The sequence below is a fragment of the Atractosteus spatula genome, chromosome 22, assembly GCF_055471065.1.
Source record: "Atractosteus spatula isolate fAtrSpa1 chromosome 22, fAtrSpa1.hap1, whole genome shotgun sequence".
NCBI classification, from domain to species: Eukaryota; Metazoa; Chordata; class Actinopteri; order Semionotiformes; family Lepisosteidae; genus Atractosteus; species Atractosteus spatula.
Window position 1 is genome coordinate 2982617 of NC_142727.1, and position 135840 is coordinate 3118456.

At 47.4% G+C, this 135840-nt stretch overlaps 17 protein-coding genes, 3 non-coding genes and 1 pseudogene across 26 annotated transcripts in view; 9 read left to right on the plus strand and 12 right to left on the minus strand.

The window, feature by feature from the left end:
• Positions 1-18254: 18254 nt before the first annotated feature.
• LOC148816574 (histone H2A-like) lies at positions 18255-21264 on the minus strand. Of its 2 annotated transcripts, none has more exons than XM_088939587.1 (2): positions 20897-21264; positions 18255-18545 (listed from the first exon to the last, which is right to left on the minus strand). In XM_088939587.1, exons 1-2 carry the CDS (start codon positions 21262-21264, stop codon positions 18266-18268), a joined length of 648 nt encoding a protein of 215 aa, XP_088795713.1. In that variant the 3' UTR covers positions 18255-18265. The 2 variants fall into 2 exon arrangements, with proteins under 2 accessions (XP_088795713.1, XP_088795712.1); XM_088939586.1 differs by having other exon boundaries at positions 18255-18583; positions 20893-21264.
• Positions 19650-19961, minus strand: LOC148816575 (histone H4). The gene has a single exon (XM_088939900.1). The coding sequence runs from the start codon at positions 19959-19961 to the stop codon at positions 19650-19652; it is 312 nt and encodes a 103-aa protein (XP_088796026.1).
• Positions 21265-22041: 777 nt separating the features above from the next.
• On the minus strand, positions 22042-22836 carry LOC148816576 (histone H1 pseudogene; annotated as a pseudogene).
• Positions 22837-25002: 2166 nt separating this feature from the next.
• LOC148816577 (vesicle-associated membrane protein 1-like) lies at positions 25003-34090 on the minus strand. The gene is made up of 7 exons (XM_088939592.1): positions 34000-34090; positions 33314-33397; positions 32262-32493; positions 30055-30211; positions 29350-29508; positions 27565-27616; positions 25003-26245 (listed from the first exon to the last, which is right to left on the minus strand). Coding segments are annotated over exons 3-7 (387 nt in total). The 5' UTR covers positions 32264-32493; positions 33314-33397; positions 34000-34090; the 3' UTR covers positions 25003-26228.
• Positions 34091-35009: 919 nt separating this feature from the next.
• On the minus strand, positions 35010-35432 carry LOC148816578 (histone H2B). Its single transcript, XM_088939594.1, has one exon. It carries the CDS (start codon positions 35430-35432, stop codon positions 35058-35060), a length of 375 nt encoding a protein of 124 aa, XP_088795720.1. The 3' UTR covers positions 35010-35057.
• A 778-nt stretch (positions 35433-36210) lies between these two features.
• Positions 36211-36532, minus strand: LOC148816579 (histone H4). Its single transcript, XM_088939598.1, has one exon. It carries the CDS (start codon positions 36520-36522, stop codon positions 36211-36213), a length of 312 nt encoding a protein of 103 aa, XP_088795724.1. The 5' UTR covers positions 36523-36532.
• Positions 36533-37188: 656 nt separating this feature from the next.
• On the minus strand, positions 37189-37627 carry LOC148816580 (histone H3). Its single transcript, XM_088939591.1, has one exon. The coding sequence runs from the start codon at positions 37625-37627 to the stop codon at positions 37217-37219; it is 411 nt and encodes a 136-aa protein (XP_088795717.1). The 3' UTR covers positions 37189-37216.
• Positions 37628-38381: 754 nt separating this feature from the next.
• Positions 38382-38793, minus strand: LOC148816581 (histone H2A). The gene has a single exon (XM_088939593.1). The coding sequence runs from the start codon at positions 38791-38793 to the stop codon at positions 38407-38409; it is 387 nt and encodes a 128-aa protein (XP_088795719.1). The 3' UTR covers positions 38382-38406.
• A 449-nt stretch (positions 38794-39242) lies between these two features.
• Positions 39243-39986, minus strand: LOC148816582 (histone H1-like). Of its 2 annotated transcripts, XM_088939590.1 has the most exons (2): positions 39616-39986; positions 39243-39576 (listed from the first exon to the last, which is right to left on the minus strand). In XM_088939590.1, the coding sequence occupies exons 1-2, from the start codon at positions 39970-39972 to the stop codon at positions 39334-39336; spliced, it is 600 nt and encodes a 199-aa protein (XP_088795716.1). In that variant the 5' UTR covers positions 39973-39986; the 3' UTR covers positions 39243-39333. The 2 variants fall into 2 exon arrangements, with proteins under 2 accessions (XP_088795716.1, XP_088795715.1); XM_088939589.1 differs by having other exon boundaries at positions 39243-39986.
• A 2567-nt stretch (positions 39987-42553) lies between these two features.
• On the minus strand, positions 42554-42928 carry LOC148816583 (histone H2B 1/2). Its single transcript, XM_088939597.1, has one exon. It carries the CDS (start codon positions 42926-42928, stop codon positions 42554-42556), a length of 375 nt encoding a protein of 124 aa, XP_088795723.1.
• A 1105-nt stretch (positions 42929-44033) lies between these two features.
• LOC148816584 (uncharacterized) lies at positions 44034-44931 on the minus strand. Its single transcript, XM_088939588.1, has 2 exons — positions 44814-44931; positions 44034-44605 (listed from the first exon to the last, which is right to left on the minus strand). Exons 1-2 carry the CDS (start codon positions 44929-44931, stop codon positions 44034-44036), a joined length of 690 nt encoding a protein of 229 aa, XP_088795714.1.
• A 1178-nt stretch (positions 44932-46109) lies between these two features.
• Positions 46110-56874, plus strand: nop2 (NOP2 nucleolar protein homolog (yeast)). The gene is made up of 16 exons (XM_088939952.1): positions 46110-46228; positions 46986-47120; positions 47686-47728; positions 47827-47906; positions 48236-48489; positions 48870-49047; positions 49256-49455; positions 50213-50302; positions 50492-50579; positions 50950-51090; positions 51651-51790; positions 52095-52184; positions 52716-52838; positions 53092-53189; positions 55213-55343; positions 55815-56874. The coding sequence occupies exons 2-16, from the start codon at positions 47015-47017 to the stop codon at positions 56144-56146; spliced, it is 2094 nt and encodes a 697-aa protein (XP_088796078.1). The 5' UTR covers positions 46110-46228; positions 46986-47014; the 3' UTR covers positions 56147-56874.
• A 76-nt stretch (positions 56875-56950) lies between these two features.
• On the minus strand, positions 56951-64348 carry ing4 (inhibitor of growth family, member 4). Of its 2 annotated transcripts, XM_088939960.1 has the most exons (8): positions 64293-64348; positions 62904-62975; positions 62269-62435; positions 61227-61341; positions 60961-61075; positions 60588-60732; positions 60266-60327; positions 56951-59896 (listed from the first exon to the last, which is right to left on the minus strand). In XM_088939960.1, exons 1-8 carry the CDS (start codon positions 64327-64329, stop codon positions 59857-59859), a joined length of 753 nt encoding a protein of 250 aa, XP_088796086.1. In that variant the 5' UTR covers positions 64330-64348; the 3' UTR covers positions 56951-59856. The 2 variants fall into 2 exon arrangements, with proteins under 2 accessions (XP_088796086.1, XP_088796087.1); XM_088939961.1 differs by lacking the exon at positions 60266-60327.
• Positions 63378-88853, plus strand: ncapd2 (non-SMC condensin I complex, subunit D2). Of its 2 annotated transcripts, XM_088939951.1 has the most exons (34): positions 63378-63397; positions 65308-65479; positions 65591-65724; positions 66850-66976; positions 68089-68164; positions 69703-69761; positions 70953-71128; positions 73086-73234; positions 73855-73982; positions 74072-74195; positions 74320-74467; positions 75164-75361; positions 75544-75678; positions 75981-76068; positions 76846-77044; positions 77271-77389; positions 77796-78008; positions 78198-78372; positions 78752-78836; positions 79202-79335; positions 79952-80084; positions 80162-80246; positions 80477-80704; positions 80941-81092; positions 81982-82093; positions 82832-82955; positions 83577-83732; positions 84369-84546; positions 85251-85345; positions 85528-85608; positions 85739-85922; positions 86671-86815; positions 87072-87200; positions 88403-88853. In XM_088939951.1, the coding sequence occupies exons 4-34, from the start codon at positions 66856-66858 to the stop codon at positions 88489-88491; spliced, it is 4218 nt and encodes a 1405-aa protein (XP_088796077.1). In that variant the 5' UTR covers positions 63378-63397; positions 65308-65479; positions 65591-65724; positions 66850-66855; the 3' UTR covers positions 88492-88853. The 2 variants fall into 2 exon arrangements, with proteins under 2 accessions (XP_088796077.1, XP_088796075.1); XM_088939949.1 differs by lacking the exons at positions 63378-63397; positions 65308-65479; positions 65591-65724 and having other exon boundaries at positions 66525-66976.
• LOC148816588 (small nucleolar RNA U85) lies at positions 69187-69510 on the plus strand. The gene has a single exon (XR_016094738.1). It is a non-coding gene; the product is annotated as a small nucleolar RNA U85 (small nucleolar RNA).
• LOC148816589 (small nucleolar RNA U85) lies at positions 76400-76711 on the plus strand. Its single transcript, XR_016094737.1, has one exon. It is a non-coding gene; the product is annotated as a small nucleolar RNA U85 (small nucleolar RNA).
• On the plus strand, positions 84753-85064 carry LOC148816590 (small nucleolar RNA U85). The gene has a single exon (XR_016094736.1). It is a non-coding gene; the product is annotated as a small nucleolar RNA U85 (small nucleolar RNA).
• A 3978-nt stretch (positions 88854-92831) lies between the features above and the next one.
• Positions 92832-97660, plus strand: nppcl (natriuretic peptide C-like). Its single transcript, XM_088939963.1, has 4 exons — positions 92832-93713; positions 93967-94137; positions 95395-95703; positions 96513-97660. Exons 2-3 carry the CDS (start codon positions 94012-94014, stop codon positions 95689-95691), a joined length of 423 nt encoding a protein of 140 aa, XP_088796089.1. The 5' UTR covers positions 92832-93713; positions 93967-94011; the 3' UTR covers positions 95692-95703; positions 96513-97660.
• A 3799-nt stretch (positions 97661-101459) lies between these two features.
• gapdh (glyceraldehyde-3-phosphate dehydrogenase) lies at positions 101460-110950 on the plus strand. The gene is made up of 12 exons (XM_088939958.1): positions 101460-101573; positions 102328-102372; positions 106139-106238; positions 106420-106526; positions 106707-106797; positions 107376-107491; positions 108228-108309; positions 108714-108865; positions 109155-109233; positions 109609-109692; positions 110084-110181; positions 110622-110950. The coding sequence occupies exons 2-12, from the start codon at positions 102350-102352 to the stop codon at positions 110689-110691; spliced, it is 1002 nt and encodes a 333-aa protein (XP_088796084.1). The 5' UTR covers positions 101460-101573; positions 102328-102349; the 3' UTR covers positions 110692-110950.
• Positions 110951-117776: 6826 nt separating this feature from the next.
• On the plus strand, positions 117777-123966 carry opn9 (opsin 9). The gene is made up of 8 exons (XM_088939956.1): positions 117777-117891; positions 119137-119287; positions 120565-120704; positions 121329-121467; positions 121706-121820; positions 121978-122058; positions 122433-122877; positions 123695-123966. Exons 1-8 carry the CDS (start codon positions 117777-117779, stop codon positions 123964-123966), a joined length of 1458 nt encoding a protein of 485 aa, XP_088796082.1.
• Positions 123967-126470: 2504 nt separating this feature from the next.
• Positions 126471-135840, plus strand: part of iffo1b (intermediate filament family orphan 1b) — a 15627-nt gene continuing 6257 nt past the window's right edge. For 2 of the 3 annotated variants that reach the window (XM_088939953.1, XM_088939954.1), the window contains exons 1-3: positions 126471-127717; positions 133670-133730; positions 134936-135031. In XM_088939953.1, the coding sequence (XP_088796079.1) occupies positions 126693-127717; positions 133670-133730; positions 134936-135031 (1182 nt within the window). In that variant the 5' untranslated portion in view covers positions 126471-126692. The remainder of the gene's footprint in view (positions 127718-133669; positions 133731-134935; positions 135032-135840) is intronic. The other variant, XM_088939955.1, reaches the window with a different exon arrangement.

Below are 135840 nucleotides of genomic sequence, written 5' to 3' on the forward strand. Positions count from 1 at the left end.
TATAATGATTTTCAATATCAATTGCCACATTTTGACATGGACATGAAATGTGTATATAGCACTTTTGGGTCTAAGAAGCCTTGTCACATTGTAAAATCTGCTTTCATATTTACTGATGGAAGAATAATTGTATTTCTTCATTCTCAACAGTGCTGTCAGTCACAGGCCTTTCCCCTGAGTCCCTGAGTTGGGAGGATCATGAGGACCACCTGGACAGTCTGCTGCTTCACCTGCATAAGAGGTCACTCTGAACAGCAGTTTCTTTCATCATTAAGAGGGAGTTATGGCCTACTCTTTCAGGGGATTATAAAATATCACATTCCTATTTTTTTAACAAATGTTGGTATGAAATAGATCGTTAGGAAAACGATACAGTGATCGTTGTATCACCTGATACACATACTCTGTTTTCAGTATCATAGCTCTGCACCTGCAGTAACAAGTGTTGAACTTTGAATCTCTTTATGTCTCCTGTATTTCAAAGAATCAGTTCACAGTTCAGCTTTTTTTATGAAAAAAGGAAAATGTGAACTTTGTCAGTAAGCAAACTAAGAAGTGTTTTCCTTATGAAAAATGGCTTTTTCTGAGAAAAAGTTACATTTTCTTCCTTGTGGTATTTATGCTGATCCTATCTTGTTGGTACTGTACAGATCTCTTGGAGAATCTCTTTGGATTTACATCCAATATATATTTATCCTAAAACAGTGAACAGTATATATTGCTTAGAGGAAGAGCTTTTGATTTGGATTCCATTTCATGTGCATTAAAAGTTAAATACTTGAATGTTAAAAATGTTTGACTTCCCCTTTATTTAACTATATTAGTTAAATATCCAAAGAGTTCCTGGGTGCTCCTTCCTTTCAGCAGATACACATCTTAATCTTTAAATAGTAAATTGCTTCACTTGTTGAGTCTGTCCTCAAAATGCAGAGCAGTGTTCAGAGATGCAAAGCAGATTGTGTGTGTGTGTGTGTGTGTTACAGCACCACACTGGCTCATAATTAACTGTGCAATGCTCTTTCAGAGGACAGGCTGATTTGTTCCTAGAGCACACTGATCATTTTTCTGAGGGGATGTTCAGCCACAGGAAAGCACAGTAAGCTTCTCTGACATGTTTGCATTCCACCTCAAATTTGTGTAAATGGATTAAGCATTCCTACAGAAGGCACTTTGTAATTAACATTGGAGCTTCACAATCAAGTTGCAGGAAAGTGAAGCACCCTAAATGCATGCCTGACAGCGACCCTGACCAGCCTGCAGGGGTAAGGAAAAGGCGTGTAGGCTCATTAAAGAAACGGGAGGATGAACATACGCGAACACGCGCTAGATGAGCCGACTCTGGTACAGGTACCCGAACCCAACCCTCCAATCCACACAACCATTAAGAAATAATCCAAGGACACCAGTTTATTGTAGAAACTGGACAAGAAGATACAGAATAGGAGGAACCAGGACGGCTGTTATTATACAGTATTGGAAATCGCTCAGGCGGTCCGTAGACTGGAGCTCCGGCCGGAGAGACGGTGGGTAACCCGAGACCGCGAGGGGAGTCCGGCTGCTCTCCGGTATCAACTGTTGCTTGAACAGGGGAGGAAAAAAAGCGTTTCGCGCTCCAATACCTGTTGGAAGTGTCTGGCCTCTCGCCTCCGTCTTTACAAAAGTATCACCATTCTTCGTAAGACAAAAAAGCGGTTCATTTGGAGGGAGGCGTTAAAACTAGAAGCATGAGGCTCGCTAAACAGAGTGTAGACAAGTTGGATCCCTTACCTTTGAATTCACCGGCCAGCTCTCCAGTTTCACGCAACACGGGAGCTCTGCGCTTCGGCGTTCGGACGGTTGTCAAGGACAGGAAAGCGGAGGATCTGGAGAGGAGAGTATAAAAAAACCTGCCGAAACACGACTAACAAACCTGCCCAAGCATTCAAACCACAGGTAGCAATGTTAAATGGTAACAGAAAGGATACGTTGCATTCCGTTCCTTTTAGAGGTACGAAAGTCGTTGGTTTGGTTGCAATTCAATCTTGCTTTCAAAGCTAGAAGGCATTTTCTAAAACCAATTGTACTCTGGAGCTCACATTCCTCCTCGTCTTCAGTTTTATACTGTTCCTGTCTTAATAGAAAGAAACCTCGACCGAAATTCAGCGAAACATCCGGGCGCAAAACCGCTATTTAAAGGCAAAGATGCACTCCGGCGCCCGGAACAATTGTTAAAGCAGACCAATCGAAAGCTGAAACAAGATTAATCAAACCTGGCTTTTGACTTGTAATTATGTAGAAATGTCTAAAACACGGACGGTATCCTGGAGTTAGCCGTCATGGTCTTTCACAGACAAATACAATCCCACTCCATACTTTTGACTGGATGAAGTAACATTATTGAAACTTTAATTTAACACTTACGATTTGTTTTCAATTAAATATACTTTATTCATCCCCGGGTATTCAGGTCACGAGGTAATAAATGAGTGTCAACCTTGCGACAGTGTTTCAGATTTCCCGTCTTTCAATTGTGGATCAAGTAGTCAGAATTATACTGTTGGTATAGTTGGTATTTGACTGTTGGATTGATTTGATAATCAATCTCACCTTTGATTACTGTACATCACTCATTGATAATGGTTCCCCAACACATTTCACTGTATAACCTGTGTATACGCTGTACAACACTCTATAGAATTTGTATGCCTTTTTAAAATTAATTAAAATGAATTTGGAGCTCATTCTTAGAGATGACAACTGCGAGGTAGTATACTACTAAATACCGACGGACACTGCTTCCACTAGTTCATAGACAACATTTGCACCGCCTGCACGTTTTGCACTTGACTACAGTGACTTTCTTATCTAATGGTATATTAAATAACAGCATCTCTCGTAGTAAAAATATGGAGCGATGTGATGCACCATTGATTGCAAAACTTGTTATTTCGTCTTTATCACAATTCTGTTTTCTTAACCTTATCAAACGCCCATGGACATATAAATATGTCTTATCGTGACGCCTACTGGTATAAAGGATCTAAAGGGATACTCTGTCCAGACGCCAGCTGGGGTATAAAACATTCAGATGAATTTAATTGCTCATGTAGTAATTGTTTTAATAGAATTAGAATCATTTCAGACATTTTGATTTAAAAAATAAAACATTTTAACCTCTCGGACTTCACGTCTGACACATGACATAAAGGCTCCTCCAACTCTGTGGCAAACTTTGAATCTCTGTTTTTCGCTGTCATTCGAAAAGTTAAACAAGTCATGTCCAGTCGCAAAAGGGCTAGAAAATCGCATTATAAAGGCGTCTCAGCAGACTTAATGTTTGAAAGCGAGAAAACAGGGGGAAGTGTCTGGTGTCGGAACTGGGACGTGGCTTCAGACTGAATAAGAGAGTTACATGCCCGGGGGGCTGTATGGCCGGCCTGGTGGCTCCGCGGGCTGAACCATCGGACACTTCTGAAGTTCAGAAAGCAGAGCGACTCTCAGAGATCAGAGTGAGTTAAACACGAGCCCCGAGCCTCCCCGTCAGTGTGAGATCTTATCCCCGGGTGTAGCTCTCGCGCTGTCGGGGTGAGTTTGTAGAAGGGGCTGTTCTCTACCACGCCGGCCGTTTTGGGGGGCTCCATTTTCGGGGCCTTCCAAAACAGGGTAAATTGGGTGGTTTAGGTCCTTTATAAATGATTAGTTGTTGACTCAATTCTAAAAAGCAGCCCCTTATACCACTGTGACACCTTCAGGACAGGTGTGGCATCAGCAGTGAAAGAGAGGTGCAGTCCTAACTAGGAGCGACAGGGGTCTCTCTCCAGCACGTTTCTCTTGATTCGGCGAAACGTTCCCGACAAACAACCTCGTAGGTGAATGTCATTGTATCAGTTTGTCTGAAAATCGTCAGCCCTTAAATACTTTCTGCATTTTTTGGTGAGTAAAAATGTCTGTGTATCTTCAGTAACGTCAGTGTTGAACCCTTGGAACTGAATCCACAGCTGTCCTTCAGGAGCCGAGCCCGCCTCCAGAGTGACCTTCCTCAGCGGACACGCCCCGTCCACCTGTTCCACAGGTGCGCCCGGCAAGATGGCGGCGGGACGAGTCTCTGCGGCGTTAGGTGCGTTTGCGTTTTATTTCTAATTTTCTTATTTTAAGTTTAAAAATGCAAATATCCCGTTGGGTAAAGAGAGACAAAGCTTATGCATGTTGCTACATTTTTAATTGTATGTATTTCGGTTTAATTTGTGTTTTAGGAGGCCGAAATGAGTGTTCTCTCCGTTTGGGCGTGCTGTGGACTTTTTAAAATCTCCAATTAAGCGTTCTTATACTATCTTTCATTGCAGCATTTTTAAATATATGGTACTTCTAGGTATGTAGGTATGTAAGGCTAGTTTACCACCAAACTAATTCCTTTCAAAAGTCAATTGTTGTGTGATATCTCTTCATTGCGGATATGGGCTATGACCCTTTCCACTCCGAACTTCTAAAATATTAAGATGAGATGAATAATTCGTATGTTTTTATTTCTCCAGGTGACAAAAGGATTCAAAGAAGGGGCCTCCGGTTATAAAAAGTTTTTCAAAGGTACTGTAAGTTATATTCCTACCTTTCGCCATCCTATTTTTTTGTAACTCGATAAGACAATACGTGTTGCCGGCATTTTAAACCAGAACGAGTTTATACAAGTATTCTAACTTCTTTTTAGTTTCGTTGTGCTTTTGTTGAATAAAAATAAAAAATGTAAGGCGCTGGATCTTCATCTGTTGAATCCATTGAGTAAAGATGGATAACACTAACAAATGTTAACGATTCTTTTCAAAGCAGGGAGTTTTATCGAAAATGATACCCGCTGTAAGTGGTACTTTCTCTTAAATTTATTTGTAGCGTTGAATTTCTATGTGGCCGAACGTATTTTCTAACTATTGGAATAGTGGGATTGCTTTCTTAGTGAATTTGAGCGAGATTGTATATTTCTTCGGGCAGCTGGTGGATCTCTTCTTTGCGGATTCGAGGTGTAATAAAGCTTTCCGCTCCGAAATTATACAATTTTGAAAAGATCGAATTGACTGATTTGTGTTTTATTTTATTTCCCTAGGTGACAAAGGATTTCAAGAACGCGCCTGCAGTTATGAATTTTTTTTTTCCGCAGGGTAAGTAATGCTACCTTTCGCTATACTACTGTATTTATATTTGTGTAACTCCATAAGACAACACCTATTTCACTGCATTTTAACACCAGAAAGGGTTTATACCAAGCTTCTCTTCGTTTCGTTGTGCTTCTGTTGAATAGAGATGGGAAACTCTAAGTCTCAGATTGTTCGTCTATTGAATCCACTGGGTCAAGATGGATAATATTAAAACTTTCAACGACGGTTTTCAAAGCAGGGAGTTAACTCGAATATGATACACGCTGTAAATGTATAAGTAGCATTGCATTTCTATGTGGCTGAACGAATTTTCAAAATATTGGAGTAGTGGGGCTGAGATGTATCTGTGATTTCTCATGAAATTACTCATTACTATTTTAGCTGATTTAAAAAGTTAATAGACTTCCGAAAGTCAAGCGAATCGATTCTGCAAATCCGATATCTTGTTAACGATGTCTTTTTCTTTTGCCTTCAGTTCTGCGGCTCCTGCTCCTCGGCGCTCCGACGATCTCCTTTCCAGCTCCGCTCCAGCAACTCCTTGTGCGTTGGCAAGTTATTCTTGACAGTGTGTGCTTTTCCTTGAATTTCATTTTTGACTCCAGTGGCTTGATCTGTAATGTACCGATTCAGTGCTGTATCTTTCCCTTGATGTATTGACATTCTTAACCTGCACGTTTCCTGCTGACTGCTGCTACTGTTTGTGCTGTGTATTCTGCAATAAAAACTGTTGACGGCATTTTCTGAATTGTCTTCTATTTTTTAAGGTGTGTTGGAAGGGTTTGCTCTGGGCTGGTGTCTCACTGCTGTAAGTTTTTGGCTGCAAAATCTGGAGAGAGCACAAACAGTTTCCAAGAAACGATGCGATGGGTTGTTTTGAATTTTGCGCGACGGCCGCAAGGGGACACCCTATCGCATCGTGACTTGGGAACTGCGGGGGCTACCCCCTTTTTAAGTCGCTCCAGATTTTCCCGCCTTTTTAGATAGTCTCTGGGGGGTTAGGGTCCCTAGCAGTGAGCCCAGGTACAGCCCCTAGGGGAGGAGAAGGGAGAATAAGTTCTAGCCAAGCCCCCTCACGCCCAGCTGAGAGGAAGGCGGGCTGGAGATGGCTTTGGCCTGAGAGAGAGGAGGCACCCAGGGTGGACTCAGCCTAAGTCCACACCAGGAAAACGCCTTCCCCTCCTGCTGGGAGTGAGTGGGCTTGGCTAGAGCTGGAGTCAATCACCCAGCCCCTCTCTCCAAAAAGAGGAGTAGACGGGGCTGGGTTTGATTGATGGGATGAGACCACGCCCTGAAAGAGCCCCGGTATATACTAAGTTTTTTGGCGGGAAAATCTGGACAGACTTAACAAGGGGGTAGCCTCTGCAGTTTCCAAGTCACAAAGCGATAGGGTGTCCCCTTGCGGTCAGTGACAACAAGGAAAAAACAGCCTTTCGCAGCGTTCCTCAGAAACTGTTAGTAAAGTCTCTCCGCCAAAAAACTCACCAACACCGGGGTTTTTCAGGACCAAGGGGGTACAGAACTCTGCACGAGAACAGAAAGAACAAAACACATCAAAATCCAATAAACAATTTATTGAGCGAAAATTGCACACAAAACAAATTATTCAAGTACAGTACCAGCGACGCACAGACTCGAAGTGAAAATTAACACATTTTAAATTACAAAGCTTCAAAGCAAGGCTACATTAACGCTAAAGGTTTTTACAAGTAAACAGAGTACAAAAACATTAGCATGCAAGTACATGGAAAAGCACAGAAACATACAGCACGTTACTGTTTCTCCGAGAGATCTGTCGAGGCAGCGACCAGAGTGAAGACGGGAACTTCGTTGCCTTTCCTGCAAAACAACAGAAATCAGTATTAGCTGTGCTTTCTGTTACAAACAGCATCTCGAAATTATACCAGCTCGTTAGATCGAGCTTCCGTATTTACTGACACCTTCCGAAGATAACAGTTTAACAAGCTTAGCCTTGTGTAACGGGAAATATTCCTGTTTAACAGAGTATTGAAACACTCAGGTTTGCATTGAATGTGTGCAGAAGACCGGAGGCACAACCCAATAAACACAGCCAAATGTGTATTGATTAGGTGGAAACTACCACGTTTTAATTAGTTTATTTACGATATCCATTTTGAATAACACATTCATTTTCTGAAACAACTTAGTTTTCACTTGAACAATTAATCCAAATCGTCATAGGCTGTACTGTCTTAATTGTTGTGATGCAATTTGGAAGCTAGAACGCTTTCTTACGAATCTGTATTTGAGCAACAAAAAAGCTGAAGTGAGCACAGTTTCAGTAGAAATTGCTTGACTACAGCGTTGTGTTACACACATTTCTGCCGTAGAGAAAGCTATTGTCGCCTAGTTTGAGTCTTCTTTTGAAAATATATATTACGTTTTCCAACAGCAATTTTCGGGAGGTACAGTATATACTGTACTTCAATATGATACGTGTAAAATTTTAAAAAGGTAAAAAGTGTATAAATTAAAAAGTTTATACTTACACAATTAATTCCAGTAGCTGAGAAAAGCCATGTCCAGCCCCGAAAACACCAAACTAGAAAAACAAGAACATCTGTATTTAGACGATGGTTTAAAAATATTTTAAATATTTTAAACCAATGTTTCTTAGCAGCAAACGGCGTTTTCAACCGGGTAGATAGCGCAAAATGTATTTAAATAAGATACGTGTCAAGAAATGAATACGACGTTTATACTTACGTTTGCTCACTTCATTTAGTGCGAATCAAGTCTTGCCCGAAAACACTAAACTGAAAACACAAAAACAGCACAGTTCAACATTTAAAGACCATTTAAAGCAAGAGGTATTCGATGCACGCGTCTTTTTCTTTCCCAGTAATGCAAGAAAATAACCACCTAACACACTTCGGGAAATAATTTAAAAGGTTTACAATTCACGATAGGCTGTTTTCGGTTTGGATACATGCACATTGATTTTGTGAGCAAATTTCTCGACGTGTTTGATAAAGAAAAAAGTGAGATACAGGAAAATACGGAAAAGCGACGTTTTCATTCTGCGAATACAGCAGTGTCTTTACTGCTACAACAGAGTTTTTCTTCGGTGTGAAAGAAATACTCACGTTGTGTAACACAAGTGACCTGTTAAAAAGGACTTGGAAAAGAACATTTTTTTAAAAATGCTATTTAGCTCCCAACGAAAATACGTGCTTTACCACTTTCTCCTCTACGATTAGACTACATAATTATGAATTAAATCTTATTTGCATTAAAATAAAGGAAAAATAAAACTAGTCATGAAAAGACGCGGAGCAAACTCACTCAGCTCCCTCCTCTCTCGCAGATCCCGGCGGACAGGTGAGCGGGGCGGGGCCTGCGAGAGATGTCATTCAAGTGGGCGTGGTTGCAGGATGACGGAGCAGGTGGCTTTTTCCTTTCACTTGAAAACGGAAGAAATCGAACACGTTTTTAGAAGCCCCCCATCAATCACAAGTTTCTTTCTTTTTTTTTTACCATGACCATCAGAGTAATCAGTTAGTATATTTAATCCTTATTAGTATTTGAGGACCACAGGAAAATGAATGCACTAATTTAGAAATATATAGGCGACCTTACCGTTTTCTAACCTGATTTAAATTAACGCTGCACCACGAAGTCAGGTTTTTCATTTGTAAATGCTCATCGTGCAATCAATGTACTTCATGGTACTTCTTTTTAGTGATGTTCATTTAAGAAGTTCTAAGAACATGAGAAAGTTCAAATGAGAGAACAGTATTCGATCCGTTGAGCTTTTTTGATAATTGGTATCAATTCGATTTGATAATCTTATGCAGCCGTCGCTCGAACGAAAACAGGCTGCTGGTTTATATATCTGCAATATATAACCCTTTACCCTTGGTTTGTGACAAAGAAGTTCATACTGTATTTCTCACTTTTTTTTTTAACTGGGTAATTGCAGAATCTACTCATTAGCATTATTTTCAACACTTGTGCAATGAACTACAGTACACTACTGCACTGTACTGAAATACATATTATATTTAAATACTTTCAATTTCCTGTCACCCCAACTCTAAACTTTAACCCTTAAAAAATTTTGTTTTAAAAAAAAAATATCATGACAGCTGGAGTTTACAAAAGAGGAGGTGTGAGAATAGTTGTAAGAACCCACAGTGAGCCCAGACTACATGGCTACACTCGTTAAACCAGACACACCCACCATTCCTTTTGAATAGCTGCAACCTACCTGCTGGGAGACGAACAGTTTCCTGTAAAGTTCTGGAGCAGGATCAGCACCAGAGTCAAGTGGTATCCTGTACAAGGCTCACACAAACAGGGAGAGGCTCAGTCGGAGACTCTGGAAGCTGCTGAAAGCAGAGGCTAACACAAAGAAAGCTGGTTGCAAAGAGCTGTGTGATGCCACTAGGTTAGTGGCTGCCACTGTGGGTACCAACAGATGCCTCACTCTCTCATCTTAGACTATGCAGACTATCTCCTCCTCTCAATGGAGCTTTAACTCACTCTCACTCGTTCACACAGACGTAATGCACAGCCCTTTTCTCACACTAAATAGGCTCTTTATATAATCACATCTTTCACACTGGACACTTCCCTTTGGAATAGATGCTCTCACTTGGCCCCTTCTGGGATTCCTTTGATATTTTTCTCCACAGTCTCCTCTGAGACTGTCACTCTCATATCCCTCCCCATATCAGGGTTTCTTAAACTGCGGCCTTTGCTCTGCTCTCTAGAACAAAAGAGAATGCCTTCTAGAAAAAGGAAAACACTTTAAAAAGGAGTGCACGTAAGAAAAATGAGTGCACATAGAAAAGGGGAATGCACAGTGGAAAAAAATGGAATACACAGTATAGAAAAGAGCTCACACTAGAAAAAGGAGTGTACACATTAAAAAGGAGCACACACTCAAAACAGGAGCACACACTCAAAACAGGAGCACACTGTAGAAAAAAAGGAAATGCACACTAGAAATACAGTACACACACTTGTAAAAAAAGAGCAGAACAGTAGAAAAAGAAGGGCACAATATTAAAAGGGAACATACACTAGAAAAAAAGAGTGCACACTAGAAAAAGTGATTTCATAATAGAGAAAGGAGCATTCGACTATGGACTGCACACTAGAATAAGGGAGCACACACTATAAAAAAATAGTACACAAACTATAAAAAGGAGTGCACACTAGAAAAAGGAGTACACTCTAGAAAAATAGAACACACACTAGAAAAAAACAGTGCACACTTGAATAATGAGTGTACACTAGAAAAAGGGAATGCACACGAGAAAAAATGATTGCACAGGAGAAAAAAGCGTGCACGCTAAACAAAGTTCACTAGGAACGACAATACCCATGACCAAAGTGTGATGAGCTATTATGGAGTGGATATTGGCTTAACCCGCTTGGCTGAGGACCGACCCTGCTTGCCATAGGACAAGGGGGCCAGGACCCCCACACAGGGTGACCAAGGGATAGCTGCAGAGGTGGAGATGGGGTGGAGGTGGGATACAAAAGTTGCACGGGAGGGAGAGTAGGAAATCACGTTGGTATTTATAGCGTTTGGTGGAGGAAGGATGACGGGAGCAATTGCGGATTACTGACAGCTGAGTACAATTGAATGTAGTTGTTGTCATCCCTCCCGATCTTTTGTTATAAACTCCATGAGTACACTCTAGAAAAAAGGATCACATACTGGAAAAAGAGGTGCACACTAGAGGAAGGGATCTCAGAAAAAGCGATTGCACATTCTAGACAAATGGAAAACACACTAGAAAAAGTGATGGCACTCTAGAAAAAATGGAACACACACTATAAAGAGAAGCACACACTTTAAAAAGGGGTGTACACTAGAGAAAGAAAATGAGCAGTAGAAAAAAGTGAGAGCACACTAGAAAAAGGAGAATGTGCTGGAAGATGAGATCGCACACTAAAAACAAGGAACACACATTAAAAATAGGGAACATGCACTACAAAAGAAGCACACACTTTGAAAAAAGAGCACACTAGAGACAAAGAAGTTCACTCTAGAAAAAGGGAACACACACTAGAAAATGGAACAGACACTATAAAAAGGAGAGCACTTGAGAAAAAAGAGCATACTTGAAAAGAGCGCACACTTTAAAAAGAAATGTACACTAGAAAAACTGAACGCACACTAGAAAAAATAGAACACACAGAATAAAAAACAGCACACACTAGAAAAAGTAGCATACTCTAGAAAAGGGGTACACACTCCAGAAAAAAGAACACACACTAGAGAGAACTAGAAAAACTGATTACACAGTAGAAACACACTAGACAAATAGGCGCTCACTGGAGAAAGAGAACGCACAATAGAAAAAAAGAGCTCACCCTAGAAAAACTGGAACACGCGCTATAAAAAGGAGCACACACGAAAAATAGGAGCATACTCTAGAAAAAAAGAAACGGCACGCCGAATTAAGGAATAAAGGAATGTACACTTAAAATAGGGAACGCACACTACAACAAAGAGTGCACACTTAAAAAAAGGAGTGAACACTTAAGAAAAAAGAAACACACACTGGAAAAAAGAACAGCGCACAGTAGAAAAATGTGTGCACACTTGAAAAGCTGACACAGTAAAAAAAGCAGCACACAGAAGACCAAGCTGTGTACTCTAGAAAAAGTGAAACCACACTAGAAAACAAGAGAAAGGGAATGAATATTAGAAAAAGGGAGCTCACACAAGAAAAACAAGCACACTAGAAAAAGTAGAACACACATTATAAAGAGAGTGGACTCGACAGAAGAAGGAGCACACACCAGGAAAAGGATGGCACACTACAAAAAGAGAGTACACACTGGAAACAAGCAAACCACACTAGAAAGGGAATATCACACTTGATAAAAAGGAGCATAAACTTTGAAATTAGCATACACTAAAAAAGGAAGTGCTAGAAGCTGAGAATGGAAATGCCTAATAGAAATGGGTAATGCACACTAGAAAAAGGGAGCACACTCAAGAAAACTGGAACGCAAACTAGAACAAGGGATCTCGCACTAGAAAAATGGTTGCACAATAATAAAAGGGAACACACACTAGAAAACACAGCGCACGCTTACAAAAACTTTTGCACCATAGAGCAGAGTGCATGCTAGAAAAAGTGAATGCACACAATAAAAATGAAACGCACACTATAAACAGTTGCACACACACGAGAGAAAGGAGAGCACTTTAGGAAACTGAGAGCACACTAGATAAAGGGAACAGACGATAGAATAAAGGAGCACACACTAGAAAAAGTTAATGCACTAAAAACAAAGAAGCACGCACTTAAAAAAGGTACACACTCTAGAAAAAGGGAACGGTTAACAGAGAAATGGAGTGCATACTTCAAAAAGGAATGCACACTAGAGAAAAGAGAGCACACGGTAGAAAAATGAGTCATACTACAAAAAGAGAATGCACTCTAGAACAAGGAAAGCACACTAGAAAAAAGGCAACACACACTGGAAAAAGGATTGCGTACTTCAAAAAGGACAGATACACAAAAAGGAGCCTGCACTAGAAAATAAGGAGTGTGCACTTGAAAAAGGGATGCACTCTGCCAAAAAGGAACAAACTATATAAAAGTGGAGCGTAAACTTAAAAAAGAGTGCACACTAAAAAAGGAGTGCAGATTATAAAACAGAGCACACACTAGAAATAAGTGTGTACAATAGAAGAATGAGTGTACACTAGAAACACGGAATGCACACTAGACAAACTGAGTGCACCACAGAAAAACCATCGAGTGCACCATAGATTGCACACTAGACAAAGGAGTTCACTCAAGAAAATGGGAACACGCCCCAGAAAAAGAGTGCACACTAGAAAAAGCGGTGCTAACTAGAGAACCCACAACAGAATAAGGGAATGCACACTAGAAAAAATGGAACACAGAATATAAAAAAGGAAGCTAACACTATAGAAAGGAGTGCACCCTAGAAAAAGGGGCACACACACACACTAGGAAAAAGGAATGAACAGCAGAAGCACTGAGTGGTGTGCACACTAGATAAAGGAGGGCACTCTAGGAAAAGAAACAGCCCGTCATAAACGCGCGTAGCAATGTCTCCCTCTAGTGGCCGCACTGTTAAATGTCACATTCTAACATTGCTAGTTCAAATTATTACTGTGACTTTACTTTAGAGAATCTTGCATTGTTCGCTTAACTCTTTAACTAAAATAATGACTCGATTATTTTTGAGGCTATTGAATATATATATATATATATATACACACGTTATGTTTCAGACATTAAAAATGCTTGATGAATGTAATTATGAATCATAACTTTTTATGGCAAAACTATAGGTTTAACATTACGATATTACGATAGCAGAGATTGCTTTGGATATGAACGTGAAAACGTGAAAAAGCCCGCAGTGTTGGTGAAATACTGTTGATCGAACTACAGTAGAGGGTGTTGATTCCGACAAATGTCCGCCAGGAGTTGATGCACGAATCTATGGAGGGTTTTTAACAGCGCAGTAGTGAGGGTCTGATGTGATATTTAACACCCGGATCATGTGACTGGGGTCTGTACTCATGTGTTTATGAATAAGAGGATTCACAGTCGATCAGATAATTGGGATTGAGTCCAGCGATGTTGCAATTGCTTAGTAGGGAGTTAATGCTGATTGACAGTGAATTTTCCCAATTATTGACAAGCCTTGGTCCAGTTCATCCAATAAAATCCAGGATCCATGGGGGAGAAGTGGGAATTTTAAGCTTGTTGTTGGTTCGCTGCTTATTAAAAGTAGGAAGGATTTCTTTTATTATCAAGAGGGAATATTTCACTGTTGTCGAGGTGGCTTTTTCTGCACTTGCTGTGAACTATTATTGTTCGTCTCGTATTTTGTTCATCTGAAGACATGAAGTCGCTGCGCCACATTAGGCGAGTTGTTGTGGAAACTTTATTTCTCTGTTTCAGACACGACGTGCCTCAATGATCGTGAACCTTCGCACAATAGATGATGATCATGATGATTCCAAAGTCCCTGAGCTGTGAGGATCATGAAGACCAGCTGGACAGTCCACTGTCCACTTCACAGCCCTGAGGAAGGAGGTAGGCAGGACAAGAGCTCGTCTTTAACAGAAGCTGTGAGAATTTATTTTCTTACTTTGTTTGTTTAACTTTATTCTTTTCATGAAAGTTTTTAGTTGTTAATTGGTTCATGTTGTGTTAAATATGCTGTATGTTGTCTGTGTTTTGTGTCTTTTACCTGCCTGCAAAGCAAATGTCCCTTCTGGGACAATAAAGGAAGTAAGAGGTGTCCAGTCCTGGAGGGGTCAGTGTGTGTCTGCAGCAGGGCTGTCCAGTCCTGGTCCTGGAGGGGTCAGTGTGTGTCTGAAGCAGGGCTGTCCAGTCCTGGTCCTGGAGGGGTCAGTGTGTGTCTGCAGCAGGGCTGTCCAGTCCTGGTCCTGGAGGGGTCAGTGTGTGTCTGCAGCAGGGCTGTCTAGTCCCGGTCCTGGAGGGGTCAGTGTGGCTATACAGATGATTAAGATATTGCAGCAGAAGACCTGGGAAAAGGTGTTTGTTTGGTCCAGTCTCTCTCCTCTGTAGCTCTAAACTCTGTACACGAAAGATCTAGAAGACAGACACAGATTACATGTTGATTTGGGTGTGTTGAGTATTTAATTACATTATTATTTTTTTATTTTTGCAAGTCCAGGAATACACTGTAGATAAAGAGGGAATATAGATGTTGGTTTAAAAATAATTAATTGAACATCATCATTTAAACATTCACTATTTCCAGACATGTCAGTGAATATTTAGAGACAGACATAATTGTTTGAATTTCTGTTGTATGAAGCAAGATGTATTTAAATACTGTACCTGTACAGATCTTATACTCTGTCTCTGCAGTATGACTTCAGTATGCAGTGTTTTATGTTTGTATTGTCCAAGTTCAAATCCTTAAGTCTCCACAGACTACAGAGCCTTTTATAAAATCCAAAGCAACAAAGATACAATGAAAGACTACTCTTAGAATTGTAAGAGGACGAGGGATGCTTTTCAACTTTTGTGGGGGGTTTAACAGCATTTGAACTGATTAACCCTGACCCCATACATCCAAACCCTGTAAAAATAATCAAACCAATTTACACTCACAGCAGTTTATTACAACATGTAAGGATATCAAGCATAAAAACATTTATAATACAGAGCAGAGTTATTATGCTGGTAGACAATCCCATCCAGGTCCCCCAATGTCTCTTAATTAGCCACTTCTTACAGGTTTTGTTAAATCCAGCAACGTTTTCTACCAGAAATTGTGTTTAAGAAAAAATTAAAACTCTCACTTTAATCTTTACAGCAGGACAGGAGCAGCCGACATTTCGAGAGCAAGGTAAGCGGCTTCTCTCTCTCCTCACACCGGGTCTCACACGGCTGGGCTCCAGTTTCCTGTGGTCAGTTACCAGTAACTCGAGTTACCAGTTTCCCCCAGTTCAAGCTAAACGGAGCGGTCGGCGCGTCTTCATGCAAACCGGCTCCGGAGAAAGAAAACCCAGCCGGACCTGCAGCTGCACAGTGAGTCGATACCGGTAAGAGACGAAGCCCCTGTGAAAGTGGTTTTCAGTCCTAAACGAGCCTTGAAGCTGCGCTTTCCTGACCGGGTCTCTCTCGGCCTCTAGGAAGAAGAGACTCGGACTCGCCTGTGAATCTGCCGCGGAGCTCCGGTCACTCGGTACACGGGTGGGTCTGCGCTCAGGTCTCCACGCCGAGAAGGACCCGACAGCCGCCGTTTAAAGCCCAGAGCCGCGCCAGGATCCTGCAGAAGCCAGGAATGGATCAGTTGGGTAATGAGGGGGATTTCCACATGTGGGTTGGATGGCAAAGCACCATAAACAAAAACAGTCCTTTCAGAGCATATCAGAAGGTACAGAGAGGAAAATAACGGCAGGAGAGATGCGTCAAGTCAATGAGGAGAAACTGGAAAATGAAGAGGAGCAAAGCAGCAAAAATAAACTCAGAGATCAGGAAAGATGTCACACTGTTTGTAACATTAAATCTACACAACCTGCAGGACTGCTCCTCGGTGACAGAGGAAGGATTTTTTTTTACAGGAGTGTTTCCCTCACTGTGTGAAATTGCACTGTCCCTCACACCCACAGCCTGAAGACAGAACATGCGCTCGTTATCACTCTTCAGTCACAGGGTGGAACTCATCCTGGAGGGACCAGTTCTACTGCATGTTAAGGCCTCCAGCTGCAGTATTAACCTCAATACTAGCAAACTCATGTATGAGCATTATTGTCTGAAGAGCCTTTTAAGAAGGGTGTCATAGCTGGAGGCAAAAAAGGCAGATGCAGTCTGGACAAAATGCACATTCCTAGCACTTCATACAACATCTGCCCTTTGCTTCAGCCTACCTTGATGACCTTGTAGTATGAAGGGACTCCCGTCTACTGCAGTGTCAAGTTGTGCTCACTTCTCTGGATTCTCCTCTGGTCAGTACCTAGGTTACATTAAAGGAAATGGTCATGTCTGACCCCAAGCTGACAAGATAAAGGCAATCCGGAGATGGCCAGCACCTAAAATGAAGACCAAATACTCTTTAGGACTAGTAGGCTTTTATAGGAGGTTCATTCCAAATTTGCTTACCTGCTGCTCCACTTACTGATCCAATGAGAATTTCTGCCCCCAAAGTGATGTGCCAGACTCCAGAAACTGCAAAAGCATTTATGCACCAACATGGTACCCACTCCTACTGTATGTGAGGACTCTTCTGTCGATAGCTGACTTCAATCAGCATTTTTTCTCCAGGCGCAGTGTTGCTGCAACTGAGAGAAGCTGTTGAGCATCTCCTCTTGTACCCCAGCTACAAGCTCCTTTTCTGGGAGAGGAGCACAGTGATGGAGAAAGAATGTCTGGTCACAAAATGGGCCATTCAGCCTCTCAAATATCGCCTGTTCGGTACGGACGTCACCCTGGTTACGGATCCAGTATTTTGTTTTTCAAGAAGTTCAAGAAATTTCAAGAAGCTGGGAAGCTGCGTTTAAACTGGAAAAATAAGCATTTCTTTACTCAAAGAGTTGTGGGAGAACACAGCAAATTGCTCAGCCTTGCTGATACACTGCCTTCTGGCAGTGACTTGAGGTGCATTCCCCGCTCTTTCTGCTATTTGTAGAGGCATCAGTTGCACATGTAAACAATTCCTGTTTCAGAAACGATACAGATGAAATAGATCCAATGAATTCCTAGCCAGAGCAAAAAAATAATAATTCAAGTACACTAGATGTCTTTCTATGACACTCAATATATTAATAATAAAACCAGTAACGCGCACAGTAAATACCAACAGAAATTACACTCCTATACCCGTCGCTGTGTTTGCTATGAGCTTCTGTATGATGCGACACTATTAAAAGCTTTAAAACAAGAAGCAGAAATAATGTAACTCACCTGAGTGCCACAGTTTAAATCGTGCATTCCTGTGGGGCTTCATCCTAGTAATTGTTTATTTTCCAGAGAAGCCAATCCAGGGGTTTATTTTTCTGTCCCGTTTGCGTCGCTCTGTAGTGTCCGGAGAGAAATGTGAACACGGGTCCCTCTGTCCTGCTCCCTCTGCTGGACAGGCGACGTCTATGCGCCCCGGCTAAGTGGTAACCTTAGAAAAAAGTGTTGCTTTTCGGTCGTGTAGGCACATATATAGTGGATATTTTCATTAGAAAACATGCAGTCAGTAAGACTGAGACGACAATAGGCGGTCAGCGTCAGGATAATGAGAGCTGAGGATGTCAACCAGCTGTCGGAGAGCCACACAGGCGATTTTGCTGTGCACGCGTTCTCTCCAGTAATTAAACAGCAGACTGGTGGACAACTTCAACGTTCATCCTAACAAGCTTTTCGAATTTAAGCACATCAGAAATGTTTGAACACAGAACGACAAGGAAGAATTATACGGTCTTGCTTAAAGAACTAAGTGGGAAATGAATGCTCTTTGTGTATTTATTCAATCAAATCCGAGGAATTCAAGTGCAATTGCACAGCTGAGCAACAACCCATACAATTATCTAATTCCACGGTTTGAAGCAATAACGTAGAAATCATAAGTACTCTTTTACAGACTCTGTGGGTGGCTCTTAAAAGAGCCTTTGGGTTCTTAGATGCGGGACGGGCGGGCCGGGTTTACTTGGAGCTGGTGTACTTGGTGACGGCCTTGGTGCCCTCGGACACGGCGTGCTTGGCCAGCTCTCCGGGCAGCAGCAGGCGCACGGCGGTCTGGATCTCCCGGGAGGTGATGGTGGAGCGCTTGTTGTAGTGCGCCAGGCGGGAGGCCTCGCCGGCGATGCGCTCGAAGATGTCGCTGACGAACGAGTTCATGATGCCCATGGCCTTCGACGAGATGCCGGTGTCCGGGTGCACCTGCTTCAGCACCTTGTACACGTAGATGGCGTAGCTCTCCTTCCTGGTCTTTCTGCGCTTCTTGCCGCCTTTCCCGGCAGTCTTGGTCACGGCTTTCTTTGAGCCCTTCTTGGGAGCGGATTTCGCTGGTTCAGGCATCTTCTCAAACTGTTAACTGCATACGATAACGATGTCGCACGCTTCCTACGGTCCCTTATTTATAGCGGCCGCATGCAAATCAGCTCGCTCAGTTGAGAAGGCGACTCATTGGTCAGCGAGAGAGCTGCTCTCCTATTGGCTGCGCTCTGCGCCAATGAAATTCAAACGGCTGAGCGCCCGAGCCGCTCGCTCTGACTCCAGGCGCCTCTCTCTCCCCTCCGCCCGCGCACACAGGAACAAAGGGCCGTGTGATCCGTTTAGCACTACGTGCAGATTTTCTGAAATCCGACTCTCACTCCGTTTATATCTCCTACCCTAGAAAACGATATGCTCGGCGTGAACTGTGTGATTTGTGCAAACGTGGAGTCAAAAGCACTGTTTTGGTGATATTCTAGGGAATTTAAAATCAATTGTGAACCAACAGCATTTTATCGCAACACTTTTGAGCTTTAGCACTGAATTCAAATTAGTCAGAGCACAAGAAAATTAAAAACTAAACTTTTCTACAAAATAGCATTTAGGAAAATGGCTCTTGGCGAATGAAGTGGATTTCAAGTCCTCGTCCTCTCGCCGAGTCTGTCTGAACAAAGCGGAGCCGCTTCCTGTCGGGGTGGGAGGGTTAGAAACGACCCGATATGATAACGGCTCTTTCTTAAAAGCCATGAAGCATGCGTGAAAAATAAAAATATTTAGAAACCGAACTCCATTCTTTACACAAGAATTTTCTATTATTTTGACAGCAAAGCACGCAGCAGTACGAGTACGAGCTTTTTCAGCAAGAAATTTTATTCTATTAGCAGCCAGATTCAAAGAAATGTACTGATTGAGAAACTATGCATCTCAACTTAGGAATCATAATAGCAATCATAAAACGTTTCCTTGACACAAAAAACAATATTCTATAATCACGGCTTAAATTTGAGCTCTCTTCTAAAAAGGTGGGTGGCTCTTAAAAGAGCCTTTGGGTTTAAAGTCGGGGTCCGGTCCGGCAGTGAAGCTCCGCTCCTGTTCAGCCTCCGAAGCCGTACAGAGTGCGGCCCTGGCGCTTCAGCGCGTACACCACGTCCATGGCGGTGACGGTCTTCCTCTTGGCGTGCTCGGTGTAGGTGACGGCGTCGCGGATGACGTTCTCCAAGAACACCTTCAGCACCCCGCGGGTCTCCTCGTAGATCAGCCCAGAAATCCGCTTCACTCCCCCACGACGAGCCAGGCGGCGGATGGCGGGCTTGGTGATTCCCTGGATGTTGTCGCGGAGAACCTTGCGGTGACGCTTAGCGCCTCCTTTCCCGAGTCCCTTTCCGCCTTTGCCTCTTCCAGACATCTTCAAGTTATCAGCTGTGAACACGACACACACTGCTGGGCTGCAGCCACGGCGCTTCTCTTTTCAAGCCTGAGAGCGGACCTGCTTGAGACCGGAGGCGCACTGACACACGAGCCCGCCTCCTCTCCGACTGCAGCAGCAGCCCAGACTGCACATGAACCCCTTCCCTCCCGTGAGCTCTCTCCCACAGCAGCTTTAAACAAGGCGAAATGTTCATGATTACTTCCCTACCTACAGCACTGTAGGATTGTATAAATGATGAACTTGCTTCTCCCCATAGTCTGAACGCGTGAACCTGGACTCGAAAGCCCAGTTTTATACAGGATAGTTTATGCAGCAGCACGTTTTCAACTTGCAGTGCCTGTCTCGCAGAGCACTTAACTCAGTACATATAGGGCTGTATCTTACAGGGCGAAACCATAAAAAACAGGAAACCTGAATCCTACACTCCTCGCTCTTCCTCTGAGCGTCCCCACATTTTACACGCGTTTCCACCAAACCAGTTAACGGGACACCCCACTCTCCCTTATCGTAATACGCCCTTAGCTAAGCGAAAACGCATTTGTGTGTGGACGAGGCCAAAGGACTCTCATAACTTGTCTATTTTCACACTTAGCTACAGAAATTCTAAAGCAGCACGTATGAAACGGAAATAATAAGAAAACACTCTGTTTATAAACTCTGGATTGAGAAGAGATGCATTGCTCTTCCGTAGTGGCTGTGTGCGATTCTAATCTTTCTCTTTGTATTCCAATAGCGATTACTTCGCGAAAAAAAACATAACTCGCTCTTCTGCAATTGTTGTTGCAATTATACAAACAGATTATACAACAGAAATCGCTCTTTTCAAGAGACTGTGGGTGGCTCTTAAAAGAGCCTTTGTGTTCAGGGTCAGTCGGGGTCTCTGCCGGGCTGTTTACTTGCTCTTGACCGGCTTCTCGGTCTTCTTGGGCAGCAGCACCGCCTGGATGTTGGGCAGCACGCCGCCCTGCGCGATGGTCACGCCGCCCAGCAGCTTGTTCAGCTCCTCGTCGTTGCGGACGGCGAGCTGCAGGTGCCGGGGGATGATGCGGGTCTTCTTGTTGTCCCGGGCGGCGTTGCCAGCCAGCTCCAGGATCTCGGCGGTCAGGTACTCCAGTACGGCAGCCAGATACACCGGGGCTCCGGCGCCGACCCGCTCGGCATAGTTTCCCTTGCGCAGCAGCCGGTGGACACGGCCCACAGGGAACTGCAGTCCGGCCCTGGAAGAGCGAGTCTTGGCCTTGGCTCTGGCCTTACCGCCGGTCTTTCCTCTGCCGCTCATCTTGTTCTGTCAAACTTCTACGAAAGAATCTTCTAACAATGATCACAAGTTGTCTGCCGCCCGGCTTTTGAATAGTCGCGGCTGAATTTGATTGGTTGGACAGGAACAAGCTCTCCACCCAATCAGAGATTAGTGTTGCCACACAGCGCTCTCGGTCTCGACCAATCAACAGATAGGAGGGAAACTCGGACTCTGAACACTGAGTGAGGACAAAAGCTCGTCTTTGCTTAATCGGTCAATTTTTATTTTTTAAAAATGTATATTTTAGTGATTTTCACCATCGTCCGACTCTCAGTAACCATGTCTCAACACAATACCTTAAATAGAATTAAGCTAAATTTCCCATAAAAAATGGATCACCCGCCTGCGAGGGCTCAAAATGGAAAATTCACCGATGTTTCTGTTAAATTGATACATCTGTCACGTTCCGCCTTAACAAATGCCCGCTTTAGCTGTGAGACTAGCAGTCACGAAATGCAAGTCACACACGTGCAATGTTAAAATGTACAACTACATTTGATTGTAGCCTCAACTTACAATCATTGTTAGTGTAGATGCAAGGAGTCACAACGCTGTTCGTTGAAGATTAGAAAGTTTATTTCTGAACGGAAAGGCCTCCTTATAATTCTGCAACACCACCTCTATGCACCCAATATCTACAGTATCATTTACAATATTTACATCTGTACATTTTACCCAGTTCGACAAAATAACGCATTTCAGCTTCACTTTTAAGAAAACAATACTTTGTCCTCTAAAACTCAATACCCCCCATTGTGTACAATATTTCTCCCCCCCTATCGAGCGAACCGGCGCTTTCAGGCGGTGAAAAGGGAAAGTCTGCGCTCTCTCTCGGAAGGGCTGGTGGCTCTTAGAAGAGCCTTTGGGTTTGTAGGAAATTAACTCGGGGGTCGATCGCTCACTTCTTCTTGGGAGCCGCTTTCTTAGCTTTGGCCGTCTTGGGTTTGGCCACCTTGGGCTTCGCTGCCTTGGCTTTCTTCGGGCTCTTTGCCTTCTTAGGCGCCGCGGGCTTCTTGGCCTTCTTGGGGCTCTTGGTCGCCTTCTTGGCCGCTGCGGGCTTCGCGGCTTTCTTGGGCGACTTCTTGGCGGCCGCCGGCTTCTTGGGCGCCGCCTTCTTGGGCTTCTTGGCGGCCGCTGGCTTCTTAGCCGCTGCGGGTTTCTTGGCCGCCGGCTTCTTGGCTTTGGCGGCGGCGGCGGCTTTCTTCACGGGCTTGGTCTTGGTCTCCGCCTGCTTCTTGTTGAGCTTGAAGGAGCCCGAGGCGCCGGTGCCCTTGGTCTGCACCAGGGTGCCCTTGGTCACCAGGCTCTTGATGGCCAGCTTGACGCGGGAGTTGTTCTTCTCCACGTCGTAGCCGCCGGCCGCCAGGGACTTCTTCAGGGCGGCCAGGGACACGCCGCTGCGCTCCTTGGAGGCGGACACGGCCTTCAGGATGAGCTCTCCCACGCTGGGGCCCGCTTTCTTGGGCTTGGCGGCGCTCTTCTTCTTGGGCGCCTTGGCCGGCGCGGCGGCGGGGGCCGGAGCGACTTCTTCTGCCATCGCTGCGTCTCTGTCTGCTGTCGGACTGTCTGCGGCTCCGCGCGCAGGCGGGACTTCAAGGCCGCATGAGAACCGTGGAGACTCAACCGCTGCTGCTGCAGCTCCGCTCCGCACAGCCCGCTCGCACTTGTGTTTTCTCCGCGCACAAAACTGCCCCGTAATCCTCACAGATACACCGAAACGAGTACAAAAGATGCAAAATGCAGAGGAGACCCCCTGGTCTTTAATATGCAGTTGAGTTACAGCTGTTTCTGTTCGGTAATTTTGACAGAATTGCTCAAACCCCAACAACAGAGCTCACGAAAGGCGGTGCTCGCCCGGCACTTTGTCGTCTATTTCTAAAATAAATGTACTTAAACCGTCAGTAAAGATCAAAACAACGTGTAAATAATACAGCCGAGGCCGACGGTCATGTACCACAATAAGAATGAATTCTGAATTATGTAAAACTGATTGTTTATTTTGCTCTATGTTCAGTGTCATTAACACACTCCCGGAATCGCTGTTTTTAAGTAGGAGACGGAGAAGTTTTGTCAAACTAGCCAGATTTATCCCCGTGATATTCGGAGAATTTCCAGTTTTACGCTTTCTTAAGGTGCTGTACAAGCACATTCTATGGTTTTGATTTATGGTCTCATGTTAATAATCCTCACAAATACAAAGAAACCCGAACAAAAAACCCGGAATACAGAGCCAACCCACTCTTCTTTAAAATGCGCTTGAGCTTAACCATCTTCCGTAAAAGCCTAAAAGCTGAAAAGCTTATTCTGGATTTTTTTTTTTCAGATCCCGCTGTTTCAATGTGGAATTCTCTACGTCATCTTTGAAAGTGCCTTTTCACCGGCAAATACACACACCCTGAAGATCTCTTTGATCTACCTCATAATTCTCACAGATACACAGAAACCCCAACAAAAGACCCAGAATACAGAGCCAACCCTCTCTTCTTTAAAACGCGCTTTAACATAATCTGTAGGGTTGTTTTAGCAGAGGTGCTCAAAATCAGACAACAGAGCACACAACAGTCAGTGCTCGCCCAGCAATTTGTGGTCTCTGATGGCACAGTGCCTAGAATTCAATTCCTGGGGTGCTGTCTGAGTGGAGTTCGTATGTCCTCTCCATGTTCATGTGGATTTCCTCCTGGTGCTTCGGTTTCCTTCTACAGTCCAAAGGCATGTTTGTTGGTTAACTGGCTTCTGAGCACATTGGCCCTGTTGTGAGTTTCTGCCCTGTGATGAACTGGTGTCCCATCCAGGGCGTATCCTGCCGTGCGAGTGTTGCTGGCTGGAATAGGTTCCCGCTCCCCCTGCGGCCCTGCACTGGATAAAGCCGTGAGAAGACAGATAGATGTACTGTACCAGGGTACAGGTTTGGATTGTGTGTCAATGATTATGCCTTGAGCAGAACTCAGTGACACATTTGCTTGTAAAACTGCCTGCTCCGGGACACTGGCAGTGAAAGGTTGAGGTGAAACAGCTCCTATATGTGTGACATAACACACCCGTCTGCATGTTTTGGAAGGAAAGTTGGAATTCTATAGATGAGGAAGCTTGAAACTCCTGCAAAGCTGAAGAAACATTTTCTCAGATCTGTAATTACAGTGAACCCCAATGGAAGGACTACTGACCAGGCTCATGAAGTTTGTAACATTTCTTGTGAATTATAAACAGAGAATTGTGTCCAAATCTTTAAAATTAAAAAAATTAAAAGTATCTTTAATTGAAGGACACATGTCATTGTCAAAGAAAGTAAACTTTAGTAGCCTATAGCCTGTACTTACTTTGCTATTTAAAATGCTCCATGTGGTAGTGGGTATGAGCTGTAACATTAACACATGACTGACTGACTGGACACTACAGCACAGTGACACTGACTGCCTGACTTGACACTACAGCACAGTGACACTGACTGACTGACTGGACACTACAGCACAGGGACACTGACTGACTGGACACTACAGCACAGAGACACTGACTGACTGACTGGAAACTATAGCACAGGGACACTGACTAAATGGACACTACAGCACACTGACACTGACTGACTGGAGACTACAGTCCATTATATCTGTGAATGAGAGAACAGGCAGTGGAATCGGGAATTAGGTCAAGATTGAATGGAAAAGGATGAGTTGAGTTTTCTGAGGCTTAAAGTAAATCAAAACACAAACAGTATAATTCGCAATATTGATTTTAATTAGTACAAGCGCAGCGTACAGAACAAATATACATGCTTGAATCGATAATGATCATATTATCCTTGTTAGTTTATTTTAAAGAGTGGATAAAGAGGGGATTTGTGGGAGAGCATGAACTCAACACGGCCCACTCAATAGCACAAACATCCACAAAATCACAGCTCAGAAATTAAACAACAATAAAGCACTACGCCCAGTTTATACAGTGGAATGTTTTTTTCTCTGAAATTTCTATACACCAGATGTGTATACACACTGTCTTTAACATAGGTCTGTACGCCAGGCGTGTATATATTCAGGATATCCAGTAAGGGTCTGGACTCCAGGTGTGTGTGTGTATGCAGTTTGTTCAATAAGAGTCTGGACTCCAGGTGTGTATGTATACAGTGTGTCCAATAACAGTCTGGACTCCAGGTGTGTGTGTGTGTATGCAGTGTGTTCAATATGAGTCTGGACTCCAGGTGTGTGTGTGTATACAGTGTGTCCAACAATGATATCCACAATGAGTGTTTGGAGACCATGTGTATACACATTCACCAGCAAGTGCCTGTATGCCTGTGTTTTCTTCCAGTACAGTATGAGTGCACATCAGGTGTATATATAGTGAATTTACATATTGTGTGTAGGAGATATTGGTGAAAATGAAGTTCTGTCACTGGGAATCACCATATATATTGGGCAACACCAATATCCAAGCAGTCTCTCAGACAATGACTACATTAATAAACAGACAATGAGTACATTAGTACAAAAACACATGTTTAAAAAATAAGCACAACTACAATTTCCAATTACATATTCATAAAAATATGCTAAATAGAAAAGGAGGTACAGTGAGAGGAGAGAGGAGAGAATCTCTCAGTAATAAGCACACATGAGGACAGGAGACACAGTGAGAATAGATCACAGGGGATTCCTCAGTAATACACACAACTGGACAGGAGGCACAGTGAGAGGAGATCACAGAGAATCCCTCAGTAATAAGCACACATGAGGACAGGAGAACTGGAGAACTGGAGAGAACAAAGCAGATGGCATTAATGTGTGTAAACTAGCATCTGTTTTTCTGAGCAGATGACAAATGTATGGAAGACACTAGTGTTTGAAATCAGAAGGATATGGGGCTGATTTGCCTTCAGTGCTTTTCCTTCTCTCCTAATTTCCTTCGTTTCTTCCCACTCTTTGCTGTCCAGGCTTCTGGAGTCCAGCTCAGGTGAAGAAGTACACTTGGGAAGAGAAGGAGGTGGAGATAGAGGTTATGAGAGAGACAAGCTGCACAGGAGAATAACTGGTTCATTGAGACACTATGCCTGTATGACACTACAGTCCAGTCCAACTACATTCAGAGAGAGGGAAGCCTGAGAGAACACTACAGATTCAAAGCTGAGGCAGTGGAATGGAGTTAATCTAGACACTGACATGAATTAAATAGATACATTGCTCTGCAGAAGACTTAGACATTCTGCACTGTTCTAGTATTTTCACTCAGGTTTCCCCTCTTTATCTGGAAACACAATTCCACAGTGATCTCTCACTGAAATAACTGCTATCTGCCTTGAAGATAATGGTCAATTCCCATAGATCTGTATCACGCAGCACAAAAATTGTGAAGAGGAACAGATGAGGTTAATGACAGAAAGTGTGAACAATGAGCTCCTATAACATTTCATATGGATTGCATTTTTAAGATAGTGATCACTGCGAAAGATCGGGAAATGTCATTCAGTTTTGGGTAAATGTTTCTCAATCACATATTGCAACTGCTGCTTTTGCACAGCAAAGAGGACAGTGCAACAAAGCAGTAAAAAAAGACTGTTGTTCTCCCTTTAGCACACGAGGGTGCCAACATCCTTCATAGAACTGGGTACTGGTATCAGATATTTATAAGGCTCCCAGAGATTTGAGCCCCAGTCTGCACCTAATCTCAGGAGAAGATGAAAGCTGCTACTGACTCACCTATACCAGGGAAATGAGAGGAAGGCTGTTCTTCTTTATGGCTAAGGATCTTTGCCAAATGGGATTGTATGGGCAGGTTTGGGACTGTCAGGATAGGATATTTCTGAGATCAAACAGGAAAGGAACAAATACAGTACTCTCACACGGGGGAGAGAAGCAGAGACAGATTTCAGCTTTCAGAGTCTCTCGTTTCCTTTCCTGTCACACAGCAAAATCCCATCCAACAGTCCTCCCCTGACCCAGTGGATCACGTCTGACCAGGGATTGTTATCCCAACTCTGTCTCTATCTTCCTAATACAAGGGCGGTCGATAGCAGCTTTCTTCTTCTGAGCAAAGGTACTGGCTGGGGCGCTCCCTACTCTCCTTAGCGGAGGAAGAGAATCTCCTCAAATACTCCCGCTGTAATGAGGACAGCTGGGTGCCAGGGGGATTTCTGCAAGAGACTGCAAAGGGGAAATACCCCAGAGGAAAATCTATATTAAATGGGACAAGAGGCCTGTCTCTTTGAAGCATGCTGGCGCCCTCTTGTGGCTCAAGGGGAACACAGACCAACTGTAATGCTGACTTGCTGCAGTAGATTATACTTACGAAAAATGATGCCCACCACAATGGCACATATCACTCCCATCATAATCATCATCTAGGACAGAGAGGGAGTTAGAGGGTTAAGAGTGAGTGGACGTCACGTCCATTAATAATCACATGGATTTAGATGATGCTTTCCATCACACTGGCTGCTAATTAGATTGTAGGTAGGAGGGGACACACTTACTCCGTCTCTGAAATACAGCCACCTCCAGGGGGGCACACAGCTGCCCCACAACACAGGAGATAAGGGGGAGCAGTGAAAAATTGTTCCGTCAATTGAATTAAGGGGAAACTTTAGGGAGGCCAGACTCGCTGATGAGAAGCCATCAGTAGAATCAGGTCAAGACACGGGGGACAACACCCCTAATTTCTCAAAGAGGGCCATGAGATCAATAATGACAAAGGAGTTAGGGTCTTGGTGTAATGTCACATTTCCTAAGGTTCTGTCTGAGCAATCACCACACTGAGGTACTGGATTAGAGCAGTAGCCCCTAACCCAACTCTTGGAGGGGCCAGTGTCTTCTGTTTTCTGTTACACTCACAGTCTTAGTAACACATTTGGTCTAATTATTTAAATAGCTGCATGACTTTGAGAATTCTAACAAGGATCTGAGGTCATGTAAACATAACCACACCTTTAATTAAGGTCTCACAGAATCAACTGTAAAAGGCTATAAGAACAATTCCATATTTAGAAAATTAAGAAACTAATCAAGTTAATGGTTTAACTGACTCATGGATTTAGAACTAAAACTTGAAGAATGAAGGCTTGACCTGAGGGAACTGGTTTTGAGACCCTTAGATTAGAAATTGCATGCCAGGAGGAAGAGCACCACCTACTGGTCCAACAGTAGCCTGGCTTTCTATAGAAGCTTCCCTTCCCAGTAGTGACTAGTCCCAGCCTTGCTTAGCTTCTGTGATCTGACCAGATCAGGCTACAGGGTGGTTACTCTATTCCCTGTCCATAAACACTGACTGAGAGAGAAGAAGATGGGGCATTTTGTTGACAATTCCTCATCTACCAGACAGAGAAGCTGTGGGGGGCAAAAAAATAACTTGTCTCAATGACAGTAATGAGTGCATTGCTTCATTATGCTGTTCCATGAACTGCCTCAGGCCCAATGTCATGTTTGAAGTCAAAGACAAATACTAGCAGTTAAAACAGGCTGGATTGTCCATTCAATTATAAAGCCAAATTAACGAGAGTCACTTATGATCTACTCATAACCCTTCCATGGATACACCTCAGTCGCATTTTCTCCATCTGCGCTTTCGTGTTCTAGCGGCATCAGAGCCAGCCTGGCCTGAGAGAACTTTCTCAAAGCTCCTAGAACTTTCTCAGAGGTTCAATTTTATATTTGAACAGTTTTTTTTTCCTCCTATACGTTCATTTTTTGTTAACATGTGCGTTTACTGTTCTTTTGATATTCTGCATATTTGTGTTGGCACGCGGGGGGCAGAGTGGCGTGTGCTTGCTAGGATAGGCTCTGGCTCTGTCCTGGATCATTAAAAATGAATGGAAGAATGCTGACTTGCATTGTGCATTAGGTGTGCCCATGCAATTCATCTGCTATAGAAGATGTTCTTTTTCCCAGAGTACACTGTGTTTGCTATCCACAGATATTCAAGAACATGTCCCCTGTGAATAAGAAGGACTGGGAATATTGCATTTGTCATGCTGCCCTTTGTGTTAACGCACAAAGACCCTGTAACTCTGCTCCTCCTGCTGCTGCCATAAGAAGCACATTAACTAACGAAGCTCACAGACCCCTGCCCATGGCCCACCTTGCAGTTTTTCCACCAGTACTTCCTCTTCAGTTTGGCGGCGCTGCTCTCAAACTGCGAAGCGCCGGCCTGCAGTGCGTCGGCCCGGTCATCCAGCTCCGAGAGCTTCTGGTCACGATCCAGGAACTTGTCCACATTGACTCGCACGATGTCGACAACCTGAGAAAGAGGCATAAGCAAGAGAGAGACAAAGAAGTCATCCTGCGGATGCATTAACAGCCCACCTGTGTCCTAAGATTACATGTACCACCATCTGCATACACATCCAGAAAATTCCTCTGTTAGGAGAGACACCAGAGCCAGGCTGTTCAATCCAAGAACTCGACAGTTGCCTCCTGGGGCTGCTTTCACCCACTCGGCTCTTTAAAAGATTGTTATTGTCTTAATGGGTACAACTCATCCTAAATCTTCAAAATGCTACACTAGTATCTGTATTAATCTCTGTGTGTGAGGTGTGTCTCTACGGTCTATATTAGGGTCTGTATTAATCTCTCTGTGTGAGGAGTGTCTCTAGCGTCTATATTAATCTCTGTGTGTGATGTGTGTCTCCAGGGTCTGTATTAATATCTGTGTGTGAGGTGTGTCTCTAGGGTCTATATTAATCTCTCAGTGTGAGGAGTGTCTCTGTTAGGGTCTATATTAGGGTCTGTATTAATCTCTGTGTGTTGGGTGAGTCCCTAGGATCTATATTAGGATTTCTCTGACCTCTTCTACTTGCGCTTGTGTCTGCTGCAGTCTGCGATTGCTAGAGAGGTTGGGAGGGGCAGGGGGAGGGCCAGACTCAGGGGCCCCTCCTTCTTCTCCTGGGGCTCCTTGTGGCCCGGCAGGGGGGGCAGCATCAGGGGCCGCAGCTGGGGCTGACCTGAGTCAGAGACAGAGCGATAGGAGGAGTAAACATATCCCTTATGTAAACATATCAGGTATATTGCCATTGCACTAAGAAAGACAAAGAAAAATAATTAATAGCTAAAATATTTACAGTATTAGCTATATATTGTTTCTAATTTTTTTGTTTTGGACAGTATTACACTGTTATTATTATATAATAACAAGTATAATATAAATGGACAGTGCTAGTGTATTACAGTCTATTGTACTGTTATACTGCTCTGTGTTACAGAAAGGAACCCCATATGTTTTGGGGTGCATCAGATGCCCCACTACACAGCAGATCAGGTGAAGGAGTAGAGAAACTGCTTCAACAGTCGAATTAAGAGAAACCTTACAGCAGGCCAGATTCTACAAATGCCGACTGGAAAATATAAGCTGGAATTTAGCCAGGACACTGGGCTTTCATTCCTACACTTACAGCCTCTGCCATGAGATCCTGAATGACTCATCTTTGATGAGTCAGAACCTCAGTTTTACATCTCATCTGAAGGACAGCACCTTCTTCAGCAGTGCCCCCGGTCACCATACAGGAGTATCGGATTAGAAAGTCTGAGTCCACTGATATAGAGCCACCTATTGGTCAACCATCACTTACAGCGGCAATCAGATTATAGCTGAATTGTGGGGTTTCTCAGAGAGCTGGACATTAGCATATGCATTCTGTGACTGGAGCCTAAAATATTCTATACCATGCTTGACCTGTTACATTTGGCTGTTGAATATGTTCTGTTTTAGCCCTGACGTCTACAGAACCACACCCTGAAAATAACTGCACTTAGAGCAGAGCAGGTGAAGGTCACAATTTTCTCCCTGTTCTTTTCTGTTACTCTCAGGAGAGGCCTTCTTTATGATTAAACTCATTTCAAAACTTCACTAAGCAGCACAGTGATTTCATGCATCCTTTCCAATAAGACCACTGAAAGCACTGCTGCTGCTTCTTCTGCTATATCCTCTGCTGTTACTGCTATCCCTCATACTGGGATAATTAACAACCTCTGTAGGAATACTGCTAGCAGTGAGCACTGTAGTCAGTTGTAGGGCAAATCTCAAATCTGTGTGCTTCCACGCAAGAGAGCGCTGCATTCCCTGCTCTGTCCCACCTGTCCTTGAGGAGTAACTAGCTCACAAGTGACAATTCTCCCACATCTTCCAGTAAGGCCTTTCCACAGTTACAGTACTTCTGCAGAGGATGAACCCAGTTCCTCTAAATCTCTCTGTTTTTGCAAACTCTAAAGCTGTATCTAGGTGCGACAAAGTAACACGGTCAACTATATGAGCTGCTGCTCCTTTGAAGATGAATGTGTAAGACCTGAAGATCCTGGTATCCTTTAAATCGACCGCAGGGCTCCCACCCCCACCCCCCTTTGAAAGCAGCGACAGCCCAGAGTCCGTCTCAACTCAACTTTTGCACCAAAATGGCTGACTTTTCTTTTTTTTGAGGAAGGGGGTTAGGCTTTCTTCAAAAAGGCGTATGGGTAGCTCTTCCACACACACACACAACACAACACAAGGTTCTCTGGGAAAAATCGGACCGTGGAGTTGCCAATCTGTAACGTGTGCGCTGACAGGACTCACACAGCCCAGCCCCCCAACTGACATTTCTCAAGCTATTCCTTCAGAAGATGTAGGCTTTCGTGACACGGATTTCTTAACCGAAAGGTGACCTCTCAATTGCTGCCCTGAAACAGTCTGGTCCAGAGAGCCTGGGTCACATGGTCCACCCCTACACTACTCCAGCCCCGAAGGAATCTCCCCAAATCCCTATCATCTGTTTGCCACATACTGTTACAGATCTAATCATTTCAGGAGACAGGAACGTTGTACAAACATCTATTGATGTCCGATGACAGACTCAGTAACATATAATGTACATGCTGGACATAGTTCACTGCAAGTATACAGTGTGTATTATCATCAACGTATTTCTATTAATCGATCCATTCACCTCTCGGAGTTTGGAAAAGGGAAATATTCTAATTAAAATGTTTTTTTTTAAATAAGCAAGACAGCAGTGTACTTACATCGCGTTTGAGATCCGTCTGTCGGATGGCTCAGTGCAAGCTCGAAGACACGAAGTTTAAGAGGCAGAATGGGAGAAAGAAAACGTCCAGATTCTGGACGGGATGAAGTGGTGATGATGATGAGGAGGGGGTGTTGGTGGTTTCGGCCACGGAGCCGCAGTGGAGCCGTCGGCTGGACTTCAGCGTCTCCTCTCCTTCTGACGCGACACGCGCAGGCGCCTCCGGCTGTCACCTGTTCAGAAAGACAGACACAGCCTCCTCGTTAAAGCAGATGCCTGGCTGATGTGCAGCAAAAAAAAACAACAACAACGGGAAAGTCAAGTCGAAGTCAGCTGAAAAATGGTATAGATCCCTTCCTCTCCTGCCAATTCAAATGCTAGAATTGGCAGTGCTTTAAAAATCCAGTAGTTTTCAGTCGCTGAACCATTTGAAATTGCCTTTTTTTGGCGTTTTCCCATGCAAATACATTTTAAACAATCAGCACCCACCCCCCTTCTCCTCTGTCCTGTCTACCGTCTCTGGGGGTTGATGCGGCGCCTCTCGAAGTCAAGAGTGTCTCTCTCTGCTGGAACCGTACCGCAGTCTTGCGCAAGTCTCTCCCTCTCTGTATTCTCGGACCGCATGGAAAGGCGGTGGTGAGGTACCTATCTCCCCTCCCTTCTCTCTCTCTCTCTCGCAGTGCTGCAGCGCTCTCTCTCTCTCCCTCTCCAAAAGGACGCAGGAGAGGCACTGCAGTGTGCAAGTTGGCTCAAGATTGTCGATGACACATAAAATTGGATGGACTGGGGCCTCTCTGGAAATAGGGGTGTAAAACCCAGTTTTTCAGCTTGTGATTGCAGGTACTGGATAATTTCTACAGTACTGTAAGTGTGCGATGCTGACAATGTATTAACTGATCTTTAAACTCATCTCTGCATGTTATTGTTGGGCTAATTTTTTTTTACAGCTTATGGTTATGAATCTAATTCATCAGAGTTCAGGGTTCCAGGTAAACACGTAAGATGAAACGTTTGATAACAAGAGAAAGCCACAGGGCTTAGGTAATGCAATACCTGTGTGGAAGTCTCTCATTGACTGTCAACTTGTAGATCGACAGACTCATCCTCAACAGATTCCCCAGAAAAGCCATCGGACACCTGAAGACAGAAATACAGCAGCTTTAATAAAGCAGAAAACAGTAGAAGTGGGGTCTGGGGCTGACAGGCTCTCTACAGAACGTCATTAATGTTAAAGAGTGAGGAAGAGGACACGGTATAGACACCGACTGAACACTACAGCGCAGTAATACTGACTTGAATGGATTATTAATCACTACACTTTAACATAATTAGAAATTTATTAGGCTGGTGCTTTTATGCAAATGTAATTTACCTTTGCAGTCGCTGACATTGCTTCGTATGTATTAAACCAATATGAAGCACATTACTATCACACAGTTAATACGTTTCAGTTTCGAAGCACTAACCATCACATCGCAACACTGAGACCATAAATAAAAAAGAGACACAGTACTGCAAAACGACCTCTCCCTGTATCTGTAAATCAGCAGAATAAAAGCACTACACCCTAGCCAATACGTACCTGACAGTTTAGCTCGTTCAACAAGCTTAAATCCCCTTTACGTTACACAGCACAATAGTAATAAAACTGAAACTACTGCTATCATTTATATCTCCAGGAAAAATAATAACAACATCCGTTTGTTTGTTTTTTTGTTAAACACTTCAAAGAAACAGACCTGAAAATGCTGTCGGAGAAAAAACAATCAAAATCTGTAGGAAAGTCAATAGCTCCACTCATATGGGCGCCGCCATTTTGTCTCCAATCCCATCTTCCAACGCTCTTCTGCTACAAACCACACTACCGTAAATCGCAGAGAAAAAGCGCAAACATATAAAGCGCCGCCAATAGATGGCAGGGAAGGACATGAAATGGCTACTTTTACAGTATGTTGTATCCCGCTTAGCGGACCATTAAGAGGTATGTGAACGTATAAAAACTCCAACATGAGTACTTGCTCTTACAGCCCTCTCTTTATTTCCACTGAAATGTACATGCGATATGCCATTTGACCTCCCATTGCGTTGCGGGGAAAAAAATGATTTTATGAAACAAAACTATGGTTAGAGTTTGAATTTAGCAAAATTAGTCTCATCTCTTAAATTTCCGAGATTTTCTAAATTCTTCTTTGGAAACCCCTGGTGTGAGTGGGAACTGACCCTGAATTGAATAAAGCAGTTAGGAACAAAGGGGATGATCTCTAAATTACTACACCGGCCACGGCTAGATGGTTGCCTGTCACTCCTGCTGGACTGATCTGAGGATCCCAGTCGACGTCGGTCTAAACCGTTGATGCAGGGGTGCAGAACTCCAGTGCTGGTTGTTTTCAACCCCGGCGTCACTCCGCAGTGTCTCCCTCAGCTGGACAGTCGTGATCTCATTGAAATCCATCACCGTATAACGTATAACGGTGTTAAATTTCAATATAATCTAGATACGTTCACTAAAAGGAGTAACGTTCGCTTACACGTTTCGTCTTAAACGGTCTGCCACTGAAGTTATAGATGTTTAAATTAAAACTTAATGCACAAAAACAAATGAAAACATTTTAGACGTATTTTACGCGCGATTAAGAAATCATAAGCATGAGCCAAATAAAACAGTATTACTTATGAACTCTGAAACCTGGAAAAAAAACGGTATTAATGAAGAAATCATGATTGCTCTTTTACGGACTCTGTGGGCGGCTCTTAAAAGAGCCTTTGGGTTCGTAGATCCGGGACGGGCGGGCCGGGTTTACTTGGAGCTGGTGTACTTGGTGACGGCCTTGGTGCCCTCGGACACGGCGTGCTTGGCCAGCTCTCCGGGCAGCAGCAGGCGCACGGCGGTCTGGATCTCCCGGGAGGTGATGGTGGAGCGCTTGTTGTAGTGCGCCAGGCGGGAGGCCTCGCCGGCGATGCGCTCGAAGATGTCGTTGACGAACGAGTTCATGATGCCCATGGCCTTCGACGAGATGCCGGTGTCCGGGTGCACCTGCTTCAGCACCTTGTACACGTAGATGGCGTAGCTCTCCTTCCTGGACCTCTTGCGCTTCTTAGTGCCCTTGCCGGCCGTCTTCGTTACAGCTTTCTTGGAGCCCTTCTTGGGAGCAGATTTCGCTGGTTCAGGCATCTTCACAAATCCCTCAGTGATCAAACGGTTATGAAAATTAATGCGTTCTACAGACCCCTATTTATAGCGGCTGCATGCAAATCGGCTCGCTCAGCTGAGAATGAGGCTCATTGGTCAGCGAAAGAGCTGCTCTCCTATTGGCTGCGCTCTGCGCCAATGAAATTCAAACGGCTGAGTGCCCGAGCCGCTCGCTCTGACTGCAGGCGCCTCTCTCCCCCCTCAGCCCGCGCACACAGGAACAAAAGGACTTTGGCACTGGTTTCAAATTAGTCTGAGCACAAGAACACTAACCCTTTCTACAAAACAGCATGAGATGGCTCTTTGCAAATAAAGCCTCTTAAAAGCCATAATACATGCGTGAAAAAATAGAAACTGAACCTCAATCTGATCTCATGACTGGATTGCGATTTTCGACCATGTTGAATGCATTTCTAAAGAACACTCAATTAAACGTATGTGTTGTAATAAATGCAAAACCACAAAGCAGACATGAGTATAAGAAATGGGGATAAAAACTATCTTTTCAACACTCTCTGCAGCAAAGCTTTCTCACTTAAAAGCTTTATTTCATTAGCAACTAAATCCAGACACACAACGCTCTGTAATAATGCGCACTTTATTTTCTTGCCTTTAGGTGTAGACTTTCAAAGGACAAGAAATCCCTTCTACATTCACATATCGGATTTGAGCTCCTTTTTCTGAAAAGGTGGGTGGCTCTTAAAAGAGCCTTTGGGTTGATACGTCGGGGTCCAGTCCGGCAGTGAAGCTCCGCTCCTGTTCAGCCTCCGAAGCCGTACAGGGTGCGGCCCTGGCGCTTCAGTGCGTACACCACGTCCATGGCGGTGACGGTCTTCCTCTTGGCGTGCTCGGTGTAGGTGACGGCGTCGCGGATGACGTTCTCCAGGAACACCTTCAGCACCCCGCGGGTCTCCTCGTAGATCAGCCCAGAGATCCGCTTCACTCCCCCACGGCGAGCCAGGCGGCGGATGGCGGGCTTGGTGATTCCCTGGATGTTGTCACGGAGAACCTTGCGGTGACGCTTAGCGCCTCCTTTCCCGAGTCCCTTTCCGCCTTTGCCTCTTCCAGACATCTTCAAGTTATCAGCTGTGAACACGACACACACTGCTGGGCTGTAGCCGCGGCGCTTCTCTTTTCAAGCCTGAGAGCGGACCTGCTTGAGACCAGAACCGCACTGACTCCGCCTCCTCTCCGACTGCAGCAGCAGCCCAGACTGCACATGAACCCCTTCCCTGCCGTGAGCTCTCTCCCACAGCAGCTTTAAACAAGGCGAAATGTTCATGATTACTTCCCTACCTACAGCACTGTAGGATTATATAAATGATGAACTTGCTTCTCCCCATAGTCTGAACGCGTGAACCTGGACTCGAAAGCCCAGTTTTATATAGGATAGTTTATGCAGCAGCACGTTTTCAACTTGCAGTGCCTGTCTCGCAGAGCACTTGACTCAGTACATATAGGGCTGTATCTTACAGGGCGAAACTATAGAAAACAGGAAACCTGAATAGCGCACAGATAATAGTGTACTACGTTTTATGGATTATGAGCTCTAGTCAGGCTTTATTCTTGGTATGAATAATAATACTGGAAATCTCGCAATCTAGGGAAATTAAGAGTTCGTATTTTTTACCGGTTCAACTGCAACACACCGTATTTTTGTCCTGTATATAAGCAGTGAAATATTTGTTCTTTTTTTTACTGTTGTGGTGGCTCTGAAAAGAGCCTTTGTGTTCAAGGGGAAAGATCCTGCAGCGGGCGGTCCGTGTCTAAGCGCGCTCCCCGCGGATGCGGCGGGCCAGCTGGATGTCTTTGGGCATGATGGTCACCCTCTTGGCGTGGATGGCGCACAGGTTGGTGTCCTCGAAGAGCCCCACCAGGTAAGCCTCGCTGGCCTCCTGCAGAGCCATGACGGCGGAGCTCTGGAAGCGCAGGTCGGTCTTGAAGTCCTGGGCGATCTCTCTCACCAGGCGCTGGAAAGGCAGCTTGCGGATCAGCAGCTCGGTGGACTTCTGGTAGCGGCGGATCTCCCGCAGAGCCACGGTGCCGGGCCTGTAGCGGTGGGGCTTCTTCACGCCGCCGGTGGCGGGGGCGCTCTTGCGGGCAGCCTTGGTGGCCAGCTGCTTCCTGGGCGCCTTGCCGCCGGTGGACTTGCGAGCGGTCTGCTTGGTTCTCGCCATCTTCCTCGCTTCTCTTCACAATCAGCACTCTAGTGAGAGGTACTGCCGGCACTCGGGTTTATATCCGCAGGCAGCCCCGTCCTGATTGGCTGAAAGGTACAGGGGGGAGGGGGCTGTAACTCTCTGATTGGACAGTTTGAAAACGAGCGCGCAGCTCTGACACTCGTCGTGGGTTTCAGGCCTCAAATTTTCTTTGTTTTATAAAGTAAAAGAGTTCAGGCGTTTTTACACCTAGATGTCAATAAGGCGGCAAGGTGTTTGATTAGTGTTTTAGCTATAATAATGCAGGACAAGAATATAATTCCATAAAATGATTAGTAGAAGACTACTATAATCAAGGACACTAATATAATTCAGTGTCTAAAGGCAGTCCTGTGACTCGGGAGGTTAATATTGTGCTGAGGGACCCAGATTCTACAGTTCGGGGTTAAAATCTAGTTGAAAGACTAATATGAATGAACAGAACAGTCTTATTTTGATTATAAATTTGGTCTATAATTAAAACGTGAAAATCTACTTGAACGAACTGAATTCGGAGAATTGTTGTATGAAATATATTACGAGCGCAATAGAAATCGATCTTCCATAGTTTAGCTAGCGGCTGCGTGCCTTTCTGAGCCACAGTACATCACTACTAAAATCTCAGTAAAAACACGTGTATAGCGACATTTGTGCATTCTGCAATTATATAATCGGAACTCGCTCTTTCTAGGAGGCTGTGGGTGGCTCTTAAAAGAGCCTTTGTGTTCGGGGTCAGTCGGAGGTCTCTGCCGGGCTGTTTACTTGCTCTTGACCGGCTTCTCGGTCTTCTTGGGCAGCAGCACCGCCTGGATGTTGGGCAGCACGCCGCCCTGCGCGATGGTCACGCCGCCCAGCAGCTTGTTCAGCTCCTCGTCGTTGCGGACGGCGAGCTGCAGGTGCCGGGGGATGATGCGGGTCTTCTTGTTGTCCCGGGCGGCGTTGCCAGCCAGCTCCAGGATCTCGGCGGTCAGGTACTCCAGCACCGCGGCCAGATACACCGGGGCTCCGGCGCCGACCCGCTCGGCATAGTTTCCCTTGCGCAGCAGCCGGTGGACACGGCCCACAGGGAACTGCAGTCCGGCCCTGGAAGAGCGAGTCTTGGCCTTGGCTCTGGCCTTACCGCCGGTCTTTCCTCTGCCGCTCATTTTCTATTTACTGCTCGACGAAAACTACCAACAATGAAAAACAATCCCCTTACAGCCGCGCTTTTGAAGAGTCATGACTCGCTTTAATTGGTGGAGCCGGAAGAAGTTTTCTAGCCAATCGCGAAGAAGTGTCGCCTCTTTCCTGCTTTTCGGTGTCACCAATCAGCAGGCAGCAGCGAAATTCAGAAATTTGAATAGAGAGCGGAGCTGCAGCAGAGAAGACTGAAGATTTTCCTGTTTATTCAATAATCTTTAAGTGATTGCGCCCTAAAACGTATTATATGAATGCTGTGCTTGAGCGGGCAGGAGGACGCGAAATTGAAAAGCTCCGTAGCCTCACCAAAGATCATTACTAGTCCAGTAACGTGGAACATTACTTAAAAAGACCATTGCCTATCGAATGTATTAATCTGCCGTGATTTAAAATTTACCGTCGCTTTCAGGCGGTGAAAAGGGAAAGTCTGCGCTCTCTCTCGGAAGGGCTGGTGGCTCTTAGAAGAGCCTTTGGGTTTGGAGGAAACTAACTCGGGGGTCGATCGCTCACTTCTTCTTGGGAGCCGCTTTCTTAGCTTTGGCCGTCTTGGGTTTGGCCACCTTGGGCTTCGCTGCCTTGGCTTTCTTCGGGCTCTTTGCCTTCTTAGGCGCCGCGGGCTTCTTGGCCTTCTTGGGGCTCTTAGTCGCCTTCTTGGCCGCTGCGGGCTTCGCGGCTTTCTTGGGCGACTTCTTGGCGGCCGCCGGCTTCTTGGGCGCCGCCTTCTTGGGCTTCTTGGCGGCCGCTGGCTTCTTAGCCGCTGCGGGTTTCTTGGCCGCCGGCTTCTTGGCTTTAGCGGCGGCGGCGGCTTTCTTCACGGGCTTGGTCTTGGTCTCCGCCTGCTTCTTGTTGAGCTTGAAGGAGCCCGAGGCGCCGGTGCCCTTGGTCTGCACCAGGGTGCCCTTGGTCACCAGGCTCTTGATGGCCAGCTTGACGCGGGAGTTGTTCTTCTCCACGTCGTAGCCGCCGGCCGCCAGGGACTTCTTCAGGGCGGCCAGGGACACGCCGCTGCGCTCCTTGGAGGCGGACACGGCCTTCAGGATGAGCTCTCCCACGCTGGGGCCCGCTTTCTTGGGCTTGGCGGCGCTCTTCTTCTTGGGCGCCTTGGCCGGCGCGGCGGCGGGGGCCGGAGCGACTTCTTCTGCCATCGCTGCGTCTCTGTCTGCTGTCGGACTGTCTGCGGCTCCGCGCGCAGGCGGGACTTCAAGGCCGCATGAGAACCGTGGAGACTCAACCGCTGCTGCTGCAGCTCCGCTCCGCACAGCCCGCTCGCACTTGTGTTTTCTCCCCGCACAAAACTGCCCCGTAATCCTCACAACTACACCGAAACGAGTACAAAAGATGCAAAATGCAGAGGAGACCCCCTGGTCTTTAATATGCAGTTGAGTTACAGATTTTTCTGTACGGTAATTCTGACAGAATTGCCCAAACTCCAACAACAGCGCAAACGAAAGGCGGTGCTCGCCCGGCACTTTGTCGTCTATTTCTAAAATAAATGTACTTAAACCGTCAGTAAAGACAAAAACAAGGTGTAAATACTACAGTCGAGACCGACGGTCACGTAACACAATAAGAATGAATTCTGAATTATTTAAAACTGATGATTTATTTTGCTCTATGTTCAGTGTCATTAACACACTCCCGGACTCGCTGTTTTTAAGGAGACGGACAAGTGTTGTCAAACTAGACAGTTTTATCCCTGTGAAATTCGGAGTATTTCGAGTTTTTCCACCGATACGCTTTGTTAAAATGCTGTACAAGCGTATTTTGTCGATTTGTTTATCTCATAAATTTCCAAATCACTTCCTTCAAAGGCGATTCTTCAATGGGGCTTTAGTAAAGACCGCGACTCTTTACCGTCAATACCAACATTCCTGAAACTCTTTCTTAACTTGTTACTTCGGATTTCAGTTCCTACAGATCCTTCAGCATCGTCCCAGCTTCTCGGGAGGAGACAGTTAGCAGAAAGCCTGTGATATTACTGTTCGTACAAGACTGGCAGAAAAAAGCGGATTTTCAAATGCTTAGTTTTATTTTCTTTCATCTGGCTGGTGTAAACGCCCGTTCATTCCCCAGACGTTTCAATTAAGAAATTTGTCTCAACTCACGGTAGGGCTCATACCAATCCAGCAGGAACAGGGCACTAGGCTGGAGACATGCAGACTCCATACAGAAGGATTATTCTATTTGGAATGAAAATCAAGACCTGCGAGGCAGCAGTTTTAGTCACCACATTAGCATCACTTTATATCAGATAGAAGACCTACACTAATACTGAACTATCCACACAGAAACTGCTGAAACAGCCTGAGTTCTTGTACTTAGTTAACTGCCGGTTCTTTTATACACAGTTATCTTTATTTCTTCAGACTGACTCCTGTCTCTTTAATCTCACATTCCACTGCCATGTGGGGGGGTGTTCTCACTGGTTTCTTATTATTCTCATTAATTCTTCAGTCTTGCTACCGATTAATTTTGTACCCCACCGTTACTCATAAACACTTTTTGTTGATCCTCTTTACAACTGATTTGTGTGCAATATATGCTGGGTGTTTGTGCAATATATTTATAATGTGCAATATATCTTTTTGTATATTGTACATTCTGGTTTGTCTTACATCTTCTGTAATGTGAGCAATTCTGTATAGCCCATTTTTAAAAACGTTCTACTGCACTTCTCACTGACTGTACTTACTGTATTGTATTGTTGTATTATTGTATCATTCGTTACGCTGTCCTGTGGTAGCTGTGCCAGGCTGCTGTTGCACTACAATTTCCCTCAGGGGATTAATAAAGAGAGGTCTGTTGTACATAAGAACAACGTCCTTCTTTCAGATTTGATATAAATCAGCTGCAATGACTACATTCTTTTAACCCCAGTTCTTCTTAATCAAAAACGCAGATTAAGCACAGGCACATCAGTGCAAATATGCTGTTTCTTCAGACCTTGGAGTGTATATTTTTTCATGCATTCTTAATTTTACCTATATTTCATTCTCTCTCGTTTTATAATTATGATATACATTGGGTTTAAAGAACTGACCATCTTTAAAGATTTTTGATAAGGGGTAAGAAGTTTTTAGGTCTAAGTGGCTGCAGTAAAGGTCAATAACCTGTTTTTACTGCGGGCTTTTTAAGAGAAACGATTCCTTCTCTCCTGCTCCCTCTGCTGGCCAGCTGTGGTCTCTGCTCCCTGGGCCTTGTCCTGGTTGAGCTGTAGCCTTACAAACGGGGAGATACTTTTCTATCGGATCTGTCCAGCACTTAACTTGGCATGGAACACCTGAATAATTTGAAACAGCGGTCAGCCGCTTACAGCCACTTGTTCAGAAGAGGAGCTGTGTGTGATTTAAGTCAAGGTGAATTTGAATCAAGCACAGGATATATCTTACACAGAACTGTGGGAAGTAATTAAACAGCAGACTAATGGACAATTTTAACGTTTATCCTAACAAGCTTCTCGAATTTAAGCACATCAGAACGACAAGTGAGAATTATACGGTCTTGCTTAAAGAACTAAGTGGGAAATAAATTGTCTTTGTATATTTATCAAATCAATCAAAACCGAGGAATTGAAGTGTCATTGCACAGCTGAGTAACGACCCATACAATTGGCTATTTCACGGAATTAAGCAATAAGGAAGAAATTATGATTGTTCTTTTACGGACTCTGTGGGTGGCTCTTAAAAGAGCCTTTGGGTTCGTAGATCCGGGACGGGCGGGCCGGGTTTACTTGGAGCTGGTGTACTTGGTGACGGCCTTGGTGCCCTCGGACACGGCGTGCTTGGCCAGCTCTCCGGGAAGCAGCAGGCGCACGGCGGTCTGGATCTCCCGGGAGGTGATGGTGGAGCGCTTGTTGTAGTGCGCCAGGCGGGAGGCCTCGCCGGCGATGCGCTCGAAGATGTCGCTGACGAACGAGTTCATGATGCCCATGGCCTTAGACGAGATGCCGGTGTCCGGGTGCACCTGCTTCAGCACCTTGTACACGTAGATGGCGTAGCTCTCCTTCCTGGTCTTTCTGCGCTTCTTGCCGCCTTTCCCAGCAGTCTTGGTCACGGCTTTCTTGGAGCCCTTCTTGGGAGCGGATTTCGCTGGTTCAGGCATCTTCACAAACTGCTAACTGCGCACAATAATAAAGCTCAGGCCTCCTGCAGCCCCCTGTTTATAGTGGCTGCATGCAAATCAGCTCGCTCAGCTGTGAAGCCGGCTCATTGGTCAGCGAGAGAGCTGCTCTCCTATTGGCTGCGCTCTCCGCCAATGAAATTCAAACGGCGGAGCGCCCGAGCCGCTCGCTCTGACTCCAGGCGCCTCTCTCTCCCCTCCGCCCGCGCACACAGGAACAAAGGGCCGTGTGATCCGTTTAGCACTACGTGCAGATTTTCTGAAATCCGACTGTCGTTCCATTTATATCTCCTACCCTAGAAAACGATATGCTCGGCGTGAACTGTGCGATTTGTGCAAACGTGGAGTCAAAAGCCTGCTCGCTCTGATTCCAAACTACTAGGACAGCAACTTTTCTGCAGTTTGCGCTCCGAGGTGCACTAACAGCCCTGACCTCTGTGTATTTTGTTTTTAAATCTCACGATTCAGTCGCCTTATATTATCTCATATTTGTGACTGAGATAGTTCGATCATCATAAGAGCTGATTGTTTTGAATCCAAAAGAAATTTCATGTTCATGGGAGAAAAAAGGACTTTTGTTATTTGGGAATGCGCTTATAAACTGACCTCTTTTACAAAATCTTCACTATCAACTCAATAGCGTGTTTTTTAAGTCAATAAAATAAAAAAGTACCAATTCATTTATCAATAGTTTTTATTTATATTTAAGGTCTAAAATGAACTATCGTTCCACTGATATTTATTTCTGCTCCGCTAAACGCAGATGGTCTTAACAGCATTAATCTAATTCATATGAAATGCAATCTAGGTACCACTGCAAATATTTTCCTTTTCACTTTTTAAAAAAAGGCTGATATGCAAACCAACAGTACATCCTTTAAGTGGGACACAATCCTTAAATCAAGTCACCCGATATATTTTGTCAAAATGTAAGAATTCATCTGCGTTTAAAATATTTTTTTAAATCGTGTGCATGATAAAGGATGTGTAGGGGATGAATACACCGGAACTGTTTAAGTTAGCATTTTAAGCGGCTTAGCCCGTTTATTTGTTGATTCACTCATTTAAAATCATAAACCTTTCCGTTTTAACGCCTCTTTTTCGGAGCCGGTTTTCTGGTCGCCTTCCTGCCTTCCACGGCTGGGCTCTTGCCCCTATCAGCGCCTCGCCTGTCTGCGACCTGCGTGGTTTTCTGCCCGGTGGGCATCTTGCCCGCGGCTCCGACCGGCTTGTTGGTTCTTCTATCACGGCCCGCCGGCTTAGTCTTTGCGGCGGCCTGTCTATCTCCCTCCGCCCCCCGTTTCGCCGCTTTCCGAGCCCGCTCTGTCGCCGCCGCTGCCGGCTTCGCCCTCCTCTCCCTGGCCGGGTTGAGCGCGAAGGAGCCCGTCGCGCCTCTGCCCCCGGTCTGCACCAGCGTCTCCCGCCGCACCAGGCCCCTGACCGCCGCGGTGACCCGCCTGTCGTTCCTCTCCACGTCGTAGCCGCCGGCCGCCAGGACCTTCCTCAGCTCCGCCATGCACAGGCCTCCCCGCTGCTTCGACGCGGCCACCACCCGGAGGATGAGCGCGGAGACGCCACCACCGCTCCTTCTCTTCCCGGCCTGGGCGCCTGCCGCCGCCGCCGCCGGCCTCTTGTTCTTCAACGTGCCGACCGCGGTTTCTGTCAACAAGGAAGGGAGAACGACATTAGGCGAGAGGGCGGTGTCTAGACATCGTTTTTACTCTTTTCCCAAAACTGCACCGGCGCTGTGACGGAACACCACGGCATCATAACGAATTAAAATGACAGCGAGAGGCGCAGCGCGGGTGTTTGGTGTATTTCAGCCGCGCTCAAAAGCGGCCGGCGGGGGGGGGGGGGTCACACTGACTGGGCGCGGCGCCGGCGGCCTCCGGGCCTTCGTCCCGCAGCGCCTTCTTGAGCAGCCGGCCGAGGCGCTTGGCCCCGGCCTTGCCGAGTCCCCGGCCGCCCGGCTCCCTCCCGGACATAGTGTTTCTGGAAAAGCGTCAGCCGAACGGACGGAGCCCCAGAGCTCCGTTGGCAGACATGGAAATATCCCGCCGCTCCCAGTGAGGCAGCGGTGCCGCCGGCAACGTCTCTCTCCGTCCGTTAGGGGATTTGTTTCCGAACTGCGGTTGCCTGGCGACGGAGGGTCCCGCGTGCTGCGGGCGAAGACCTTTAACCCGCCCAGGTGAGATTTATTTATTTTTACGCCTCGACACCTGCCGTTGATAACTGCACCCCGAGCCACAGCGCCTACCTGAGGCTTTTGGGAGCCGTTATAATATAACTTTCATAATGCATAAGAGACTCCAGACTATAAAATAAAAAGACCTATTTCTGTCTGTTTATAGAAACATTTTACTTCTATAAACATGTACACTCCAGGTCTTGTTTATTTTTTTTCATTGCGTTTTTTCTTTTAAATGATTATTATTAATTATTATTGTTAGTTTCCCGATACGTTCAGTGTCTTGGATTCACTCCACTCTGCTGACCGGAATTTAAAGACAAAACACACAAACTGATTGTGTTTGAAGATATTTCTTTAGGTGAATTTAGTTTCGGGTACAAGAGTTCTGTGGTTTACAACAACTTACTACAGCGAACCTTTGTAAATATGTTTGTCTTAATATTTTTTGTTACAGAACCTTATATCGTAACCCTAACGGATCTTTCCCCACTTTTAATTGAGGTGTGCACAGATAGTACAGTCCAGGATAATCCAAATAAAGAAAGTTCGTACGTGCCGTCGATCTCAGTTCTTAAAATAACTTAATGACTTCATTTATACTTTTGTCTTCAGTTCAATCTTCTGATCAACGTTGTTGAACAAAGCAGTAGCAAGTTATAACCCTCCAAGTTAGTGAGAGTATCTACGTAGGTCTTTTAATCTAATGTATGAAATATTTTTCGCATTTATGTATTTGCAAAACATGCTGCCTTCATAGCCTTTGCTTATTAATACCCGCCTCGTCTCTTGCCAAAACTGTTAGTTTGAGCTCTTACGAACTATTTCAGCACATTCATGGCCGGCCTTTGGAGCGCGAGAGATTAAAAAAAGTCTCTTATTACGTCACGGAGACTCGCTCTATACCGGCGTGCTTCTTGGTAAGCGCTCTGCGTGATGTCATGAAGAATGCGACGGAAATAGCTCTCTCTGCTAAGCGACGGAAACACGTGCCTGTCTTTGCCCACATTTCTCGTTCGTTCGTGTTGCTACGGCTGCATGTGCCCGGACTTTTAAAACCTTAGAGCTGGATGATCCGCCTTATACAAACAACAGTGAGTTTTCGTTTTACTTAAAAATATAAAAAATCGAGGGACACAGGAGGGTGGGGGGAGAGAAATCTTGACTGTGTAGTTAAAGTCCCGTTACGATTGTAAACGGATTCTTGTAAAACTTCAATCCGAATTCGAACTATTGAGATGTTTATTTACTACCGCTGCATCCTCGCTAAAACATCAAGTGAATCGATAGTAGTAAAGAAGAAGTGTTTAGACATAGAAAAAGTAAGGGAATAATAAAAAAAATAACTCCCCCGATCAAATTTATCGTACAGGCCTGTAGATGGATTAGTGATCGGAGGAGGGTTTCTTTAAAAACGCTATGGAAATGTGTTCGCTTTTTGTCAGCCACTGAAATTAAAACGAAGTACTGTTACTAGAAGCTGAAGTACTAGTATCCCGTGAAATTGTGAAAGAGGTAAACCAGATTCCTATCGTGCAGCGGTTTCATCACAGTAGCCTGCAACCTATCAAATGTGAAATCTAGTTGGCATTTTAATAATTGATTTAGACATCTGATATCGCTTTGCTTTTTCTTGTAGATTGTAGGTTTGTAGACGTTCTAGTTATTTCTCTCTGAACTACATCTGTTCAACAGTGTTTTCTTTTTCTGAACCAGTAAGATTTTATTTGTAAGAAATATCAAGCCATGCGAATCTGTAGGATTGCCAGTATTCGAAGTTTGTCTTTGCAGGATCTGTCATTTTATGTTTGAGATCATATGTCTAAAGTCATTTTATTTTCGTTTGTGTAGGCTGTGATTGGTTAATTTAGAGGTCAGTCATGGGGCGGAAGTTAGATCCCACCAATAAGCAGAAGCGAGGGCCGGGACGAAAGGCCAGAAAGCAGAAGGGCGCAGAGACAGAAATTCCCAACTTCTTGCTGGAGGGTAAGCAGCCATTCTGATCATTTAGGCTCTGCACTAAGGACTGTGATGTACTGGGTGGACTAACATGGGCTCCACCTGCTTAGACTCCCACTGACAGAGCAGGCTGGACTGGACTGACTGGACTGGGATCTGGATGAGTTCTTCACTGGGATTATAATCAGACTCACACTGACACTGCCAGAGCAGTCTGAGAGTCTCCAGGCTGGACTGGACTGACTGGACTGGGAGCTGGATGAGTTCTTCACTGGGATTATAATCAGACTCACACTGACACTGACAGAGCAGTCTGAGACTCTCCAGGCTGGACTGGACTGGGAGCTGGATTAGTTGTGAACTGGGATTATAATCAGACTCACACTGACACTGACAGAGCAGTCTGAGACTCTCTAGGCTGGACTGGACTGGACTGGACTGACTGCACTGTGAACTGGATCAATTGTTAACGTATTACTCTGCCAGTATTAGTATGATTATGTCAGAGTCACTTCAGTGTGAGATGTGAGACACAGTTGTTTTTTTAAAAAAAGAATTACTAATATAATTGGAATATTTTGTTCCCTTTTAGGTGATAGTGCGTCTAAAAGACTTGGAAGCAGAGCAAGAAAACGGTAGGAAATATCATCACCACTACTGCTCTTGGTATTTTAAATTGCTGTTCCCCTGCTTCTTGCAAGTTGTGATTGTTGCTGTTGTTACTTCTCCGTAGTGCTGTGAAGCGTTCTGTTCCCACCTCCCAGCCTAAGAAGCCTGAAAAATCAGAAATAGAACCAAAACAGACAAAGAAAGGTAATCAAATCTTAATGCTTAAAACAATGTTTTCTGAATAAACAAAATGTATTAGTTGTGTCTCTAGGGTCTGTATTAGGGTCTGTGTTAATTTCTGTGTGTGAGGTGTGTCTCTAGGGTCTATATGAATCTCTTTGTGTGAGGAGTGTTTCTAGGGTCTACATTAGGGTGTGAGGAGTGTCTCTAGGGTCTGTATTGGGGTCTGTATGAATCTCTGTGTGTGAGGAGTGTCTCTAGGGTCTATATTGGGGTCTGAATGAATCTCTGTGTGTGAGGAGTGTCTGTAGGGTCTATAGTAGGCTCTGTATTAATCGATCGGACTTTCTCAGGCTTCAGCGATGAGAACAGCGAGTGGTTGAAGCCAGCGAAGCGGAAGCGTCCTGTGGCCCAGTCCGACAGCGAGGGCGATTCGGAGGCTGAGGAAGAGCAGGTGCAGGAAGGGAGCGAGGGAGAAGCCCGGGAGGAGGACGTGAGCGCAGGAGGGGAGGAGGAAGCTGAGACCGATGACGATGAAATGGTAGATGACTACGGAGTGGCGGAGGACAGCGATGAGGGAGAGGAAGAAGGCAGCGACGGGGAGGAGGTATAAGCCTGCCTGGTGTTCTTCCTCAAGAATTGGTTAGAAGTTAACAGTGGAGGTGAAGAGTGTACTTCTTTAGTTTGCAGGCACTGATGTCTTATTTTATAACGGACGTTTTTTTTTCCACTTCAGTGGCCCTGTACTCATCTAGACATCTGTTCCTCCAGCTCGCCATCTAACTGGCCCATTTCCATTGTACATTCTCTTTTGTTGCATTTTCACCATTTCCCATTTTTACTCCTGCTCTCTCTCGAGCCCTCTTTCCTTCTCCCCTTTTGTCTCTTCCTCTGGTGCCCCGGCTTTCTCTTCCTCGTTCCTTCTGGCCGGCACAGTTGCTCATAAGGACGTCTTGTCTGTCTTGTCTCCCTGCTGTGCCCCCCCAGTTGCTGCCGATCGAGAGAGCGGCAAAGAAGCAGAAGAAGATGGAGAGGGAGCTGGAGGAGGACAGCGAGGAAGAGGAGGAGGAGGAGGAGACGGGGAGCGAGGGTGACGCCCCACTTGCGGCTGCCGACGAGACGGAGAAGTTCCAGCTGCCCACTTCAGATGAGAGAGCGAGAGAGGGTGCGCCTGCTTCCTTGGGGGGGGGGGAGAAGGCCGGATTTCGGATCATTTTTCTCCATTCCCCCAGCAACAGTCTATGTTTGGCTGTCGGGAATTTCCCAGCTGATTTCGGATTTGAAATAGCTGTCTGATTTTTTTTTTTAATTCACTCATCCTTACTGCTGGTTAACCCTCACCCCCTGTCCCTTTTCTCCTTGCTCCTACTCAGGCCTGCTGCCCCTGGACCTGCAGTCCATCCACCAGCGGATTAAGGACAACGTCGACGTCCTGGGACACTTCAGCGCCAAGCGGGAGGAGGGGAGGGAGAGGGGGGAGTACCTGGCCCTCCTCAAGCAGGACCTGGCCATGTACTACAGCTACAACACCTACCTCATCGAGCAGATCATGGACCTCTTCCCCCCTGCGGAGGTCAGTGCCCATCTGGAATCTGGCTGAGGGATCTGCTGAGCCGAGGGGGGCCTGTTTTTTCAGCTTGGGTTCAACCAGCTGCTGGCCTTCCGCCTACCAGAACCCCATCCTCCCTGTGGAATTGGGGGCTGGCGAATGAGTAAGCAGACGGGAAGTACGAGCCGTATCGCCTGAGGCAGACCCTTGTGCTGCCGGCCGAGGTGTCACGGCGCTGTCAGCGGTTCGCGAAACGGGCTCCATTTCGGCTCTAGGGAAATTCTCAAAGTCGCATGTAAATGGATGAAAGATCAGAGCCAAGATGGCTGACGAGGCACATGCTCTGTTCAAGTTCACGTTTATTTGTCATTGTCGCCATATACAAGTATACAGTGGAATGAAATATCATTCCTCCTGGTCCACAGTGCAAATACAGACAGGACACTGACATAGACATTGTAGACAGGACCCACATAGTGCATGTTACAAGGTAAATGTATAATACAATATACGCGACACACTGGGGGGATTTAAACCCTGTTTCTGGAATTGGAGTGGGTGCAAGTAGATTCCAGGGTGTTGAGGAGCCTGCGGGAAGAAGGTGTTCCAGAGTCTGGTGAAGCTGGCCCGCACACTGCGATCTCTTTTCCCAGCTGGTAGGAGGGCAGAGTTTATGGGAGGGGTGGGAGTCATCTACTATACTGGAGGCCCTGTGTCGGCACCGTTTGTGATCGATAAGTTGTCTGTGCCATTCCCACGCTGTGTGTCTCCCCTGCTCCAGCTGATCGATTTCTTGGAAGCCAATGAGATTCAGCGGCCGGTCACCATTCGGACCAACACCCTGAAGACGCGGAGGCGGGACCTGGCCCAGGTAAGACCGCCACAGCCTCCCGCAGCCCCACAGCGGACTGTAATCATCAGCGTGCGAGGATCGCGGCCTCCTCTTAGAGATCGCATGGAGAGCTGCAGCTCGCCAGCTCCGTTTTCGAGCCCTCCGCTCCCTTTGGATCTGTGAACATCCGCTCGGTGTGACCTCCTTTCCTCCCCCTCCCTCTTTCAGGCTCTGATCAACCGTGGGGTGAATCTGGATCCCCTGGGCAAGTGGTCCAAAGTGGGGCTGGTTATCTTCGACTCCTCCGTTCCCATCGGTGAGTCTGCGCTGCGTGAGCCATCGTCGTCGCTGGCTCGCTGTTCTCCCCTGTGTTGTTCATTGCCCCCTGCGTGTGACACCTTGCTCTTCCCCACATGAGACACCATCTTAAATTTCCTCTGCCGGGCTCTATAGTGGTTGCTCGCCCTGGTTTAGTTTTTCTGATCGTTTCCCATCTGGTCAGGAATTGCGGTTAACTGCTTTTTAACAGTTTTGGGGGGAAAAGGGTTCTCCTTTCTGGCGATGATAGGAGGCTTCCCCATCAATGTGTGACAAAAGAGAAGGCACAGTCAGTGCTGTCTCACCATCCAGGCAGTCAGTGTGTGCGCGCGCTCAGTGCACGGATCTCTACCTCTCTTTCCTTCCAGGCGCCACTCCGGAGTACCTGGCCGGTCACTACATCCTCCAGGGCGCCTCCAGCCTCCTGCCTGTAATGGCTCTCGCCCCCCAGGAGGGGGAGAAAGTGCTGGACATGAGCGCTGCCCCGGGTGGCAAGACGACTTACATGGGTAAGTTGCACTGTGCGGTCAGTTTTAAACTGTCTGTTTGGGGCAGGCCAGGTCGTGGCAAGACTTAGGTCCTTCCTGCGCATTAATTACTTGATTTTCATTTACTGAAGTGAAGGTCCCTGCCCTCGGGTCTAAGTTAATATTTATGTCTGGGAAGTCTCTTTAGATACAATATTAATCTTTGTGAGTGAGGTATATCTCTAGGGTCTATATTAATCTCTGTGGGTGAGGTGTGTTTCTAGGGTCTATATTAGCGTCTGTATTAATCTCTGTGTGTGAGGAGTGTCTTGAAGATTTTATGAAGATCTGCATTAACGTGTATTAGATGTGTCCCCTAGGCTCTTTGTAAGCATCTGTATTAATCTCTCAGCTCTGTTTTAGGATCTGTATTAGTGTGTGTTGGGAGACTCTGGTACTTACACTCTGAATTAGGGACAGTATTGATGTTTCTGTGTGAAGAGTATCTGGAGGGTCATTACTGGAACTCGTACTGTGGCAGGAGTGTGTACCGAGGTCTTTATGATCTGTCCATGTTCATGACTGTGCACTGATTCCCTCAGCTCAGCTGATGAAGAACACGGGGGTGATCGTGGCCAACGACGTCAGCGCAGAGAGACTGAAGAGCGTGGTGGGTAACCTGCACAGGCTGGGCGTCAGCAACACCGTGGTCTGCAACTATGACGGCAGGAGTTTCCCCAAGGTCAGTGTGTGTCGCTGCCAGCACGCGGGTGGGCCAGCATGTGTCGGAACGCCATTGCAGTCCTGTGCCCGACTGTCGGGCGAGTGGGTGCGTGTTTGAGCCGGGGCGTATCCACGTCCGCGCGCGGTGGGGGGCGAATCATCGCAGAGGAGTCAGTGCGTTTGCATCACTGTGCGCCTGATCCGCACTTGTGCCTGCATGGCGGGTGATGTCCCCGGCTCTTCTCTGGCGGCTTGTGTGGGGGTGGTTGGCGCACGCCGATCCCGGTCTCTGATCGGTTGTCTGTGATTGGTTTGCTTGGCAGGTGATGGGCGGTTTTGACAGAGTCCTCCTGGACGCCCCGTGCACTGGTACTGGAGTTATCGCCAAAGACCCGTCCGTCAAGACCAGCAAGGTAATGAAACCTCTTCTGTAGTGACTTTGGTTAAAGTTGCAGCATCTCTGTCGATTTCTTTGCCCTCTTCGAGCACTCGCACTGTGGCCCTCGCCTTCAAGCCATGGAATCTGATACAAGTACTTCTGAGTGGGTATATACTGTCCTTGCAGCAGCAGTGCACAGCAGTTCACCAGCAGGCACTGAAGATTTTGCGCCCTGGCCACCCGCCCCCTGGTGGACAGCAGGGATGTTAACCACTTCTGGTGCATTTTGTCAGTGTCCACAGCAACCTGCACACCTGTAACACATCCCCCCCCATCCCATCGCATTGTAAAGCCGGGCGTTAATCGTACCCTGGAAACGTGAGGGATCCTGTTTCAAACTTGATGGCTATATTTTTTTTTTCCTGCAGTCAGTCCCTAAAAAATTCAAATTGACTGTCGGATCGCCCCAATTCTGGGCCAGGCCTTTGGGGGAAAATAGCACGGGCTACATCTGATGGTTTTCTGTTTTACCTTTCTCACAACCCCCCCCCCCCTTCTCTCTCAGGATCAGGCTGATGTCTTGCGTCACGCTCACCTGCAGAAGGAGCTCCTGCTGTCAGCCATCGAGTCGGTGGACGCCGATTCGGAAAGCGGAGGCTACCTGGTCTACTGCACCTGCTCCATCATGGTGCGTCGCTCGCTCGCTCCTCCTCAGTCCTCCATCTGTAGAAACCCTCTTCCCTCTCCGTCGCCCGTGCCTGTGCCTTTCTCTCTCTCCTACCCCCCTCCCTGCCTCGGTGCGTGCGGGCGCTGCATGGCGCTGCGCTCGGCAACTTGAGCACTCCGCCACCACCAGGGCACCCGGTGGGGAAACGGCGCCCCCCTCGCACTGGGCAGGCCGAGCGGGGGAACGGCGCTGTGACACTGTGGGCTGTTTGCAGGTGGAAGAGAACGAGTGGGTGGTGGACTACGCCCTGAAGAAGAGGAACGTCAAGCTGGTGCCGGCGGGGCTGGACTTCGGGAAGGAGGGGTTCAGCCGGTGAGGAGAAAACGTCCTGTGGCACAACACCAAGCACAAATGCAGAGGCAGCACAAACACTGCAGCGCTGTGAGCTTTGTAGGGTGGGGGCAGTAAAAAAATAAATAAAGTCAGGTTAATAGTGATAGAATGTAGGGCAGTCAGACATATGCCGTGATAAAAAGGGGGAGTTTTGAGTTTCGATTCAGAGCGAATCAAAGAATTTATCTCTCATAGAGTCTGAGGAAAGGCATTCCATAACACTGGAGCAGCACCGGGAAAGGCACAGTCCCCAAAAGTCTGAGATGTAGTCCTGGGTGCAGTGAGCAGACCCAGGCTCAGCTGACTGGAGCCTATGAGAGGGAGTAAACATGGAGGAGCTCAGAGATGTACGATGGAGCTAGATTGTTCAGAGCCTTGAAAGTCAGCAACCGGATCTTATTTTGAATGTGTGACTTCATAGGCAACCAGAGTAGAGACTTAAGGTCTGGTGTGAGTTAGTAGTCTAGCTGCAGAGTTTTTGAAATGTGTTGTCATGTTGCAGATTGCTGCACTGAGCCACACTGCTGTGGTTCAAGTAATATAGCAGGAGTTTGGCCAGGCCCTGTCTGTCTGTGTTTCAGCCTCTGGAGACGTTTCACTTGTTCACTTGAAAAGCAAATCCCGGCACCCTGTAGCTGTCGGGATCGCCGGCTCTTCCTGCTTTGAGTGGAGCCAATTCACTTGCTTATCTGCTGGAAACACGCATTCCACGTCTTTGCAAGTTGGTGCTTTAAGGGTGACTGATAAAGTCTGTTGGATTGAGGCTCTGAAGAGTTGATGTTTGGCCTCTCCTGGTGTATAGGACATCAGTATTACTGAACTTGAGTGATGAAGGAAAAAACAGTGTTGAACATGTTCAAGTAATCTGTTGCTCTCTCTCTGGTTTTATATTATTTCCTGTTTTTTTTTCCTTATTTCTTTATGTATAGTAGAAAGACAGTTTCTGTTTAAAGGATTGTCTTTGACTAAGGTTGGATGATCGGAATCGATTATCATCAAGCGAGTGCATATGTTGCATTATTACATGGGTCTCCTGCCTGACAACACACTGTCAAAGTGAGATTTTTATCCCAGCTTTGCAATAGGTAACATGTATTGCATACAGCTAGACGGATCCACTGATGCTGGAAACAAGTTCAGCTGTTGTTCATAATGACCATGAACTGACCTGGCATTACTGCCAGGCATGTAAAATAAGTGTCACTCTGCCCAACCCAGTTGCCAGACAGATTTTAGGAGAGCACGCAGCGATGCGCTCAGACCGTTCGTGGCCCTGGATCGCTAACAGAGCTGATCTTGCAGTTTTGATAATGTCGCTTTAGCTTTGGAGCAGCACACTGGCGCATCTCTTAGCATTGCTGCCTCACAGCGCCGGGGCCCTAGGGTTCAATTCCAGACCCGGGGTGCTATCTGTGGGGGAGTTTGCATGTTCTCCTAGTGCTTGCGTGGGTTTCCTCTAGTTTCCTCCCACTGTAAAAAGACATGCTGGTGGGTTAACTGGCTTCTGGGAGAATTGGTCCTGGTGTGAGTCTGTGTGTCTGCTTGTGCCAAGGGATGGATTGGCATCCCGTCCAGGGTGTACCCTGCTTTGTTTGCCCCTTGTTTGCCAGCACAGGCTCCGGCTCTCCCTTGATGCCGAATTCAGCTCTGACTGGTGCCTGTGAAATGTGCCTCAGAGAACCTCATGTATTAGAGACATGACATCACCTTCCTAGAAACCTACAGGGTGCAGAGACCTCTCCCACCGGCTCAACGCCTAACAGAGCTCCCTACTGTCCAGGGTGTGGCTCAGAGCTGGGGATCCACCTGGGTCGAATCCCAGCAGGGGCAGAGCAGACCAGGATGCTGGGAGCTTTGGAAATCACCACGTCCAGAGCGTTAGTCAAGGGGAAAAGGTTGCTGGGACATGCCGGATTTTGAGCCCTGTTGCTAATGGGCTTTGTGTTCAAGCACTTACTTGCCCTAAGTAGTAAGTCTCTTCTTTCCTTTTCTCTCTCTCCAGGTTTAAGGAACGTCGTTTCCACCCCTCCCTCCGTCTCACCCGCCGGTTCTACCCCCACACTCACAACATGGACGGCTTCTTCGTGGCCAAGTTCAAGAAGTTCTCCAATAGCATTCCCACTGCCACCACAGGTACAGAAAGAAACCCCTGGCACCTGCAGGCGGCCATGCTGGCTCTAACATGCTGTCCACTTGCATACAGGACAGTCAGTTGGGGTGGAGCCAAAATGGAGCCAGTCTCACTAACACTGAAGCTTATATTCAACATGAGACAGTGCGTTAGTACCTTAGTTATCATATAAGGAAGAGTTTGTCATTGGGCCCCTGAGCAAGGCCCTTAACCCCAACTGCTCCAGGGGCGCCGTATAAATGGCTGACCCTGCGCTCTGACCCCCAGCTTCTCTCCCTGTCTGTGTGTCTCATGGAGAGTATGGGGTATGCGAAAAAGACAAATTCCTAATGCAAGAAATTGTACATGGCTAATAAAATTATCTCTGTTTACACTTGTACACACTATGACAGCGCCCTCTGGCCTGTGGGAGGAGGAACTGCAGCTCTCATGCCGAACTGTGTAACTGTTCTCTTTCTCTCTCTCTCCGTCAGAGGACGTGGGCGACGCCCAGCCGAAGGAGAACGGGGCCGAAACCTCGACAGGCTCCGCTAAGCAGGGGTCAGAAGCCAACGGCAAGAACGTCCCCCGGAAGAAAGGGGAGGGGGAGAAAGGACGGGAGAAGAAGGCTGGAGGGAAGGCGAAGGTGGGAAAGAAACCGGAGGAGAAGCAGCAAGTGAGGAAATCGGACGGGGAGAAGAAGGGGGGGGTGAAGGCAGGGAGCCGGTTCGAGAAGAAGAAGAAGAGCCAGAACCTGGGGAAGAAAAACGACGCGAAGGGGAAGAACAAGTTTAAAAAGTTTAAGAAAGCGAAGCAACCAAACTAGACTGAGTGAAAAGTCCTCGACAGTGCAGCGGAGTATGTACTACGCTTCCCATCTTCCCTTGCTGTGGGACAAGCAGGGTCTGGATCCCTAAGGCATTCTGGGACATGTAGTTGTTCTACAGCTACGTGATGATATGCTTCCCATGGTCCCTTTCAGGAAAGCAGCCTGATGGCACAGGGGAAAATGCTGCCTCTGTGAAAGCTGTGACTTTTAAAGTTAATTTTATGGGAGTGGACTTTGTTAAAGTTTCATCTTAAGTGATTCATACATCCACCCCCCTTCCTGGCTCTTGCCAAGCTTGCGTAGTCTTCTTGTGCCAGTGGGGAATTCTGGGAACTAATCCAGCTCACAGTGATGTCAGTTCAGTCCTATTTTCTTTATCTCTAAGATAATTGACAGCATGTTATTTTTTTTCAATTAAACACCCAGTCTTCCTTTTACAATGGAATAAGCAGAGGTTAATTAATTGCCGACAGAGGGAAAAAAAATGCTTTTGAAGTTTGCAATTAGCTTCCCTTTGGTTCCTTAGCATATCACATGCTGACACAGCTCCCCATTCTGAATTTGTAGAGCAATTTAAGGCGTCTGTGTTCCCTGTCTTTCCAGAATTATTTTTGTATGGTTTTTGATGAGTAATTCAGAAAATGTAAAAACAATGTGCTGTTAACGTATCAGAAAAATACACACTGTACTTTTTTAAATACATCAAGTTAAAGCCCTGACAAGGGGAGTCTGATTGTCATCTCAGTTTATAACTACTCAGTAAAGTTAGTCCTGGCCTGTTTTAACAAATAACACAACACCTTTCCAGTTTTATGTTTCTTTAATAGATTAATGCTGCAATAGGGGTTAACACTCACGTTATAGTAATTCATAACTGGAATAATGACACAAAGCACCAATTATTATATTTTTTTTGTTCCTCGCTGGACAATCCAACGTAAGACAGGTTGTGGTCTGTGGTCTCCCTGGTCCCTCTGTTTGTGTCTCAGTTTGGCAAACTGAAGTGGAACTGCAGAGGTCTGTGTCCCTGGAGCAGGGGATCTCCCAGGCACATCCTTTGAGCAGGGCTGTCCGCTCCTGGCCCTGGAAGGCTGGTGCAGGTTTTCTTTCCAGCTTGGATCTTAAACCTAAATCGGCAGGTCACTGGTTAAATAGCAAAAAAAATGAACAGGTTCTCCCAGCTGCTCGGGTCCTGCAGCTTTTCTAGCCCTCCAGGACCAACCCCTGTGCCCTGTGGTACGGTTCTGACTGGCTAACCGGTTGAGTTCAGCCCTCCTTCACAGGACGCAGAACTGCTGCTGCTGGTGGTCCCAGAGGCCTTGGCAATTCTGTGGAATATGACACCGCCTCAGGGCTCCCGGCATCACTATCACTAACATTACTAACTGTTACAACTCTAGCACGCAATGGGCAAGCTGCTCCTCTCGAGACAATCACTGCTGAAACTAATTAACAGGAATTAACACTTCTGTTTTTCTGGAGCACTTGGACTGGGCCTATTAAAACGGCGGAGTGGTGAGTATGCACCCGCAGGGAGCAGCAGGCGTGCGCTAGGGGACAAGTGCGGTCAGTTTCATCTGCCTGCCTCACTCCTGATGGTGTCCATCAAGGAATCTTTCCCCACGGTGCTGTTTAGATGCGTAACATTGCACAACACATCCGCGGAAAGAGACCCATTGTACAGGCACCAAGTAACGGACAGGAACTATCGTTTTTTTTAATCATTTAATTTGTCCTGTAACTATATGAACAACGCATATCTAAACCGTTACCAGCAGAGCAGGGTACTTGGGCCCAGACAGCAAGCCCTGGTACTGTCTGTCGCCATCTGCAGCGGTGTTGCTCACAGCTAAGTGTTACGGACGACGTGACTCAACTTGCAGACACTTTTTCACCTTCACAGGTGACACTGAATTGCTGTAATGCACAGCTCCCAGACTCTAGTCCGTGGGATCAGTAATTTAGCTAAATTTCCATCTCTTCCGGCTGTAAACTGCTCCAGTGTAGGCATGGCCAATTGTTATCCAGAGGGATGGTGAGTCTACAGGTTTTCAGTCCACCTGGGCTCCCAACAGTCTAATTCAGCTCACCAATATAATAACTGAACCAATTTAACAGCCCTCCTGAACTGGGGATTCCTGGAGAAACCATCTTATCCCTTCCCAACTGGTCTTCTGCTGCTGATAATACAGAGAGACCCTAACATTAAATCCTACAGACCCCCTAGGATCATATTCCAGAATCCTTTTCATAACTAATGACATCACCAGTAAGACAAAGGGTGCAAATACTTCTCTCTATAGAATGCTAATAAACCTGATTCCACGCTGGACCAGAGTACAGAAACCGTTCTCAGAAACGGGGCCAATAGACTTGATTTCTTGCACCGAACCGAGTTTTTGTGTCTTATAGAGGGGCTGGTGTGTCTGGAGGGTATCTAATCTCTTCAGAGCACCTGCACTTGACAAGCTGGGAGATAGTGTAAGGGAAGAAAACAGTAATTCTACAATACAGTAAAATAACAAAACTAGTGTAGCTACATGTTACAGTAATGCCAGTCCAAACTGGTTGCAGAAGTACAGTAATTCCAGTCCAGCGATCTTTAATCCTACAGTTCCACAGCAGAATTAAACTCCCAGAATTTGGGTCAACATTCCTGTGCCTTTCTTTCTCTCTGTATTCGGAAGAAGCCACACTCTTCTGCGAGAAGCACCATGGAGAACAACGTCCTTAGCTGTATGGAACTACAGCAGCAGCAAAACTACGGTTTTACAATTGAGAAGAAAACCTCTTTTGCCTCCATTCCTGTCTGGCCATTTACAACTGTGAGTGCAATGCTGTTTCTATTTTTAGTCTTTAAATTTCCAACATGTAAATCCTTAAACATCCAAATCCAAAGCGACTTACATTGGTAAACTAACTGACCTGAAAGGGCAATGGGTGATCAAATGCAGAAACACTCAAATCGATACTATGCCCATTTACCCATGTGCTTTTGTATCGCCTCTCGCGTTTCTAAAATACTGTTCTAAGCAGCGATTTCTGAAGGATTGAGAAATCCAGGGAGAAATGCTGGAGCTGGGACTTTTCCCAGTGTCATCGGAAGGGGAGTTGGGGGGCAAACGGACTGGTTTCAGCAGAGAAAACGATGACTTCTGGGACTTGCTGCGCCTGCTGTGTCATCGGCTTGGCTCTTCTGCTATTATTGCTATTTCCTGCTTTCTAAAAAGCGGAGAAATGTCACTTTTCCACTTTGTCACTACGTAAACTGCCGCACTGGGCAGTCCGCTGTCCTTGATTGTTCGCTGAGGCATACTGGGATGGACTCTTCCAGATCAACACAAACTCCAGCAACCAGGTTCAGAGAGGGGGAGGTCAGTCCCTGTCCTCCACCGTCTCTGAAAACACAGGAGCCGAGACTGACTGGACACTGGACTCCCTCCCCCCTCCTCTTTTCTGTCGGGTGGAATCCTAGTTTTATAATAGCTGCCCTTTCCTTTTAAATATTTTCTCTTTTTGTAAGCTGGGGGGAAGTGGACTGAAAGGCAGACCGTAAAGAAGACAGGATTCCCACACAGCAGAAAAAGAGAGAATCAGGAAGGAAATCACAGAACTGAATGCCGGGCAATAAGAGAAATGAAGTTGACCTAACAAGAACACCTCCCCCCTCCCCCCACCCCCAGCCCTCTGCTATCCTCTCTCCCTGTTCACTTCTTCTTTCGCTCCTGGGAGCAGCGGGGGCAGTACCTGCGGGGAAGAAGCAACACAGAAAAGAGGATGTCAGGTAATACAACGAAGTATGAGGTCAGTATTTTAAACACTGGCAATATCTCATTTCAAAACTTCTCAAGCACTTCCTCAGTGACACTCACGCCACCCCCCCCGCTCCCCAGTCTCTGAAGCCCCGCCCCTCCCACTTCTGCCCCTCCCATCTCTACAGCTCCTCCCCTGCTTCTACAGCCCCTCCCACTCCTGCCCCTCCCGTCTCTACAGCTCCTCCCCTGTTTTTACGGCCCCTCCCACTCCAGCCCCTCCCCTGTTTCTAGAGCCCCTCCCCTCCCGTCCCCCCCCCCCCCCCGCGCTCTCCAGCCCCTCCTCTCCCTGCCCCTCCCTCACCATTTTCCTCGGGGTTTAGTAGTCAGTCCCACACAGGCGAAGTGGAACCACTCAATGGAGCACTGCAACATGAACACACATTGCACCACACCGCGCTGTTAATTCACATCCTGCACAACCCAGCACAGTAATTCACCACGACAAAGAGACATCACTGTCCTGCGCTGTTAATACTGACAAGACGCACAATGCCCTGCCCACAGTGACACTACACCTAATAATACTACCAACATGCTTCGCAAGCCAAATAGTGAAACAACACACACCACGCACAACCAGGGAGACGCACAGAGGACATACAGACGCACGATTGGACACTCACGTCGGTGTTGTCACAGCCGATCATTTCTCCGTATGACACCTGGTGACAGAGGCAGTACGTGGGCTCGTTGGGGTCCACAGGCATGTCCAGTACATCAGAGGGGTGAACGTTCCCAAAATTCACGGAGGGGGTGCTGTATTCTCCCCTGAAAGTCGGAGCGAGAAAGAGAGAGGGGTTTAATCAGAAAAGGCTGTAAGCACTGCACAGAGACAGCAAACAGACAGAGGCAGACAGAACTTCATTCCACGGAGAAAGAAGCAAAGACGAAGATGGGAGACAGGCAGAGACGCAGACAAAAGACTGAGACGGAGGGTAACAAGGAGAGTGAGAAGTGAGGACAGACAGAAAACAAAAACGTGGGCGAGACACTGACGTGTGGATCAGTTTGACTTTCTTCTGGCCATTCTTGGGGCTGCTGTCGTCGTCCGAGTTCTTGACCTTCGACCTTGTCCGGGCCACTTTCTTTTCCTTCGGCCCCCGAGACTCCGCTGTTAGAGAGGGACAGAAAGTCGTCACCCGCGGAGCCGAGGGTGAGGGTGACCCGCGCACCCCCCCCCCCCCCACCAGAGAAGACAAACCAGGATCGCCGGGGGCGCCCAGCTGGATCCCAGGCAATACCAGCGCATCCCGGCCACTCACTCTTCTTGCCCTTGCTGGACGCGGAGTCGTAGTCGGTGCTCTCGATCTGCTTCTCCTTCAGGTCTGCCTCGAAGCGCGCCAGGTCCGTGTCCAGTCGCCGGATGTGCTTGTCCACCTGCGAGGGGGAGGGGGGAGGTGGTAGTCAGACCATGTCACATCAGGCCCCCCTGACAGTGCAGTATGTTAACGGGCACAAAGTAATGCGGGACACGCCAGGACATCCAGTCTGGGTCACGTCGCTTTTGTGACCAGGGTTCGAGTCAGCAAGGGGCGCCCCCCCTCCTCCAATGGGCACAAGCTCTCCTGCGGGGCTGGCGGAGTGTCCCAGGAGGAGTGGCGTGAGAGCAGCGTGTCCACATGAGTCATTCTCACAGAATCTCACATTCTCACGAGGCGAGAGCTGAACACTGGCGTTTCCAAATCGGGAGTTTGATTTTTTTTTTTAAAAAGAGCGATTCCCAACACTGAAAAGAAAAACGTAAAAGTAACAGCGTGCTGCGAGTCTTCTTCCTCTGCTTTGGCCTTCTGGGAATTGCAACGGGGGGGGGGGGGGGTTGAGCAAGCAACCAAAACTGCAGAACAGCAAAATGACCTGGTTGTATTTTTTCAGCTCTGACTGGAGGAGTGGTGCAACTCTCCATGACAAAACTGAGAGCCCCCCAGTGCCCACAGCACAGTCACACTGACTGGAGGAGTGGTGCAGCTCTCCATGACAAAACTGAGAGCCCCCCAGTGCCCACAGCACAGTCACACTGACTGGAGGAGTGGTGCAGCTCTCCATGACAAAACTGAGAGCCCCACAGTGCCCACAGCACAGTCACAGTGACTGTGAATGGTACAGATCTCATTAACTCACTGAGAGTGCCCAAAACAGAGTTTTCCCCAGAATAAAATGTCCAAGACGCCAAATTTCACAGCTGTGTCAGGCTCATGGGTTCCAGCCACTTTTAAATGATACAGAACCAGGACCAGGGGTCAGAACTCCGCCAGTTTCCTAATCAAAACACGTGGGGCAGCGCCGGCAGCTGGGGGGTGAACTCACCATCTCGTAAGTCTGCATGGCCAGCTGTACTTTGTCATCCCCGAACTCCTTGCACTTGCTGTAGGACTGCTGGATCTGGCGCAGGAGGGAGAGCTTCTGCTCGGAGGACAAGGTGCGCGCGTTGGCTGTGTATTCTCGTGCCAGGCCATCGATCTGCCCCTTCAGGTCTGAGGAGAGGGGGGACAGAGCAAGGGAAGAGGCAGGGAAGTGTGGAGAAAGACACGAGAGACCGAGATTACAGAATGGTTTATATCGCCCATGTAGGTCAACATACATGGGGATACAGTGGTCCTTACAGTCTGCTGCTCCCCTCCACCACTAGCATTAAACCACATAGGAATATGCTGCACTTTAAGCATAAACTATTTAAACATAGTTTGTTCTCATAGTCACAGACTGTTTACTGCAGCTGTCTAAATACAGTACTAGACTACCATTAGAATGTGGTTTTCCAAAGGGTGTCAAACCCAATCCTTGATATTTTGGAAGGGCTGTAAATGCATATTTGCTTTAGTAAGGATTTGTGAGAGTGCATCCCTTCTCTGGAACCCAGTGTGGTAGTGTCTGTTTTCCCCATGTGTCCAATCCTCTCTCCTGCTCTGCTATATGCTCTCCCCCCTCTCTCTTGCTGGTACCTTCAGTCCGCTGGTCCAAGTCTCTCATCAGCTGGAAATTCCTCTGCAACTCAAAGGGCAGATTCTCAATACCTGCAGGAAAAAATTAATAATTAATTAATAAGCAGCAGTGCAGGTATCCAGCTCCTAGTGTACACTAATGTGAGTACTGTGTTGCAATCAGACTCCGAGTGCACAGCAGGGTAATCCACTCCAGGTTTTACAGTACTCTGATCAGAAACAAATTACACTGTATATCTGAAATGTTGCGGACACCACGAGCTCAAGGCAGAGACTTCGGTTTGCACAGAACAAGCTCTCTATGATATTCTGTCCATCTTTTAACTGCTTCTTCCAGTTGAAGGTTGTGGGGGAGCTGGTGCCTATCCTGGCAAGCAACGGGCACAAGGCAGGGTACACCCTGGACAGGACGCCAGCCCATCGCAGGGCACACACACCAGGGCCAGTTTTCCCAGAAGCCAATGAACCGAGGAAGGAAACCAGAGCCCCTGAAGGTAATCCATGCAAAAACATGGAGAACATACAAACTCCACACAGACAGCATCCCAGGAATAGCTCTGGTAGCAGTGCAATGTCAGGTAGCAATGCAAACCCCTGCATCTATACTCCCCTGCTTTTATTTTAACAATTTCAAAAACAATGATTGAAAATGAATCCAATAAACATTTTAATCTCTTCTGCACGCCTATCATGGCGTGAGTTACACACTACAGTCCTTGTATGTCTATCAGCTAATCGCTTTCACATTGCCTGTATGTCTGAATGTTCCACAAAAGTCCTGCATTTTGCTCTTCCGCTGACACCTTTTAAGAAATTACTTCTAATGTGTGAACTCCACGTTAAACAGCGGAGGTTGGTCTGTTTAAAGGAGTCAGCTAAATAGCATTATCATCAACGTTCAGACTGTTACTATTCTCATTTTCAATCGTTTCTTTATCAATAACCCCCATATGGATTTTAAAACGCATTGCTTAATTTCAAACTATAAATCGGCGACTCATTTGTCCATATATTGACATAAACTACATCAGTAACTGTAAACACATCTACCGTTATACACTAATGCACATTGGAAATAAACCGTTCCATGGGCAAAAACCATTCACTCCTTATTATGTCCTTTCTAATAAAACAAGAACAACCATGTATTCCAAAACAACATACCATTTGAATTTGCATTTAATCACAATATCCCCGTTTGGATTTCCAAATGCTGTACAACCCACACCTCCAAACTGCGCTTCATCTGGAAAACCACAATACGGGGTACAAAAGACCAAACAACAAGGACTTTTAACCATGGCAGATTTTTCTTCTGCATTAAGTATCCGAGGGAAACTTCCAACTAATCGATTTTCTCAGAAAGGGATAATGATAGTTATTACTTACTGTCCAAATAATGCTCCAAATACATCCCAGCCGCCATCTTGACAAGCTGCAAACAAAATAAAGGCGCTTCCGGTCCGGCCGGATATAGAGCCGAGAGAGAGAGAGAGAGAGAGAGAGAGAAGGTTGCGGGTGAGGTGGTTGAAACCTTTTTTCCCCCCCCTCCTCTCAACGTTAATTTTTAGGTTATTTTACAGCGGACTAGAATATCTTGAATATTTTTTTTTTCCTGTAACATCGCATTTTCACGTAGGCCTAAAAATATTGTTGAAAACAAATATGGAGGACGGTTTTTATTTTTATGGAAATTGCTCACTGCTGCCTACCTTCTGCAGTTCGGCTCCGATCCACAAACGTGACGCTACTAACTGCACAGTACCGGTGATGAGTATTTTCAGAAGTTCATTGCACAAAATCAACGATCTTTTGTGTCTGTTTCATGAACTACACTGTTATTTACTCTGTATTAATTGATATGGGGGGCGGGACGGATATATCGCAATGTACTATAAATCTTAAAGTAACTGCAAATTGTTTTGAAACATCTGCCATTGATTTATTTTCACGAAGAAAACTGATATGTCAGCAATAAACTCAACGTTTCCGAACAACTATCATTATATTATATTTTTTAGCCGTTTAATTTAGGACTGTCCACTCCTAAATTAAATTGAATAGTAGATAACATTGTTTTTCTAAATCTTCAAAACTTTCAAAAATAATCGGTGGCATTGTTTAAGGCTGTAAATCTGCAATGGTAGAAATCTATCTTGTTTGGTGAATTCACGCAGAAAACCCTAAAACGTTCATCGCTGTGTAAGCATTCAAAACCAAACAGTTTCTGCAGATGTGTATCGAACGGTTGAATCTATACACGTCTACATTTTCACCCTGTCTTGCTTTTTATTCCGTTTTTTGTGAAAGCTAGAAAAAAATACAAAAAAACTGTTTAAGATGAGACATCAGCAGTATTGGCTATCGGTGCTTTGCGGTGGCTGAATTTGTTTTCCTCCATCAGCCTCGTTTTCAATCAGACATGGCCGCCGCGGTGAAAGGGCTCTATTCCCTCAGCCTATGCTGGGCGCACGTGGACGGAAGGCGCCGCAGCCATTGGCGCGGGAGAAAATTCAAAAAATGTCCCGGCTGTCGACTAACCGCTGTTAGCCGCTGCCTGGCCCGGAGTTTTACAGGTAACGTTTGTTTTAAATACGTTGTTTCAGTCGGCTTAAAACGTAAGAAAAACGGGGTTAAAACGTTTACTTCTCGCTTTTAAATTTATGTTTGTATACTTTGTTTACCAGGCGTCTTATGCGAGTCTCAGGGAGCGAAGCCGAGCAGTTAGGTGGAAGCAAGTAAACATTTGCCGTTTGAAACAAACTCACTGGGGCTTCAGAGAAAATTACAGAAACCTCAATAAGAAAATCGAAGCGCTGCGGTAAGTCGGATTTCTTTGTTTCTTGAGATATATATATATTTTTTATTGATTTATTTTTTTGCTGGCGTCGTAATAGTCTGGTATCGTCAGAGCCGGCGGCTGTGTGATGTCTTTCGTCCGTCTCTCCGCCTTTTCCTCAGGTTATGACTCCGTTTTGGACCCGATGGGGTCTAAATTATTTTAATGACCTTAATAATAAATATTATAAGCTGGCTCCTGAATGTTTTTTATAGATGCCCGTACGTTAAGGAAAGCAATGTTAGGGGGTCATCAACTTCCCGTGTTTGTCAATATAAATATAAGAGTCAAGTTGACGATTTGGGTTAGGCCAAAAAGCAGATTAGTCTCTTACTTGATCCAAGAAGTTGCTTCAATTCTTGATTTACGTTTTGTTCCTAACCTCAAATTTGGTATTTTATGTCACTTAGAAAATACAAGGGTTAAAGCTCCAACAATAATAATAATGATTCCTTACATTTATATAGTGTTTTTACGAGCACTCCACTGAAAGCTCTTTACAGGTAATGGGGATCCCCTCCACCCCCACCAGTGTGCAGCCCCACCTGGATGATGCTCCAGTCCTCTCCCCACACACCAGCTCTCAGGGGGGAGGAGAGCAGAGTGATGAAGCCAGTTCAGAGATGGGGGTTACCAGGGAGAAATGTAGTGCCAGGGTAAAACCCCAACTCTTTTTGAGAAACCCCCTGGGATTTTTAATGACCACGCAGTCGGGACCTTGGTTTCATGTCTCAGCCGAAGGACGGTGGCTTTTTTTACAGTATAATGTCCCTGTTGCTATACTGAGGCATTAGGACCCACACAGACTGTAGGGTTTGTGCTGCTTTCGGGTCCCACATGTTTAAGCTCTGGAAACAAACAGTTCAAATTAATCTTATAAAGTGAATGAAGGGGTTTGTTTGTGTGACCGAGGGCGCGGCTGGAACAAAAACCCACAGGTGTGTGGATCACCAGGACTGGGAACTGAGTGACCCCTGTGGTTTGAGCTCAGGTTTATTAACCCTTCTCGCTTTCTGTTGCTCCCTCCACCCCTCATTCACACTCGATCCACTTCTCCATCTGAGCCGCTGCTGTGCGTTTCCGCTCACTCTGTGCCAACCCTCGCAGGCGGCCATGTCCCAGTTCGATTTCTGTATCCCGCTCTGCCTGGGGGACCTGGTGAAGACGGGGGCGGTCAACCAGTATGTGGTCCAGGACGTCTTGTCCCCCAAGCAGCTGGCCGGCCATGTCCAGAGTGAGTATGGAGAGGGAGGTGCGCACTGGGCTATACATATGACTGGATTCAAAGTCTCTAACGGGCTTGTTAAGCCTGAGAAGTGGCCCCACGTGCTCGTTGGTGGGGTGACTCTTTATTTCTGTTGCACAGTGTGTTCCATTTTATGCAATCTCTGGAGAGCCATTTCAGTGCTGATTGGTTTGCGATGCAGTTTCCCCTTTGCGTTGGCGAGTGCCTTGCACTCTCCCAGGTCTCCCTGCTCGCTCAACTGCAAGAGCCGGTGAGCTCAGCAGTTTTATGTCGTAGGACTGCCCTTCCTGCGAAAGCCAAAAGGTCAGGTTGGGTGATTATTGCAGAAAGGTTAGCACCATCACTGCCCTTGTGGCTTGATCTCCGAATCTTACCGTGACAAGCCCTTCCAGTCTGGCAATTTGGCCACAAGTACGTCTCTGCTCTGCTGTCTTCCCTGTCTATGTTATACGATGTATATGTAGTTCAGTGGCTGCTCTACAACTACTGTCCTGCTCTTGTGTTGGTTGAGGGACAGTAAATGCATGATACGGAAACAATTCAGTGTTCTTGAAAAAAGACATTTAAGCACTTTCCATGGTTTTGCCCTCAGACTAGTATAAGCACACAAAGCTGGCAACTGCTCACAAGAAGATTATTTTTTGTTGTTGGTAGCTAACGGATCTCGCCCAGCTCTTTCTTCAAAGTAGCCGGATATGGGCTTCAACAGCATCACTTTTTTTAAAGTCAGAAGCTTAAAAAAGGTGCCTCCTTTTGCCCTTTTAAGTGAGATTTCACATTAAAGCTTATTGAGCGGATCATGTCTTGATCTTTAAATAATTTATAGTATTTTACAGCTCAAATCCTACCTGAGGATTTACTGTATTTACTAATAATCTTGGCTGTTAACGCTGCTGAGATTCATAGTTAGATTTGACGTCTCTTCTGTAAAGGTGGAAAAAACATTGGTTTCAATTTGAATCTGGAGACGTAATGTAGGCAAATATAAAGAAACAAGTGTGTGCAGCAATTCCAGTGCAGCATATCTTTTGTCCCTTTATAAATTGCTTTGCATAAATTGATCAATTATATGTAATATTGATAATCTGGTTCCTTCTAAGGTTTCAAAGCTGCATTGAAGAGCCAAGGTCCTCTGTGTATCCTGGAGCATTTCGACACTGCGTACAGCGTTTTACAGTGAGTACGGACAGGGGAGCCAGGTGATCTGTGTAACTATGACCCAAGGGGAGACTGAAGTGGAAACGGAATTGAAGATCAAACACAGTCTGTCCTAATGGACAGCGGAAGAGGGGATGAACGTTGGAAGAATTAACATTGATAAGTGTATTTCACACCACAATAATGGTCAAATGCACATGGTAACATGTAAAACCTCCAGTTTACATCACAAAACAGTGGAAATTTCGTGGTCTGCGCAGCGCTGTGTTGTGTGATTCGGAAGAAGGCGACAAAACTTCTCGGGAGGTGAAAGCCTTGTTACATGTTAAACATGTCGGCTAGTGAATGCATCTCTTTTAATCCAGTAGAAATTTAGCTCTGGGCTTCAAAATGGTTTTGTCGGTAAATGGAACTTGTTGACTCTGCTCGCAGGTCACGGTGGAAACTTTCTGTGGTGAAGTATCAGCTGCACAACCTGTACTTATTCTCTCGCACATTACATCACCGTAGTCATTACTGTGACTGGTGATCGGAAAAGGCCGCATCACGTCGCGGTTTGTGCAAGGTCTTGCTGTGGCCCGTGGCCACGCCAGGGTTTTGCGACAACATGGCGACTTGCGAGGTCACGGTTTTGTGCTTCTTTTGAAATATGTCATTTTTTTCTTTTTATGCCATCAGTTGATTTTTGTTACCGAGATTTAATGAGAAATCGGGAGTCCCGTTTCCCTTCAAGAGGTGTCTTTGTTCTGTGGCTAAAGATCGTCTCTGTGAAGTAATTAAGCAAATAAGTGGTCCCGTTCTGTAGTCTTGGGATCTTTGTAGATCTTTAGGATTCGGGTCACAGGCTCTACCCATAGCTTGGTGACAAGTTCCTTAAGCAGACATGGCCCCATATATAAAATTTTATTTAAAATGCAGCCCTCTGTGGAGTTCTGTGTTTTCCAGCTCTGAAAGATAGGTTTGAGGTTTACTATGGTGAAAACCATATTTCCAAATTAAACTAACATATACTTTTGTGTTTTTAGTTTTACATTCCTTTTGCCCTGTGATGAGAATCTGGCAAAGTTGAGCTGCTTGGCTGGGAGGCTGGGTGTGCTCTCTTGGTCGGCTGGTAATCTTGGCAGGGCTGTATAGCTTGGCGGTTCTGCTGTAAGGGCCAGCCCACAACAAAGCAAGCCCCTCTCCTCCGTCTCCATTTATAAAGAAAGAAATGGAAAGAGGATGAATGGCTGACACTGTGTGCGTGTTGTATGAGTGTCTCTTTAGTTTGTGTGTGTGTGTTTGAATCAGGAGGCAGTCACACTCAGTTCTCTCCTGGATAAAGTCAGTCAGCTATGAGCAACTTCTTTGGTAATCTGAGGGCTCAGGGGTTACTTTTGTACTTTTTGTTCTTGTTGTTAAGACAGTGTAGTGTCCTGTCACTTTCTATTAAAGTATCTCTACTTTACCTTACCTGTATCTTCAAGTTATATTTGTGTTCTGTTACATTGCTCAATTATCTCAATGTGCTAATTGAGAATCCCTCGACTGTAGTAACCTTTGCTCTTCTTCCTCAGACACTTTCAGACTGCAGACCGTGCTGTAAAAGCCGACACTCTGGACATACTCTTAAAAGGTTAGTTTTTTTTCTCTTCCTGTTTCTGTCTTGGTCGTGAACTTTGTTTAGTCACTGACGGTTAATTGTGCACTCTCTTTTGTTCTGTTTTTTCCCCTTTTCCCTATCGGTGGCATCTGATATTGTCATCTACTCTGCTCTCCTCAATATATATTCGCCGTGTAAAGTCTCACTTCATTGTGTTGTTAAAGGGGAACTGCAGGTCTGTTTTTATATTCTGGGGTTTGAAAGATTCAGCATTGATGAGCGCATTTCAAAGCCAAAGACAGTAAAATGTACACAGTAACGTGTGGTTTCATGATCTGTGTAGAGCTGCAATTCGGAACGAAACAGTTTTCTGCAACAAATCTTCTGGTGATGTGGAGCGACCTTATTACGTTCTAAACAAGCAGGCCTGTGAAGACATCTCTTTTAATCCAGTAGGAATATTGCTCTTAGATTAGATTGCTCTTATTTCTACTTAGAGACGGTTTTGCCTAAACATACTACTTGTTAACTCTGCATCCAGGTCCCATGGGAACATATCTGGTATGAATTGTCTGCTGCACAACCTGTACTTACATAGTACATCACTCATCATTTCAGTGGTGAGCAAGCAGGAAGGGTTGCACCACCCACATCGCAGTTTGCACAAGCTCTCCACAACATGGTGACTATACAGTTCTGTCACGAAGTTCACAGTATTTGTGAAATTTTGCAATACTGTCAGTGAGTCTATTTTGTGACCAAGATTTAAAAGCTTTTCTGAGGTTTTGGGCCTGCAGTTCCCCTTTCATGTGTATTTCTGTATCTTTGGCTCACTCTCTCATATAGGTGTCCCCATCTTTCTCTGCTCTCCTGGATCTCTCACTTAGCATTCATCCCCTTAACCAAAGTGATCTTTTTCTCTCTGCTGGAGGCGTCTGGTTTGCCCATGTCTCTCTCAGCACAGTATCGATGTAAATTGCTGAATGAGTTGCTGTTATTTGTTTTGTTTTTTTACTGGTGTGTGTTTAGGATAGAATGTGAAGATGTTTTGGGTGGACTCTGTCTATTATCGGCTTTATATTGTACATTTGGATGTCATTTAATTGTATGAGCTCACCAAGCTAAATTCCATGTACCATTTTGTCATGGCGATAAAGTAAAGTGTTTTTCCTCAGCACTGTGTTCATGCCCTTGCCTGTTAATCTTTCTCATTTCGTCTCTCAGTGGTGTCCGGCCTGTCCGCGTCTCTCCCTGCTCTCCTGGATTCCTCTTCTCTTTCCCCGGCTGACCGGAAGCTACAGCTGAATACAGTGAAGATGGGCGTCTTCCTGCTGTGCAAATTAGCCGAGAGCCTGGAGAGCGACTCCTCCAGGCAGAGCATCATCACTGCGCCCAGCAAGGTCAGTTCTCGCTACGCGTTCGGGCCACAGCCAGCTCCAGGCTCTGGGAGCCAGTCACCAGGGTAGCTGCCAAAGAGTGTAGTTAACCATACTATGACCTGCACTTCACAGTTGGCCCGTATGTATATGATTGAGTAGGTAGCTGCATCGGCATAGCTTGCAAAGGAACAAGTAAAGGTTTATTCCATGCTGAAAGGAGAAAAAAAGACATTTCAGCTGGGGAGTTTTCTTCAGGTGAAGGCTCCACTGCTGAAACATTTTCTTTCCCTTTCAGCGTGTAATAAACCTTTACGCGTTCCTTATATGTTTACTGTGTGTGTGTGTACTACACAATACTTTATTGTAACCACAGAGAAGTTATTTTTTTTCCCAATCCATTAGGTTTAAAACCAATAGGCTTTTGCCAATTTAACAAAACATAGTTTAGAGTTATAGAGGCAAAAAATGTCAGCTCTCGAGTGGAGAAAGCATGTTTCCTCCTCGACCTCTGGTATTCGGGCCTGTGCTGACTCCTGTTGATCAAAGTTTTTAACTTTCTTATCCGGAATTGTATATAAATACTTTTTACAAAATTCGGTCCAAATGAACACTGCTGCCACACGGTTTCAGGGTCTTTGGATCAGTCTGGCATTAGGTATGCTTGGTATTTCTCTTGTTCTGGTTTCCCCATGCTTTCTTAACGCACATCGGCTAGATTTGATTGACTGTCCTCAGTTGCCCCTGTGTCTGTGGCACTTTGACAGACGGGTGTTCTGTCCAGCAAGAATGCAGTTGTGTGCTCTGCAGCCCTCGTGGGAAAACTGTCTCCCTTAAAGAGGAACTGCAGCGCTATTTTATTTGATTATATTAAGGGGTTAGAAAGAATCAACATTGATAAGTGCGTTTCAAACCACAATGGAAGTACAAAGTATGTGGTAACTTTTTAAAACTCCAATTTACATCGCAAGACAGACCAAATTTCCCGGTCTGTGCGGCGCCATGTTCTGAAATTCAGAACAAGGCAACAAAACATCTGATGAGGTGTAGCGGCCCTATTACACTGTAAGCAAGCAGGCTGTTGAATCCATCTCTTTTAATCCAGTAGAAATATTGCTCTTGACTTCGGCAGTTTTTGTCGACAAATACTACTTGTTAACTCTACGTGCAGATCCCATTGGAACATTTCTGGGGCGAACCATTAAACCAGCAGGCTTATGTAGTTTTCTGAAAATAAGAAAATGCAGGATGATAGTCTGCATTGTGATATTATCCTTCTAGCATTTGAAAGATCAAGTCTGGAAGACACCTGGTCCTGGGCTTCATCAATGTCTCACTAGGATTCTCCAGGCCTTTGCATAAGTGGCCCAAGAGTGGCACAAGAGTGTTGACTGACCTAGGTGGTTACTGTGAAAGGAATGAGACCAGATACTTTCCTCCCGGTACTGCATTTATGGGAATTAGCTATGATCTGAATTTTTGTAAACACTGGCATATAAAACCCGATTACTAAAAGACGTATAGTGCACTTCAGGACTGAGTACTTCATGCAGTGGAACAAATTAGGCACTTGGCCAGTGTGTGTTTTACTGAATTGTGTAACCATGAAAATGAGTCATTAAAATGGAGCCGAGTGCAGTTGAATTTTATACAGAGGTCTGCATCCTGCTCCTGAAGGGCTTTTGTGTCTACTGGCTTGCATTCCGGCTGAGCTGTTTGCTTAATGAAGTACATGTGAAGGGCTTGAATGAGGGGAGCCACATTTGCTCCATTTTGGTGGTTGGTTGACTCATCTATCCCAGAATTTCTTCAGCTTATTTCATGAAGGATTCCAGAACATTTGCGTCAGCCCCCCCCCCCCCCCCCCCGACCAAAGTCGCTCTCTCAGGCCGTTCCTCGGGCCCCTCTGCCTGAGCCACGTTCGTGTCCTGTGGCGACCAGTGCCCATGTCTGTTGACCCTCCCCTGGCTCTGTCTTGCAGGGCGCCAAGAAGAGCAGAACAGTGAATGCCGATGCGCCGTTCCAGTGGGATATTGAGAGGGATCGTGTTCTCCAGGCTCTCACTCAGCTGCTCCAGCTCGACATCAGAACGCTGTGGAGCCTGTCGCTCGTGGAGGAGGAATTCACTAGGTCCGTCCGCGTCTGCGTCTGTCCATTGACGGGCACCTTGTTCCCCACCTTGTTTTTCATTCCAGCCGAGCTTCCGAGATAATTGATAATTTCATCAATCTGCTTGGCACCGGTTTCTCCTCAGAGGCCTTGGGCATCATGAACTCCTTCGTCAACAACGACGTCAAGTTCAATGAACGATTTTTCCTATTGCAGAAGTCCATTTGGTTACGTTTGCGCTGAAAACAAATTTACAAATGTGCCCCAGATACCAAACTGAAATCAATTAGCTAGTGATTAAAAACTCATCTAACACCAGAACAGAAGTGAAACTGTGATCACCCAGGACCACGGTTACAGAATACTGGGCTAGTTTGTCCATATATAAAGTGGCATGAGTGCTTGATTGGACGCCTGTGAAAGAGTTACGTGCTCTGTTATCTTACTGCCTGTAGCTGTGTTATCGTTGGTGTTATGTGCGATTTCAGATTATTTACATTTCAGATGTCGTACAGAATTTTTTGGTGTCAGTGTTCCTCCAGATTTTATCTGCTTATCTTGAAAGTAGTAAGACTTAGTATCTTGCAGCTACATACGTGTTGTAGTGTACCTCTAATGGATCTGTTTTTCTGTGTTGATAGCTGTGTAACGCGATGTTGTTACAAGCTCCTTGAGAACCCAGCCATCAATCAAGTGAAATACAAAAGCACCAGAGAGGCCATCATTCACCTGTTGGGGCTTCTTGTCAAGAAGTACAATCATCTTCTGGGTAAGTCTGTACTGATTCTCTCGGGTCAGCGTTCATGTCTCTGTGTCGGTGGTGTGTGCTGTCGTTAATACAGTGCGGCTTTCTCTCAGGGGCCAGTGTGAAGGTGATCCAGCTGCTTCAGCACTTCGAGCACTTGTCCTCCGTGTTTGCTCAGGCGATGTCCGTGTGGGGCTCCGAATATGGGGTCAAGGCCATCGTAGGAGAGGTCATAAGGTGAGCGCGGCGCTGTACAGCACCGACTGTACAGTACAGTAATGTCCAGTGATGATCTTGCTCTTCATTGCGGTAGAGTCCAGTTCATCCTTCACATTCTCTCTCTCTCTCTCTCCCTCTTAAGAGAAATTGGTCAGAAGTCCAGTGAGGAGCTGTCGCGGGAGGGGTCAGGGGTCAGGTCCTATGCTGCCTTTTTGTCTGAACTGGGCACTCTGGTCCCTGAAGCCATGGTCCCTAACATCAGTGTGTTACTGCAGCATCTGGAAGGGGAGGTAAACAATACTGAATTCACTGTGTAATATTTAATACTAAATAGTGCCATACTGAATACATCCTCTATTGTGCAAAAGTGAATACACACTTCAGCACTCACCATATTGTTATAACCCCAGTACACATTATATACAACTAAAGTCACATTGTGCAATACTGGATACACAGCAATATTAATGTAATTCTGAGCGTGCTTCATTGAATAACAGTCAGTATATACTAATGGCACCGTGGCTAAGGATCTGTGCCTGTGGCTGGAAGGTTGCCAGTTCAAATCCCACAACCGGCAGAGGAATTAACCCTCCAGGGGTGCTGTATAAATGGCTGACCCTGCGCTCTGACCCCCAGCTTCTCTCCCTGTCTGTGTGTCTCCTGGAGAGCAAGCTGGGGTATGCGAAAATACGAATTCCTAATGCAAGAAATTGTATATGGCTAATAAAGTGATCTTATCTTAAAATACTGTTGCTAATTACCAAATACATCACCAGTTCTTCACAGGTACTACTACAGCACAAACTAATATTGAATATTCTCTACAGCGTATCCCATGTACTGCTCAGTGCTACACTGTAAATACAGAATGCAAACTAAATCGTATAGTACTGTAAAGTGCTCAGTAGTAGTATTCTTCATTGCTGTCCTGTGATTCTGTTGCAGTGTCTCAAGTAGCATGCTGATCAGTGTTGTTGCTCCAGTGTTACAGCATGCGCCTGGCAGTGTGTGAGGTGCTAGGGGAGATCCTCGTCCGGGTTCTCCATGGCGACCAGTTGTCGGAGACCAGCCGTGCAGCTCGTGACCAGTTCCTGGACACTCTGCAGGAGCACGTCCACGACGCCAATGCCTTTGTCCGTTCCAGAGTCCTGCAGGTCTTCACGCGCGTTGTGCAGAGCAAGGTAATACTTTCTGTCTCTCTTTCAGTTCAGTGTCCAGTATATCATTTTTAGTATAACCTGCTTCTGTCAGCGCACTTTTATATACTATTGAATTCAGTAAGTCAGTGTCCGCGAACATTTCTCTCTAAGTGCTGCAGTGTCCAGTCAATCAGTCAGTGTGTCTGTGTACCTGTCTGCCTCAGGCTCTCCCGCTGGTCCGGTACAGGGAGGTGCTGACTCTGGCAGTGGGCAGGCTGATCGACAAATCTGTCAATGTGTGTAAGAACGCCATCCAGCTCCTGGCAGCCTTCATCGCCAACAACCCCTACAGCTGCAAGGTAAACAACCGTGCCCACACAGTTTAAAACGCAGCATGCCTGAATAACTCCCCTTGAATACTGTAGTCAAATCGTGGCCGTTTAATCTGAAGCCATTTGCTTGTTTTAATATTTATTCAAAAGACGAGAGCATGTAGCAAGTTAGAGGGTGTCCTTCACCTTTTTAAAACTGCACTGAATGTTGTGGATCTTTTCGTGGAAGAGAATAACACTGCTGTCCGGTTTTAAAGATCTGCTGAAAGATTGAGTTATCGCTTTCCCGTCTCCCTTGTCCATCTCTCTGCCTGCGTGCATGTGTGTAGCTGAGCAGTGTGGACCTGAAAGCCCCTTTGGAGAAGGAGTTGGCCAAGCTGAAAGAGCTAAAGGAGAAGGAAAGAGAGAAAGCGCCAGGTAATGTTCACACTTTTCAATCACACCATCTGGTCTCATCTTGCTGGAATTGATGAACACTGCAGAGCAGATGCAGCCTTTTTCCCCTTATTTGATAATAATTCTCGGAGGCTTTCAATGAACAGCTACTATCAGGCCCTGTGCCACTTTGGAGTTATTCAGAGTTTTGGGACATAAATCGGACGTAATCTAAATACAAGTTAAAACTAAATGTACTATATGAAACATTACTTTTGAACTCTGATTTCTTGAACTTGTAGGATATTCTGTCCATCAATTGCTCTAGCTGTGTTGTGGGCTGGAGGTAGATGGAGGTGTCTTCTCATCTGCTGCCCGGTGATGAGACCAAGGCGAATGCGAGCCAGTTGGCGGTGGGTGGCTTGGTGCGCTGTCTCCTGATTGGCCAGTAATCTTGGCAGGGCTGCGGAGATTGGCTGTTCTGCTGTAAGGGCTGGCCGACAGTGAACAAGCTCCTCGCTCCCAGACTCTGCTTGTGAAGAGACGAGCAGTGTTGGGGGTGGGGGCTGACAGCGTGCGTGTCTGTAGAGCGTGTGTGTGTTTGTCAGGAGACAGTGGCACACGCCTCTTTTTCCCCACTTGAAGTCAGTTGGCCGTGAGCGACTTCTTTGGTAATCTGAGGGTGCAGTGTATCCAGTCAGTATCTTATTTCAGTTTCTGTCCATCTATCTCTTGATCCATTTGCACAGCGGCAATGTCTTACACTATGGCGTCGGCCATTATCCGTTCAACCGCTCATACTTGCTCCCCCTTCTTAAGTGGCAGTGATTGAGGCATGGGAGGTATGGCAGGCCATGGAGCCTGAACTTCTACAGACCGTGCAAGCAGAGCTGGACAGGAGGAGCCAGGAGGATGAAACAGAGGAGCAGAACGAAACGGAGGAGGAGATCCAGCCAGGCGGCTCTCCCAGGGACACAGCAGTGAGGATTGCCCAGCTGCTTCAAAGCAACAAGTACAGGTACTAGCTGGTAGTGGTCTGCCTAGTAATGAAATTCATTATAGACTCTAAAAGGCTGACTGCAGGTACCGTGTATGCATTGAATGTCAGTCATGGGTGCACTGAGAGGGCTGCAAGCATTGTTTGATGGATACATTGCTTCATGACTCTAGACACATAATATGCACACAAAACCAGTTCCACAATACTTGCTGGTTCCTGACAGTCTGTGCTGTTGTGTTGACAGGCAGGCAGTTGGGCTGACCCTGAAAGGGCTGTCAGCATTCCCGGAGTCTGACTACTTCTCTGCAGACGGCCCCCTCACTGCAGATGGCATCATGGCCACTCTTGGGCGCATCTTCAAAGGTAAGCATGCAGTCTACATGCTGTACATTTGCTGCCTGCGACACAGTTAGTCTGGATGTATGTTTGAAGGTCTCTCTTCGTTTCTTGAAATAGTTTCTCTGCAACAGTAACCAACTTTGTCTGATTGAGCTGCATAGAACTATTCATGTCGTATAACTGGGAGGTTACAGTGACTGTCCACACTCCTCGGTAAACTCCAGATTTATCAGTCAGCATTCTACAGGGAGAAAGACAAACTGCTTCACACAGCAGGACGAGGCTGAGCAGAACAAGAGAATTCTAATAACCCAAGCTGTGTTGCACGGGGAGATCGCCGCACAAACTCTCCAGCAGTTATGATTGCCTTTTCTGCCTGAATTCATCCACCATAATGAGCTTTTCTTCTCTCCCTCTATTGTTTTCCCAGGCTCAGAAGAGGATTCTAGGAGGCCGGAATCTGTCACCGTTGTGGCTGATAAGAGAGAAGAGGGGAGTGAGGAAGAGAGGGAGGAGGCATCCAGTGAACTGAAGAAGCAAGAGATGCTGGTTCAGTACCTGAGAGACACCGAGAGCTTCTCCTTGCAGATAGAGGAGGCCATCTCTCTCATCACCTCTATGCTGTACTGGAAAACTACATCGGGTACCTGCCTGTCTTTTTATGACTCATTTTTCCTTCTACCTCTCTGTGAGGTATGAAGCACGACAGTCTTATGCAGGTGTTTGTCTGCCATCATAGCTGCCCCCTTCTCTCTCTCTCTCAGTGGCCCAGGGGACGTTCTGTGAGCTTGAGATGTCTTTACATCATTGTTTCTCTCTCTCTTTCTCTCAGTGGTGCAGGAGGCGATCCAGTTTTGTGTGACGGTCTGTGAATTCGGGGTCTCTCAGTCTCTAAATGGGGTCAGGAGGATGCTGCCCCTGGTATGGTCTCCGGACACGGCGGTACGGGAGGCCACAGTGGAGGCCTATAAGAGACTCTACCTCCGACCCCCAGGAGACACACTCAGGTACACTATGCTAAACCCTTCTAATATCTTGCGGACGGTCTCGCTTTCTTTCTCTTCTCTGTAGTGTTGGAGCTCATCAGGATCTTTTCACCCCTCCCTTTGTGCATTTGTGATTTATCTGATGCCTTTCATGCTGCAAACTTAATAGTAAGTTTGGGGAGATTATTTCACAGTCTTGGAGCCATGGAACGAAAGACAATCTCCCAGTGTTTTCAAGCTCATATTGTGAAGCTTATAAAGAAGACTGTAGTCCAAAAAGTGCCAATAGCAATGTAAATGTCTCTTGTAAACGGTCAATTAACATAGTTTTTCTTAAAAGGCCTTAAAGGTGAGCAGCAGCAGTTGGTCACCAGGTGTCCTTCACTTATCTTTCTTTCAGGGCCAAGGCTCAGACCCTCGTTCACAATCTCTCGGTGCTGATGGTCGATGCATCTCTGGGAACTATTCAGTGTCTGGAAGAGATAGTAAGTCTGCTCTTCACACAGCTCTCTTGTAGGGGTTTGACACACTGTTGCTTAATAACCTGCTGTTCACTACACTTGCAAATGGCTAGAAATAGGCTATCTGCCTCCTGCACATCTTCTTATGTGTTCTAAAAACCACAGGATTGAGACTAGTTCCTCAAAGGATGAGGGAGTCCTTGAATTTTTTAGAGATGGAAGAAATGTCAGTTCTGTTAATTGTCAGATGTTGACGATTAGCTTGCTCCAAGAAGTCTGTCTCCCCTGGATTGGGACAGACATTCTGTGTAGGTCCCATTCTGTTTAACTGCATAATCCCTCTTTCACACATCCGCAATCCTGTAACCCCCCCCGCCCCCTCCTCCCAGGTGCTGGAGTTCTTCCAGAAGAGCGAGCTGCAGTCAACTGTAATCCAGGTGCTGTGGGAGAGGTTCACGGGGAAGACCGCCTGTTCGGGGCTGGAGCGCCGCGCAGCCGTCTTACTGCTGGGCATGGCAGCAAGGTAACGCCATCGGACTGCGTTGCATGTCCTGTGTGTGCACGCTGTTCTACGCCCTCCCAGGTCTGCAGGCACCGAATGTTAATCCGCTTGGCCTGCTACTGCAGCTCCAGAGGCAACACAGTGGGAGTGGGGGCTTTTGCGTACACGTTCTCCGACGTGCCCACTGCTCACAGTTTAACACCCTGCCAGCTCGGTGTGAGCGCTGGTGTTCCCTCACTAGCCCTGTGAGCTCACAGGTTCCCAATTAATGTTAAATTAGCAAGTAACTTCATGGTATCTCATCCCTGGATAGTAAGGGTTGTTTCAAGAAATGTCCAGGTCCAGAGAACAGGAAAAATCGAACTTGTTTGAACTCTTAAGGGATTTATTCCACAGAATTCTGAATACCCACACTAATCGGGATGAATGCTTCTTTGTTCTTGAAAATATGTAGTTGAGTTGGTTATTCCCAAAACACGGCCTATATATATATGCACAGCGCGACAAAAGCAAATTGAAGAGTGAAAAGAGGAACGACTGACTGTTTAACCGTGCCTTGTGTGTTTGTATTGCTTTTCCGTGAACAGTGCTTTCATAGTCCGTTTGTGCCACGTTAACGTGAATATGTCTGTTTCAGGGCGGAGAAAGAGGTGGTGTTGAGTAACCTGGACACTCTGGTGTCGGTTGCTCTTGGAGAGAAAGTAATGGAGGATTTCCTTCTGGCCCGAGACGCATGTATCGCCGTCTCCAAAATTACAGACAAGAACAAGGTACTGCATTGCACACGAGCCGTGTACTTGCACTTGTGTAGTGAGCAAGCCAGTAACATCTCTCTCCCCCCTACTAGACTCAGCAGAAGAAAGACAGCCGTCCTTTCAGACTGCCGCAGGATCACCAGCTGTTCACTGCTCTCACGGATGCCGTCACTGCAGGTACAGCTACTGAAAAGGCATCTGTCCTTAATGCTGTCACTTGGTCTGTACAGGTGTTACATTAGAAAGGTTTATAACAGTGTATGCTCAAGTTCAGTGTGATAAACCCTTCTGATTTCCCACAGAAATCACCCTCTCTCAATCAATATTGCTCTCACCCTGTTATTAGAGTCTCTCTCTCCTATGCCATACAGTACCACATGACCTGTTTTCTCTCCCCATCACTTAAGGAGTGTTGCTCAGTGATGCCTACTGGGTCTCCTTTATGGAGCAGGCTGTCAGTCTTATCTACCAGCTCTCCGAGTCTCCTGACAAGACCTGCGCCCACATACTGAGAAGCTGCTCAAAAAGGCTGTTGGATGAGATCACCCAGGGAGGAGGCTCAAAGGAGGAGGAGGACGACACATTAGAGCATGGCAGTCAGGACAACAGTGACCCATGTAGCCAAAGTTACCAAGGTACTGCTGAACTCATGAAAACTAGATATACTTTGACACAAAACCCACACAGACTCTGTGTTTCCCTTTCTCAATCGGTGGTGTGTCGTCATACAGTATTAATGCTTCCACTTTCCATTCAGTTCCACTTATGGTACGATCAGTGGAGCGTTTACAGAGTACCATGCGCAGTGGGTGGAGAGTTTACAGTACACCACTGTCCGTAGTTTGCTTCTGACTCTCTCTCCTTCTCTCAGTGCAGTGCGGGGCTCTCGCTCAGCTCCTGTCCCTGGCCGGCTCAGTGGCCTTTCAGCAGCTGGAGCATCTGGAGCGCAGCGTGAGTGGAGAGCTGAGGAGGAGGAGAATGGAGAAGGAAGAGAAGCAGAGTGCCCCTGACAGGATGCCCACGGTAATAATAATAATAATCGCTTACACTTGTATACCGCTTTTCTGGACGCTCCACTCAGAGCGCTTCACAGGTAATGGGGATCCCCTCCAGCACCACCAGTGTGCAGCCCCACCTGGATGATGGGACGGCAGCCATAGTGCATCAGAACGCTCACCACATACCAGCTCTCAGTGGGGAGGAGAGCAGAGAGTAATAAAGCCAGTTCATAGATGGGGATTATTAGAAGGCCATGATTGATTAAGGCCATTAAGAAATTTGGCCAGGACACTGGGGTAACACCCCTACTCTTCTCGCGAAACACCCTGGGATTTTTAATGACCACAGAAAGTCAGGACCTCGGTTTTACGTCTCATCCGAAGGATGGCGCCTGTTTACGGTCCAGCGTCCCGCGGTACTACATGAGTCCCACAGGAGAACTGAATGAGGGGAAATGAGGATGGGCTGACGATTAAGTCAATCAATGGGAAACTGACATCATAAACAAGTATACAAAAGACAAATCTTTAAACAATGCTCCGATACAAGTGTATTGATCAGAACTACTGCATTATGGCATCAATCACACAGTAGCTGCTGCACATTCTCTTATCGCACAACTTCAGATTGGTGTCTCTGCAGAAGGATAGAGTACGAAGTGAAATTCCCTCAGCAGGAGGAGAAAACTCAAAGAAGGGACTGGGACATTTGTTTTAACTGCATCTTAACCACTGAGCCACACAGTTTGCAACAAATAAGTACGTTTTGGTTTTCACATGACATGTAGCATATGACAAGAACTGAAAAGATCAAGTTGTGACGAGCTATAAAAAGTGTAATTGTAGACTTTTTGCATCTTTCACTTTTTCCCCATTACGCTAATGACCTTCCCCACTCGGCTGTGCCCCTGTAGCATTCGTCCAACGAGACGACAGTGGAGGAGGAGATGGGTTTAACGGGAGCCTCAGCTGAAGACACTGAAGCAGAGCTCATCAGGAAGATCTGCGAGACTGAGCTGCTGCACGGTAAGCAAACCGGTCCATTTCTTCTTCATTTAAGCTGTCAGCTGTGTGGGAATTCTCAATCTGCTTCTTACAAGCTTCGTATCCAAATGGATTTAAGTAACTCGGCTAGCACTGTAGTTTAAGAACTGTCAGTCTTATTGAAACTCAATGTAAATGTCCACTGTTGATGCTGCTAGCCAGAGGGGCTACAACACCAGTTATGGACGGACAGAAGGTATCTATATTCCCTCCACCTGATCCTTTAATTATTTATTAAACTTTTTTTTTGTAAATCAGACACTGCCTTTCCTTGTTAAGAAGCAGGAAATGTAAGGAGACCTATAAACACTGGTGAATAAGAATCACTTGAGGGCCGGAGTTGGGTCCCCCTGCTGTTAGGCAACATTGACAGTGAACCTAACTGCGCCTCTCAGGAACTGCCTTGTAGTGAATTACAAGAGTTCAAGCAATGAGTGTGCTTCAAGACTTCAAGAAGAGTTTTACAGCTGTCAAATCCATTTTCTCTTTGTTACATTTTGTTTATTGCAGATGGATTCTCTTTGGTAGAATCTTTCAATAACTCTTTAGGACAGGAGACAGTGGGAATGAGGGGAACTAATGCAGAATCCCTCTGTAATAAACGCACACAATCGGATAGAGGTGAAAAGGATTGATCGATTAAAGCAAGAAGTGGTAGTTGTCGTTTTTCCTGGTTCTTGTTTCCTTGCTGATTGAGCCACGCGTGTTACCTGTTATCAGAGGAGACTGTGCTCACGCCCTTCCTGCCGCTGATGGTTAAGGTGTGCAGCAACCCCGGCCAATACAGCCACCCCCAGCTCAGCACTGCAGCCTGCCTGGCCCTGGCCAAGTACATGATGATCAGGTAGGCGGGCTCTGGTTTTCTTCTCCCTCGCTGAGTCCTGAATTCACTTCCTCAGTGGTCTTCTCTGTTCAGCAGTCAAACAGTTCAGTCTGTCATTGTCGTTGTGAGACAGTCCTTTAAGTCTGGAAATTTCTGTAAATGGGGTAACCAAAATTAGAATACCATTCCCTTATATATCAATACATCTTATACATCAATTTCCCTACGGGATTAATAAAGTATTATCTATGTAAATGGAGCATAATCTTAAAGATCCTAGTATTTTGCTTTTATATGGCATCTCCACCATTCATTTTACAGTGTAAGTAATGCCTGTACATGAATACTTTTTTTTCAGGGGTCACTTTTTATCAGTTTTGGTGTTCCCCAAAAAATTATAGAAGCCTATAGGTTTTTTTTTTATAATTAGGTTTTTATGTGGAACATTATCAAAAGCCTTATGAAAATTTGAAAATCCCTTACGGTTTTTCTTAATTCCATGTTAATTCTCACGTTGAATCCTGTTGCCAGACAAATGACCCTCTAGTTTCCTCTTCATGACCTTACCTGTAATAGAAGTGAGACCTGCTGGCTTGAACTGGAAACCTTGCGTTAACAGCTCTTGTGCTCTTCTTTCCTCAGCTCTTCCGTTTGCGACAGTAACCTACGCCTGCTCTTCACGATGCTAGAGAAAGCCTCTCTGCCCTCTGTCAGGTCCAACACCATCATCGCGCTGGGGGACCTCACCATTCGCTTCCCCAACCTTATCGAACCCTGGACCCCACACCTATACGCCAGGTAGTATACAAGACACTACATAGGCCTATACATATTCCTGTAAATATATTTAAGTACCCTGATTGGCGCAGCACTAACTCGAATATGGTTTAATACCCACTGTAATTAGAGTTGGGATGTAGTTGCACGTACCTGGAATTCCGGATAAATTCCACAGTATTTGCCATCTGTGACTGCTTTTGTTATCTGTTGGAAGTTATGACAAAGCACTGAACTTCTAATGCAACTTGGGGAAAATCCATCTTGCAAAAAACATTGGGCGTCGTGAATAAATTAGCTTATCTCTTAGTTTCACTGTAGCCACAGAAGTTTAGCCCAGTGTCAGTATTGTAAATGTCCCTTTGGTGGCTGACACTCATACAAGTACATACTCTTCCTATTTACCAAAGTGCGCTTGGTACTACCTGACGTGCTTTGAAGCCCGTAGTTCTTATTTTCCCTATTCCTTCATAATTGGGGCATGAATTTCTTAAATAAGGCTAGGAGTTTAATTTATATAATATTGAGATAGTGTGTATAAAACAGTAGAAACCGTTTTCACTCAACGTGTATGATACCCATACCTTGTAGACTGTAATGTACAGCGTTTATATAGGCTGTATCTCAGACTAACTGCTATCTCTGTCTCGTTCTCAGGCTTAGTGACCAGTGTCCTTCAGTCAGGCTGACGGCCCTCACAGTTCTGACACACCTGGTGTTGAAGGACATGGTGAAGGTCAAAGGCCAGGTCAGCGAGATGGCCTTGCTACTGATTGACCCCGAGTCGAAGATTAGCAGTCTGGCTCTCAACTTCTTCAATGAGCTGGCTGGCAAGGTAATATAGTCACTATAACGGTTTTACTGTGCTTCTTACCATTTCCTCTCTGCTGTGCAGCGCAGACAGCAGCTAGTACTGAAATTGGTATGGTTACCCTATCCAGTCTCTACCCTGGGTTTCTTTATCCTGCATATAGTGAACTGATAAGTACCTACCTACTACACTATGAACTAAAGGTGAATAAAGGTGTATTCTCATCTGCTGCCCGGTGATGAGACCAAGGCGAATGCGAGCCAGTTGGCAGTGGGTGGCTTGGTGCGCTGTCTCCTGATTGGCCAGTAATCTTGGCAGGGCTGCGGAGATTGGCTGTTCTGCTGTAAGGGCTGGCCGACAGTGAACAAGCTCCTCTCTCCCGGACTCTGCTTGTGAAGAGACAAGCAGTGCTGGGGGTGGGGGCTGACAACTTGCGTGACTGTAGAGCGTGTGTGTGTTTGTCAGGAGACAGTGGCACACGCCTCGCTTTCCCCACTTGAAGTCAGTTGGCCGTGAGCTACTTCTTTGGTAATCTGAGGGCACCAGATAGTCAGTCGCAGATGTTCCCTCTCTTTCTTTGATAATATCAGCTGACGGCAGAAACCCATATGTAATCAGTATATTAAGATTCCTTCCATTGTGTTGCGTTGCTAATGTACTGTCCAATCAGTCACTGTACTAATTTCTCTGTGTCCACTTTTCCCAAATACTTATTTCTCTTTTCTCAGGACAATGCTATCTACAATCTACTACCCGACATCATTAGCCGCCTGTCAGATCCCGAGAGGGGAATCGCAGAAGAGGACTTCCAAACCATCATGAAGTGAGACAATTAATAAGTACCCTTGACTGCGCTGTCTGGTCCCTCAAATGCTTCAGAGCTTGCATCTGTTAACTGTTTTAGGCCCTTGACTAAATACGCGTATAGAGTTGACATTTGGATCTGTACTGATTTTTCTGTTGGGCGTCTCTCCTAAGTCTGTGATCATCTCGAACTCTCTCCAGGCAATTGTTTTCCTACATCACAAAGGAGAAGCAGACTGAGAGTCTAGTGGAGAAACTGTGCCAGAGGTTCAGGACAGCAAAGTGAGTGGATATTTTTCTCCTGGTCTAATGTACTACCCTTATCCCATGTGATAAGAGATACCTCTTAGTTCATGAGGCGAGTGCTTCAGCTTGTGGCCATCCGTATTCCTGATTCTCTGCTGGTCTGCAGGAGCGAGCGGCAGTGGCGGGACCTGTCTCACTGCCTGTCCCTGCTGTCTCTCTCGGAGCGGGGCTTCAAGAAGCTGCAGGAGTGCTGGGAGTGCTACAGTGACAAGCTGAGCGAGGAGGGGGTCTACCAGGGGCTCTTCGCCCTCGTTGGCAAACTGCGCCGGGCTGCCAAGCCAGAAGTCAAGGTACGGCCCAGCCGTTACATGACAGGAAATTATTTTTTTTGATGGAGGCCGGGAGGTTTGTTTTAGAGATAGAATCATTGTCACTAAGTGTTGCTACGCTGGGAGATGAAATGCTCCTGTCCTTCCTAGTGTGCACCCTCCTGCTGGCCCTTTCATTTTTAAACAGCAGGCACTTGGTGAGTTCAGACGTTTCTGTGCTGTTGCAAGCTCAGGATGTGTCGACTGGCCTAAGCCCACTTTACCTGCATGCCTCTCGCTCTGTTTTGAACTGTCAACAGCGAATCCGGTTCATAGATGGCACAATAACCTGCCCCAGAACGAAACGGTGAACTCGGAGTAAGCGAACACATTTACTGGTTGGGCCACTGGGGAGTTGGCAGATTCTTTCTGCTTAATTTGCTTTTAGCGTTAACATTTGAATATATTTTTTCTGTATACGGCATCCAGTCTCCATGTGCGTTTGGAGCAATCTTACAGCAAAAGTTTCTGCACCTTTTTCCTCTGCGTGACAATTTTAATAGGTCTGAAGGTCTTTAAAAGGCATGAATGAGCACTGTGTTCCACTTGATGAAGCATCTTAAGACCCAAAAGGCAGCTGTTCTTCTTGAGGATGTCGTTTGTCAGGGCGCTCGCTCCCAGCACAAGCCAGAGCCCAAGTGACACTGTACCGTTCCTTCGTCGTCGTCTTCGTCTTTTCCCCCTGCTTCTCTTCACCTTTCTGTCCTCGCCCCCTCACTGCCTCGGTCAGGCCCAGGTGGAGGAGTTTGAGAAGCGTCTGACGGCAGTCCACACCCGTGGTTTGGAGAATGTGGAGACGGAGGAAGGAGATGGAGGCTCACAGACCACCAAGACCCCTGCTGCTACCAGAAAGACTGACCGGAAACCCACGCGAGGTAAGGGAGACAATTCAGTTCAGGATAGATGCATCCAAAATATCTAAACGCATTCCAGTACTGTATATTAAGACCCAAACCAAGTGAACAGACACATCAGGTATGTATAGAGACAGCATAGTACAAAACCATACTAGTTACATGCTGACCCACCCTTCAAACCCTCCTTTTTTTCTAAGAAGCCAGTATATATTTCCAAAAGGATTCATTTTAATATTTTTTTCCAAACTTGGCTCGCTCTCTCTCTCCCACACAGGCAAAAGCAGGACCCTGACAGCCCAAAATGACGGCGAAGATGATTTCTGTACTCCCAAGACGAAGACGAGAAGAGTTCCCAGGAAGAAACCCACGATCTCCTTCAGCAGCGACGAGGAGGAGGAGGAAGGTAAGACTGCAATGTATTGCCCATTTGTAGAATCGCCTGTTGCTGCTCAATGAATGTGCACAATAAATAGTATCATACTGATAAGCCGTTAATTATGAGCTCATTAAACAACTAGTCACTTCAATATATCAGAAACCACATAAACTGTAATGAAATACTTTAAAGAACCTTTATTTCTCCTCTGTAGAGTCGTCCATCAATGGTGCTTTATTTAACAACGGTGTAATGCTTAAATGAAAAGTGATGCATATCCAATTAAGGACTAATTTTAATATCGCATACAGGCTCTTAAGTATCCCACATCAATATTAAATAATATGATCACCCTAATATTTATATACTATTTCTGTGATACAAGTCAGTGAGACTAATAGGTTAGCCATTAGAGGTACAGGCAGAAACTATTACATATGTGCTCAGGATGACACAGTCATGTTTCTTAGTATGCCAAGTACTTCATTGAGACAACACCTTTTTGAACACTATCATACTCGAGTAGGTCAGCAAGTTCAGAGTCTCAGTGTATTCCCTTCAATGTATTGACCTCCAAGCTCTTAGCCTGTTCCGTCAAACAGCATCCAAAAACTGCTTCCCTTTAGTTATGCCCCTCGAACCAGCCCTCTGTGGTGCTGTTGCACTCCTTGGTCATGAGATCAGTATTTGTAGGGGAGTAGCCTCACTTTGGTGGTTGTTCTTCAGCCAAGAAAAAAAAACAGGAAATTATTTTCAGAGTTGTGAAGGGATAACTTTCGATCTGAGCCAGGATTTGAGATCGCGGCAATAAACTCGGAGCCCTTGTTTTGCATGTGTGCGAAAAAATGCTAGGTCTTCGCAGTCGAGTGAAGAATTCTGTCTGGCTGTAGTGCACAGCGAAATGCACCGATTGTGGATGAAGAGCAATGGAGAGAAGTCGAGTGTCTTCAGTCTGGTTTTGGTGCTAATCTTCTATAAAACATTCAGCAGAATCAACACCACAAAATCTACAGAATTTAGTGCAGGCTTTTTTTTTTTAATGACAAGTGACATTCAAGTGCTCACCTTTCAAGGTTTTGGGCAATTCTGACCAATATCATGACTTTTTCTCCTGCTTTGTGAACCTTGTCTGGAGCCCCAGTGTGCTTGATCATACTGCCCCTCTGCTGGCACGGGCAGAGGCCCCGCTCCCCGTCAGCGTTTGCAATCTGTGCGTTTGTCGCTTGCAGAGTCCGCCGCCGAGCTTTCGGAAAACGAGGCCCCGAAGGTCACGACCCCCATCTTGCGCTCTGCTCGCCGCTCCAGAACAAGACGCTGAAGAAGGGAGGGGTGGGAGAAGGGAGAGACGGCTCTGAGCCAGTTCTCTGGCATCCTTTAAGAATCTGCTCGATGACACTTGTGGGATGTTGGTGAGCTATTGTACAGCAAGATAAACTGAACAGAGTCTTTCTCTGTTCCTCTGACTGGCCCCACAAGATGAGGAAAGGCCTTTCCTCCTCCATCTCTTTGCGTATCCTGTTACTGGTGACCGGTTTGTACATTTGCTTTCCACCCTGACCACCTCATGATGTTTCACTCTGTATTCTGTTGTATTTTGTGACCTACATAGACTTTTCTGTTTTCTGCTTTGTTTTGTGCTTGTTTCCCACTTCAATCATGATTTTAGAGATTGTTAAATAAACTCCCATTTTCTGAGCCCGTCTCCTTTCCTTTGATCAATCGTGGATCTTGTGTGGGAGCAGTCTGGCAAAAGACTGACATCGCACACCCTTCCGTGTTGCTGCAGCTGCTTGAACAGCATTGTGGGAATCGTTCTTTTTTTCATGACCCCACTGTTTCAAGTGACCTGTCCAATCTTGTGACATTGCAGGAGGTTAGCCCGGTCGCCCCTGTGCATCCTCGCGCCTGACCGGCACTCTCGGCTGCTGCAGCAATGCCCAGTAGGAGATCTTGGGTACCTCTTCAGGTCCAGAGGCCAACAGCCTCCAGGACACTGATAGAGCCAGCACATCGGAGGTAGTGCACTGGATTTCAAAGGTCAGAGACGTGCCAAGATGTTGGGCGATGAAAAGACCACCCCGCGTTTCCTGCATGGCTTTAGTACCAGAATTGGAGGTATACAATGCAATGTTTTTGGAACCCATCAACCGCCTCTTAAAACTGTGATCCCGATGGGGAATGAGGTAGCTCATCTGTTTTATTAAAGTGCATAAATTTTAGGACCCTGACATTCTACAATGAGCTTAGCGCTGGCAAATGGCGGAATGTCACAGCTGTACCAGACAGCCTTCATAACTCAATTCCTCCCGAGCCCCAGTTTCACAGGCCGCTGCCTGACAAAACTTGGAATCGGTTGGCAGCAGACAGCTGCTCACAGACCAGGTGACGTCTTTATTTCCAAGGGGGGGTGGTACAGGAGAGAGGTGAATGTGTTTGGCGGGGGTTGGAGGCAAAAATAAACACCCACAAAAAGACTGGGAGCTGCTGCTTTTTTGGACAATTTGCAGGGATGTCGTCAGACTCTGAAGGTGGTTATTAACGCTGTCGTGTTTGGTGACTGATCGCGCGGCTCATGGCATGAGCACACCCCCTTGTGAGCCGTGAGTTGGGGCTGAAATTCTGACAGGCTCAGCTCCAGCCCAGAAGCGTTCCTGACTTTTGTGCCCATCGCAGTGTCGTCGATGCAGCCCAATCTCGTGATGAAAAACTTTAAACGATTTGGAAGTTGGGAGTGCGGGGTGGTAGCTCATTGGCTTAAATCAACTTTTCTGGGGGGTTGTGAGGTGCTGGTGTTTTGGGGAAGATCTAGAAAACAAGCCAAAATACCAGAGAGCTCCTGCATTCCAGTGAGACTGACTGAACCATGGGTGTCCAATCCTAGTCAGGGAGCTGTGATGTTTTTTTTTTCTAGGTCTCTTAAAAAAAAAAACAGTATATTAAGACTCAGGAGAAGTTATACTGGACTTAGGCTGTTTAATAGATGAGCTGGAATAGGAGCTGCTGACCCTCCGAGATGGCACAGCCGGGGACTGGAGACGACGGCGGGAGGGGTCGCTTGCAGCTTAAGGTGTTCGTTGGGTGGAAAGGCTGCACCGTGACGGGTTTCCTTTGCATTCCAAATGATTTCTAAATTGGGACGATGTGGTGGCACAGTGGCCTCACAGCTGGGTTCCTGGTTTGCTGTCTCCATGGAGTTTGCGTGTTCTGCCTAGGTTTACCTGAATTTCCTCCCACAGTCCAAAGGCAAGCAAGTAGGGGTAACTGGCCTTTTGGAATATCGGTTCTGGTGTGTGTGTGTGTCTGCCCGCCTTGCAATGGACTGGCGTCCCATCTGGGGTGTACCCCGCCTTGCACCCATTGCTTTCTGGGATAGGCTCCAGCTGTCCCGCCAGACCCTGAATTGGATAAAGTGATCAGAAGAGGCAAAACTAATTCCAGTTGATTTCTGCTAAACTGAGTCCTTTTGCAATGGATTCCCTGGCTGCTGAGAAAAGCTGGCTGTGGCGGGCGGGGGGGACTATGGAGGACGAGGGGAGATGCCCCTCGCGCTCACGAAGCCCGGGCCGAGAGGGTTAATAGCGCCTCCTGGCCGTGATGGTGGATTCGTCTGCCCTGCGCTCGGCGGCGGTGCGTGGGAGTGTGCTTGACTGTTCTCCCACCCCCCGCCACCATCTTCACTCTGCGCTAACCCCCGGCCTCCGCAGTGCGCCTGTGCCTCACCGGCGCGGAGGACTGCACGCCAATGCGTTTGCCAGCTTGACACCTGACGGTTTCTGTCCTGCTTCCCCATGCCTCTCATCCTCTTTTTTTTTTCTCCACCCGATCTCGCTCCCTCTTTGCAATTTCCCTCCTCTTTTTCTCTCTCCCACTCCTTTCCATTCCCATTATTCGAACTTCTTCCTGCTCTCTGCCTCCCCCCCCCCCACCTATTTTGTTTGTCCTCCAGCTTGATTCCTCATCCCTCTCTCTCTCTCCCTCCCTCCCCCTCAGTCACTGTGACTCTCTGTTCCCACACTAAGCTCTGGCTCTCGGTTCAGAGGTGTAGAAACAGCTGCACTTATCTGCGCTCAACACACTGCGCTTGTGTGGGCGGCATATTATAATTTCAACAAAAAAAAAGTAAAATGGCTTAATTTGAACAAAAAAAACTACTTCGGCAAACTTTTTTTTTCTCCCCATGCAGGAGAAGTTACAGATTCAATTGAGCTGGGAACAAAGCCCTGTCTCCTCTGATAAGCCAGCCGCTCGGAGCGGTCGTGTGTAGTGTGTGTGTTGGCGGCGCCCCAGCGCTGGGCGGGCGCGGCAGGGGGCAGCAAGAGCAGATGGCTCTGGCAGACGGTAACTCACCGCGAGAAGGGGCTGGCTGGAGGCGAGGGCCCGGGGGCAGAGATGGGGGGGTTCGACGTTTATGGGAGCCGAAAGATCGATGGGGGGGAAAAGTGGGGGATAAGTAGGATTTGAAAAGGGGGCAGAGAGAGGTGGAAGGAAATGGAAAGGGGAAGAGGAGGCAGAGGGAGAAATCGGGGAATACAGGAGAGAGGTGAAGGGAAAAGACGATTTCTGTTGCTAATAATTCCTGACGCTTATAGAGCGCTTTTCTGGACACCTCACACAAAGTGCTTTACAGGTCATGGGGATCCCCCTCCAGCACCACCCGTGTGTACCCCCACCAGGATGATGTGCCAGCACTCTCCCCAGACACCAGCTCTCAGGGGGGAGGAGAGCAGAGTGATGAGATCGCTTTATTGGCCATATACAATTTCTTGCATTAAAAATGTCTTTTCGCAGACCCCAGCTTGCTTTCCATGAGACACAGACAGGGAGAGAAGCCTGGTCAGCCATTTATACGGCACCCCTGGAGCAGCTGGGGTGAAGGGCCTTGCTCAAGGCTCCAAACGGGGTAGGATTCCTCTCCGACTGAGGCCAATGCATACAATTAGCCAATTAACTGTTCTTTTAAAAACCCCAAGTAAAGCATATGTCAATATGGGCCAGCAACTGGCCTTTCGTCAAACCTGGTTCTTCCCCAGCACATCCAATCAGAAAATGTCACCTTCCCTCCCTAACCGAACCGTTGCGCGACTCTCCTGCCTCTTCTCTGCGCTGGCTCGCGGAAGCGGCCCAGCGGCGCCTTTTTTTCCGCACCGGTGTGCAGCGTTTCTTTCTTTCTGTCCTCCTGCTGGCAGCTGAAAGGGAGCCGGAGACCGAAGCGGCGGGCGTGGAGAGGGCAAGATGGAGGTGGCTGAGGGTGGAGCCCAGGGGATGAAAGGAGAAAAAGAACGAGAAGGGAAAGGAGGCGTGGGGAGAAGGAGGGCAGGAGGACACACTAAGTGACGTAGTGCAAGAAAACAGGGAAGGCCCAGAAAGCAATGTCTGGATCTCCCAGGTGAGCTGCTGTACGGTCCCCCCCCCAGCCCCACACACCAGCAGAAAATTGGTTCCCACCACCTGATACTCCACTGGGGAGGAAGGGAGGGGGCAGTAATTGCGGCCACATAGCCCTGTCTGAGCCACTACTCCTGGGGCTATGTGGTCACTTCCTGTGCGGAGAGTCAGGTGCACCAATCAAGAACAGGAAGGGTGGAGGAGACGGGGATTATACAGTCCCAAGGTGGGGGGGGGGTAATGCAGACACACTCACTAACTGGACACTACTGCACTTTAATACAGAGTGATTAGGCACCACAGCACAGTCACACTGACTGACTGGACACTGCAGCACAGTCACACTGACTGACTGGACCCTGACTGTCTGACTGGACACTACAGCACAGAGACCCTGACTGACTGACTGGACACTGCAGCACAGAGACCCTGACTGACTGACTGGGCACTACAGCACAGTCACACTGACTGACTGGACACTGCAGCACAGTGACCCTGACTGACTGGAAACTACAGCACAGTGACCCTGACTGACTGACTGGACACTACAGCACAGTGACACTGACTGACTGGACACTACAGCACAGTATCGGAGGGAGAGGGGTTAATCCACACTGAAATGCGGACTCTTATGGGAGAGTACATTTAGACATAATAAACCAATGACACAATCCAGCACGCCGAGACAAGTGGCTTTTTTTTTCTCGTTCGGAATCTCCCTCCTCCTGCTTGTTTTGTGTCTTTCTTGGAAAGCGCCGCTGACCTCCGACCTGCGGCAGTGACCTCATGTTTCTGGGCGCACCCGCTGCAGTGACAGCTGTGCACGCGAGAATGGGGTGTCCGGTTGCCGTGGCGACGCCGCTGTTTAAACAGGGATGACATCACCTGAGTGACAAGATAAACTCTCCTGTACGGGGAGGGGGGGGGGGGGTTACATATGCCAGCGACTGCTGGAGGCTTCAGTACATGAGCACCGAGAGAGAGACTGGGAAAGAGCGAGGGGTTCGAACAGATTCCAGTGCTGCAGTGAGCCAGGGAGCCGCAGGGCTGGTGTCACAACCTGACAGGTGTCCGTCATGGAAAGCAGCTTGTGAGCCGGACAGCCCGCGAGGAGACTGGACAGCAGCCCCGGGACCCAACAAGCAAGCAACAGAGGTGAGTTCAGCCAACCTGAGCTCCAGTGTTTCACCCTACCTGTCCTGTCCCACCACTCGTCCATCTGGCTGGCTCAGTGCAGAGGCAGAGGAGCAGACGGGTCTAACTCAACCACTCTAGACTCTCTGCAAGGTCTTCTCTCTCTCGTCTCCTCACTCCTTTATTTCCTGCCATCCTTCTGCAGAGCTCTCAGACTGTCCTCTTTTCTCCTCTTGATCTATTATTATAATTAATATTATTATTATTGCCGCAGTCATTGCAGGTGTAGCAGCCGCAGCAGCCGTCTCCAGTGCTGAAGATGACCGCTCGGACATCCCGGCTGTCCCTCCCCCGCCCGCGGTACCTGCTCCTCGGCGTGCTGCTGGCGTGTCTCTCGCTGGTCCCGACGGAGAGCCGCGCTCTCAAGACAGCGCCCGCGATGCAGGTACCGCTACCGCGGGCGGCGGAGGCGTGACAGCGGACACTGCGCGCACGGAAAGGGGGTAATGTGGGGGTGAATGTCGGGTTGGGGTTAATACGGCACTCCTGCGCCTCTTCTGTCTGATAGAGTGCTCGTCAACCCGCCAACCCCCCCCCCAATAAAACCGAAAACTATGCCCTTTGATCGGGTGGACTAATTGGTTCAGTGAAAGACTTCAACGTCTTATCGACGCAGAAGTTGTGGGTACAAGTTGCAAACGGGGTTTAGGGATTTGTAACTTTGGATGTGTTTGACGGTTTGCCAGAACTGCCCGGGATATCATGCCCGTGGCGTTTCAGTGGAAGCGGGGTGCGCACAGGAGGTATTCTCGGGGCGCAACCGCTTTACGCGCGGCTGCATACCTGATCATCTTCTGGAGTGTTAATGCCCCGCGGTTTTTTTCAAGACTGCAGGAAAACTGCAGACACTAAGACTCAGTTAACCGGCATTACTGTAGTGTAGTTTGTTCATGAATGCAGTGCCCTCTGGCACGGTCATTTACAATTAACTACCGTGCCAGAGCGCGTGAAATGAGTCCGTCAAAAGCGCAGTGAATCTGAATGATAATTCAGGCAGACTGACTGGTGAATAACAATTATACAGGTACAGACGTCTGCCAGCACTGCTCTGAACTTGGCATAGCTGCCAGAGCATCGGAGCGAAACGGATATCAAAACCAAAGACATCATTTCATTCTACCTCATGCGGCTTTTAGTAATTTATCGAACAAAGAATAGATCGGGTTTCTCCCAGTTTCCGTACTGTACACATATTTCACGTTGGAATAACTCACATTGTTCGTATGTTTTCTGCATTGTTTTGTTACTGTGATATTATTCTATACGTCACCTATTATAGAGGTGTCATTATGAAGAATAGTCATAACAGCACAGTGGCGCGGAGGTGTGCGTTACAGCCCCGGTTCCCTGGGTTCAATGCCAGACGTGGGGGGGCTGTCTGTGTGGAGTTTGGATGTACCCCCTGTGTTTATGTGGTTTTCCTCCCACAGTCCAAAGACAATGCCGGTAGATTAATTGGCCCTGGTGTGAGTGTCTGTGTGTGTCCTGTGATGGACTGGCGTCCCGTCCAGGGTGTACCCTGCCTTGCGCCCAGTTCTTTTTTGGGATAAACTCCAGCTCCCCTGCGACCCTGCACTGGAAGAAGTGGTTAAAAAGTTGGCGATAGTTTTTCACGACCTTAACACGTGTTCTTTCCTATCAGCTTCTACGGGAGTTTTTGGAACAGTACAGGGATCTCCTGACCGCAGACGAACTGGAGAGCCTCGCCGGCGACCCCGGGGAGAGGTCACGACCGGCGGATCCCACTTCGAAGGCCGCCGAGTACCCGGGGTGGACTGACCTGCCCCCAACAAGTGAGCACCCGTGGTACCGCCTGCTGAGGGACACGCTGGCCAATCGAAAGAGAGCTTTCTCCGACCGGGCCAAGAAGGGGTGGGCCCGAGGCTGCTTTGGCCTCAAACTCGACCGGATTGGCTCCCTCAGCGGGCTCGGCTGCTAACTATTGGCTGAGGTGAGTGTCTTTCTGAGGACAGGCCGAGAAACTACAACCAACTTGACAATTTGCATGTAGTTTTTTTTCCCAGTCTCAACCTTGAAGATGAAGAGTGTAGAACTAATATAATATGAATGTTGCAAAAAAAATCTACACAAGCTCATACGGTACATAAACGGCACTGTATTGCTAATTATAACGTAAACCTAGCAGTATAAGTTTAAAACTGAGTTATCAGATATTAAGACTCCCCTTTACAGAGTAAGAGAGAGCTTTTATTATCCCTGAGCGGGCAATTTGCTTCACAGCAGCAGTGTTGGTTTACAGACGGACAGAGAAACAAAAGAGCACGACAAAAACAACAATATACACAACATACATGCATATTTGCATAGAAACTCAAGTGTTACAGTAAGTAACAATATGGCTACTGGTATGCATGAGAACGTAATGCTGTTGGTCTGGGGAGTTGGGGTGTCGGTATCTGCGTTCTGATGGGAGAAACTGGAAATTATTCAACAAAGAGGGGTGAAGGGAGACATTTCTCTAGTCTTAGACAATTCGGTGCCTCACAGTACAAACCTATCTCCTGAGCGGGAGTCTGAGCTAGGTCGAAGCTCAATTAATTTTAAGGCTGCAGGGTGTGTGCCTGCTCCACTTTGTGCTTGGTGTTGTGATGCAGGTGTATTGCCTTTTTGTTCTTGTCGGCGACACAAGCCAGTGACCTCTGGCTGGGTAGAAACGTCATGTGTGACGACGCCTGAGCCAGCACGGCGCCGTCTTCGCCTCGCCGCCCGGAGGGTGACCCGTCTCTCTCGTCCCTGCAGGTGTTCCCCGGCGTTCTAGAACCTTCTGCCAACCCTCCCAGCGCTGTTCTAGAACTCCACCTTGTCGTGCTGCGTGTTTTCAAAATGCTCCGTCTCTTCCCTGAATATGTATACTTTTTTTTTTTCCTTTAAACTGAAAACAAGGCAGCTTGTCTCGAACTTGTGAGCGATGTGTGTACCTGGCTTTTCAGACTAGTGACTTCGGCTGCGCTGTTGTCTTTTCTCCTTTATGACGCAGAGTAAAAGACTGTAGTAGGCTACTGTAGTGTTTGCTCAGAAGCTATAATTTCACCCTGGCACTGTATACCGCCGGAGCTATGTAGCAGGCTGTCCACTGCACAGCAGCAGAGCGTGCTCACAGTTTGCTGATGGCTATGTGGAAATATGAAGCAGGCAAAATGCAGCGTTGTAATTATTTATTTGATAGACGCCATTACTGGAAGCGGCTCCCTGTGGGAACGATACTTTCCCTGTTTGTGACACGCGAATGCCGGTACCAGGCGATGTAGGCCGGCTTGTTGGAGGGGCGTTCCACTCTCAAGAGTACTTCACCCCTCCCCGGAAGCTTATCAGCTATCATTCTGTTTTTTTATTTTTAGCTATCATTCTGTGCCAAAGCAGAGAGCTTCGAGAGTGGCGTGGCTAACGTTTAACAAGAGCCCCCCCCCCCAGCAAAATAGTGTGGACTGCAGCTCCGTGCATTTGTTGACATGTTGATAAGAGACATTTATAGTGCAAAAAAAAAACAACAACAAAATGACTAGTTTTAGTTTTGGCCCACAGTGCCTCGCTATGGCATGGCATCCTACTGTCACTGTAGTATTGTTTCCTTTACCTGTCTGTAATAAAGTACACGCTGCTTATGTAACCGAGAGCAGCTTATTTTGGATGTGGGGGGGTGTATTTACTGGAGGGGAAATTCACCAAGCCATGAGCCTGATGTGAGGGGAAACTCTCCACCACCCGCGGTGATTCCTTGATCTCGGCCGGCAGGAGGAGTTCGACTACCCCCGAGGAAAGAGGCTGGAGAGACCCGGGCCCCAGGTCCGATCTCCGTCGGGTTGTGCCCTCGTCGTGCACCGCTTGTTCATCGTAAACAAACCAACACCGTGTCCGGAGATGCTGTCAAAATAAAAGATTTGTGTGGGTTTTGGAGTCTGGGCTGCATTATTACTGTCGGAGCTCTGTCGTGGGGACAGCTCCTTGATAAGATCCGAAGATGTGACGTTGCAGTTTCTCGCGAAACCACTGGGTGTCAGCATTGCGACGCGTATTAACACGAGAAACGTTTCACCTGTTGGCAGTTCAGCTCGGAGACAGGGGACGCACTTTCTTTAAAAAGGGTGTGTTTCTTGCCAGTTTAGTTCCTACAGGGGATCGAGGTACACTTGATTTCACAATAAACCTCTTACACTATGTACACACTCTAATAAGTCATAACAGATTGTACTGTGATACCGACGTTCATTAAAAAAAGGGTGATTGTCCTTAATCCATCGGGGCAAGTGCTCGCTGGGGCTGTATTTGCACAGCGCAAGAGCCCCTCCAAGTCCGACCACCTTTTCCACAGGCTTCCCTGCGGCGACTCCGCCGTTGCCCCGGGCGATACCGGAGTAGTCTCACGGGGGCTCACATTTCCCCCGGCTCTCCTCTCTCATTACTCACTGGGACTCCCGTCAGTCACTTCGCCTCTTTGTTTCTATATACTGGAACGCCAAAGCAGCCCTGTGCCGGGGCTTCGCCACTATTGCTTTCAATATCCCTCCTCGTCTTTTTTTCTGGCTCCACCCCTGCAGCTCCTTGCGCTAAGACAGCCCGCACAGCAGCTCCCCGCCCCTCGGCCGGACGGAGACCGCGGTCCCTTCGCAGACGCAGCCCATCCTCAGTGCTGTTGACTCCCCTTGAAGGCGGCTCCCTCCTTCCGCCGCCCTTGCCGGGGGGGCAGCAGCTGTTTTCCTTGCTATAATTCGGGGCGGCCTCCGCTATCCAGCACCTAAAGGTCCACTTTGTTTGGCCCCTTTCCCTGCGCTCCTTTCCCCCGGGCTGTCTAGCCGCCTTTCTTGTCCCGGGACTCCGCCCGCAAGCTCTGACCGGGACCGGCCTCTGGCGCCAGGATTTCTGATTCCCTCCGTACAGGCCGCCCACAGCAGTTCCCTGCCCGGCCACTGAGGTCAGACCCCCCTGCGGGCCGGTGTCTACTGGGGCTGAGCAGGGCTTCGGACCCGAGCGGCTCTCGTCATGCTGAGTGAGGGCGGAGCGCCTGGCTGGTCGGACCCGGTGCCAAACTACCTATTTTCCCTGCTGCCCGGCTGGGGGGTACCTTGGCTCCCCCGGCCAGTCATTAATGACACCCCAAGAAGGCTCCACAGCCGAAACGTGGTTTCCTTTCTCCTCTTCCTAGCTGGGGGAATAAACCTCGGACGCGCTCCTGTGCAGCCTACGCGTGCCGGCGCCGCTGCCTACTTGAACTACAAGAAGTTAATTCTTCAGTTCTCACCCCTGCCCTTCCCTTTTCCCTCCGAACCGGACCGCTCGATCCCCAACCAGTCGGGTCTCTTGCGCTTGGATTCTGAGCAGGCGCGCCCGCGGGCGTTGCTCTCCAGGACGAAGTGAGACGATTTCCGTGCTTGTCAAGGGTGGCGGAGCCGGTGCCAATACGGGCCCAGTCAGTGAAAAGCGGAAAAAAGGCAGAGAGTAAACGAAACCGAAGACGAAAGCTTCCCGTTTTCCTGCCCGGCGCAAACAGTGGGGGGTTCATAAAGCGTTAATTGTGGTTGGGGTTGGGGTGGTTCAATTTCCCGTTTCCTTGTTTGTTTTTTAAATTATAATGGGGGAAAAGGGAGACTTGTCGTCCTCCTCCTGGTGAATCATAAGAATTTCCAGAAAGGATTAAAACACTGTGTAGTTTATTTAATGAGAAAGGGAGTGAGCAACTGCTTTCAGGAAACGCCCCAGCCTTCCTGCTAGTGAAAGAGTGCCATAGGGGTTTGAGAGAGCTTAAAGATGCTAACACGGTCTAGGGCCACCTTAACAGATACAGTACAGTGTAGATCAGACTCTGTAGATACAGTACAGTGTGGATCTGCTCTTTAGATATACTACAGTGTAGATCGGGCTCTGTAAATACGGTACAGTGTGGATCTAGTAATAAAAAATAGTATAGTACATTATGTGGCAGAACAGCACACCATAGACAGCTACATTGGTAAATTGCAGTATCAATCCGGCACTATATATATAATACAGTACAGTTTGTACCTTACTCGGGGGATACAGTTCAGTGTAGTGCAATCATATCCATGGTGACTTGAAGGCAATTTCAGACACTGCGACTGACTGTCTGGGCATTAACACCCCGGTGAAACAGCGAGGTACAGAGACTGGGGGCACGAAAAGGTCAGGGTCCTTCCAGCGAGCGCAGCGCTGACCTTTTCCTAGCTCCCAGACGGAAATCGATCCCCCCAGTCTCTCCGTCTCTGGAGAAGGTCAGATGCAGGCAACCGATCTCGCCAACCTGACTCCCGGCGCTCACGCCCCTGTCCGCCTGTCCTGGCGGCGTATGTGCTTGTGTGTGGTCTGAATGTCTTTGCGAGTCCGCCTCTGCCTCTGAGTTTTAGAACATGGCCCGTCTCTTTCACTCGCATGCAGTCGTAACCCGACGGCCGGGGTAGGAACCGCCGACGCGCGGATCCCCACGTAGCCCCAGCGCGGCCGATCCAGCGTGTGCTCGGTCGCCGTGGCAACGCAGCCACAGAGCCTCCTCGCAGCCAACGAGTGACGTCGGAGAGTCGGAGTGGCAGCGGAGGCCACCAATAAGACAAAGGGGGAGGGGCAGGGGGCAGGGAGGCCGTCTCCGGGGTAGGTCGTGAGGCTAGAAACTTCATTACAAAGTATTTACACCGGCAAAACACTTCTTGTGATTCTTGTATACGTTACAATCATGCGCGTCTGCTGCTCTCCTGTCTATTAACCATTACTCTTTTAAGTATTTCATAATTTATTGAAGTAGTTCATTGAAGTAGTGCATGGATAGGCTGCAGAGGAACAATAGATTCATTCCACGCTGAAAAGAGAAGAAAAAAACACAACGTTGTGTTTTCTTTCTTCTCTTTTCAGCATGGAATAAACCTATTACTTGTCCCATTAATAATTTATTGGTTACGAAACCACCCTATTCTCCTTCTGCTTTTATTCTAGGAGCTGTAGCAACAGCCTCTATTATCTTTCTCAAAAGGCACCTTTACACATTTGGGAAGGGTCATTGCTTACACAGCACCCCAGAGATCAAATGTCAAACCTGCGCTGTGGCCTAACAACCCCTGACCGCGGTAACATGACAGGCTGCTCACGATGAATTCGGAGCCTCCTGTCTCCTGCATCAAGGAGACCTTTGTACTGAAGACGAGCCGACGCCTCCGGCCCGCGCCAGCCAATAGGAACACGTCCCTCTCGCCACACCCAGCGCGCCTGCATTACCGACGTCTTTCTAATATAGGTGCCCTCGCACGGGTCTTTCAAATTCCCTCATCCCACGAGGGGAACTCGGAAGTGCATATTATTAGCTCATCTCCAAACCATCCCCACACAAAAAGCAGCGCGTTGCAGTATGCACGTCGTGTTTGTTAACAGTACATTTGAAATAATCTCTCACTTCAATTCTGTATTGTGATTATAGTGCACGGGGCCATTGCATTAGATCGTCGTCTCCCAGTTGTCATGAATAAAAGCATGAGGTCCCTTAGAATAAGAGCAAGGGAAACATACAAAAAAAAAAAAGGCATCTGGACACTTCCCGTGCAGCGCCGTGACGCACTATCCCCGCACGCTGCAGACCGCGCTGCTGCTCGCGTGTCTTCTGCAGGAGCCGTCATGGCGGCCGCGGCCTCGGGTGACCTTGAGGTTCCGCCCGCGGAGCGCCGGCAGGAGGCGGGGCGGGGAGGGGGGGGGGAGGCGTGGCCGTCGCCAGCTTGCCGGTATAAAGTGCACCAGCCCGGTACTTGCTCCTCACTCCACTGGAAGTCAGAGTTTCCGGAAGGGCAGAGGGGCTGTAACTTACAAACGGTAAGTATTCGCTTTCCTTAGGCTGGTTGTTTGTGTTGAGTGGTGGTGTTGAACGGCTAGGGGTGTAATGGGGCTAAATGTACCACTTTTGGTTTTTTTTGCGCCTTTGTATTTAAAGCTATCGGATAGGCTATCTGCATCTGTCGTCTGTGCATCTAGCAGTCGTTTTGCTGTGAAGTGCCGAGTTCTGTGCGGAAGGGTCTCCTTTTCGGAGGCTGCAAGGCTGTATCGTACTGTAGTAGTGTGCAGTAGGAGCACGTCACTGGTGTCCTTTGCTTGATTGCGGTTTCTCTGCTCCTCCGTTTTGAAACACCTCTGTTTTGCGTAAAGGATTTCTTGTAGCGTGTATGGGGGTGGAGAGAGATGGCGACCTGCTTGCTTCATTGGTTTAGCAAGCGAGCACAGCTGTAGTCTCAAGTCCAGCATGGCGCCGTGTGTAAATCGTAAGCTCACTGCGTTGTGAATGCCCTGATTTTCTACGGAATACGGCTCCCCTCCGACATAGGTGTTCGCCAGTTCTAATTTCTACAGGATGCTCGGTGTGGGTGGGCGGTATTCATGTTTAAGTGCCTTGGGACGGTTCTGGCTTCGGTACAACCTTGTACTTAAAGGAGAAACGGAAACTTTTGAAACCCCTTTCCTTTTTTTGGGAAGGGGGTTGGCTTATGACGTTTTAGACGCTACTGTGGCTGAGCTTGTTCCGTATCATTAGGGTCGTGAATTTCGTCTTAATCCTTTTGTTTCTTCCTTCCAGACGAGGACTTAACCTGTTAACCATGGTGAAAATTGGAATCAACGGGTGAGTAAACCTTCATCAGGTCACTGATCCAGTGTGTGGAAGGTGCAAGTGACTGATCCACCTTTGGGTGTTGGAACTGGTGCACATCAGAGCCTAATTTCAAAGTCCAACGTCTAGAAAGGCCTGCCATCTCATTTGTTCTGTAATTGGGTTTAACCAGGTTTCATTTAAGCGTCTGATTAGCTTGAGGTAGCTACCTTAATTTAACTGGATTTCATTCTTTCACGCTTCATGAGGAGGAGAGCCACTTGATTTGATGTGGCTCTTCACCTTCAGCCTCCAAATTTGGGAGTGTTGTTCAATGGAGCTTGGAAGCTCAGGAGAGGAGCAGATAGTCTCTTCCTCCCCAGTGGAACCTGTGGGCCTACATGACCTGATTGCTCCACTATGTAGTGTGGGTAGTAACTATCCCTCCAGATCCTGATTTCTCATGGCTCTCTTCGAGGTTCTTGTACCTTGCATTGACTGAAATGGCCACACCTCAGTCAGTTATGTACTGATATGGAAGAGGCTGTGCTGTTTGTACTGCTTTGGATGCAAGTACAAGACTGCAGGGGCTTAATCTGACTCTCTTATTGTAGGTGCTCGTTTGCAACCCAGGTTGCACCAGCAAGTCCCCATCAGGTGTCCAGCTGATGCATTTCCACCTGGTGCTTTGAGCCTGAGGCCAGTGCTTTTGAGTTTGGTGCCCTAACCCACCAATTCCCCCCCCCCACCCCCCCCAGTGCTCTGATCTTGGGTGGGGGGGGTCCCTGATCAGAGAGCTTTTAGCCTGTGAAGCTTGGTCATCTCAAGACTCAAGGGTTGTAACCTGGCTTTGCACAAGACAGCTGGACACTGGCTTTGTTGCTTGTTCTGTCTTCCCATAACCCATTGGGTGCAGTGCTTCCCACTTGTTCTGTGGTTTTATTCCGGCAGGTTGCTTGGCTTGATTTCCTCAGTCCCTAGCTGGCTTTTGCAGTGTTGCATGTAGTACCAATGGTGCCACTGGCCCACCTGGGTGGGAAAAGAACTATCTGGAAGTTGAACCAAGCCCAGCAAGCTTGGAGTCTCAACTGAGTGCTTGATGATGCCAGTGTTCCTCCCTGGCATGACTTTAAATTGGCTGACTAGACTAAACTACACTCCTACGAAGCCTGCAGTCTTTTTCTGCTTCAGTTGCTAGATTTGCTGGGGGTGGAAGCAGAGACTCAGTGCCACAATATTGTCACGCCCAAACTACCAGCTGTACTGTTGAGTCTCAAGTGCTACTGAACTGCCTGGCTTGCTCTCTGCTCCCCTTAGTCCAGAGAGACGGTGAGCTGTTGTCTTGCTTGGATTCAAAAGCTAATACTACATGTAAAGATCAGGGGTTATAGTGTGACTTCGGGCCCTGATCTCCATGCCACTTTTGAACACTGGTGGTGGTGGGGGGGGGGATTAAGTTTGTCAGCCTTAATGTTTTACTGGGACACTCAATCTAGTCGGGAGGTTAGCCCTCCACCTCTTTGCCTTGTTCATCTACTGTACTCTTCAGTCTGTGCTCTGTAACCTGTACAGTTGGCCTCTCAATCTGCTCTATTTTTAGTTCAGTCCTGTTAAGTGACACTAGTCGAGGCACAGCTGTCGCATTCTTCTCTGCCTATTTTAGGCGAATAACCTTTCTCAAAGGCTGGGGGTCATTCAGTGATCTTTAACTTTAACCTCTAGCCTTTTCTTAAGTGGAATGTGGGCCACAAATAAGATCCATTCAGTAATGGCATTTCATTTATAGGTCAGGCTCCTGATTGTAGGTAGGGTGGAGATGCTAGACAACCCAAGCCTGCAGTTCTTTAGTTGGTTTCCCCACTACGGGATGTATTAGGCCACTGTACAGCAGGTGCTGGCTTCTCCTGATGCCCACCACTTGAAACTGAAATGCACTTCTCATTTTATCACTAGCTGCCAGAATTCCAGCTACATGGAAGGACATGATAGGGTTCATGATTTTAAAGAACCTTCTCCCAATCAAGCCCAGTGACTTACAAGGGCTGCCCATTTCAGTTCTGGCGTGCTGTGGCTTTCTCACGCTTTCCTCTCCAGCTAATGAAAGGAGCAGTGGAACAACTTGTCCCCTCCAGTTTGCTGGGTGTGAACTGGAGGAGGGAGGTAGCCAGCCAGCCAGCCAGCCAGCCAGCCAGTCAGGACTGGAGTGGGGCAGTGGGGAGATAATGGACCCACTTCTGACTTTAGACCCAGATAAAACCCTGTTTATCAATTACTTTTATGGAAGTGTGAATGTTCTGTGCTTGCTTTCTGCTCTGAACAGCCCCTTTCTGCAGAAGAGGACAGAACCCTGTACTGTCTTGTTAATATTCACCTTTGAAAACTGCACTTTGGCCCTTAAATTCTTCAAAAACAAGAACTATGGTACAGTTAATGGCCCAAAATGGGCACTGGGTACCTTACCCAGGTCGGTGGTCCTTTTGGCCTGATATGAATGACTGTTCAATCTGCTTGTGGAGCCTGTGTTGGCTGGTTCACCTCCCTCTGTGTAATAGAAACCCCTCTGCCAATGCAGCATGTACGAACAGGACCTACCCGTTTCCATCTCCTTATTCTCGGGCTGCATTTAATTACTGGTGACGACGGCACTGGCTAAACATCAACCTGTTTTCTCCTCTGGGTTTTGCTGATCAAATATTTGTGCAAGTCTGGAGTTGTGCAATGCTGGGATGGGTTAATATGTATAGATATGAACTTCAGTCCTAATACCCAAGTGCAGTGGCTAATGGCAACTCAAGGCCTTTATCTAAGAAGCTCTCGGTAGTTGAGAGTGACTGGATGCTGCCCCCTTCTGGTGCAGGTTGGAACAGTATTTTCAACTTGACATTGAGCAGTCGGCCATCAAGGGGCTGAAGATGCTCTCAGGTCCTGGAGTATCTCGATCTGCTGGCTTTTGTTCCAGTCGGGGCCCTTAATAATGTTAACTGACACCAGCAACTGATTTGCTTGCTGGTTTAGGCTTCAAATGCACTATTGATGTGAATTTACTGCCTTATCTGTGCTAATTATCACGGGCTTCCTCTCTATTGCGTACCATTGAGCTTTTAGACCTGAAAGCACATTTTAAAGGCCTTGCATGGAAGATTTGAGTCTTGCCTGTGGTTAAGAACTTGGCATAAGACAACCAGAAGACCTAAGTGCTGCCTGGGTTTTGATTTGATTGCCTTACTTGATGGGGAAATGGATGCACCACTAAGTTTTGTAACTGTACTCAAATCTAAGCCCTACCTTAAAGCTCAAAAGCGGCTTTAATTTTGCCATCAAAATGGTCCCCAATGGTTATGTGCCAGTGGTGAGAATAGGTTGGTAATGCCTTTGAAATTAAACCTTTATTCTTTAAGTGATGGTGTCCTTGCATATCTTGCATCCACAATTTCCAGAGGACTGTTGCCTACAGCTGAACGAGAAGCCCTTGGGCTAACAAAGGGATAAACCAGAGTGTCGGCTCCTGTGTTTCAGCACAAGCATCGGGAGCTCTGACTTGGCAGTGACGCTCGGATCAGCTTGACTTCATGTGGTCTCCACTTCCCCTTGTACTGGGAAGAGCAGTTTCTGGTGGGGTGGGGGGGGGGGCTCTGCTGCCACCCTGTGGCAACTCAATTTTGTTGTGGAAACCTAGATGCATAGGCTTGAACCCTTCTTGCTATCGCTGTTCCAAGTCAAGACTCCATGTTTGCTCGGATCGTCTTCTTGACTGATTGGTGTGGCCTCTAATATCAGGTTTTTTTTTTTGTGGGATCAGATTTGGCCGCATTGGGCGTCTGGTGACCCGTGCTGCTGTGACTTCTGGGAAAGTGGAGGTCGTGGCCATCAATGATCCTTTCATCGATCTGGAGTACATGGTAAGCTGTTGAAGGCTTTGAATAAAAGGAGTATGTAGCCGAAGGTTCTGTAAGAAATTTCTAATAGGACTGCAGTTCTCCTACTGCCCACTAGGTGGCGGTGTAGGATAGTATATGCTTTGTGCTCCGTGACCTGCTTGGTCTCCATTGTTAATGTCTACCCTCCCTTGTTCTGTCCCAGGTCTACATGTTCAAATATGACTCCACACATGGCCGTTTTCATGGTGAGGTGAAGACTGAGGGAGGCAAGCTGGTGATCAATGGCAAACCCATCACAGTTTTCCAAGAGTGAGTTGTTCGGCTTCTCTCTGAATGCTCTCTGGGGAGCTGGGCTCATTCTTAACATTCCCCCTGTTGATGGTGCTGAAGAGCAATCCTTAAAGGTTCTTCAGTTAAAAAAAAAATTCTGCAGCAGTTCCTAGTCTTCATGTGCCAGTCTGTATTGTGACACTTCTCTGCCTCTTGCAGGAGAGACCCAGCCAACATTAAGTGGGGGGATGCAGGTGCCGACTATGTGGTGGAGTCCACTGGCGTTTTCACCACCACCGAGAAGGCTTCTGTAAGTACTGGAGTGGGGTACAAGGCATTGAGTTGTCGCCTTCCACAAGAAGTACAATGTTATAGCCAGCAGGTATCTCCCTGCAACTAGCCACTGGAGCTTGGCAGGTGTGAGCCTGGCCAGTACCTGGAAGGGACACTCCTGGGGAAAGCACAGGTTGCTGCTGGAAGAGGTTAGAGGAGCCAGTAGGGGGCAATTGCCCTGCAGTTTGTGTGGGTCCTGATGCCCCTGTATAGTGATGGGGACACTACTGTAAAGGCACTGTCCTTCAGATGAGGCTTAATGACTGAGAGTCAGGACCTTGCTTTTTACAAATCCCCCCCCCCCCCCCCCCTTTCTTGAAAAGAGGCATTATCCTGGCCAAATTTCCCCTTGGCCTTGGCCGATCATGGGCCCCCTAATCCCATCTCTGAACTGGCTCATCACTGCTCCCCTCCCTGCTGAGAGCTGATGTGTTGGTGGGGGGGGAGACTGGTACATCATCCAGGTGGGAGTATACATTAGTGGTGGGATTCCCTGTTACCTGTAAAGGGCTCTATAAGTGTAAGACTTACATCATTTATCTCTGCCTTTCTCAGGCTCATCTCAAGGGGGGTGCCAAGCGTGTCATTATCTCAGCTCCCAGTGCTGATGCCCCCATGTTTGTGGTGGGTGTCAATCATGAGAAGTACGACAAGTCACTGAAGGTTGTCAGGTAAGAGGGGCTGCTTCCTTGTAGCTGGTTGGAATGGCTGCGTCTCGGTTTGGGAGGGGTTTAATTGTGATGCAGATGGCCATTTCTGGGGAGACCGTGCAATTTGGGGTGCTGTGGGGGGGGGGGGCAATCCAACAGTTGGAGGGCTTTATCTGCCTCCAGCTCTGGTGGCCTTGTTCCCATAGAGGATTTTTTAGTGACATTACCAAAGTGATCTGGTGTGACCCATTGGCTATTACTGATTTTATGTACAGTTACAGCCATCTTTAAAATTCACTTACTCACTCCAGATTAGGGTCTGATTTATACAGGTGGGAGAGTAAATAAGTAGTTTTCTAGCAATTTATTTCTGTGGCTTAGGCCTCTGGAGAACCGTATTTCCCTATCGCTCTAAGATGGGAGCTGTGAATTGGACCCCTGATGGAGACCTGGTGTTTGGTGTCAAGTCATCTTTATTGTGACTGCTCATCAAGTCTCGCCACTCTGCTGGGCCAATTGTAAATGATACCCCCACCCCCCCCAGGCTGCTTTGAGTTTATATTCAAACAGCAGTGCAGAGTAAGATTCTGGTTCTGCCCTTAGTGGCTGCAAAGCTGCCTAAAGGGCAGAAGCCCCGCCATACACTGAGCTCTCCTACAACTGTTTTAGGAGTAGTGCCTTGAGGCTTACAACTTAATATAATTGTACCTGTTGGAGTTTTTTGCTGCTCCTAATGTGCAAAATGTCTTTCTTGCAGCAATGCCTCCTGCACCACCAACTGCCTGGCCCCTCTGGCCAAAGTGGTCAATGACAACTTCACCATTGTCGAGGGGCTCATGGTAAGAGCAGGGTGCTCGTGGGACAAGCTAGACTGGGTTGCTGCTAAGGGTTTATGGGATGTGAAACATGTCAGGAGTATGGATTCCTAATGCTGCTGCTACAATCCAGCGGGTGTCCTAGACCTTGACGTAAGCTGATTAGGGTGGAGGGGTTTGGTTAAATGGGGGTAGTTGGGTACTTTTCCCAGTTAGTGAACTTACTGGATTCCAGATCCCAAATGATGCTTCAGGACTGTCCAGTCCTGGTCCTGGAGGGCTGGTATCTGAAGGTCTTTCAGGTCCAAGCTGGGAGATGTGAATGAAAATCTGGATACCCATGTACCCTTCAGAGTACAAGTGCAGTGAAAGCGTCTAGAGTAAAGGCTATTGCTTAAGGTGGTGGTGACGGTGTTTTCCTTCCTCAGACCACAGTCCATGCCTACACAGCCACCCAGAAGACGGTGGATGGTCCTTCAGGGAAGCTGTGGCGCGATGGCAGGGGGGCCCATCAGAACATCATCCCAGCATCCACTGGGGCAGCCAAGGCTGTTGGCAAAGTCATTCCTGAGCTGAATGGGTCAGTCCCACTGCTTCATTAGTCTCTTGCCCGTCAGTGTGGTACTTGCCTTTTAAGTCCCCAGCAGTTGTTGGGGAGGGGGAACTAGTCAGTGGTGGTTTACTGTAATAGTTTTAAGGTCTTCTGCTCCTACTGTTGGCTTTTACTACACTAGCCAGTGAGTGTCTTAATCTCCTGGTACAGTCGCTACCTTAACTCCATGGAGTTCGGGGTTATCCGTCTCTGTCCATTTTTCCACCTTGACTCTCGTTTACTATAGCATTGCTAACTGACCACCTCCTTTTTCCAGGAAGCTGACTGGAATGGCTTTCAGGGTTCCCACTCCCAATGTCTCTGTGGTTGACCTGACCTGCCGCCTGGAGAAACCAGTGAGTCTTCCCAGCAACCCCTGCTTCTTGCCCACTTCTGTCAGAATGAATGTCTCAAGGCACCAACATGGCTGCTTTTTCATAGTGCACACCATCTTGACTGGGAGAGGGTGTGGGGAAAGCTCCATCCAACATGCTTAATTGACCCCTAATGAGACCTCTTTGCACTCCTCTCCATTCCTCAGTAATTTGGCACCTGCCTGCCAAAACCCATGTCATTCAGCTCCAAGACTGTCCAGTTCAAGTGCTGGCATATGCCTAAAACATCTGTTGATCCATGCTATAGATAACATGGCATAGTGGATAAAACCCCAGTGCTGTACTGCTTTCTTGGTGCTCACTTGTTCTCAATGTCAAAACTCTCCTGCTTCTTAGGCTAAGTATGATGACATCAAGAAAGTGGTCAAGGCTGCTGCTGAGGGACCCATGAAGGGAATCCTGGGATACACAGAAGACCAGGTTGGTTTCTAGCAGTGTATTGCCTGAGCACCTGGCTAAGGCCCTGTATCTGCCTGTTAAAATGGCAAAACTCACTTGGAAGATATTTGGCTTTGTAGAGGATGCATAAGAACTGTTTGAGTGCAGCTGTTCTAAGGACTAACCTGCAGCTCTCTCATCTGAAGAAGCTTTATGGAAACAAGTAGGGTGCAGGGTGTAACCTTGTTGCGAACAGTGCTGAAGGATGCTTCGGCAGCTACCTGAATCGGGACCTTCTACTGCTATAAGATTACTCCAGTTTGGAGTGCCAAATTTAAATCCTGCTGCGCTGTCTGTACCAATGCCCTACACAGTGCCCATGGTGCAGGTTTTACTCTGCCCCCCCTTAAGTTCACCCCCTTTCTCTTCTCAGGTTGTCTCATCCGACTTCAATGGCAGCACCCTGTCCTCAATCTTTGATGCCGGTGCTGGGATCTCCCTGAATGACCACTTTGTTAAGCTGGTCACATGGTATGTGTCTTCCACCTATGGGGTGATTAAAGTTGGGGGGGTTGGGCAATTTTGTTCCCCTGTTCAAGTACAATTCCTTTGAATGTGGGGGCAGTGAGTACTGCCACTATGTGCAAGACTTACTAGGTCAACTGTTGCGTCTAACAATTCATACAACTGCAGTGAGCTGTTAGGCCCCACTTGCTGTAGTCAAGATGTGGCTTGATCATTACCACTAGGGGGAGCCATCAGCCTGACCTCCATCCTAGCTCAGTGTGAGCAAGTTAGACATGCTTTTAGTGATATCTGCCAATTTGGAAAGTTAACTTGTTTTGTGGCCTTTAGCTGAATACCCTTAGCTTGCCCTGCTCCTTGGGGAAGGATCTGGCAAATTCTGCCATCTGCTTGCACCCCGCGTCTACCTATAAAGCTCACCAGCTGCTGTCCTCTTCTAAACGCAGGTACGACAACGAGTTTGGCTACAGCACCAGAGTGGTTGACCTCATCGTTTACATGGCTTCCAAGGAGTGAAGCCCACCCTAGGTCAGAGGGTATACCAGTCCTTCGTCTTGACCTGTCATCGCCCTTCACGTCCTGCCCTCCATTGGCTGATTTTTTTTTCTTCCACCTTGTCGAGCGGTATCATTCTGCTGTAGCTCTACACTTTCAGTGTGAGGAGTGGAGATGGGGAAAACTCTGGTAGACGGATGTGCTTGGTGAGAAACCAGCCAATGAGGCCACCCCAAACTGTCATGTATCGGCACTTAATAAAGTCCTCGGTTTGTGAGAAGATCTTGTGACGTGTGTTTTCATTGGGTGGGTGGGGCAATGTTGGGGTGCAGGGAACTGCTCACTTCAGCCAAAGCAACCCCTTATTCCTCCACCATGTAAGTCATTTTCTTGTGATTGGGGGAGGGGGGCTCCTGTTTGAGTTAAACTCTTGTCCTGGACATTTAAATCTAAAACCTAGGTGAGCTACAGTCCTCTATCCTCTGGTTCAGAGCCTTAACCTCTGCATCACATTTTCAAGTTGCCATTCACCAAGCTGGGAGTGGTGTAGCTGTCCAAAAGGCTGTTAATGAGTGGATTTTCTTGGTGTGATGGAAGCTGGATTCCTCCATTTGAAGAGGTTTTTGCCCTCCCCAGGGAAATGCAAAGCCTAAATTCCCTTCAAGGTATGGTTCTGCAAATGAAGGCAAGGGCTTGGGTTGGGAAGGAGCTTGGTGACTTAAAAGTGCCTAAGCCTTTTTCGCTAAGCAATTCATCCTCTTGATCTGGCTTTAGGCTGGTCAGTTTGAGGAATTGGTTGTATTTTCCTGTGTCCATGTTACACTTCATTTTGATCCTGAACAAGCATGCCCTCAGCTTATTGCCCATGACAAATTGAAGGTTTTTTCTATCTTTCATGATGGTTTATGTAGGCTGTGATTCTGTCCCATAGACTGATTTTCAGAGCTGTCTTTTCTGTAGTCTGGAGTGAAATAGGAAGGTTTATAGCAGACAAAGCAATGTTTAGTAGGGTAGTTTGTCATATGTACACGTGCATTGGGATTCTTAATTGTGCTGATCTCTTGGGCTATAAATAGTACAACAGCCAATGCCACACAACGTAGACATGAACAGGAGCAATAAATGTGGACTATGTAGCAGTGATGCAAAAAGTGCATAGTTCATATCTGAGTCTGAGGCATTGCAGTTGGCCTGTGGTTGAACAGTGTGATACCGCTCCCCAGAGCACGGGGGCGGGTGAACAGTATAATTGTTCTTTAATTTTTGTTCTGCATCTTCCCCACAATTCCCAGAAATGATATTCTTGCTGCCTGCAGGTAAATTCTGGGAATGGGCAGAATTTGCAGTTGTGCAGGTTTTGTTTGGCGAGTGCCCTGGTTGAAGTGTCCATTCTTTTATAGTGCCTTGGCTCTTTCCTGTTGGAACTATGATGGGTTCTGGGGGAGCTGCCGAAGGGCATGAGATGGGGCCTCTTCTGGTGCCTTTGAATCCAGTCTGTTTTGGTTCAGCCTGCCACCCAAGACTGGTGGAGATGATACAATTGTCAGTTCAAGTTGTAATCTGTGTGACTGACCTAGTTGCTAGTGATTTTTTGGTCCTCAACCAGCCATGTTCAAGCCAGTGCCCTGGGCTCTTTCCAGCAATGGATGAGATCAGTTAACTACTGGCACCCAACTGCGCTGGTGAGCCGAGTCTCTCATTTGTAACCGGTTTCTGTGCTTTGGAAAAGCAATATAAGTACTTGGGTTTGGTATCAGCTAGTAGGTATTTTTTTGGGGGGGGGTTTAATTGAACCTTTGCAGTCCTGACTGTTAATCTTCATGTTCACTGTGTGCGATCAATTACTGAGCTTCCTCAGGGTTTTGCTGCATAGACAGAGGGGGCTCCTGTCACTCGGACTGTGAGCATGAGCTCGGCAGGAGGAAATGCTTCATCATTGCCGGCGCACATTCCAATACACATCGCCATCAAAACTGGTCCGCTCCCTGTCGGAGGTCTGTGGGCTAATGGGTGGTGGCTTCGATTTCATATCGCCCCCCCCCCCCCGCTTGCTCCCCCTGTCCTGCTCTCTGGCTCCGTGCCCTAATGAGAACTGACGGATCTCGGGCGGCACCCTCCATCGCCTCCGGTTTCAGGCCGGGAGTCCTAACATTCTGTAAACACTGAGCGACTGAGAAAACCGGAGTTCCACCAGTACAGAGTCTCTACATCTGAAGTGGAAAATGTAGAGACTACATTTGTGCAAAAGATAATTTGCACATATGGAAACTTATGAATCTAAATTTCTTTTCATAAATCTTAAGTTCTGAAATATTTAGTGAGTCAGGAGTTACCTCAGACACTACAGCACTGTACTGATCCCCAGACTGGACAGCAGCGCACACAGAGAGATGGGGATTAATCCAGACACATTGCCCAGACAGTACTACAGGTAAAGTCCTAGTCTTCAAACCTGAAGATCTGGAATCGAGTCTCTGCACGTCTGTGGGTGTGAGGAGTTTGACTGAGGATAATGATGAGAGCGGGTATGCTTGTAGAGCAGTTTGTGAATCTTTTCTGTCCCACGGCACTTACATAGATATCCATCCACACCTCCTCAGGACCTGAACCCAGGGCCTTAATGCTGGGCAGTAATGTTAACCACTGCACCATAGTACCACCTCTTACACAAAAATAACCGTTTTCATTTAAGTAACTGTGATCTGAATATTATCAACCCAACTTATTTCAGGGTTTAAATATGAGCTGGTCTTGAAGTGCACAGTCCCTTATCCTGGCAGCAGCTGAGGACAGAGACACTTGCTCGGCTGCTCTGAGATGTTCGGGTCTTGGTTTCAGTGTTTTTGTGTGAAGAGCCTTAGAGCGCAGCTACTGTCACAATATTTTTTCTTATATGTAACATTTCTGAAAATCCGTGGCGCCCCAGTTGAAATGTGGTGTTGTAGAGGGTGTTTCCAGTCCCACTCAAACCAGTGCTGGACATGTCCGAAACGGATCTACTCTCACCTGTTCCTGAAATCCTCTGTGTATATTCCAAAGCTGAGTGCAAATTTGCCACCGATTCCTCAAGCTGCTTCAGTCACCTGACTTGGTGGAGATGTCAAAGACACCAGGCGTGCTGCCACTGCATTGCCCCTCGCTGTAAAACAGGTTTTTGACAGGTCTTACAAAACGGCAGCCAGACCCGACCCTGTCTGGGGCTTCTCTAACTCGAGTGCCAACGTTTTCTTTTCAAAAGTTGGCCGTCGTGTCCGACGATGACGGACGGACGTCGTGCGGCTCGTCTGTCTGGAAGACGAGCTGCACGAAGACACCCGTGCAGGAGAGCTTTTTGAAGTAGGGAAAGCCGTTGCCCTGGGCCAGTCCCACTCTCTCGGCCTCAGGAGCCTGGGTCCAGCGATACGAGTAGTCGTCCCGACTGGAGACTCCCCTTGGTCGTAGTGGACGGCCATGACGCCTTTCTGTGCCTTGTCATGCCCTTCACTTTCCACGGAGCGTTGCAACAGTATAGTGTCCCCGTCACTATACTGGGGCATTAGGACCCACACAGACCGCAGGGTGAGCGCCCCCTGCTGGCCCCACTAACACCTCTTCCAGCAACAGCCTTAGTTAACCTCCCATCCAGGTACTGACCAGGCTCACATATGCTGAGCTCCAGGGGGGCTGCCAGTGGTGCGCTGCAGGGTGATATGGAGGCTGTCTCTTTTTTGAAAGTAAAGCAATTTAAAGTGAGGACAAGTTCGTCTTCATCTGCCTGTCTGCCTTTCTATTCGCTTTCCTGCCTGTCTGTCTATATATTCCTCTGTCTCTCCGTCTGAACGACGGATACACAAGGCAGTGTTATAATGACCCATGCTATAATAACAGGGCTTGCTCGATTCCCGCTTGGATTAAGATTAAGACATGCGTTTGGATGGTTTTACAGATGTCTGCATTTCTGCAGATTGCACTTTTAAAAAAAAACATCCAGCTGTAATCTCCAGCAGGATTTTCTCTTTTTTTCTCCATTGCGGGCTTTGAGAGCAAAGGGCAGAACATGATTGCAATCGCCCACTGCTCCCATCTTCATCGATGCGGTGCTAATGGACTGTCGCACCCAGCCAATGCACTTAGGGGCTGTTTGAACTGCCCCCGTCACGTTCTGTTAATACGTGGAAACTGTATGGAGAGAGAGAGAGGTGCTGAGTGCGACAGAGCAGGAACATCAAAGATAAAATGCTCCTGTGTGATCACTCCCCCCCCCACCTCTCCCTCTTGCTCAGAGAGCTACCAGACTTTTCCCTGTGAAGTACTGCTCCGTGCTGCGGCGAGTCAGGAGAGCAGACGGACCCCCGGAGGAAGACACAGACGCCAAGGTCAGTGGCAGCTTACCTCTTCTATCAGTCCAGCCCTCCACGCATCTATCTGCTCTATCTCTCTACTCCATCCATTCTTCCCTCCATCAATCCAATGCAATTCGAACAGCTTTGCTAGCATGACTTTATTACAGTGTTGCCAAAGTATATACAATTAACACAACATCTACTCTACAGACTTTTACAATAGAAATGCATCATAAGATGTTTACATACAACATATAGAACACTATTGGGAGACAGGCTCACTGTCTGTTCCTCAGGCTGGGACAGGAGATCACACACTTATTATTATTATTGAGAGACAGGCTCACTGTCTGTTCCTCAGGCTGGGACAGGAGATCACACACTGTATTATTATTATTGAGAGACAGGCTCACTGTCTGTTCCTCAGGCTGGGGCAGGAATCTATCTCCATTCTTCCCTCTATCCCTCTCTGTTGCCTCTCAGCCAGTCCATTCATGCTCTCACGTCCATCTCTCTATGAGTGTCTGGGCAGACGCAAATGGTTCTGTTTCTTCCTCTCTCGTAACGAATTGATTCTTCAGGATTTTCCATCCCGGAGTCATATGCATTTACTGAGGTTCTGAGGATGATAGTTTAGGCAGTTTATAGTTGATTTAAACGTGGTCTTCTGAGTTTTTCTTAGCCCCTTGTGGTGATATTTTGTCACACCCAGATGTTTTTATCGCGCCCTGCACTCGCCCTTCTATTCCCAAACCCACTGTTTCACGATCTCATCCTGGCTGAGCCCATCGCATTCCCACAGGCACCAGATTCCACAGATTCTCACTCCTGGACCAATTATCCAGCCATGTCCCTCTCCCTTCACTATTTAAAGTTCCCTCACGCACCAAGCCTTGCTCCCTATTGAGAAGCCTCCTTTAGAGTTTTCTAGTGTGCGTTTTTGTCTTGTTGGATTTCCCGGTTTTTGGACCTCCCTTTTCGATCTCGTCTCCTAGATTTCGCCCTTTGGATTGTCTTCTCGGTTTGTCTCAGCCCTTTCTGGTTAACGGATCTCTAGCTTCTCCTATCGACCTTGCGACTGGATTACGATTTTGGATTGCTTACCTCTGCATCCCGCAGAATTCACGGCTACCTGTCGGATCCCTGACAGTCTCTAACCTATAGGCGTGGGTTTAAATGCACACCCCATAGGTTCAAGGACATTTCATTTCTTGGTGAGCCAGAGTCACAGACTTCTGGAACAACAGAATCACAGAGTCCTGGGACAGCAGAGGTAGAGATTCGTGGGACGGTAGAGTCACAGAGTCCTGGGACAGCAGAGGTAGAGATTCCTGGGACGGTAGAGTCACAGAGTCCTGGGACAGCAGAGGTAGAGACTCGTGGGAGAGTAGAGTCACAGAGTCCTGGGGCAGCAGAGGTAGAGACTCGTGGGAGAGTAGAGTCACAGAGTCCTGGGGCAGCAGAGGTAGAGACTCCTGGGACAGCAGAGGCAGAGACTCCTGGGACAGTAGGAACTTGGATGCAGGGGCAGACACCTAAGCCAACTCTCCAACTGTCTCCTAGTTAAAGGATGAATGAATAAATGAGTCCAGGTTGAGGACGGTGATGAGTTGATGAACAGAGGGGTCCGTGCCGACACCTTGCTGTTTCCTGAAATCTCTGCCAATCAAGACAAAAAGACTCCCCTCTGAAGCGGAGCACCAAGTCTTTTAGACCCCAGGGAAGCACTAGCAGTGCTGCCTTCTCTCTCTTACTGTCCCCCAAGCCCGTCTACATTGTAGGGGTGACAGGGCCTTCTCCTGTTATGCCCCCAAGCTCTGGAACTCTTTGCCCAAGGATATCAGAGAGTCACCTTCTCTAAACTCCTTCAAATCCAGACTCAAAACCCTCTTCTTCAGAAGAGCCTTTACTGAACTGGTTCCATTCTTCACCCCTCTGCTCTTCTTAGTACCACCATCCACGGTCTCCTCTATTGTTATTGTTGTAATTGTAATTGTGTTTTATCTTGTGTATTCTTCTTATTTATTGTTATTGTCATCCTGTAAAGTGCTTTGAGAAGCCACCTTTAAAGGCGCTATATAAAATAAAGTTTATTATTATTATTATTCAAGCCTGCCCCTGTTCCCTTGATGCAGTGACGTACTTCTTACAAAACCCATGTCTGACGAGTCTGAACGAGCAACAGGAACATTGGCAGTCTGTTTGCAGCAAAGGCAATGAAAAAAGACCACTAATTTATCATGGGGTTGTTTCTTAGATCATCTGTCCGTACTTAGACTTATTTTTCTGAGCTTGTTTAATTTTCCGTGATGTCTTTTGCAGAAGGATCATTTGACTTAATAGATTCAGAGGCAGAGGGTGGAGCAGGAGGGGGCTCGTGGGTTGTTTTTGTTCCAGGAAAGGCACTCAAATCTAGAAAAAAAAGATTTGCTAGGATTAGGGACTTGGAAGGAGGGGGGGGGGTTCGAAGAGTTTGGGGGAAAAACAGTTTCCACGTTTGCACAAGTATTTTTGTATATGTATTTTTTTTATCTGAATACAGAAAAACCACACTGCATGGAAACAAAAAAAATAGTTCTTAGGAAATCGATTGATGTATTTTTTAAAGATTTAATCTTACTTATTTTATGAGTTCTGCTGTGCAGTAGGTATGGTAGTGACACAGGCTCGCTTGGAGCTTGGCAATTGTTTTTCTTGTCCTTTTTGTGCACATTGAAAAGGATCCCGTAGTCTTGAGAGAAATCGCACTGTGAGACACCACTCTCTCCCTCTCTGTTCCAGGCAATGCCGCGCGACGGAAACAGCTCGACAGAGGGGGCGCTCACTCTTCCTCACCCCTTCCTCTCCCGCCTGTCCCCCAGCACCGATGTCGGCATTGCTGTCTACCTCTCCCTGACTGGTGAGTGTCCTTCAGCATGACTGTCTTTAAGCACAGTAGCAGTAGTAGTTGCACTAGATTAGACTACAAGACCTTTATGAGTAGTGGCACTAGTAGCACTAACAGAAGCACTAGGACTGGTTGCAGCAGTAATAATAATAATAATAGCTGTAATTCTAATTGTAGCCAGCAGCCATATCACCCCGCAGCTCATGGTAAACCATGGCTGCTGCTGGAAATGGTGTTAGTGGGACCAGCAGGGGGCACTCACCCTGCGGTCTGTGTGGGTCCTAATGCCCCAGTATAGTGACGGGGACATATATAAAAGCTCTCCCGCACAGGTGTCTTCGGACACGACGGCCAACCATCATTTCTAATTGTACTAATACTATTAGGAGTACTGCAATAATTAGTAATACTAGTATCAAGAGTAATAGTAGTAGATCTATTAGCTGTTACAGTATTAGTAGAAATAGCTTCAGATTTACTAAAATTAGCAGCAAGAGAGGCAGTGGCAGTATGACGTCCGGTTATTGGCAAATCTTGTATGTACTGTCCTTGACATACTTTCTACGTAAGGACCTGTATTCTTAATTAGTATTTAATTATTTTAATAGTTAAAGATCTCATACAGCAGGAAAGGTGTATAGTCCCCATTCTGAAGCTGACAGTGGTGGCAGTGGAACACACTGCCATAGAATACTTGAATTACTATAGAAGTACAGTAAAACACCCTTTTTACAGTATGGGCCTGTAGTAATAGGAGATACTTCTTTTACAGTGGAACAGTCTCTTTACAATAGGGGCTACAGTCCCAGTACAATATGATATAAACTATACGGAATTCAGACCTGTACAAAAAGTACTATGATTTAGTTAAGATGCAAAAAAGAGCTGTTCAAAAAGCTGGTAGATCATTCTAGTCAAAGTATGGGTTAATTGAGAAAGACAGTCTTCCTGACTCCACACGTCAATGCACAGCCTGAGGTGGGGAGCACTGATATGAATGACGATTATTATTAGATCAGTCCCAAGTTCTTATTGACATGTGGTAATGCACAGTAAAATGCATACAGAGGGATGTTTCTGTGCCAAAGGCAAACTGAAATAAAGGGCTGTACTGAATTAGTAAATACAAACACACAAGGCATTCACTGCCACCACATGATCTGTCTGGGGCGTGTGTGCTGTCAGTGGCAGTGACAGTGTGTTAATCTCTCTCAGGTGTGCTGTCAGTGGCAGTGACAGTGTGTTAATCTCTCTCAGGTGTGCTGTCAGTGGCAGGTAACGGAGTGGTGTTGACTGTGTTCAGTCGGAAGCGCAGCCACCTCAGGCCACAGGAACTCATGGCCATGAACCTGGCTGTCTGTGACTTTGGATATTCCCTGTTGGGGGCGCCCTTTCTCATCTCTTCCAGGCTAGTGATTTGTTCTTATTTCAATGATTATTTATTACTAAGAAAACCCTGTGCATGAAGAATAACTTCTGTATTACCATATCACTACACATTAACACTAACCGACTGGAAAATGTCTCATATCAGATGGACACTACAGCACAGCGACACTGACTGACTGACTGGACACTACAGCACAGTGACACTGACTGACTGGACACTACAGCACAGCGACACTGACTGACTGACTGGACACTACAGCACAGAGACACTGACTGACTGACTGGACACTACAGCACAGTAGCAGTGGCTGGAAACTACAGCACATATGGTTTGAAACCCCTCAGCCAAATCTTCCAGGATCTGTAGAGATCAGCACATCCCATCTCCTGAGCTGGTCCACTTCCAGCCTGCTTTCTAGCAGACACAGGAGAGCCACAGAAAAAGCCAACTGAGCAGATCTGAGACCAGAGGCCCTTTAATGAGCCTTCAAACCGAACCTGACACAGAACAAAAAGGAAGTGACCTCAGCTATTGCAAACAGACACAGTGTACAATCAATTAGGGGGAAGCAATAAGAAAGACGCAATAGGTTTTCAAGCGACGTCAATCAAGTCACAACATTACACAGAGCAAAACGCCCTCATTACTCTAGTCTGGGAAAAGTGGGGCAGAATACTCCCTGGCTTTAAACACTGATAATGGAACTGAATACCTTCGGTCTTTGATCATTGTCAGGAGATACAAAGCAAATATTTGAAATTCTGAAAAGGTTTCAGTAGGCTCAGCCCAATGCACATCCTGAAAACCCAGAGCATGGAAACACAGGCTATGGGACTCAACAGGAAATTAAAGAGGACTGCATTTAAGACTGAGAAGAGGAACCATATCAGGGTTTCATATCCCAGGGGTCATTGCTCCTGGCTGACTGACTGACACACACCATCATCCCAGTAACACTTGGCCACGTGTGTTCGACCCAGGGGTGTATAAACCTTAGATATAAAAATCAACCTTCAGACCCACAACAGCATCTGTCTAAGCAGAAATCATGCAAACGTGTGTAGTATTTTGATTGTCTGAATATTATCCTTGAATGTGTAGATGGTGTGTCAGTGTGCAGACACCAGTCTGTGTGAGGTCAGTGTGTCAGCACACAGTCACATACAGCGTGTTGTTTTTCTAAGTCAACCCTGAAGTGTTTCTTAAGAGAGAGATTCCAATGAGATGCAGTTCCTCTGGAAGAACAGTAGGGGCGCTTTGCCTCACTGGGCATTCCTTCTCCTTGCTCTCCTCAGCCTGGCCCATAGCTGGATGTGGGGTCATGCCGGGTGCGTGTGGTATGGGGTGCAGGGCTTCGTGTTTGGGATCGGCAGCCTCATCACCACCGCGCTCATCAGTCTGGACCGCTGCCTCAAGATCTGCAGCATCCGCTACGGTACTAACCTCCCTGACTGATTGCACCAGCGCATTGGGCTCACTGTTTGAATGTGCTGATTGACCTCACTGACCTCACTGACACACTGATCTCACTGACTGATCCCACTGGTTTCACTGACTGGCCTCACTGATACATTCATCCTGCTGGCACACTGACCACACGGACTGACCTCATTGTCACACCGACCTCACTGACTGACTGACCTCATTATCATACCAACCTCACTGACTGACCTCACTGGCTGACTGACCTCACTGACTGACTGACCTCACTGACACACTGACCTCACTGACTGACTGACCTCACTGACACACTGACCTCACTGGCTTCACTTACTGACCTCGGTGACACGTTGATCCTACTAACCTCACTGGCACACTAATCTCGCTGACTGGTCGCCCCACATAACATCCTGACCTCACTGACTGACCTCACAACACCTTGGCCGACCGGCTGTGTGTCAATGGCCGCTCGACTGTGTGTCTCACCGACTGTGCACTCATCCCCAGCTGAACGCCTGTGATACCGACGGACACAATAACCCTCCTGTGTGCCCGTCTGCCTGCGGCGGACGATGTGGCACTGCCGGGTCTCTGCCTGACTGTCCCGTCTCTCTCTCAGGCCAGTGGGTAGAGAGCAGGCACATCGGGCTGTTGATTGTGGGTGTGTGGCTCTACACTGTCACCTGGGCCTTGCTGCCAGTGTTCGGGTTTGGCAGTTATGGACCAGAGCCATTTGGAACCAGCTGTACTATAGACTGGTACTGCCTGTCTCCTTTCCTCTGAGTGTGCCTGTCTGCCTCCTCATCTGTGAATCCGTTTTTTCTATTTCTGTATCCACCTCTCCCTTCCAGTACTCTGTGTGCCTGTCTATCTCTCTGTGTCCCTCTCTTCTGTCTCTCTCTCTCTGTGTGTGCACCTTTTTCTCCCTGTTTTTCCATGCTTGGCTGTCTCTTTGACTTTTGCGCAGCCTCTACCCTCCTCTCTCGTCTCTCCCAGGTGGAGGATGCGTTTCTCCCGCACTGACAGGCTGTACGTGGGTCTGATCATGACGCTGTGTTTCGGGCTATCCACCCTCACCATCGCAGGGTCATACCTTGCTATCCTGATACAGGTGAGAGAGAGAGAGATAACAGGGGCGCAGCCTGATGGACAGAGCGTCTCGTATAGAAGCACACCTCTGCTCTAGACACAAGCGCGGAGGCCAGAGAGTGGGGCTGGGATGAGACTCGGGAAGCAATGCCGTGTGTTCTTATCTGTTTTCTCTCCAGGTGCGCCGCTCTGGGCGCTCGTTGGCAGCGATTCCCTCTTCTGCCGTCACTCATTTCAGTAAGGAGATGAGACTGACTAAGGTATGAACGCAGGGAGAGAGCTCTAGACTCTTCTCGTCTAGACACAGTGATACAGCCCAGTCACGGGGCTCTAGACTCTTCTAGTCCCTGTGAACACACTGACACAGCCCAGGCACAGGGCTCTAGACTCTTCTAGTCCCCGTGGACACACTGACACAGCCCATTCACAGGGCTCTAGACTCTTCTAGTCCCCGTGGACACACTGACACAGCCCATTCACAGGGCTCTAGACTCTTCTAGTCCCTGTGGACATGCTGAATCTGTAATGGGACAGATGTCTCAGTTCTGTGGGTCTGTTTGGACCCAGAAGACCTCATCAACCAGGATGTTGGTACCTGTATCCCTTTCCCTTCCTTCTCTGTCTTCTCTTCCAGATCACTGCAGTCATTTGCTCCACCTTCCTCCTGGCCTGGACTCCCTATGTCATTGTGTCCCTTTACTCTGCTCTTGGAGGAATCAAAGGAAGGAGTGAGGGAGAAGGAAGAGGAGCAGCTGGCTCCTCAAACTCCACAGAACAGGCAGAGTCCCTGAGCTGGGAATCCGAGTACGGCAACTGGACATCGGATTCGCGCTGGACAACCAGTCCGAGCTATGGATCTGATGCAGGCCTGAGCTCGCTGCCTCCGGAGGTGTCTGTGATCCCGGCGCTCCTCGCCAAGTCCCACTGTGTGATCAATCCCTTCATCTACCAGGCGATGAGCAAGGAATTCAGGGCCGACGTGTCCGATCTGCTTCTGGGGGGAAGGAGGAGGAGGAAGAGAAGGATCAGGAGCCGAGGGAGAGAGGGAAGGGAGGAGAGCGGATCAGAGAGAGCTGGAGGTGAGGAGTGTTGACACAACCAGAATGAATTGTGAATGTAGTCTGTTTCTCTCTGTCTTTACACTGGACTTAAGCATAATAATAAATAAATAATAATAAAATAAGTAATAACAATTCCTTACACTTATATAGACTTTTCTAGACACTCCACTCAAAGCGCTTTACAGGTAATGGGGATCCCCTCCACCACCACCAGTGTGCAGCATCCACCTGGATGATGCTCCAGTCCTCTCCCCACACACCAGCTCTCAGTGGGGAGGAGAGCAGAGTGGTGAAGCCAGTTCAGAGATGGGGATTATTAGGAGGCCATGACTGGTAAAGGCCAAGGGGAAATTTGGACAGGACACCAGGGTAACACCACTACTCTTTTCGAGAAACACTCTGGGATTTTTAATGACCACAGAGAGTCAGGACGGTGCCTTTTTACAGTCTAGTGTCCCCATCACTTTACTGGGGCATTAGGACCCACACAGAACGCAGGGTGAGCGCCCCCTGCTAGCCTCACTAACTAACTGTTCCAGCAGCAGCCTTTGTTTTTCCCAGGAGGTCTCCCATCCAGGTACTGGTCAGGCTCACACCTGCTGAACTCCAGGGGGCTGCCAGTGGTGATCTGCAGGGTGATATGGCTGCTGGCAAGTTTAGTCAGATCACTAAGGCCAGGCTGTTAGGCACAGAACCTGTCGTTCTTCGGGAGTCTCTCTGCTCCTGGTGTCTTTCTTTCCCCACTCTCAAATTGACTTAAGGAGCTGTATGGGCATTGACGAAGCAGTAACATTTAGCGAGCAGTCATGGCAAGCCCCCTCTGACTCTCTCACAGGGGGAAGACGCGGTAGCCTCAGTCTGTCCTCCAGCCGCAGCTGGGGGTGCGGCACCGACACTGGGTCCTGGGTCACAGACAGGGAGAGGCAGGGAGTGAGCTGGCCGGACCTGGCGAGAGGGGCATCTCTGGACATGGGAGACCTGGACACCCAGCGGAACCTGCAGAGAGGAGGAGAGGAGAAGAGAGGCAGGCCTGGAGGAGGAGGAGGAGGAAGAGGACAGTCTCCTGCTAACAGCATGCTAACGTGCCACGAGGAAAACAGGGTGTGAGAGACAAGAGGCGGAGGGGGGTGGTGAAGAAGGGAAACAGACAAAAAGGAGAGAGAGAGAGAGAGAGAGAGAGGAAGGTAGTAAAGGAGAGGAAGAGGCACTGGGATTGAGAGAAAGAGGAGGAAAGAACAGGGCAGCAAGGGAAGGGGAGCTCCTGCTATGTCATTTGTGTGATGCACCATACCGGGACAAACACACTTTATTATTATTATTGAGAGACAGACTGCTGTCTGTTCCTCAGGCTGGGACAGGAGATCACACACTGTATTATTATTATTATTATTGAGAGACAGGCTCACTGTCTGTTCCTCAGGCTGGGACAGGAGATCACACACTGTATTATTATTATTATTATTATTATTATTATTATTATTATTATTGAGAGACAGGCTTACTGTCTGTTCCTCAGGCTGGGACAGGAGATCACACACTGTATTATTATTATTGAGAGACAGGCTCACTGTCTGTTCCTCAGGCTGGGACAGGAGATCACACACTGTATTATTATTATTGAGAGACAAGCTCACTGTCTGTTCCTCAGGCTGGGACAGGAGATCACACACTGTATTATTATTATTATTATTGAGAGACATGCTCACTGTCTGTTCCTCAGGCTGGGACAGGAGATCACACGCTGTATTATTATTATTGAGAGACAGGCTCACTGTCTGTTCCTCAGGCTGGGACAGGAGATCACACACTGTATTATTATTATTGAGAGACAAGCTCACTGTCTGTTCCTCAGGCTGGGACAGGAGATCACACTCTGTAATGCAACTCTGTTGAGTTTCCTCCCCCCCTCTCCCAGTAGGACTGGAAACCGTTGTGATTCTGGCAGGTGTGGGAATTCTGGGATAAGATTCATTATTTTAGGGAAGCATGTCTGTCTAATCCCAGAGTATTTCTCACAGTGCAGCAGAAAAGCGCCTCTCTGTCTCTGCTTGTCGGCACTGGTAGTGGGAGCACAGTCTGCATTTTCTTGCTCTCTCTCAGCATTTGCGCTTGTCTACAGTATCCTTCTGCCTGCATCTCAGTCTCTGTTTTCTTGCATGCTGGCTATGCTAGCTGACTGATGGACAAGAATGTTCACAATAAACAGAACGATCCTAAACTGTCATTTGTCTTTCAACTGGGTATGATGTAATTCATCCATCCTTTAATTCATCCAGTCCAGAGACTTGGGGGAACCCAGAGCCTAACGGGTGCAAGGCGGGGTACACCCTGCTTGGTCAGGATGCCAGTCCACAGACACAGACTCACACTGGGGTCAATTTTTACCAGAAGCCAATTAACCGACCAGTGTGTCTTTGGCCTCTGGGAGGAAACCGGAGCTCCCGGAGGAAACCTACATGAACACGGGGAGAACATGCAAACTCCACACAGACAGCACCCCAATTCTGGATTTGAACCCAGGGCTGCAAGGTAGCAAGGCTGACCACTCTGCCACCACTTTGCTTCATACACACAACGCCTCCACTCGGCCAGGACTAAAGACCAAATAGATTCAGTTCTTTTTCCTAGTCGGTACAGAAAATTTATTTGACTGTATGAATGTTTCTAGTTACTTTTTTTGGCTAGACTTTAAAAAAAAATGTCTTAGGACTCCTATTCTTAAAGTGACAACAAACGCTTGGGATTTAACGCAAAATTTAATCTATAAACCAGAAGAGCCCAAAGACGAGTCCTGTTCTCCCAGTACTGTCCTTAAACGTTAAAACTACGAATTCATCGGTCGGCACAGTAAAACCTGTGAGCTTGCTGTCCCAAAAACGCATCCCTCAGAAAACCACGCACACGCACTGTACGATAATAAGAGCGAGCGCCGCAGGCTGCATTCCAGTTGTGTTGACTCACTGACGTCAATGGCATGCTACCGTACTGATCAGATAACACGAGCGATAAAAAATAGGGCTATTTCTTTGTCCCGGGACATCGTGGCAGCAAAATAGGCAAAATGTTCCAAACGCAAAACCCACAAGGATGCATCCATTTTCAATAACGGATCAGTCCAGGGTTTTCCAATCGTGGTTCTATGGGTTAGCTGAGCTCCTGACTGAAACGAAGCCTTCACTGAACCAGCAAGCACGTCGCCTGGTTACAACCTTCGCAAGTTTTTTTTTTTTTATCCAGCTCGGAGGGCGGATATTTTAAGTTACTCATGAAATACAATAGTAAAAAGTCAACCTCCTACACGTTTCGGAACTGAGAACGCCTACAGAGTTTAAATTGACCTTATTAGTAGGTGCATTCAGGGTGAGATTATTTGAATGACTGCTCTTTTGGACCCTTTCTACACTGGTAGGGACATGCAGACTCCACATAGAAGGACCTCCGAGTCTGGCATCAGAACCGGGGCTCGGGAGCTGTGTCGCGGAGGAGCTATTTAAAACAACTCGACTTTTTCAAGCGGAGGGGGGTGGCGGCTGGCTGGCTGGCTGAAAGAGGTTGCTTATACTCGTAGACATACGATGGTGAAAAAGCCGCATTCAGCCATTTTTTTTTCAAAACAGACAGCAATCTAGCGAATAACGTTTAGCTGGGCTTCGCATAGTTAGCAGCCAGCTTTAGCGCTCTCGTCGTGTGGCTTGGTTACAAAATACGCTTTTATTCCAGCTGTTAGCGGACTTTGCTTGAAGCTTATTGTGTCTGATTTCATCTCGGCGTCTGCCTGCTCTTCTGAATATTCGGATTTAAAAGCATACATACTAAAAAGAATTATAATTTTCATGCCCGACTTGGAGCGCTTCAAGCTGACCCGTACAATGAATCCTTTATTAAGTGCCAACGTCTTTTTCCTCCAGCAACAGCAACAACAGCTTCAGCAACAGCAGCAGGCGGCCCAGCAGGACTCCTCGGGTCTGCTGCCGGACCCGGCTCATGGCGCAGGCGAGCCGGGCTTTCTCTTGAGCGAGCACCAGGGCTTTGCGGCCGACTCCCTCCCGGGGCTCGATTTGAGCTCCCTGCCGCCCGGGCTCGCCTACTTCCACCTCAACAACCCCCACTACCGGCCCCCGCCTCCTCCCCCGGCCATGGCCCTGCGGAACGACCTGGGCTCCAACATCAGCGTCCTGAAAACGCTCAACCTGCGTTTCCGCTGCTTTCTGGCTAAAGTGCACGAACTGGAGCGGCGGAATAAGATTTTGGAGAAGCAGCTGCAGCAGGCGCTGGAAGCCGGCGGCGGGGGAGGGGGCCTGGGAAACGGGGACGGGAGAAGACCGGAGACCAGGGAGCAAGGCGTCCAGACCGGCTTTGTCGGGCCCATCTCGTTCCGACCCGGCTTGCTCAACTTCCCCAACTCCAACAGTTCGGTCCACCGGGGCCCGAGCCTCTTTACTCCAAGTCTGACCACGGTGCTGACCCTGGAGCCCACGAACAACGGGCCCGCTCTGAGCACGAACCCGGACTCGGACTCGAACTCGAACCCCGATCCGAACTCCAGGTCAACCTGTGCGGCCGACGGGGCCAACGCCAACACCACCACCACCAGCAGCACCGGCACCAGTATAGAGACTAGCTGCGGCGTCAACTCCACCACCAACCCGCCGCCCCGGTTCTTGCCCGGAACAATCTGGTCCTACAACCACACTCGCAAAGTTGGCCCAGGTCTGGAAACCCGGGTCACCGGCCCAGGGGTGTCCTGGGTCCACCCGGACGGAGTCGGGGTTCAAATCGATACTATAACACCCGAGATCCGTGCCCTGTACAACGTGCTGGCTAAAGTGAAGCGAGAGAGGGACGAGTACAAGCGAAGGTTGTTATTATTATTATTTTATTGTTATTGTTTTATTGTTACTGTTTAATTCTCCTCTAGGGGCGTCTTACGGCTCTAGCGACATAGCTGTTGTCCTATCGTGGCCGTGCTATAACGTCCTTAGGTCGATTTTTGCTTAATAATTGACAGGGATCTAATGCGGGTGTGTGATGGTGTCTCTTTCCAGATGACTTCATCTCTACGGGGTAGCTGTGCATAGGACATCTGCCCATGGGTCCATATGGGGTCTCTCCACTTTTTGTGTAGCAGCACACACAGTACATATGTCTTTCAGTAGATCCACAGTGTCCCTTGGCTTAATCAGGGTCACATATCAGCCTCCCGCTGCGCAGCGGTCTGCTCCGCTCCACGTTTTACCAGCTGCGGGGGCTCTTGTAGGAATGCCAACAGCAGGCATTTCAACGCAGGCCTGCTGCTGCTTTAAGTGTGAGTCAGCTGGCACTGTTAAGCAGGCTAGGTGTGTGCCTCTGGGGTTGTGGGGAAGATGTGTTCTTAAATGTGAGGGCGCTAGGGGCCCGGTGAGAGTTTCTGGTCCTGTTCCTGTCTATTCTTGCAGTCGTTACAGAGAAGCTTTGTCATTCCACTAGAAATCCGTGGTGCAAATGTACCTCTGTTGCTTCTAGAGGGAGAGAGTCCGGGCTGCTCCTTTACTGTCACAGGCTGAGCGTGAAACCGGCCAACTGTTTCTGAGCAATTCCAAATGGGAAGATTGGGGATCCGGCAGACCGACAGGGGGACCCCCAACTCTGTGCCCCAAGACTGCCAGCAGCCATGTCACCCTGCAGCTCCCAGCTGGCAGCCTACTGGAGCTCAGTAGGTGTGAGGGCGGTCAGTTACCTTGGTGGGAGACCTCCTGGGAAAGCTGAGGCTGCTGCTGGAAGAGGTGTTAGTGGGACCAGTAGGGGGCGCTCACTCTGCGGTCTGTGTGGGTCCTAATGCCTCAGTATTGTGACGGGGACACTAGACTGTAAAAAGGCGCCGTCCTCTGAATGAGACGTAAAACCGAGGTCCTGACTCTCTGTGGTCATTAAAAATCCCAGGGCGTTTTTCGAAAGAGGAGGGGGGGTGGTGGTGGTGGAGGGGAGTCCCATCACCCGTAGAGCACTTTGAGTGGAGTGTCCAGAAAAGAGCTATATAAGTGGAAGGAAATGATTATCTACTGATTTCTGGCTGAGCTCACCTGCACCTCGTCTAGCTCGCCAATAATGTAAGCACACTCAGTGTAAAGACTGGAGTTGGCTTCGAAGCGGTGTAGAGTTTCGGTGCTCATGGAGTTTATCGCTGAGTGACCCTCACGGGCTCCGAGGGTGCGCTCGCCGACGACCGGTCAAGTCCCAGCAGGTGCCTCCGGCTGTGACCTCGATGGCTGACCGGGGTCCGTAACCTCAGCAGAGCAGCAGGCGCCAGCCTGTCCAGCACTTGCCGAATTAAAGTCCCCTATTGGGAAATCTCAATTCAGAAGTCATATGTCCAGAAGTCTCAGGTAGCCAGTGCGGGGAACTGAGTGCTGAAGTTAAGGTGCAAGAGAGGGGTGTGTGAACTGGCCATCTGTGCTGCGATCTGGACAAGTTCATCAGCTCACACGTTGATCGCGTTGCTATTTCTTGCCATGCCAGTAGCAGCAGCATGAAGAGCATTTAGAAAGTTGCATCAGAGGTGGACAGTCTCCTCATCCAGTTAATTGGTAAGAGGATCTCGCCCAGCCCCTTTCTGGAAATATAGCAGGGTTGTTATAGCATTGGTTCTAAGGATGTAGCTGGGCTGTTTGTTCCAGGAGTGGGGAAAATGAGTTTCCTGATGTCTCCCCTAAATGCAACTCCTTGTAGTTTGAACCCATGATTGTGCTGCAGACCCTGAAGCTGACCTGTGGATCCCCCGTCAGGAGCAGTGTTTGCACCTGGGGAGGTTTCAGCCCTTTTGAGTAGTTTGATTTCCTGTTGTCCTGGCGAGATCCTGGAATGAGTGTGGTCTTGTCCCTCCCTCCCTCCTGCGCCTCTTCCGGGTTTTGGTTCTGGCGGGACCCCTCCAGCCCGCAGGACGAGGTTCAGGCGCCAGAGGAATTGAGAGACTTATTGAGACGCCAGGGTGCGAAGGGTGAGGCTGTACTGGTGGACCTCTCGGGGTTCAGATGGACCCAGAGTGGCACCAGAAGCAGTTTGTGGGGTGTGGGCAACCTGGATCCTGGGGGAGTCCGCAGGTGTCCGCAGGGTTTCACTCCACCTCGGCTCTTAACGACCTCATTGAGCTCGGTAGCGGCTTAATTGGGCACTACAGTAATAGCTTCTCCCAGCATTTGAGGGCACTGAAGAGAGCTTCTATTCAGAGCCCTAGAAAACCCCACTGGCACACCCCTGCAGCAGACCCACTCAAGATCCTGGGCTGGCATCTCAGATGGGACGCTGTTGTTCCCTGGAGGGCGTCGCTTTAAACCAGTGAAGGTACTTGGCTACCTGACTCTGTCATTTGCCAGGTTGGCACTGTAAAGGATCTGAGCAGGGCCGGATCTTGGTGTGCGTAGGCCCTGGGCCCTTTCACTCCCAAATGTGCAGAAAGAGGGGTGAACGCCACTTGAATGATGTTGATTGGCATGATGCACTTTAAACTCTTCTAACCACGTGAGTGATGGAGAGAGTCGAGCGCCCATCACTTTGATCCTTCTAGTTTCTAGAACAGCCGCTAGAGAGCATAAGCTTATTGATTTGGAGCAGCTAGAGTCGATCGCAAGCGTTTTGTTTCAGCTTGTTTTCTTTATTAGTCACTATTGTTTCCCTCCTTCGTTGGCCCTAAAAATGTCATAGGCCCTCGGCCCTGTGCCTGCAGTGCCTCATGGGGAAATCCGGCACTGGATCAGAGTGAAGTCACCTGGTTGCCCAGAGGATTAGCGCAGAAGGACAAGAGCGTACCAGCTTGCATGGTGTGCAGTTCAGTCCAGATTGTGACAGGTTCGGACCTGTATTGCAGTGCTTGTGTTATAAATGTGGAGGAGCTGTCAACGAGTACAAATGGTATAGCCAGTCAGCAGGCAACACTTGGCACAATGATGGTGTAGGAGATGGATCTAAAGCTATATCTAAAGCCTTGTAACAAAGCAGAGAGAGGGAGAAAACCAACAGATCGAGCTCTAATTTTGAATGCTGTGCTCGCTGTACTGCCAGGCTCACCAGTTATTCCTACAGTCATAGTTATTCCCAAGTCAGCTCTCGTAATACATATTGTCTGTGCAGTGGTTGGAGTTTCCATGGAGAGAGAAGCTCATCTCCCCGGTCCTGTTGAGCACCTGGAGGCAAAGAGGCCTCCTGATTGACGTTTTTACAGGATTCAGAAACATGAATCCGGTTGGCAGCTCTAACAAAAAAGGGTTTCTGCCAGCGAGGGCATGGTGGGTAGCCTGCTGGGACACGTTCGGAGTGAATTTTGTGTATAAGAGAAAACCTACTTCTTTTTTTTTTGCTCATAATGTGCACATCAAGCCAGGAATAAATAACCAGGCCAAGCCCCATTGCAAAGTCCAAGGAATGTTAAAATGGGTGCGCATCTGAGTCAGGCTCCTCATGATGTGAGCTGCGGCCGAGCGTCCGACTTTCAAAAAAGGCAGTGTTTGAGGCGGCTCTGTTTTGTGCTCAGTGTTGTGTCCCAGCTTCGCCCCCGGTGTGAATCAGCTCTTGTTTCTTCCAGGGAACTCCCAATCCAGGGCACAATCTCCATGCTTTTCCCTCTGCTTTTGTCTCCTGCCCTCTCTCCTTTCTTCTTTATCTGTCTTTAACTAGCTCTGATCGCTCTCTCTTTTTGCCCTCTGTCCTGCTCTCTGTGTCTTATCCCTCTCGGGTATGTTTACGCCCTTTCTCTTTCAGTCTTGCTCATTCCATCTTTCTCTGCTCCTGCTCCAGCCTGCAGTCCTCTCCCCCTCTGTCGCCCGGCCCCTCCCCTCTCCCTGCAATGCAGTATGTGGAGCTGATACACAAATCTCTCCTCCTCTCCTGCTCCCTTTCCTGCTCTCCATGGTCTTGAGGCCAGCGGAACAATATTTCCCCCCTGGCCTCCAAGCTCGTTAACGGGGTGATTTTTTTTTTGCAATTTTCCTACTAGACATGTGTTTTCTCTTATTCCCGGCGTCACGGAATCCATAATTATAGACGGCCCTGATTTATTTTTACCAGCGCGCTTTAAAAGAGGCAGCCGCTCCAGAATTAGCTCACAAAAGACGCCGGTGGCTAAGCAGAAAGCAGCTTCGGATTTCTCCAGCAGGTTTTGCTCGGCTTGTTTTCATGTGGGTGACCTGCGAACAGTCAACATTTTGTTGAAAGCACATCCAGCGCACTGATTAAATACTGGAGTCGACACTGCATTGAGATCCGGAGAGAAAGGCCCAGTGTAAAATACTGAAGGCTGTAATTTCGGCAGCTTTTTCTGAAAGCCGCGTTGACGAGCCACATCTTCATGCCACTCGGTGGAAGATAGATTAAACTAGTTCTGCTCCAAGTGAAGTGGGCATCTCCACCCACTGTGGTGGGGTAGTTCTTTTGCAGGAATAGTCAGCAGCTATCATGGCCGTATCCCAACACACACACACACAGTTTTGTGCCCTTCACGTGCGTGTTGCTGCCCAGGTCTGCTGGAGCTTAGGGTGCCCCATTTCTAATCTGTATTTCACAAGGGTGCCCATGAGCACCCCCCAATGCGCCCTATCCGCATCAGGGGAGCCTTCGCTGAAGACGATTGCCCCCCCCAAGATTTCACTAGGCTGCGTTAGAGTCATACGTATTCTAGGTGCAAAGTGTTGACAGAAGCTACTATTACATTACCCCCAATTTGATTGATGGACATTTGTTTACCTCTTGTAGCTTTCGTACATGGTAAGACGAAGAATTTCCAAGTTTACCTTATTTACTTTGCCCGCTTTGAATCAACGTGAATGCACACGTTATGTTCCTCGTGCTGTCATTTTTGTGCGGTGACAGACAAGATCAAATGGATTTTAAGAGTGCAAAGACTTGAATAAACAGGCAGCGCTATCGCCAAGTTTTCTTTCCCTAGTTCACTCTGCCCGGTTTGAGTCGAGGCTGCACGACATGCCCGCACACCGCGCGTCGCAGCTTTTTTTTGCGCAGGGACTGACGAGACGACGCTCGATTTCATCCATCTGCGAGCGGAGGATGGAAAAATCATTTCGAAAAAAATAAAATGGCTGCCGCTGTGCATTTAGCCACTGGAAAAGAAGCAGCGACCACGGAAAGCATTTAGACCGTGAGCCATCACCCCAGCGAGTGGTGTCATGCTAGGGTGTCCCATTACTCTTTTTATGACAGTGCATCTTGAATGCTGACGCGCGTGTAAGTCCACACCTGCTCGACATCACAGGAGTGTATGGAGGAAGGGTGTAGAGCATAGGGTGACAATTGGGACACCAGTCCTCTTCCAGGAAATGTGGGCTGCTGGTCTGTCTGGGGTGGTGATGGCGGTTCCTGATACTGGAATAGTCAGCAGCTTCACTGTTGACAAGGAGATGTCCTGTTCCAAAACTGGAGGGCTTCTTTAGATAGATAGATACTTTATTGATCCCGTGAGGGAAATTGCAGTGCAACAGCAGCTTTACACAGACAACACAGCCACAGTGTAACGAATGATACAATAATAATAGTACAATACATACAATACAATCAGTACAGTGAGGGGTGCACTAAATGAGTTTGACTTTACTTTCTGGAGGGAGGAGTATTTTTCTCTCCAATGAGCCACAAAGTCATCCTTTGTGGAATTGTGGGGAAAAAAAAACATTTCTCTCATCAGTCCTATTTAGACTCCCAACACTGGGCATGTCTGAGTACCTTAACCCTCCACTGACGATTGGGAAGCAATGGGCTTCTGTCTGTCTTGTTCCGGGTGCTGTGCTTGTGAGCTGCTGGGCCATTAACGGGCTGTTTCTCTGTTCAGGTGGGAAGAGGAATACACAGTGAGGATGGAGATGCAGGAGAGAGTCAATGAGCTACAGGAGGTAATTTCTTTTTTTGCTCTAGTATTTGGTTATGGTTTTGTTACTCTGGTAGCTAAACAAAAGTATACATATATGGGAAGTAAATATGCAGAAGCCACCTCTTACACCAAATAACTTGGTTGTGCCCATGTTATTTGGTGTAAGTAGTGGGATTTGTTGTATATTTATCTAAAGAAACAACCCTTGTTGTTACTGACTTAGTGACCATACAAGGGAGATTAAACCAGATTGAAAACTGTCCAAAACGCATGCATTTCTCTTGTTTTTCAGGGTCATCTTGTACTTCCTTTGCACATGATTTCAAATATTATGTAGACCTCCGACCGTGCAAAAGCAAAATAACTTTCAAACATCTTGAATGTAATGTAATGACAACTGCCTAAATTCTTAACTGCTCGATGAAGTGTAATCTCTTAGTTCCCAAATAGTCTCTGTTTTTTTTTGTGTGCTCCCTTTAATTTTTGTCAAATAAGAGGGTCTTGCCGTTATCATGCATAGTTTGTGTGGGACCTATACAGTACGTAACCTGGTTTGAATTTTCTTCTGCCTTTGCCTTTTTTGCTGTGATGCCAGTTCTGTGATGGTAGCAGAGAGAATGGTTGGTGATGTTATTATGACCTGATGCTTGTGTGCTAGTGACATTCTGATGTCATTAGTGCAGTGGTGGTGTCATTATGGTATGATAATAGTATCGTAGTGTGATGCTGTTGAGATCTACACTTGCTGTCCTGCTGTAATACTCATGACTCGTGTTACAGTCTGCATGACAGTGTGTCTTACAGAACAGTTACTGTTGGCTTTATCCTACCCTGGTTACTGTGCATTAGAGTTGGGAAGGGAAGGTTAATCCAGTGTTCTGATTGCAGAATTCCTGTTTATTGTTGTGTTTATAGCCTTGAGACCGATATTACTAAGTTGTTAGTTATTTCAAAATTTTATCCCTGCCTTATTAACATACATATTGTAATTTTTTTAGTTCAAAGGTGTTATATTCCTTTGTTTTTGTGTAATTGCATTGTTTATGGCCGTGTTGTTCAGTGTGCATTACAATGTGTATAGCCGTCAGGTCTGTTCCAATGTCACAGTGTGATTGGCGTGTTGTCCCGTGTTTTGGGTCTGTTCTTGTGTCACAGTGTGATTGGCGTGTTGTCCCGTGTTGTCGTGTTAATTGGCGTGTTTCCTGTGTTTTACCTGTGCTACTGCAGGACCTCCAGGAGAGCGAGGCGTGTCAGGACGAGCTGGCCCTCCGTGTTCAGCAGCTGAAGGCTGAGCTGGTCGTCTTCAAGGGGCTGATGAGCAACGTGAGACACCTTTCTCCACTCTCATCTGCCTCTCTGTGTTTCGGACGCTGTATCTGTCTCTCTGAAGTCCTTTATGGGCCTGGCGGCCTATAGCTGTCAAAGGAATTGCACCTACACAGGACATTCAGCTCTACATTCCATGCAAAGATCATGAATGTTTTTTGTAACACGCAAGTTCAATTAAAAAAAATTAAATGCAGAATGTCAGATGTTTAAAAAGTAGTTAAGGGAAGCCTGAAAAGGAATCACTCTGGTGGAGAAGAAATGGTGGAAATACACACTTGTGGTTCATGAATTCATGCTCAGGTTCGGCACCAACGTGAAGTGAGAATCCTGTTTCTTTTAGGCATCACCTTCACTTTGAGATGTTATGCCATATTTCCGGTGTACCAGAGGGGCGTGCTTATGAGTTGTGAAATTGGGGCGGCTGGGATCAGGCGCTGTCCTGCTGCCAGTTAGTGCTGCGAGTTGCAGGGTCAGCTGGCTGAGGGTCTCTTCCCTGGGCTGAGCGCTTGTTCGGTGGTCCAGGTTTTGAAAAGGCGCGGGACTGACGAGACCCCCAACTCATTCCCACACTCCTGTTGAAAGCCGTGCCCCATTTAGGAGCCCCCTTCATTCTGTGCTTGTTTTCTGCCTGCGTGTATCCTAATACACAGACAGCTTGTGGTTGTTTTTGTGCCACGTGGAACTGGAAACGTCTGAAAAACAGTGGATGAAGCTTGCAGCTTGTCTGCCTTTGGTTTGGTGGTTTTGGGTGGGTAGATTTGTCTTCCTTGGGCGTGTCGGATGCGATCGGACATGTGCGGCGG

Coding starts and splice junctions, on each gene's coding strand:
- LOC148816575 (XM_088939900.1), bottom strand. CDS start 19,961: ATGTCTGGAAGAGGCAAAGGCGGAAAGGGACTCGGGAAAGGAGGCGCT.
- LOC148816574 (XM_088939586.1), bottom strand. CDS start 21,264: ATGAGCGGCAGAGGAAAGACCGGCGGTAAGGCCAGAGCCAAGGCCAAG. Junction 18,584..20,892: donor CCAAGAAGACCGAGAAGCCG/GTCAAGAGCAAG, acceptor GCCGTGACCAAG/ACTGCCGGGAAAGGCGGCAA.
- LOC148816577 (XM_088939592.1), bottom strand. Junction 29,509..30,054: donor CACAAGCGCAAGTAGAAGAG/GTCAGAGAAATC, acceptor CCTCTTTCTCAG/GTTGTCGACATCGTGCGAGT. Junction 27,617..29,349: donor ACTGGTGGAAAAACTGCAAG/GTGGGCCATGGG, acceptor TCTCTGTCCTAG/ATGATGATTATGATGGGAGT.
- LOC148816578 (XM_088939594.1), bottom strand. CDS start 35,432: ATGCCTGAACCAGCGAAATCTGCTCCCAAGAAGGGCTCCAAGAAAGCT.
- LOC148816579 (XM_088939598.1), bottom strand. CDS start 36,522: ATGTCTGGAAGAGGCAAAGGCGGAAAGGGACTCGGGAAAGGAGGCGCT.
- LOC148816580 (XM_088939591.1), bottom strand. CDS start 37,627: ATGGCGAGAACCAAGCAGACCGCTCGCAAGTCCACCGGCGGCAAGGCG.
- LOC148816581 (XM_088939593.1), bottom strand. CDS start 38,793: ATGAGCGGCAGAGGAAAGACCGGCGGTAAGGCCAGAGCCAAGGCCAAG.
- LOC148816582 (XM_088939589.1), bottom strand. CDS start 39,972: ATGGCAGAAGAAGTCGCTCCGGCCCCCGCCGCCGCGCCGGCCAAGGCG.
- LOC148816583 (XM_088939597.1), bottom strand. CDS start 42,928: ATGCCTGAACCAGCGAAATCCGCTCCCAAGAAGGGCTCCAAGAAAGCC.
- LOC148816584 (XM_088939588.1), bottom strand. CDS start 44,931: ATGTCCGGGAGGGAGCCGGGCGGCCGGGGACTCGGCAAGGCCGGGGCC. Junction 44,606..44,813: donor GGCCGCCGGCGCCGCGCCCA/GTCAGTGTGACC, acceptor CCTTGTTGACAG/AAACCGCGGTCGGCACGTTG.
- nop2 (XM_088939952.1), top strand. CDS start 47,015: ATGGGGCGGAAGTTAGATCCCACCAATAAGCAGAAGCGAGGGCCGGGA. Junction 50,580..50,949: donor CGACTCCTCCGTTCCCATCG/GTGAGTCTGCGC, acceptor CTTTCCTTCCAG/GCGCCACTCCGGAGTACCTG. Junction 52,839..53,091: donor ACTGCACCTGCTCCATCATG/GTGCGTCGCTCG, acceptor GGCTGTTTGCAG/GTGGAAGAGAACGAGTGGGT.
- ing4 (XM_088939960.1), bottom strand. CDS start 64,329: ATGGCGGCTGGGATGTATTTGGAGCATTATTTGGACA. Junction 60,328..60,587: donor TCGGCTGTGACAACACCGAC/GTGAGTGTCCAA, acceptor TTCATGTTGCAG/TGCTCCATTGAGTGGTTCCA. Junction 59,897..60,265: donor ACTAAACCCCGAGGAAAATG/GTGAGGGAGGGG, acceptor TCTTCCCCGCAG/GTACTGCCCCCGCTGCTCCC.
- ncapd2 (XM_088939949.1), top strand. CDS start 66,628: ATGAAGGGGTTTGTTTGTGTGACCGAGGGCGCGGCTGGAACAAAAACC. Junction 73,983..74,071: donor GAAGTACAATCATCTTCTGG/GTAAGTCTGTAC, acceptor GCTTTCTCTCAG/GGGCCAGTGTGAAGGTGATC. Junction 80,705..80,940: donor ATGTAGCCAAAGTTACCAAG/GTACTGCTGAAC, acceptor TCCTTCTCTCAG/TGCAGTGCGGGGCTCTCGCT.
- nppcl (XM_088939963.1), top strand. CDS start 94,012: ATGACCGCTCGGACATCCCGGCTGTCCCTCCCCCGCCCGCGGTACCTG. Junction 94,138..95,394: donor AGACAGCGCCCGCGATGCAG/GTACCGCTACCG, acceptor CTTTCCTATCAG/CTTCTACGGGAGTTTTTGGA.
- gapdh (XM_088939958.1), top strand. CDS start 102,350: ATGGTGAAAATTGGAATCAACGG. Junction 106,527..106,706: donor CCCATCACAGTTTTCCAAGA/GTGAGTTGTTCG, acceptor TGCCTCTTGCAG/GAGAGACCCAGCCAACATTA. Junction 108,866..109,154: donor GTCATTCCTGAGCTGAATGG/GTCAGTCCCACT, acceptor TCCTTTTTCCAG/GAAGCTGACTGGAATGGCTT.
- opn9 (XM_088939956.1), top strand. CDS start 117,777: ATGCCGCGCGACGGAAACAGCTCGACAGAGGGGGCGCTCACTCTTCCT. Junction 117,892..119,136: donor TGTCTACCTCTCCCTGACTG/GTGAGTGTCCTT, acceptor AATCTCTCTCAG/GTGTGCTGTCAGTGGCAGGT. Junction 119,288..120,564: donor CCCTTTCTCATCTCTTCCAG/GCTAGTGATTTG, acceptor TGCTCTCCTCAG/CCTGGCCCATAGCTGGATGT.